At 38.6% G+C, this 144,179-nt stretch overlaps 3 protein-coding genes and 1 long non-coding RNA gene across 11 annotated transcripts; 3 read left to right on the top strand and 1 right to left on the bottom strand.

The window, feature by feature from the left end:
- Positions 1 to 20,770: 20,770 nt before the first annotated feature.
- On the top strand, positions 20,771 to 49,932 carry LOC102219781 (desmoglein-2-like). Its single transcript, XM_014474071.2, has 14 exons — positions 20,771 to 20,915; positions 24,331 to 24,447; positions 24,794 to 24,949; positions 25,847 to 25,991; positions 26,203 to 26,357; positions 32,384 to 32,518; positions 32,953 to 33,135; positions 41,243 to 41,688; positions 41,778 to 41,920; positions 43,825 to 44,046; positions 45,270 to 45,512; positions 46,386 to 46,516; positions 46,698 to 46,979; positions 47,976 to 49,932. Exons 1-14 carry the CDS (start codon positions 20,871 to 20,873, stop codon positions 49,035 to 49,037), a joined length of 3,465 nt encoding a protein of 1,154 aa, XP_014329557.1. The 5' UTR covers positions 20,771 to 20,870; the 3' UTR covers positions 49,038 to 49,932.
- On the top strand, positions 26,364 to 28,752 carry LOC111609703. Its single transcript, XR_002753273.1, has 2 exons — positions 26,364 to 27,917; positions 28,589 to 28,752. It is a non-coding gene; the product is annotated as an uncharacterized LOC111609703 (long non-coding RNA).
- Positions 49,933 to 59,171: 9,239 nt separating the features above from the next.
- LOC102220041 (desmoglein-2-like) lies at positions 59,172 to 86,679 on the top strand. Its single transcript, XM_014474072.2, has 14 exons — positions 59,172 to 59,364; positions 60,856 to 60,981; positions 62,116 to 62,271; positions 69,733 to 69,871; positions 70,877 to 71,046; positions 71,459 to 71,593; positions 75,936 to 76,121; positions 76,269 to 76,933; positions 77,669 to 77,811; positions 79,509 to 79,730; positions 80,219 to 80,458; positions 81,526 to 81,659; positions 84,173 to 84,496; positions 84,600 to 86,679. Exons 1-14 carry the CDS (start codon positions 59,308 to 59,310, stop codon positions 86,088 to 86,090), a joined length of 4,188 nt encoding a protein of 1,395 aa, XP_014329558.1. The 5' UTR covers positions 59,172 to 59,307; the 3' UTR covers positions 86,091 to 86,679.
- Positions 86,680 to 87,494: 815 nt separating this feature from the next.
- On the bottom strand, positions 87,495 to 138,655 carry slc5a9 (solute carrier family 5 member 9). 8 transcript variants are annotated; one of them, XM_023339426.1, is made up of 14 exons: positions 135,843 to 135,983; positions 133,970 to 134,088; positions 129,843 to 129,914; positions 117,384 to 117,488; positions 113,520 to 113,684; positions 113,317 to 113,422; positions 111,578 to 111,658; positions 111,190 to 111,395; positions 109,033 to 109,168; positions 108,682 to 108,789; positions 99,794 to 99,944; positions 99,176 to 99,314; positions 89,942 to 90,157; positions 87,495 to 88,566 (listed from the first exon to the last, which is right to left on the bottom strand). In XM_023339426.1, the coding sequence occupies exons 1-14, from the start codon at positions 135,862 to 135,864 to the stop codon at positions 88,258 to 88,260; spliced, it is 1,935 nt and encodes a 644-aa protein (XP_023195194.1). In that variant the 5' UTR covers positions 135,865 to 135,983; the 3' UTR covers positions 87,495 to 88,257. The 8 variants fall into 8 exon arrangements, with proteins under 8 accessions (XP_023195194.1, XP_023195193.1, XP_023195199.1 ...); XM_023339425.1 differs by having other exon boundaries at positions 99,176 to 99,344; positions 135,843 to 135,980; XM_023339430.1 differs by lacking the exon at positions 87,495 to 88,566 and adding an exon at positions 98,747 to 98,948 and having other exon boundaries at positions 89,965 to 90,157; positions 99,176 to 99,344; positions 135,843 to 136,004.
- Positions 138,656 to 144,179: the final 5,524 nt, after the last annotated feature.

Genomic DNA, 144,179 nt, shown 5'->3' with positions numbered 1-144,179 from the left:
TGAGGCGCGGAGGACTGCGGGCTGCGGCGGCGTTGGAGGACGGACAGGTAAGTCTGAACTGTTCTGCCAGAAGCAAGGCTGCCGATCTGTAGGTCCGGAAGGGTCCTGGGCAGGATCTATTTTCAGCACGTCACAGGACAATCAGCTGTAAGAGGTCAGAGACACAAGTGGATCAGAATTTTGGAAGCAAACAGGAAGAGTTGAGCTGAAGTGAGCCGGTACCATAACTGGCTAACAATCTGGCAGGGAAGTGTCAGCAGCCTCCTCCAGTTATACAGCTCCTGATGGCAGAACGGTTTCAGGTGCGTGGGTCAGGAGACGCCCTCAGATGGAACAAAGCCTCCAGCGCCCTCTGGTGGATGAACAGCTCCAGATCCCAACAGATAGTAGTGAAGCACCTGGAAGAAGATGTATGGCACAATTGTAGGGTTGATGATAGAACTTTGGACTTATTGAAAACCTGCTTGAGATTAAGGTATTCATTAGGAAATTTTAGAGAGATCAAAAGGCAGTTGGTCTTCTGGAACGGTGGGGAGCGGGCTAGGAGACAGATTGCAGGCAAACACAGTGACAGTAGGTGAACCAGAATTATTTGCATAAAAGGGACCAAACTAAGTGTGGGTTGTGTTTTCATAAGCCAGTGTTTCCATGCTGTGTACATGGAAGACACATAGCTCAGATAAAACAACAACACTATAATTTATTTGATCACTGATTTAAAAAAGTGCTTTACCATCTACAAATAGTTCATACAATGATCAGTGTTCAATATATTGATGTTCAGCCAGTAGTAGTGCCTTACAAGAACATTTGAGCCACACTTTAAGAAAAAAGGGTAGTTTGTTGCACAAATAAATTTTGTTTGATAAGTCCTATTGATCTAAATTAAACCATTTTAATCAGTCCTCCAGGGACAGTCTCCTCCAACTTTTAGACACGTCTCTGCTTCAACACACCTAAGTCAAATAATGAGGTCAGAAATCTGGAGAATTTGGCAGCATATGAAATAAATATTGAATAATAATATGGTTGACTATGCAAACTCTAAAAACTGTCGACTGTAATGTTAGAACTGTTGCTTTTCACGTTTGTTTTTCCCCTGTTGGTTATATCTGAACATTACTGAATATCAATAGAAAATATTATTAAATGCTACTATTATAAACCATTTTTAAAGCACAGTTGCACTCCTCAATGTAATTCTGGGGTAACCACATCAATAGCTATTACGCTCTATATTTAAAGCAGTATTTGTTCTTAGTTGTTATTTTTGTGAGGTTCTTCCTGTAGCCCATTATATCACCAAATGGATAAAACACTGCAAATACGTTTTATCTCCACCTTTATTGTCCTCACATTAAATACCAGAAATTATCTTTTTAAAATTTTAGGTCTGTATCGGCCATCAGTACTTTGGATTTTCTACACAAAATCAAGTCAAATAATTGTGGACTTATTGTGGCTTTTGACTGTTTTGAGAGGTAACTTCAGCTTAAAAAGATGTTGCTGAAAGAAATCAGTGCAATAAAATCTTGTATAAACATACTTAATAGTTATGCATTTATAATTTGCAAAAAAGCATATCTATTTACAGGTATAAACTGCTGAGGTATTCCAAGGAACGGCAACACCTAGATGGACTCAACAACTTGCACTACCAGCCTAAAATCTCCCTGAGCAGTCTCTACAAGAACGATTCAGTTGATCTGTATCCTGAGCTCGCCCCCATCAGAGACTATTAAAACTGAGCTTCTTTAGTGCTGCTAAACCACTGTCTCCTGCAGTATGTCATCCATCTGTTGAAGCTTCTCTGTGGCATGTTTTATGTTTTTGCTTTTGTTTATGTTCTGTTAGCTTTGAGGAGAGGACATGAAAATTAGTGCCAGTTTGAGGATCAGTACTTTCTGGCATTTACTGAACAAAGCCTTAATGTGGCAGAACCTAAAATGTTCACCTCTTCGCCTCCATAGCTGCATTTTCATTGACCATGTCACCATGCAATTCTTTCATTTTGAAAATAAATTTGCCTAATGGAAACATGTGTATTTCAAAAGAAAACTTTTTTTTCGCTAAAAAGGCTTTCAGGCTAGGATGAGGTGGTTTTGGGGCCGTATGGAAATTTGTTTATTTTGCAAAACTGCAATTAAGAAACGTTTTTTGCATTACAGGAGTCATATGATCAATCACTGGATGTTGCAATACGCTATCATCCAGGAGGATAATAGCAAGTCATTTTCTAATGAATTATTGCGTGAACAAACTTATTCATGTGAGATTTTAATTGCATTTATTCTTTAATGGAAACACTCCAAGTTGTGTTTTTTTATATTAACAGAATATCAAAAAAAATGTGTGCATTTGTAATGGAAACGCAGCTATTGTCACTTTAAAAGCAAACCAAGTACTTCATCATTCATCTGTAAAGTGTTTTATTTAAGTGTTTCACTGTTCCTTTAAAAACAGTGAAACGGGAAAAGTAATGTTGCAGGAGTATATTTTTCTTTTGAATCGAGTGTCAGTGTTTGTTTTTTTTTTTATTTTATTTTTTTGCAGTCTCGGGAAGCTGAATTGAGATTGTTTTTCTATTTCACTGCACAGCTGTCGATTCTATCCTATTATGTATATAATCATCAGTTTACAAAATGTTTCAGCATTAATCAAAGACTTGTAAATATGGGCTTTCTAACATGTGACGGTTGGCTATATGATTTATCTTGGCAGCTGCTTTTGTTCTGGGAATGTTGGAAGAATGAGAGTTTTTCCTAAATTATTTTTTCCAGGTGTAGAAATTTCAGTAGTGCCTGCAGAACATGCTTAATACCACTTCAATGTCTCTAAAATTTGTCTCAGGTGTTTTAGGGGTTTTTATTTTTCTTTTAAAGATTTTTTACATTTTAAAATTATTTGAAATTATTGGGACCCAGGGGCCTGTGCTTAGAAAATATATTGTTTTTTCCAGATTCTACAAGAATTTGTCTGTTCCTAAAAGCTGACACTTTGGCTCTCCCAAAATTGCCAATGCATGTTTTTAAAAATTCTGAAATGTTAAGTATGGATAAAAAATCTATTTACTATTTTGAATCCATATTCAGATTTAGATCAGATCACACTTTGACCTTACTCCGAATGAGCATGACTGGCTTTTGACAGGATAAAGGCTCTAGCAAAGTCAGATTTAAGACGGGTTGACCTATGATCTGACATGAGAATTAAGCAAAATACACACAGTCATATTTTAGTCACATGAAAACATGATATTTCTAGGACTTTGGCATTGGTTATTCAGTTTGGATCAGTTTTTAAAAAGCCTTCAACTGAGTTCTGATTCTGGTTGCCACAGTTATTTGTAGTTTGATCAGCAAAGATATATCAGTCTTGCACAGCAGAAACAGACTTAAAATTCTTTGTGTAGTTAAATATAAGGGTTCAGAGTCAACTGGACATCTGCTAAAAGGAGTATTTTAGTTTTTTAGGAAGCAAGTCAAAACACAAAGAATACTGTCTGTCCCAACAAGCACTGCACTCCCAAGACACTAAAACAGCAAATGTCTTTATAGTCAAATCCACCTGCGACAAACGGAAACACTACTGGCAGTCAATATACCAGGATTAGTTTGGCTGCAAATGATTATAATAAGTAAAAAAGATTACAGTTAAATAAAATTTTATTGACTCTCCTGTTACTAAACATGAACTTGACAAAAACTTTGTGATAATATTGCATTTACTAATTTTTTGAAGCATGATCTATTGGAGTACAAGGCTGTTACAGTTTCAGCAGCAGATGTCACTAGTGAGTAATGAATGAACCATCACGTAATGAACATTTGGACAAAGCAAAGGGCTGGACAGCTTCATTGGTTCATGGATCATCATTTAGCCATCACTAGTAGTTGGAGCAGGAATCAGGCTGAGGAGCGGGGAGAGTGTGGCACAGAGAAGCTGGGAAGACACACAGGGGGAACAGAGAGAGAACACAGGGGAGCAGAAAATAATTCCAACACTAAAGAAACATAATAAATTAACAAGACAAGTACATAAAGAGAAACACAGCTGAACTGATAAAGAACACAGAGTACTCAAACTAGAATGTCTAAAAAATACCAGACAAAGAAATAAACTTGACTAGAAACACTAAGGAAGAACAGAAATAGACTCTGACACTAAATAATAACTAGACCTTGAGTAAAAACTAAGAATTAAACATAACTAGAAACACCACACAGGACTGAAATAAGGAAAACAAGAACAAGACAAATCTAACCAAATAAGTAACATCAGATAATGTATCTAGAGCAAACATAAAAGGATAAACTAAAGTGAACTAGAAAACAACTAATTAAACAGAAACACACAAAAAAAAACAAAATCCCAACCCAAAACCCAGAGTCTTGACACTTAAGATGTAAAATTCTTGAGCAAGTTGTCATATGTCAAACATGATTCGTACCATTAGACATTTTTTCAAAATCTTTCCTGAATCAATACATTGCTCCCAAGTGAATCCTGACTTCCTCAAACATATTTAAATGTGTGAAACATTAGATCAAACAACGATCAACCAGTTTTCTATATTAGATTGAGCAAAACCAATATGAGTTTTGTATTCAACATATCAAAATTACCCTAAAAGAGTTGAAAAACTCCAGACAAGTTTTTGGCTGTTGAGCAGTGTAATCAATTTGACTGTCTTAGCCGTACTCAATGAAACAAGGACTCATCATTCCTGGGGCACAGAGATGGTAGACACATACACACATGGACAAAATTGTTGGTGCCCCTCGGTTAGCGAAAGAAAAATCCACAACGGTCACAGAAATAACTTGAATCTGACAAAGGTGATAATGAATAAAAAATCTATGAAAATAAGTGAAAGTCAGACATTGCTTTTCAAATATGTTTCAACAAAATTAAGTTAAAAAATAAACTCATGAAACAGCCCTGGACAAAAACGATGATATTGTGACCAAATGGACATGTTAAATGATGGTGTGTCCACTAATTAGCATCACAGGTGTCTACATTCTTGCAAACAATGGCGTACATATAGAGCTACAGGTGATACCATATCACCAAACAGCGCAGTTTGGTGATATGGTGTGTATCACACTCAACATGGACCAGCAAGCAAAGGAAAGAGTTGTCTGAGGAGATTAGAAAGAAAATTACAGACAAGCACGATAAAGGTAAAGGTTATAAGACCATCTCCAAGCAGCTTGATGTTCCTCTGACTACAGTTGCACATATTACTCAGAAATTTAACATCCATGGGACTATAGTTCATTGGACTGTTCTAAAGTGACCTTCTGGACCCTCTCCTGAATCCTACTGAGCATCTTTTGGAAGGAGCTGAAACATGTTGTCTGGAAAAGACCTCAAACCTGAGACAACTGAAGCAGTTTGCTCATGAGAAGTGGGCCAGAATACCTGCTGAAAGGTGCAGAAGTCTCATTGACAGTTGTAGAAATCGTTTGATTGCAGTGATTTCCTCGAAAGGTTGTGCAACAAAATACTAAGTTAAGTGTACCATCATTGTTGTCCAGGCCTGTTCCATGAGTTTATTTTTTAACATAATTGTTGAAGCATGTTTGAAAAGCAGTGTCTGCCTTTCATTTATTTTCATATAATTATTTTTTATTATTCCCTTTGTCAGATTCAAGTTATTTCTGTGACCATTGTGGATTTTTCTTTTATTAACCAAGGGATACCAACAATTTTGTCCATGTGTGTCTGTGTCAGATATATACTTTTGAGAGATGAGAGATGGTCAGTAAGTTGTAAGGTCCCACCAAAACTTAGACCAAACCTACGCCCTTGCCTTCGTGGGATAAAAAGCATGTTTTTATTCTAGTGTCCCTGGAAATGGAAAATATATTACCTAACTTCCTGCTATGACTCACACAGACACACCTGTTCTGTGGAGAGAGTGCCACGCCCTGCCGATATGCTTTTGTTAGATACTCTGGTAAAACAGGTTGCCACAAATCCCACACACACACGCACACACACACACACACACACACACACATACACACACACACAACACAAACACATAACTGCCTGTAAACACAAAGAGTTCTGTCTTGTTCATGCCTGCTGCCACTGAAGTTTCCGCATTACTTTAACATTTCCCTGAAAAGCTATCTTAGTCTGTGGGGTATTCCATCCATTGAGTGAGTTGGATAACTTTTCAAATTTCCATCAGAAGTTGGAAACAACCTAAATTGTTTTTAACCACAGATTTCTGCAATAGTTTGCAGGGAAGTAGAATTTTGAAGAAAAAGTTGCTGGATGTAGCTTTTTACCTATAAAGAAGGTATAAAAAGATTTTAACTCAAGAATAGCTCCAGAGATTAGAAGGCATTGAAAGACTGGAAAAATAAAACCTCTAAAAAATCAGAATAAATAAGGGACTGTCTCCACGTCATATGTGTAATGTCAGCAGGGCCTAATGTTTGCATTAGACACTGCTAATGCCACCATCCCCCTGCAAGATGCCACCCAGTGCGGTTGCCCATGTTGTTCATATCAGAAACCACCATTGGCTCCCGGTCAACATAAACCAATCAATGTCAGGAAGAAGGTCAATAAATCTCAGGTACTCGCTGCTAAATGTGCTAATAGCAGAGAAACAACTTACTGTTACAGTAAAGTTGTTTATTGGTAGCCATGCTAACTAGCGAGCTTTCATGACAGACCGTGTAAGCTGCAGGAAGCAGAATGTTAGAGTGTGAGAGGGGGGATGAAAGCACCATTAGTACTAGTGATTGACAGCACTATGACCCTCCTCCTAGCTCTGATTGGTTGTTTCTAGTTATGTTGGGTTCTGCAGGGGAGTGGTTTCTCTACATTTACAGGGTGGCAGGCTGACGGGACCCAGCTGGTGCTCATCAAGACCAATCAGCGAAGGCCTTAAATAGGAGTGGCTTCCCTGAGGCAGACGCCAGATGATTTTGCTTCTATAGTGGTATACTCTGGCTCTCTGTGCTGCTGTTACTGTGTTTAACTTGTTCTGATTCCTCTCTCATCTATTCCTTCCTCAGAGAACCAGCCCTGATCACCCCCTGGTGCTCAGACTACCTAATTACCGGATCCTCGCTGCTCTGCTAAAACTAGCTCCTGGATACCTCCACGACCACCAGCCAGCTGCTGGCTGTCCACCCTCAGTCTCATGCTGGAACTCCTCCCCCTGGAAATCCCACACTGCACCGACTGCTGGAAAACCCATGTACCCACCTCTGCTCATCCTAACCCTCAGACAGTAAGCCATCACCAGGTTACACCATCATTCCCTTCATTTGCTTCCCTGTTTAACCACTCACCTTTCCTCAGTTCCTCCTCTGACCCGGTTCCTCCCTGCTGCTGTAGATCAACGACTCTCTATTCTCTCCCCATTTGCACTCATTATTCAATAAATCTGTTAAACTGCGCTTGGTGTCCGTAGTTGTTGCTTGCCTTCGAGTCCTGGTAACCTCTCACCATGACAGAATCATCTGGCCAATCGGACTCTGCAGCACAACTACGGACTGTTTGGGCAGGCATGATACCACAATTAATATCGTGTTGCATCAACAGAACTCCATGCTTCAGTATTTACATCAAATGACTAATCAACTCCAGACTTTACAGGACAGGCTTCCTCCAGCTAACCCCGCTCCCATTCCAGCCCCCGCTCCGGCCTCAATTTCAGCTGCTCCTGCGCCACCTCTGTCCTGTGACGTCATCACGCCCACTCCTGAACATTACTCAGGTGAGCTATAGCTCACCTGAGTAACCCACCTGAGTAACCTCCTGCTTCAATGTGCGTTAGCGTTTCGCCGCTCCCTGCACTCATTTCCCGATGACGCCAGCAAAATTTCTTTTCTTGTTGGGTTACTAAGAGATCGAGCGCTTATATGGGCCGAGACTGTAGTTGATGAAGAGAACCTCATATATTATTCCTATGAGGAATTTATCGATCTCTTCAAACAAACATTTTGTCCCAAGCTGGGTGAAGAAGCTGTCTCAAAAAGAATCTGGAATTTAAGACAAGGGAATAGATCAGTGGCTGATTTTGCCATTGATTTTCGCACCCTTGGAACAGAATCAGGTTGGAATGAAATGGCTCTTAAAGGAGCTTTCCAACATGCCCTGAACGACAAACTGAAAGATGAGCTGGCATGCCGGGGGGAGTAACGTAGTTACAATGGTACCATTGGTACTAAAACTAAAAACAGTTTCAACTAAACTGTTTTTAGTTGAAAATAATGCATGTACAGGGTTTCCCCCAGTGTATTATAAGCATGGTGGCCGCCATGCTTTACTAGCCACCCAGTCCCCGTCAGGCCAAGCATTGCTTGTTTTTGATTTTTTTTTAAAAATTAAGAAAAAAAAAGTTTTTCTATTTATTTATTTATTCCGGATTGAAAGCGTCTCTGTTGCTCTGAGCGTTTCACTAGTGGAGCTAATTTATTCCTAAAATAAGTTGATAATAAATAAGTTTATAGTTTATGTATTTAAAACCAGGAGAGCGAACCAATCACTCAGGTGGCGCCTCGCGCGCTGTTGTTGCTCGATGTCTTAAGTTTACCTCAGCGCGGAGAGCGCGCGCCTCCTTTCACTCAAGCTGGACACAGGCTGACCTGTATGGATACAAACAGCACATCAACCCCCTGTGAGGAATTCTATTTTGTTGGCGAACTCCACATCAAGGTAAGAGTCTAAACCAGCCGCGTTAGCTCTGGTTGTTCAGCTCAGTGTGAACAGCAGGAATAACTTGTAGTCAGGCTTTCAGAGGTGCGCGTTGAGGGGGCGGTCAGAGTGACTGGTCTTTGTGAACAAAGAATTACGTACTGCGTTTACATCTCAACACTGCCCAGCCTGTGGCTCTGTCTTCCTTGTAAAGTTGATGTATGTGTTCCTGGTTGTTGACTTTGTGGTTTACAAACCAGCACTAACCTCATCATGCAGGTTCATGCCGGTTAGGAGCTTTCGTGTTTGCCTCATAGTCATGCATCACACTGGTTTTATATTATTTTATTATTATTTTACTTCTTTCCCCTCATCCATACGGCCCCTTCACCTGCATATAGTGCAGATTTTATATGTTTATCAATATCAGAAAAATATCATTAATCATAATATTAAATAAATTGGGCTAATTACACTACCTTGAGGTATTCCATTTTCCACATTAAATTCTTTTGAATAATCATTCAGAATCTTCACTCTTATTTTTCTATCCAGCAAAAAATTTGCTATCCAATTATACATCGTCCCACCTATTCCCATCTGATTAATTTTTATAAGTAGCCCTTCTCTCCACAATGAATCATATGCTTTTTCTATGTCAAAATACTACAATCATTATTTCCTTCATTTTTAAAGCTTTCTCTATGTCATTACTGACTCTAGTTAGTGCATCCATTGTTGATCTCCCTGTTCTAAAGCCACACTGATATCCATTAATTAATTTCTTATGCTCAAGAACAAATCCAAATCTACTGACCATTATTTTCTTCATCCATTTACTTAAATGAGAAGTTAAAGCTATTGGTCTATAATTATTTGGACTGATAGGATCTTTCCCTGATTTATTAAACCATAGAATTGTTGCCCTTTTACAGCTATTTGGTATTAAACCTTCTTTCCATATTTTATTAAACAATTTTAATATTAATGTTACTTCCGGAATCTGTCGAACATAGCATAATTGATCCTCCCCTGGAGCTGAGTATCCTGTAATTTCCAATACTATTTTAAGATCTTTCATGGTTATATTCATGCTTAATGTTGACATACATTTTTTATAGGTTTCCAATATATTTTTATGATTTAAAAGTTTTTGAATCATCTGCCGTCTATGAATGTCTGTAAGATGTTCACCACTATGAACTGCAGCAAATGTCTCACCTAATAAATCTGCCTTATCTTTATTTAAAACTAATATCTCCTGACCTCTAACTAAGGATGGTATTTTAACATCATTCCTTTTCCCAGTCATTTTCCTAAACATTGACCAAACATTCTGTAATTTTATTTCTGAACCTATTGAGGAACAATATTCTCTCCATGTTTTCTTTTTTGCATCCTTAATAGTTTTACAAGTCATTGCTCTTTTCCTTTTTATATTCAATAAGGTTTTCAATTTTTACATTTTTCTGTAATATTTTAAATGTCTTGTTACGATCTTTAACTGTTCTACTGCATTCATCATTCCACCAAGGAACTACTTTTTTCTTACCTTTTACTTTTATTTTTGGTATGCTGGAATTTGCAGCATTTAAAATATATTCTGTTATCTGACTTGTACATTCTTCAATATTGCCTTTTAACCAATCAATCAAATTTTATTTGTATAGCACATTTCAGCAGCAAGGCATTTCAAAGTGCTTTACATGATTACAAACACAGAAACACAATGTAACATAGAATCAACAATCAAAACACGACATTAAGTCAAGTTCCATCAATAAATTTGTAATTGATTACATTTCAAATGCAATTCTAAACAGGTGGCTTTTTAGTCGAGAGTTAAAGGAAGTCAGTGTTTCAACTGTTTTACAGTTTTCTGGAAGTTTGTTCCAAATTTGTGGTGCATAGATGCTGAAAGCTGCTTCTCCTCGTTTGGTTCTGGTTCTGGGGATGCAGAGCAGAACCAGAACCAGAACCTGAGAGGTCTGGAAGGTTGATAAAATAACAGCAGATCTTTAATGTATTGTGGTGCTAAGCCTTTCAGTGATTTATAAATTAACAACAGTATTTTAAAGTCTATTCTTTGAGCTACAGGGAGCCAGTGGAGGGACTTTAAAACTGGTGTTATGTGCTCTATCTTCCTGGTTTTAGTCAGAACGCAAGCAGCAGCGTTCTGGATCAGCTGCAGCTGTTTGATTGATTTGTTGGACAGACCTGTGAAGACGCTGTTGCAATAATCAATACGACTGAAGATGAACACATGGATGAGTTTCTCTAGATCTGGCTGAGACATTAGTCCTTTAATCCTGGAAATGTTCTTCAAGTGATAGAAGGCCAACTTTGTAACTGACTTTATGTGGCTCTGGAGGTTCAGGTCAGAGTCCATCACTACTCCCAGGTTTCGGGCCTGATCGCTGGTTTTTAGTTGTAATAACTGAAGCTGTGCATTGACTCTAGATCATTCCTCTTTAGGTCCAAAAATAATAACTTCAGTTTTGTTTCTGTTCATCTGGAGAAAAATTTGGCACATCCACACATTTATCTGTTCTAAGCATCTGTTCAGTGATTGGATGGGCTCTGAGTCACCTGGTGACATCGTAATGTAGAGCTGTGTGTCATCTGCATAGTTATGGTAGCTAATATTATATCCTGTTATAACCTGAGCTAGTGGGAGCATATAAATATTGAATAAAATGGGTCCTAGGATTGAACCTTGGGGTACCCCACATGTGACCTTTGACCTCTTTGATGAGAAGTTTTCAATTGAAACAAATAAATCCCTGTTCTTTATGTAGGATTCAAACCAGTTAAGCACTGGACCAGAGAGTCCGACCCAACTCTCCAGTCGATTCAGTAATATGTCATGGTCAACAGTGTCAAAAGCTGCACTGAGGTCCAACAGAACCAGCACTGTGGTTCTCCCACAGTCCGCATTTATATGGATATCATTGAACACTTTTACGAGGGCGGTCTCTGTGCTGTGTTGAGCATGAAAACCAGACTGGAAGGAGTCAAAGCGGTTGGTTATTGTTAGGAAGCTATTTAATTGTTTAAACAGCTTTTTCAATAACTTTGTTGATGAATGGGAGGTTGGAGATCGGCCTGTAATTCTCCATTAGTGATTTGTCCAGATTGTTCTTTTTTATAAGTGGTTTGATTACTGCTATTTTCAAAGCCTGGGGGAAAACGCCTGATGAGAGCGATGAGTTTACTATTTGGACCAGATCAGCAGATATAACAGGCAGGACTTTCTTAAAGAAATGTGTGGGTAAAACATCCAGACAGCAGGAAACATCCAGACAGCTTAGTTGACTTATAATTTCCTGTAGGGTTTTTAATTAAGTAGTTGGAATTGGGTCATTTTTCCTGTATTTGTTTTGTTTGGGCACAGCATTGGTACTGACTTTATAGTGGATGTACAGATTAATCCTCTGATTTTTTGAATTTTCTCTGAAAAGAAGCTGGAAATGTTAACATATGACTGGTTTATTTTAAAATTTTGCAATTTAGCTCTGTAAAAGCACCATCTTGTTAATATAAAATCTTCTTGCCTGTTTATTAATTATTGTACTCACTGGAAAGTGATCACTCCCTAATGTAGACTCCCAGTTAACATCCCATTCACATGAACTAACAAGATAATCAGACATTAATGTAATATCAAGACATGAAACTGTACCTTTATGTACATTTACTCGTGTACCTTTTCCACTATTAAGACAAACTAATGACCTTTCATCCATCATTTCTTCAACTATGTTACCATTATGATCTGTCTTCCTGGTACTAAAAACAGACTACCCTTATAAAACAAAATCCCATTAAATTCACATGTGATCACATGTGGTCACATGTTTCTCACATGTGCCTTAGTTTATGTGCCTCTGGCATAACTTAAATAAATGTTACGTTATGCCAGAGGCATAAACTTCCACTTTAAGACAAAGCGACACTTACAGTATATATACATGTTAATAGAAATATTTGATAATAATGTAAAGTATATAGCTAACTAAAATAATAACCAAATGGTGTGAAATAAAAATTTAAAATGTTTTATAAAATAAAATAATACAATATAAAGGGTTTAAATCTGAGCTATTATATATATATATATATATATATATATATATATATATATATACACTGCTCAAAAAAATAAAGGGAACACTTAAACAGGTGTTTAACACTTAAAGTGTTCCCTTTATTTTTTTGAGCAGTATATATATTTCATGTTATTTCGAAAATCTCGTGAGATGTTTTCAAGCCCAACTCCCCACTCTAGAAGATTCTTCATTTTGCGCCGTTGGACAGTTGAGGACGTTAAAAAAAATGAGGGAAAAAAAGTGGATAGTTGAGCGCTTTCTTTCTTTTCTTTATGGATAAAGTGGACTTGAAGAGTTCGCTTTTTTTCCCCGAACAAAAGGTAAGAAATGTTTTACTTGATTTGAATTTACACAGAAATATAAATCTGGAAAGTAATGCGTACTGACAGTGATGTACCAGTGAACTTTTCCTTAGTACTAAAGTCATCCTAAGTTAGCTAAACGTTAACTGAACGCTGGCCGATTTTACAGTTTGAAGGCATTATCTTGAGTCCTACAGCTCCCAAAACAAATTAGTGTGGATTTGATGGTTCAGTGCTTCACTACTTAAACTTTTCCTTGGCTATTTTTTAATGGAGGGCACAACAGACGGTAGCTGTTTATTCAGTCAAAATTAAAGTTGAGGACCATTATAATAAAATGTCAATTTCTCCCCTCTCCCTCCATCTCTGGAGCATGTGCAGATGTGTGAGCTACTATGACGACATTCTTCCAGTTGAAAAATATAAATTGACCTGTTACTGTTTTTAACACAGCGTGATTTTTCTTTTAATTGCCAAGAGAATCATAGTTGAAATGTTTTCTTAGCCTGACACAGGATAGTCACCAAACAACGTCAGACCTTGTCATTCTGGTCAGTTAAAAACTAATGTAAAAGTAGGACTGTGTGTGAGTGGGAGTGCGTGCGGGTGTGTGTGTGTGTTTACATAAAATGTAGTTAAGATCATAGGAGTTTTGTTTTATTAATTTTTACATTTTGTTTGAGGCCAGTGGTCCAGTGAAGCTCAGATGAGGAATGAATGGGGCAACATATCAGAACAGCCACTGGAGAAGGAAAACTCCCCACCTGAGCATCAGCACCCACAGCACCTTCACCTGTGGTTACTGTCACATATAAGGAGACCCCTATACAAGCCACCAATGCCAACATGTGTGTGTGTTCTAACCATCCTTAAAGACATTAAGGAGACTCAGAGGATTCACAGTCGAATGCTACAGTCTCCCCTGAAACAAGGTGAAGGACCAGTCGCTGAGGGGTTTACCTGAAGTTTTGTTTTCCCTCTCTGGACTGGCACTGATGGTATTAAACCCGTTTCTACACATCTGGTTTCGACACGTTTATTGTCTAGGCCTAAAACCACCTGCAACTCAACACAACCAAGACCAAGGAGATGGTGGTGGACTTCAGGAGATCCAAGTCTGCCTTGCTGCCAGTCACCATTGAGGGGGTCAAGGTGGAGGTGGTGAACACATACAAGTACCTGGGAATACATCTGGACAATAAACTGGACTGGTCAGCCAACACTGAAGCACTCTATAAGAAGGGGCAGAGCAGGCTGTACTTCCTGAGGAGGCTGAGATCCTTCAATGTCTGCAGCAAGCTCCTCTGGATGGTCTACCAGTCTGTTGTTGCCAGTGTCCTCTTCTATGCTGTGGCATGCTGGGGAGGATGCATTAAGAAGAGGGATGCTGGATGATTAGACAGGCTAGTTAGGAAAGCTGGCTCTGTTGTGGGGACTGAACTAGACTGCATCACGTCAGTATCAGATAAAAGGACCCTGAACAAGTTACTTAACATCATGGGCAATGACTGTCATCCACTCCATAGTACCATCATGCAGCAGAAGAGTCTGATCAGCTGGAGACTCCCTGACATGCTCAACAGACAGACTCAGGAAGTCATTTGTACCAAGGGCCATACTACTGTACAATGCCTCGCTGAAGGGCAGGGGAGAAGTGGACTTCTCTGCTTAGGCCATCGACACAGCAGACTTCACCTCCACACTCTTTAGCGCTTAGGATTTTAGTGTTTTTTAGTATTTTTAGCTCTTAGTAATGTTGATCTGGTAATTGTGTTTATCTAGTAATCTAGTGTTTTTGTAATATATTGTGTGAACTGTAGTGTATGTTGTGTGTAATGTCTTAAGCTGCTGGGACCCTGAATTTCCCCTTGGGGATTAATAAAGTATTCATCATATTCATCGTGAAAAGTGAATAAATATGAAAAAATTGGACATTTTCGTGGTTAAAAAAAAGGTGGTCCCATTATCTTATAATTGTATATATGTATATGTATATGACATATTTCCACATGTGGAAATGTGTAATTCACATGTGATTCACATCTTTCACACATCATTCACAAGTAAAACGTTTGTGTGTGGTTTTCATGTGGTCACATGTGAAAGTCACGTGATTTTCATGGGATGTTTTTGTAAGGGTATTGTGGGCATTAAAATCACCACACCATAATTTTCTTCGGTGTGGTTTCCCTGCTATTTCCTTAAACATTTCACTATTGAGATTTTTACATGGATTATGATAATTTATAATTTTAATATTTCCGTATTTTCTTAAATTAAATATTTCTATATTAAAACATTCTAATTCTTTATTCATTGGGGTTTTCTTATAAGCCAGTCCATCATTTTGATTATCTTCTGTTGTGATTCACTGACAGCATGTATTAGCACTCTTATGTTATTCATGATCCTAGCTGTTTTAATTCTCCCTATTTCTTCCTCTATTGCTTTGGTCAGCTTTATCGGGTGAGTAGATCCCCCATCTTGTTTGAATTCCACCGTGATTTTGAATTCCACTTCTATGGAAAAATCTTCCTGTTCTCATGAACTCGCCCGTTCGTTTGTTTTTGTCCTCTTGCTAATTTCTGCTCTTGCCTCACTTTCTTCTGACCAACTTCTTACCCTTTCTTGTCTCTTCCTCAGTGCTCTTTTCATTCTTGATGATCTTGATATCATCCATTCCATCTCATTTCCACTATTTCCTCCTGATGTAGAAGCCATGTCAGTGTACAGTTTATGGATCCGCCAAAATCAAATCCTCCCGCCTTTGTTTGTTTGCCACGTTCACTGGCTTCTCCTCCCGCCTTTCGCTCCTGCCAACCATTCATGCAACCAACCCTGAAAAACATCTTTCCTGATCAAGTCCAATCAGTTTAATTAAACACACCTGGACTCCAATGAAGGAGCAGAATCTTGAGGAGGATCGGGAGAAATGGACAATGGAGAGTTTTTCTTTTTTCTGTCAAGATTGGATGCTGAGTGTACATTCATGAGTAATAATATGAACTTGTCCATCCATCCATCCATCCATCCATCCATTTTCTGTTCACCCTTGTCCCTAATGGGGTCGGGAGGGTTGCTGGTGCCTATCTCCAGCTACGTTCCAGGCGAGAGGCGGGGTACACCCTGGACAGGTCGCCAGTCTGTCGCAGGGCAACACAGAGACATACAGGACAAACAACCATGCACACACACACTCACACCTAGGGAGAATTTAGAGAAACCAATTTACCTGACAGTCATGTTTTTGGACTGTGGGAGGAAGCCGGAGTACCCGGAGAGAACCCACGCATGCACAGGGAGAACATGCAAACTCCATGCAGAAAGACCCTGGCCGGGAATCGAACCCAGGACCTTCTTGCTGCAAGGCAACAGTGCTACCAACTGCGCCACTGTGCAGCCCAAATATGAACTTGTGATTTTAGTAAATGGCTACAATGAAACAAAGAGTGAAAAATGTAAAGGGGTCTGAATATTTTCTGTATCCACTGTATATCACACCAGAAACTCTTAGTTGCCATGTTCATTTTTTTCAAACTTGCCGAATATCACATTCTTCAATGTTAGATCATTTGACCTTCTAAAACACTTTTATTTGTAGAGTCCTCAGTGAGACCTGGCTGCTTGAAGCTGCTATCCAACATCATGACATATGTCTTATTTTTATAGCCACAGTTTGTCAACCCTAAAAGATTTTATATTCTGATTTACTTGTATCAATATCTGACTGCAGTTAAACTGATATTTATCTTACAAAATGTATATAAAAATGTTCATCATACCAAATGCCACCCATGTGTGAGTACCTGCTTTACACCTTGAAAGGCGACAGTGACTCAGGAAGCAGGAGTTTGTCCTTTAACTGGTTGCCTGTTCAACTCCCTGCTCTGTCCAGACATTGGGGCAGTGGACCTGGTGGTGCTGATTGAATGGCCTCACATTGTGACCCACAGCTGTGGCTATAATGTTGCATACCACCATTTGAATATGTGAATGGGTTTGACTGACTGAATGTAGAGTAAAGCACTCTGGAGTCACCTGGACAAAATAAAGCACTATACAAGTACAGGCAACTTGAAATGTTAGAAATACGTTTTTTGAATAGCAAACGCTACTAAGAAAACTTAGTAAAACTTAGACCTGGCAAAAACCTGTAGAGCATTACAACAGCATCATTACAACAGCATCATATCTAGCACCTTGTAACAACAAGGTAGCAGGATTTGCATCTGCACTTGTTCTCTATTTTTAATTGAGCACAGGAACAGCATTAGAAAGAGTTGTTCTGTTTTTGTTCTAACCTTTTTTATTAGTGTAGGAAGTAGTCCTTTTACTTTATTTGTTTTGTGGCTATTTCTATAAGCGTATCTTTCATGTTCAAAGGAGAACTGTAGTTTTTTAAGCACAGTGAATTTGAGAACAATCTGAAGAAGAATCTTCAATTGATTTTTCATTATTAGAACAAATCAGATAGATTGTATTTAACTGAAACTTCATTGCAGCTGGAACTGTGAAAGGGGTCTGTCACTTCAGCACTTGGTACTTTTTCAGTGATTCTAAAATAAAAACTTAATGAAGGAAGCAAATGGATGTTCAAGTAGTTTTTACAATGAAAGGTATCCTTACAATTCAACAAAGTAGACATTTCCCTAAAATAGATCTGACTGCTCTGTTTTAGTCAAATCTCAGTAATGGTTATCTATGTTTGTGTTAAATATTTATTACCTCAGTGTGATCAGGTAAAAGAAAATGACATTTTCAGTAACTATGACCACAAAAATGGTATTTCTTATAATTAGCTCTGATTGAGCAGACCTAATGAAGTGGAAGCCGAGTCGACATGTTCAGTGAAACTATTTTCTAATGAAAAGCATTTGTCTGGAAAGTGAGTCATAGTTGGGAACAAGTGTTTACAAAACAATGTGTGTGGCAGTGGTTTGGATTTTTCTGTAACACTGGTTGAACGCCATCTCTTCTCAGGGTGTGACACTGCACAGGATTAACATTGTCAGCCAGTCTTGTCAAAGCTCAGGAGTACACTACTTGTTGTGTTAACTGTGCCAACACAACTGATGACCACCTCCACACATTCTGGCTCTGTCCACCAACACAAAACTTCTGGAAAGTGTCAAGATAACCCGAGATCATCCCATTATTCCCATGCTGGAGATTTTAGTTTAATAGTAACAATACATGAAGTTACCTTTAAAATTAATCACACAAAGTAACATCTTGTGTGATCCTTCAATGTGTGCAGCAAGATGCTGGAGACCTTTTATCACAGTGTTGTTGCCGGTGCCATCTTCTTTGCTGCTGTGTGTTGGGGAAGCAGCATCAGAGCCAGCGACTCTAATAGACTGGACAAAATCATCAGGAAAGCTGGCTCTGTACTGGGACTAAGGCTGGAGTCCCTGGAAACTGTGGTGGAGAGGAGGACACTGAAGAAGGTTCTGTCTATTATGGACAATAAACAGCACCCTCTCCACCACATAGTGGACAGACAGCAGAGCACCTTCTCACATAGACTGCTCCAGCTCCGCTGTCGTAGGGACAGATACAGGAAATCCTTTCTGCCACATGCCATCTCACTGTACAGTAAAAACTAAATCATTGTCCTGCACAAATCTGTCCGATTTTGCACAACTGCACTGTGGCACACTATCTGCATTTTTTTTTTTTGAATCTTTGCAAGGACTGCTCTTAAGTTGCTTTTTATATTAACAGCATTTCATATTTTTACAATTTATAAAATTTTATATTTTATTTTTTATTTTATCTACAACTACTACTCAGTGGTAGTTGTTATTGTGTCTTGTCTCTATGCTGTAACTGCGAAGTAATTTCCCTGCTGCGATGAATAAAGTACTTCTATTCTATTTTATTCTATTCTATAATGTCTCTAAGATAATGATGGACATGAGATCATCTATCCAAGCAGACAGCCAATGAACATCCATAAGGTGGAAGCCCCTATAAAAGGTGAGTGCAAAAGAGGAACCTTTGGTTGGATCCTCCAGGCAGCCTCGAGCCAAGATTGAGATGGACAAAGAACTCTGCAGCTGAAGAGCCTAAGACTGTCCTGTGCATGGGGTACGGCTTCAAATCGCGCTTCTCTCATCATCTGAGTTCAGATCCCAAAGATAAAGACAAAGAAAAGGAACTGGTGCCTTCCTTCCATGCGGTCAGCTCGCCTACATCTCGGGCATGCAGCAACTACAAAAGAAACAATCATCAAACTGTCTGCTTACTTGGTAATCTAGAAGAATTATCCTGGTGGGACGTCCCAGCTCACCTCTCCAGGGGGGCATCCAGGAGGTATCCTATCTAGATGCCTGAGCTACTTCAACTAGCTCTTCTTGATGCAGAGAAGCAGGGCCTCTACTCTGAGTCCATCCTGGATGATTGAGGTGCTCACCTTATCTTTAAGGGAGAGCCAAGACACTATGCGGAGGAAACTCATTTTGGCTGCTTGTATCTGCTATGTCGTTCTTTCGGTCATGACCCAGAGCTGGTGACCATAGATGAGGGTAGGAATGTAGGCTCCTGTATGGTCAGATTGACTGCTACATTAAGAACTTTACAATTTGACTCAGCTCTCTCTCCAGACACAGCAAGAATCCTTCTATTGATTTCCCTCTCCGTTTTTCCCCCTTTCCCTCATTCTTTGGTCTCATCAGTAAGTGATGCCACTTTGAATGTCAGTATAGAACCTGATATGGGCTTAAACTGATTTGAATCAGCTGAGATTTCTGAGTTGTCAAAAAAAATTCCTTCTTCAAAACCTTCAACACGCATGTTGGACCTGTCCCAGCTAAATTATTTAAAGAAGTGATTCTTTTGTTTACTGCCTCCATTGTTGATATGATTAACCTATCTGTAGTACATGGACATATACCATAACCTTTTAACCTTATAAGTTTATCTCAATCAAGATGACTTAATAATTACAGACTTGTATCTAATCTTCCTTTCCTATCTAAAATTCTTGAGAAAATAGTTCCTAATCAAGTATGTGAGAATTTAAATATTAATGACCTGTTTGAAGAGTTTCAGTCAGCTTTCAGAGCTCAGCATAGCACTGAAACACTTCTGGAAGTTACAAATGATATTCTGTTGGCCTCAGCAAATGGACTTGTGTCTGTTCTGGTTTTGTAGATCTTTTGTAGATAGATAGATAGATAGATAGATAGATAGATAGATAGATAGATAGATAGATAGATAGATAGATAGATAGATAGATAGATAGATAGATAGATAGATAGATAGATAGATAGATAGATAGATAGATAGATAGATAGATAGATAGATAGATAGATAGATAGATAGATAGATGCCTCCACCTTTACGGAAAAAAAAGTAACTGAAAAAGAAATGTTGGAAAGTTGAAATAAAAGTTATTTTTTATAAGTGTTAATAAAACAATGAGTAACCTGGTTTATTAGAGCTGAGATTAAAACAAAATGAGAGCTCCTAAGGTGACTCATTCTCTCCAGGAGCCCAGTTTTGGCCCCAGGCTGTTAAAGTTCTATGTGAGCCTCTCCGTCTGGGAATCTGCAATTAGCAGACTTCTGGAGAAGTCATGAAATGGCATGTTTGTTGTTCTCTCACGCCAGGATCAGGTAACCCCACGCCTACCTTAGCTTGTGTGGGGGCGTGGACACCTTTTAGTACGGTGTGAAATCGTCCTTCCAGTTAAAGCGTCCTTCCTTAACCTGATCGGATCAGACAAACAACAAGCGCAAGTGGACTCTGTGGGCTTACTGGAACAACCTGACTTCTTCCAGTTATCATGATTCGACTGGCCTGGTCATCATTGGTGTTATTTTTGTTTGGGGTGAGTTCAGATGCATTATGTGTATTTTAGAGATGCCTTGTAAAATTAAAAAACCCTGCTTCTCTCAGGTGGAAACCTGCAGCTTTAGGTTTTATTGCGCGCAAAGGGCGTGGGTCTGTATCAACAACACTCCACACTCTGGCACGCAAAAGAAATTAAGTCTGTTTTTTATTTACTGATCTGAAAGAAGAAAAAAACCCGCTGACGGTCCTAAAACCTGATGAGATGGCATGAGCTGATTTACAGAATGATGGGTTCGTTATTACTATTCACTTTGACGATGCTAGTTTGTAAGGCGGAGTATTGGGGCCATAAAAATAGATTAATGAATAAAACAAAATGAGAATAAATTCGTAATAATATGAGAATAAAGTAATATTTCGAGAGTAAAGTCAACATTAAGAGAATAAAGTCGCAATTACCTGAACAGTCATAATATGACAAGAATTCAGTAGTAGTATTGTGACTTTGTTCTTGTAATATTATTGCTTTATTCTAGCACGTGTTTATTCTCGTAATTTTATGACTTTGATCTAGTAATTTTATGTTTTTATTGTCTTACTATACTCCTTCTTAGGTTCAAGCTTCTTGAAGTCTGAGAGACATCATTTTCAGGAGCAGGCTGTGTTCTGTAACTGCAAGTGACCTGGATTTAATTAAATGTTTCTATCTGTTGCATTACTTTAAGCAACATCCTATAATAAATAAAAATTTGTTGTAATTATTTGTCATTTTGGTCTCAGAAAAACCGATTCATTGCAAAACAGAAACTTCGATGACCCAAAAACAAAAACGTAGTTATAATGTGAAAAGTTTATCCCTCTAGCTATGTTTTTCATATTAGAATGTCATGATCATGTTCCCAGTATAACAAAATAGTCCTGGAACCTTCAAAATATTTTCTATTTCATGTTTTTTTTCCGGCTTCAACTGTTTGGTTTGACTGTCAACAATGCTGCGTTTCCATTGTGTCATGACAATATAGCAACCAGACCTGGCTTCTACGGCAAGCTCTTGTAATGACATTACACCAGTTACTTGACTAGCAAAATAAATTAAAAAATTGGTGAAATTTTTATTTGATGTGAAATTTCACCAACTAGCATTTTGTTTTGTACAGTTTAGTTAGACTAAATTCACTCTACTTTATGGCGCAAATTCACAACACATGTTCTCACAAGGCACTTTACAAATAGAGCCAGTACAGTCCTGTCATACAGACAGATTCCAAGCCAAGTCAGTAAATTAAAAATTTTAAATTGTCTCTAAAAGGGTGCCCAGCATGGTTGGTCAATGTGTGGTCACATGGATGCAGAAGGTTTTTTTGCACAGATCCTTCAAAGTCCACAATACACCTCCCTCTGCAGTATATATCATGTGTTTTGTCATATATGTGGATTATAACAGTATAGTAAACACAGTGATCATGGTATAAAGCAACAATTATTACGAGTTCAGAGCAGGAGAAAATAATTATCAACGAGCTGGAGAATCTCATTTTATTTTCCATGTAGCTAAACATGTCTAAAAATAGAAGTATGCAGTAGAATGTTTGCCTGCTGCACTGGACCAGAACCGAGCAAGGGGAGTGCTTTGAGTGCTTTCCTAACAGCCATGACTGTTAGGATTTATTGTAATGTAATATTGTATGTATAAGTGTATTGGAATTGGGGCTTTTATATGAAATGCCTTGAGATAACATGCTGTGCTATAAGCAAACTGAATTGAATTCAGTTCAATTTAATTTAACTGATTGTAAAATCATGGGTAACCACTGGGCAGCATGGCTGTTATAGCTGCAATAAATACTTTATTACAGAATGAAATAAACAATAGAAACAATGTGTCTGAGTCAGACAACATTAATTTTCAAAGAAACCCAGAGTCAGTTTAGGCCTGTGGTATTTTGACTTTACAACAGGAATGATTTATTTTAACCAAATCCTTCCAATAATTCTGAACATAGATCTCAGTGCTTTACACACAGAATGCAATTTAAATACAGAAATACTACATTAATCCCAAATGATCCCAAATTGATTGTTGTTTTACATTTTCTAAGTTTCTTCAATTAATTGTTGTATAGATGCTGATGGTTGTGGGCAGGAAGTGCTATATTTTCTATAGCACTTACTATTACAGCAGATCTGAAGAAGCATCTGAAAGAAGACTGTTCTTGTATGAGAGTCTTGTGGTCAGGGCTGTCCGTAATGTTCTTTTTACACTCATTGGTTTGTAACATCTGGGACTATATTCTACATGAGCACTCGTGGTACTTTTTCACAGGCTGTATTTGTTCTGAGACTTTCTTATTCAGAAGTCAGAGTCATCTGTCTCAGATTTATGTTAGTGCCTGTTTATGTTGAACAATATGGTCTTGAACACTGATCAAGAGGTCTGTGGCTGAAACATCGCATGCTGTGCCTCCCTGCGCAGCAGGGAATGGTGGGTGGAGCAAACTACCTGAATGTTCCAGGTCTTTGTTATAGAAAGCTGTCCGATGGAGTCTGCCATGACTGCTATTGCAAATGTTCTGAGTAGATTTGGCTTCAGTGAGAAAGATGCGTGATTTTTCAGCTATTTCCATTGTCATTGTTCCAGTCTCAGCTTTGCTTCTATTAGCTAATCAACATGAATCATAATCACTTGTTGATGAAAATAATAAAGTCAAGTTGACATCCTAACCGAAGAATTTCATTCAGTATGCAAAATCTTTTACTTAAAATCTTGATCAGACACCCTGCAGAGGGTCAGAGCAACCTTCACCTGCTGAGGTCTTTTGGCCTGCAGGGGGTGCTGCTGAGGACCTTCTTTGGCTCTATGGTAGCTTCGGCCATCTACTACAGTGTAGCATGTTGCAGCAGCAAAAACATGTTACCTACAGTTAAGAGGAAAAAGTTTTTAAAAAAAACTCACCAGAAAGGCCAGTTCCGTGCTAGGATACGACCCTGTGCAGGTGATGGAAAACAAAGAAGGAAAACAACTTTACATAGAACCTTTCAGCCAAAGGCAACTCAAAGTGCTTATACATAACACAGAAGAACTTTAGTGGAAAATAACATTATGGGTGGACAAAGTCACCAATCCCATGCATAAAGCTTTTGCTGAACTGGAGATCTTCTTCAGTGACAGACTGCGACATCTTAGGGGTGTAAGGATCACTACTGTAGATCATTTCCCTCAGAAGCTATTGACTTTCTAACCATCACGTCTCTCAGCAAACTCACATACCTCCTGTTATTTGCATATTTTTTTTCCTGGTGAAGTGCGCCAACAAGTCCAGGCAGTATCATTCTGAGCTGTCAGTATAAGCAAAAAAATAAATAAATAAAAATCTAAAGACAGAGGACAAAGCTAAAAAGCCATTGCTTTTTATTGTTGGAAATAATTAATTGTATTTTTCTTGTGTTCACAGATTCAGGCTATTGTTGTGGTAAGAACTCATCTGTTGCGACATAAAAGAGAGTGGGTTCTCCCTCCAGTACCTTTGACGGAAAATCAAGACTACACTCAAAAGGAATTTATTGCCAAGGTGAGAGACTCAAACATACCTCATTGATTCAGACATTTTGGTGTATCATGAGAGAATCACAGGTAAATTAGATTTATTTATGTTGTTCAAGTTATAAAGAATGTTCTGTCTGGAAAGACAAAACAAGCACTGCTGCTGAGTGGACAGTGGTCCATTTTCAGCAGGTACAGTCATCAGGTGAACACAATGTCACTCCTGACTCAAAACAGTCGTTATTAGTTAAATAATGACTGAGATGGATGGAAGGGTAGATACTGGGTCAAGTTAGCTCCTGCTGTGTTAACATGCAGAGCCATTTGTTCTGCTTTTCAGCACAGTGAAATCATTGAGTCTGCTTCTGTTTCAGATCCGATCAGACCGACAGATTGGAACAAACGTTATTTACTCCTTAGAGGGTGTCGGGGCAAACCAGCATCCTTTTCATGTGTTCGTGGTTGACCCTCTTAATGGAAATGTTCGAGTGACCAGAAAGCTTGACAGGGAGGAGATTCCCCTATACAAAGTAAGTTTCCAGCTGTAATTTGAAACAATCTGTGTGAAATGTGAACAAAAAAACTTACATGATTTCCAGATACAGTACAACAAGAGACAGTAATCAGCTTTAACTGAACTATTTACCCTCATTACATGCACTGGTATTTCCACATAACATAGATGACACATGATTAAAATTTGTATTTTATACTAAGATAGTGTTTGGGGCTTGAATGACCTGAGCGCTTAGAATTACAGCAGATATGAAGAATGTCTGACAGAGCATGATTGCTAAGATGTTTCTGAGCTTCTGCAACAATATACATAAAAATCATGAAGATTATCACTGTTCACTTTTCATTTTTTCATATGGTGTCCTGTTTGAAAGGATCAATTCAGGAATGTTTTCTAACATGACAGTAAAAAAAAAAGATGAATAAAAAGTGACACTTTTTCATTCTTGCTTTAGAGATGTTCTAGTGGGCTGTAAATTTACACATTTTCATATCATCTGCTTAAAAGTTTCAGCCAACAGATTTGACCATAAATAGAAAACTGTCTCTATTTAAAGTTTTGAGGGAGCATTTTAATGCAGCAGCTTGTCTGTTGAAACATTTCAGTTGTTGGCAGTGCATAAAGGATTTTGACACATAAAAAGTGAAGGAGCTGTGTTCACCACCACCACTCCCACAGCTGCTTCTGTGAAACAGCACTGTCCCCTGGATGTGTACAACTGCAAGGAAGTCAACTAAATTTTGTGCACCCTCTGCTGAACACACACGTTACTACTTTCTTTAGTTTGTTAGTTTTGTTTCCTCTCATTTGTGAACATGGAAGTTCTGAAACAGGGAACTGATTTCAACTCTGAATATCTTTGTTTTCTAAGTATGACAAAGACAACAAGACTCTGATTCATCTGTTTCAGCTTGCTGGTTTTGCTAAATTCCCAAATGGCACTGAAGCAGAGGCAAAAATTGACCTGCAAATTAAGGTTGTAGATGAGAATGACAACGCTCCGACATTTGAGTCATCGGTGCTGACAGCTGAGGTGGACGAGCTTAGTCCTAAAGGTCAGTATGACACATATAAAAACTCATAAAACAATAAAAACGTCAAATGGAATTGGAAACATGGTGCACTTTTGAATCAGTGTTCTAAATCCATTTTAAATGTATTATTATTATTACACTAAAGCCATTTATTATGGTCAACTTTTGTACTAAATATCATCAAAAGTAACCATTTTTGTCACTTTGGTTTTATTTAAAACTGTTTTTACAGGGACTTCAGTTATCACAATTAGTGCCACTGATAAAGATGATAACACGACGGATCATGCTAAGATCGCCTACGTCATCAAACACCAGGAACCTCGTGATTATTTCACCATGACCAAAGATGGCACAATCTCTGTCAACAATGTCTTGGACAGAGAAGTATGAACTCCACCAACAGCTGCCTTTGTTTCCTATTATTTTGATATTTTACGGATGTGGCGTGTATGTTTGTGTGTACGGTAAACATAATAGACTTTTAGCAGGGGAAATATATTTGTTTCAAAATCTAAGTCTTTACGATTAGTACCAGAACAGCTGCTTTGATATAGGAAAACATTTCCCTGATTGCTGCTCACATGGGACTCGGCATTGACCAGGGATCAGTCTCAGAAGGTCTGCCATCATCTCTTGATTCTGTTGGACCGCTTTCTGCAACTGATTCCATACATTTTCACATCAGATTTGTTTAATTTCTGAATGACTTCACATGTCACAAAAGTCTTTTTACTTTGGATCCCATTTGACTTTTGCCCCTTTTCCACCGGCTCAGCTCGGGTTCAGTTCACTTTCAGAGCTTTTTTTCGGGGCTGGCCCTGCTTTTAGGACCTTCGAGCAGGTCCAGCCGGGCCGGTGTTCTGACTATCAGTGCTACCTCGTCAGATTTTCCTACCGTAGCACGGATAGATAGCTAAGTCTATCTGTCGGTGCTTTTTATTAGAAGTAAACACAGACAAATAAAGATCACCGCAACTCTGTTTTGCACATTAATACGTTGTATGTCTGTTATCAAATGCAGCGCAGCCACAGCGTGTCCACCGAACTGCGCATGTCACTGTGCTCCTGAAATGATAGGATATGCTTACACTAATAACACACCTCTATTACACAGCTTCAATCTCACATAGTATCGCTACCAACGTCTATTTAGCAAAGTTTAATAAAAAAAAGAGTGTAATTAAACTAAAAATATTTTAAAATATAGGGACAAAATAACTCACAAAACAACGTATTTTGTCCTGATTAACCGCCAAACAACGACTTGTTTATAGTATTAACGACTTTGCAGACGTCAAACTAAAGTCATTTATAACTATATTAACTAAAAACAGGAAGTAATACAGCAGTTTAACGAAAACCATGTATAAAATAAATTAAATAAAGCTTACCATAATCTTCGATGAAGTAAAATACGAGATACTTCCACAGGTAGGACGTATTTATAAGAGATCTTTTTTATTTATTTTTTTTATTTTATTTTTTTAATTAAAAATCTGCTGTGTAAGCAGTATATGCCGTAGCGTCGATGTGCGCATGCGGATTACCACAAGGTAGGACGGATTTATGGTTAGCACAGATGAACAGAACACCTGTTCTGGTTTCGTGGGTGACGCAAGCTTCGCTCCTGCTCACTGATTGGCTGTGGGCGTGGACAGACGGAGCAGCAAAGAGAGAAGAAAAACGAAGGCGCGACTTTTCCAACTGGCTACAACACGGAAGTGATGGAAGATACAAACAAGCCGTGAACTAAGAGATTCTTTGCTTCGGATTTCAATATTCAGCGGCAGCTCGATGGAGCAGTGAGGAATGAGTCGTTTTTGTTAATGTAGTGGAGAGAATGGAAAGTCTCGTTAGCCGCTTCGGAGCCCCACGCAGCCCCACGCAGCCCCACGGTGAACACCGACTCAGATGCAGCTAATGCCGCTGCTGATCTCCAGCCAGGTGAGCAGTTTGTAAATCTGTCTGCTTTTTACTATAGTTAAGGTCGCCTACATACAGTCATGGAAGACATTTGAAACACAAAGTCTGCTGTGTTTTTATTGCTCAAACACAACATGCGCATTTTCTTTAGATACTCAGTTTCACATTCCTCAGTTATAAATAACTGTCAATATTGTACAGCATGTTGCCTTCATTTGGTTTTTATGTTTTTGCGTGAATCTACATGCTTCGATTGTTTCTCATTTTACTGTTGTTGCATTGGAGTTTCCCCCATTGTGAGATAATAAAACAAGTTATATGATATCCTATTATTGTATTGTAAAATGGCTACATATCAGTTCTAAGTAAACGGTTATGAACTATTAATTATAGAGGACATAAAAGTAAACAATAAACTTGAAAAAAACGATAGTTGTATTTTATCCATGGCTGTATGTCTGCATAAGTCTAAAACTTACAAGTAATCATGTTTTGTCTTAAATTTACAAAACTATTGCAGTTACTTATAATTCTCTATGTCTGGATGGTAAAAAAAAATGTTTGCATTTATATAAAGAAACGTCTGTTTTAAATAATTCCTTCTGTGTATGTAACTTCCACATTAGTAACTCTGTGTTATTTATCTACATTTATGTGCTACAAGCTATAACATGTCATGTAAACTTTCCCAGGGAGCAGAAGAAGAGGAACATGGTTGACATGATGGAGAACGATGAGAACTGTCAGAACAACTGGATCTCCTTCAGGGGAAGCAGCTACCAGCAGAGATGGCAGCGCTCCATGGAGAGGGTAGAGGCAAACAGAAGAAAAATAAAAGCTGTTGTGTCTCAATGAACAAAGTCTCTTTTGTTATACTCTCTCCACACATTATTGTACATACTGTAGTTTGTTTGGCATCAAGTTCCTAATATAATCCTCCCAAAATGTGAGGGACTTTAGACAGAGTGAAAATAACATTATATTATGTAAATTTGTCATTGACACTTAACATTGTAGATTACCAATGAAGGTATCTAAAAGTGAAACATTATTCAGCAAACCAAACATTTTGACATTATTATCAGGGTTGCTATTAACAAGAACCCAAAATACAAATCATGTTTGTTCATTTCTATGTTGTACAACATCCTTATATCCACTCTGTTCAGCTGACTTACTGGAGAATCTTCAATGTAAGAAAATGTGTCCAAAACCTCTAACCTTAATTAGTGATAAACAAGATTGAGTTTAAACTTTTAAGCCCCCAATCAATTCTTAGTGACCAAAATGTGAAAACATGGAAGGTTTGATTAAAACTACAACCAGTCAGATTAGAAGGAATACAGCTTTATTTGTTCTCAGTATAACTTGAACATCAGATGAATTATAATTAAACATATTGAAGTTAAAAACAACAGATTGTTAATGCACTTCAACTGTGTGAGAACATCAGCCACATTTTTTAAGTTAGAAATGTTTCATCAGCACATTGAGCTCATGTGATTCCTGCTCCAGAAAGGTGAAGGTCTCTGGACATCCTGAAGGTAAACACTGACGGACAGTCAGGAAGACGGAAACTGATGAGACATCCTACAACTCAGAGGCTGCAGGAAGAATGATGGTCTGGAGCGGCAGTTCACCAACATCTGAAAACACATTGAATTATATTATGAATGAATTCTGACACTATTACGTTATTTGCAACAGCCTGACTAACATTAGCGCATGTATATTTGGCACTATTACAAGTTTTATAGTAGTTTAATACAAAAATCGTCGTTAGCTCATCTGCACAGTCAGAGCCACCTGCTTTTGTTCTGGTACAAGGCAGAGACCAGCTGTCCTCCTCACCACATCGCAGCTTTCCTCCCACTTCGCATTTTCTTGAAGTCTCAGAAAAATCATAATCAGACTATAAAAAATAGCTCAGCTCTCTCTTCTTCTTTTGTATCAGAAAAACAAAAGCACAGCACATGACTCCTGGAGGCGGACCCTGCTTCAGAGCCGAGTCGGGCCGATAGAAAAGCGGTCACTCCGAAATAGAGCCGAGCCAAGCTGCTGAAGTAGAGCCGGTGGAAAAGGGGCATATGCTCCTCAGATCTGGAACCAACTTCCTTTAAAGCCTGAGATGTGCAGAAACCAGGGGCGATTCTAGGATCTGACCTTTAGGGGTGCTTAGCCCCCAGCAGGGCTAAGACCCATGAGAAGATATTCGTTGGTGCAGTTTTCTAAATCTAACTGCTTATTTACATAAATTCACAAACAAAATTAAGAGACATGTTGTCAGTAATCCATAGCACAAAAGAACAATGTTCATTTTACTCAAACATATACTTGTAAGTAAAGGGTAAAATCAGAGAAAGTGATTTTTTCCCCCGAGGTGTATAAACTCAGTTTGAAACATTAATGAGACACTAGCAGCTGTGGAGAGACACAGTCCTAGTGGGGTCTGCTCTCCTGGAAATTAAAGTAAAATCTACTCAAAACTATGCATTTCCAGTCATTTGAAGAACATTTTACTAAATTTATAGGATTAATAAACCTAAAACCAGTTTATTATCAAGGTAGAAGGTCAGATTAATGACTAGTGAAAACTAGTCATTAACCTGAACTTTATTTGAAAATCTTACTTAGAAATTCCATCTCCCTTATTTTTATCTAAATGTTTTGTGGCTGTTGGCCTTTTTTCTTTAAACAAGAATGAATGTCCATCTATGGAAAAGTAGACATGATGAGTCGAGGTTTTAATATTTCAGCTCACAGTTCATGAAGTGAGACAATCATAGTTTCAGTACCAAACACCTTTCTATTCACACAGAAACAGCCTAACATTCTGCACTGTTCTTTAGTTTGACCTTATTTAAGTGACTCCAGAGAGATTTGAGAAATTAATTACAAAACAACACAACAGTCACTAATCAAACTTCAAAAAAGACCAATAAGAGTAATTAACAAGGCTAAGGACCGGGATCAGACTAACCCATTATTTATCCAAATATTTTGCACATAGGCTATACAACATTTTGTACAGAACTACAAAATACTCTTCAAATAAATAAAGCCAATACTGTACACAATTTCATTCATAAATCTAAAAATAATTCTAAATTAAATACTGCATTGCCACTTAAGATTGCCCATTGCAAAAAATCACTAAGCATAATATTTTGCATTGCAAATTGGCATCTGAATAAAGGTGCTGATTATACAAGTCTGGCCCCTTATAGCTGGTTTATATATCTAGATATATATATATATATATAGATATATATATCTATCTCTCTCTCTCTATATATATGTATATATATATATATATATATATATATAGAGAGAGAGAGAGAGAGAGATAGATAGATAGATAGATAGATAGATAGATAGATAGATAGATAGATAGATAGATAGATAGATAGATAGATAGATAGATAGATAGATAGATAGATAGATAGATAGATAGATAGATAGATAGATAGATAGATAGATAGATAGATAGATAGATAGATAGATAGATAGATAGATAGATAGATAGATAGATAGATAGATAGATAGATAGATAGATATACAGTATATATATATACACTATATATATAATGGTCTTTACTCTTTTCTTTGGAGGCTGGTACTAGACCAAATTTACCACGGGGGCCAGTGCAGACAGTGTTTTTATGGAGACACTTAAAAAAGAATTAAACAAATATTAATATTTCATCATTTAATAATGTGAGCCAAAGAGCCACTTGTGTCTCCAGAAATTCAGGTTGCAGATCCCTGATTTGGTAGATGGAAAGAGTGATCCTATCTTGATACAGCAGCTAAAAGTGCAGTACTATAATGTTTGATTCATTAAATTGTTATTAAAAATAATTTTAACGTATTTTTAATAATACCTTAAAAATAAAATAGTGAAGGTTTAAAAAATATCTTCCACTGAATATTTAAAAAAGACATTTATTTAGTGTAATTTCTACAAAACCCCTCTTGGCCCCCATCTAGAACCGCCCCTGGCTTGCAGGTCTGGGTCTGGTGCATTTTTGCTTAGCATGTTTTTTCTTCATTGATAGGAAGTCAGATTATTCGAATTGGTAAACCACATTAATAAAATATTAGTGAAATAATACATTAAATATAAAATAAAATATATCAACATTTCTGAATAAATGTTGACTCCGTATTTTACGGGATGGGTGGCAACCCTATTCAGGGGTGCTGAGATACAGTTTTAGGGGTGCTAAAGCTAAAGCACCCGTAAAACTGGAATAGAATCGCCACTAACAGAAACTGCCAGCACCATTGAATCAGAACTTAAAACATTATGTTTACAGAACCATTTGATCAGAGTGTCTGTTGGCCTGAGCGCTGATGATTTATGATTACATTTGGATTTGTTTGTTTTTTGTATGGCACTTTGGATGGCCTTATGTATATATGGTGCTATAAAAATAAATGCATTTGATTTGTTAGTGTAACAATAAATTATATTTTTCTTTCAGAAAGATAAAACAGTCCTGCTGACAGTGACTGGCCAAGATATGTACGGTGCATCAGGGGGACACATTGCAACAGCCACTGTCACTATCAACATTCGGGATGTGAATGACAACCCCCCAACTTTGGAAAAAGAAGCAGTAAATATTTCATTTAGTTTTTATCATTTATATTGGAACAGTTAGAACATGTTGCTATTGAGGTTTTCAGATGTTATAATAGTTGTGGAGTGGACAGCAGTATTGATGTTACTGCCTCTATGTGGTTCAGTAACAAAATATTTCCTCCTTTAATGTCAGGCTTCTTACAATCAGTGGGACCATGACCACCTTCTTCCTGTTAGCATTTTTGACAGCAACACCTAAACAGATGGGTTCACTCTAAGAACATGATGATTTTTGATATTTTAGGACAGTTATTTGTTATCAATCATCTTCTGTGACAATAACTGAAAATCTAAGCCAACATTTTTTGTTCACATATTCAAGTCAAAGAATTTCTGATTAAGAAATGTTACTGGATTACTGTACAAATATTACTGGATAAAAACATGTTTTACTCTTTTTTTTAACAGTATGAAGGAGACATTGAAGAGAACACATCTGGTGTTGAGGTGATGAGGATCAAAGCACAGGATCTGGACATTGATATGGACAACTGGGAAGCTGTTTTTGAAATCGTCCAAGGCAATGAAGATGGATATTTCAGCATAAAAACTGATCCCGTCACCAACGAGGGCATCCTGTTTCTTGAAAAGGTATCATACATTTTTTACCCAGAGGATAAACAGTTGAGGCCAAAATTATTCACAACCCTGAGGAATTAAAAGTTGTTGTTTTTTTATTTGACTGGGATGTTTCCTGTGAGTGGAAATAACTTTAGTGTTTTGGATTAACCCAGCCAGAGTAAAGACATGAAGCTAATAGAGAATCAGGAGGGAGCTAAAGGTTTGGAAAGCCAATAAAGATTTCATTGTCTTATTGGCCACCTTTTATAGACTGATATGAATTATTTTTTAAGATACTTTTTTCATAAAATGTCAATATCTACATTGATATTCTGTTTACATTGTTTTTGGATTCTGGTCTCATTTCCTGTCCAGGACAAACTTATTTGTTAAATGAAAATCATATTTTACCCAAATTTGCTAGTTGTATAAATAATTTTGGGCATAACTAAAAATGCCCATAATAATCCTTCATTCACGAGTATACGTCCCTTTTCAAGACAAACACAAATTCCTGACTCACTGCAACATATCACCATTCACAGCACACACTCGGATACATTTGACAAACATGTCATGCTACCATGTTTGTCTCTAAACTGAGTGTATTTCTATATATTACTGGTAAAGTGATCACACAACTACTTTTGTTTTCTACTAAGTCACTTTTATTTCTCAAAATTAATGATGTATTTGAAACATAATTTCTCTAAATGTAGCTACCAAAAGAAGCGTTATTCTGTATGTCACATGTGTCTATTGTTACATACCACTACTCTCACCCTTGCTTGTTCTTCTTCTTTTGACTGGTTACGGGAGAGTAGGGCCAGGTACATATTGATGTAAACAAAAGGAAAACAGAAAAGAAACAAAACGGGCACCCGACAGAACACACAGTGTGGTGGGGCTTATATGTCCGATCAGCGCTCCTCAACCAGCTGACATCCGTTGAGAAGGGCAAGCCTGTACGATCCTTCGTCCGTCAGACAATAGTTTGTCTGTTCAATAGTTATTTTTTCTTAATATATATAGTTTTTCTCTTTTCCTAAAAATGCACCACTTGTGATTTTGTAGGTACAGGGCCGGTCCAAGCCTCCATGGGGCCCTAAGCAAAATGTGGTTTTGGGGCCCTCTAGTTCTGCTAATAATGTGGACCGGCTGCAATCAGCAGTCCGATCATTAGATCATTCACAAACCTACTATAAACTTATTGCATCTCTGGCAGTGCTGTTTACATTATGTACATGTATAATGTAGGATACATTTATTGGCCAACTGATTTATCGACCAGTTGATTTCTGGGTGCCGATTTCCTTAATTTTGGGGGATCATGATCAGCTGATACTTACATGTGAAGCCCTTCTTATCCCCTGATCTTATCTTCATCAGCAAAGGTTTATAAATCATCTCTGTCCTCTTCTGCTCTGCAGTGAGAGGTTTGGCTGACAGACCGGCCCACCAGGTCAGGTCTGAATGTTTCCTGTTAACAATATTCACCCCATTGTTGCCAACCCACCAACTTTCTTGCTATATTTAGCAAGATTTCAGACAAAAAAAAATTCATATCAGCCAAAATCAAAATCAGCAGATCAGGCTTTTTAAAGATCGGTAACCAGGGATCGGCCAGAAAACTGCAATCGGTGCAGCTCTAGACACACATTCATGACATTCTTTGATTAAATTAATTTTTCTTAAGCGTTACTCCAATAGCTAAACATTTAATTTATTCCAGGTGAGTCTTTCTCCCCTGAGAATGTTGATTGGTACTGGACTGATTCTGAGCCTTCAAATGATTTTAACAGAAGTTTCACATAACTTAGAAGTTGATGTAAAAATAATGTTTGTTTTAGCCACAAAATGATTTTGCTCTGCAGCAAACAACATATCCCCAACTGCAGCATAGAGTATCTCTTCAATGTAGCAGCTATGTAGCCTGACGTAAAAACATTTTGCTAGACAATGTCAAACATTGAGAAGTTTTAATTATTGTTATTAAACGTTATCAAACATTATCAAACTCAGTGTTTTGAAGCCAAAAATACGTCCGAAATATACAGAGCCAACCATGAGAATCAGTTCATTTAAAGTTTAAACTCAGTTTCAGACAAACACAAAGACCCTAGCATTATGTTTGGCTGTTGAACTGAACCGTTCCAGGTCGCTATCAAGCAAATTTTCTATTAGCAGCTTTACAAATATTTTACATTACATTACATTACACGAAGCTGAAGTTGGTTTCCAATTCTAGCTTCCGATTCGGGAAAGGGCTAAAAGGCGATTTAGAATAATTATAACCATGTTTGGGATTCGTGAAATCTTTTTCTGATTTGTGAAACTTCACTTCACTTAGCAGACTGCTGCAGAAGATCTTTCCTTCCAACAGCCATCACCATCTACAATAACTATTTGAAGAATTAATGAGTTACACCAACATTTAATTTCAAATTGGGATAAATAAAGTGGTTTTGAATTAGAATTGAATTTGAATTTGAAAAAAAATGCATGGAACAAGTGTGAATAGCAATCTAAACTGTTGTTGCGCAACACCCCCCCCTCCTTTCTGTCTCTACTCTCTCACTCTCGTACTTCCTCTTCTGAGAGGGGAAATGTGCTACCAGCTCTCCTTCTAACGGGTTAATTGAGTTTCCTAAATCTGCTGGGATTTACCCTGTCCAGAACTGAAGTAAACTCTGTTTAAGCTGGTTTTGAGAAATGATTCACCTGGTTTTCTGACGGCCTACATCCAGGTGTCCCACCCTGCTTCCTCCTGTGAATTAGCCAGACTGAGCAGCCTACAGCCAACTAGTTTCACAGAGCACACCTGTTAACGGTCGCTCGTTCTCTATTTTACAACGTGCATTTGTTATTGAACCAGGTAGGTTTTAGTGACTGGGCGAGTCCCAAGGATGATGTTTTACATTTGGGCTACCAGCAACCTAAAAACATTTTCCACTTTTTCCTCTCCAGAATCAAACATCACAGCTATTTTACAACCATCAAAGAACTTTAAGGTGACTCATTAACTGAATGTCCACAACATCTTTTAGATTTTCTTTATGCTAAATATTTTATTAGTAAGGCATTTTTGCAAGGGTCAGTACAGCTTAATTCAGTAGCAGAAATAATCAAATAAGTAAAATCAGTCATCTAGTCTATCTTTCCCTACTGCTGACACTGAGAACTAAAAAAGGGAACCTTTGAGAGAGACGGACGGAGTTTGGCATTTCGAACCCCAGACCTGGCCTGATGATGAAGAAGGTGCTGCAGCAGGAGGAAGATGTTGATCGGCGAAGGCAGGAATCTCTGTAGGTCTGATGAGCTTCTTCTTTGTCTTTGCCTTTGTCTTTGTCTTCATCTTTGTCTTTGGGGTCTGAACCCAGCTGATGAGAGAAGTGCGATTCAAAGCCACAGGTTGTGGGCCTGACGGGTTGGTCTCCATAAGCAGGACAGTCTTCGGCTCTGTGGCCCCGGCTCTTCTTCAGCTGCAGAGTTCTTTGTCCATCTCTTGGCTCGAAGCTGCCCGGAGGATCCAACCAAAGGTTCCTCTTTTGCACCCACCTTTTATAGGGTTTCATTGGCTGTCTGCTTAGACAGATGATCTCATATCCATCACTGTCTTACAGACATTTCCTGATGTCTGTGCTAATGTCTCAGGGTTGCTCAACCTCCTGTGTCCCTTGCCTGCACAACCTTTTCTCTGAAACGTTTACGTTGTTCAATCTGTTTCCAAATAAGGCGCTGATTATCTCTGCTCTCCTGTTAGTTCCCCTTTCTCCCTTAACCTTTCACCTTTCACCTACCATCTACCTACAACATATCAGTGATGTTTAATTGCAGTTACACCTTTTTACACCATTTCAAGTTCAATGTCAAAATCACATTTATATCACATTTATTTTCTTTAGCTTCTCTGATTTAGCATTCATTTATAATTTTATAACCATAACTTATTAATTACTCGCATTATAATCCTAATGTGAGTTATTACAGATGTTTTCTAAAATGAAACCAAGAATAATCAATGATTCTAATTATTTGATACCAAAGTTACAGTTACTTGTTTTTCTTGTAAGTGTTCCCACAAATGTACGTGTAAATATTATTACAAGTAAACCAATATTAATATAAGTATTTTACTTTGAATCTTATCAAATTACTCAAAATGTTTAGATTTCATTCTTTAAACTTTCATGCTTTAAAATAAGGAATAGTCTCAGCTATTTTTATAAATCTGCAGGCTGGAAACTTACTTCCTCTTTTTCCAGGAAACCTGCTTTTCCTGTTTAATGACTCTCTCTGACTGACTGATTTCTTATGATTAGATAGAAAAAAGTAGAATTAAAGCAAAGTTTGCATGAGACAAAAACAACACACACAACCAGATTTATTTTATTGACACCTAAGTCTACTGTTGGGCCTAGATGTCACTTGAGTGATTCATTTTAAAGATAACTTTATTTATTATTACTGTTAAACTTAAATCTCCAGCATGGGGAAGTGGGATGAGCTCGGATTTTCTTGACAAAACTTTAGCGAAGTTTTACAAATCAGGTAAAGGTTTCACAAATCCCAAACATGGATTAAAATATTCTGCTATTAGAGCAGAATAATATAGTCCAGGTTTGAAGTGTCTAGGTGTTGTGGTTTTGGAATTAGAGCAGTTCTAATATGAGCTAGATGCAAAAAGGGGCAAAAATGGCATTTTATTGAAGTTTCACAAGTCAGAAAAAGGGTTTCATAAATCAAAAAACAATGTTCTAAATATTCTGCTATTAGTTGAAAATAATCTAGTCCAGGTTTGAATAGTCTAGCACTAGGAGTGCTAGGTTTTCGATTTCTGGGGATTTCTCCCCAGACTTGCTGAAACAGTGCCAAAAGACCCTGAGTCCAAACTGATGACTCTGATGGCTCAAATTAGCCTCCATTCATCCATTCTTCTATTCTTCTATTCTTCTATTGTACATGTGGTCGTTGACCGTCAGGCCAGAAGGTAGGAGTGTGAATAGCCCATGTTGGGGATGGGTATCTATGTTCTTCAGGTCAGGTCAGACGACCCATCTCTGGGCTCCAAAAGGTAGAAATGTAAAATGACCCTTATCTGGTCATTACCGGGGTTTTCGACCTCTCCCCTGAAGTCCTGATAGAGGGTCAAAAGACCCTGAATACAAAAATTGAGATTAGCATCCCTTCTTCAATTGTGAATGTGGCCATTGACCGTCAGGCCAGAAGGTAGGAGTGTGAATAGTCCATGTTGGGGGTGGGTATCTATGATACCTACAACTAGTCAGTTTAGTTTTGAAGCATACATGAAGTGTTTTTGGAGAGATGTGACCTTTTGCAGCTGATCCATGATGTTGTGCTGCATTATCCAGGTCATTTTGCCAAATGTACATAGAGTTTGCAAAACATACAATCTGTTTCAAAAAATATGCAAAGGTTTTTCTAAAAGAAATTAGTAATGTTTTTCTTTTAAATAAAGCTAAGTGGGTTTAAAATGACAGTTTAGAAATAAACTAACCAAATTAATTGTGTTGATCCACCTCAAGAAAATCATGCAAAAAGTGTAAGCAAAAGAGATCTGGGAGACTTTGCACATGCAAATTTGCATGCAGCCTTTTGTGCTGTGGAGGATAAATAGGTGACTGCTTCATCTATTTAGTTCACAAGAACTAATGGCATTTATTTCAGTCATTATCTTGCGGGGGGTGACCAAGGTTCCATCACTATGTGACAGCTGGTCAGCAAACCTGGCAAACATGATTGACATGGCAGCACTGAATGCACATGTGCTTTATCAGGCATGCATTGGGGTGCAGGAGAGACGGGTGGACTTCCTGGTTGAGCTTGCAAAAGAGTTGGGTAACTCTCATGTGAGTGAGAAGAAGGCACACAAGGAGAAACTGCTTCGGCAACAACCTTCCACACACAGCTCAGGCAAAAGGGCGAAGTGTCAGGTCAACCATCGATGCAGGATGAGTGTCCTGAGGCCGAAACATCATCAGTGACCCCTCACACCCCCACCATGGACTGTTCTCCCTGCTGCCCTCTGGAAAGAGGTTCTGCAGCATCCGGTGCCGGTCTACCTGGTTCCGAAACAGCTTTTTCCCACTTGCCATCAGACTGCTGAACTCTTAACTGGACTGCACTCAAAAACTGGTCTCCACTTCATACCTTGCACATGTACAGAGCTAAATAACTTCTATTTTACTGTCAGTCCTGCACTTTATATTTTATATTTAGATTTATATTCATATTTTATACTGTATTTTATTTTACTCACAACATTGGAACCTCAAACATTATCCTGAGCCGTATGCAACGAAATTTCGTTCTGTATACACCCTGTGCATTGAAAATGACAACAAAGTCAGTCTAAGTCGAAGTCGAAGTCTAAGGAACAATTGTGCAACTGTGAGATGCGTTGAGGCCATTAACAGGGTACTAATAAGGTAATGGCCTTATTTACAGAACAAAAGCACCTGATAGATAAAATCCTTCAGGCCAGTTGGACTATCTCTAGACTGAATAGGTATATGTCACAATGGACTAACTCCAGCACTTCTAGTGTGTTGTGGTTTTGGAATTTGAGCAGTTATACCATGACAGAGATCCAAAAAAAAAGTAGTGAAATCAACCTTCATTGAAGTTTCACAAATCAGAAAAAGGTTTCACAAATCACGATCATGGTTCTAAATATTCTGCTATTAGAGCAGAATAATCCAGACCAGGTTTGAAGAGTATGGGTGTTGTAGTTTTTAAACTAGAGTCGATTAAAGATGCAGAAGGTAGTGAAAAATTAGGTGGAATCGCCCTTTAGCCATTTCTCGAATCGGAAGCTGGAATCACGGAAGCTCATGATACATGCGAAGCGTGAGGTACCTACCGCGGCCACCAGGGGGCCCCAAAGAGCAATTTATTTTTTCTTTTTATCCATAAAATAATGATTTCTACATACATTATCAAATATATATTATTGTAAAAACAAATCAGTTCACAGTGAAATTGTGTGTTTTTAATATTATAATGACACAGAAATTATTACTAAAAAAAGAAAAAAAAATCCGCTCTACTGAGGGTACCCAAGTGGCCCTGGGGCCTTAATCAATCAATCAATCAATCAAATTTTATTTGTATAGCACATTTCAGCAGCAAGGCATTTCAAAGTGCTTTACATCATAACAAACACAGAATCACAATGCAATATAGAATCAATCATTAAGTCAAGTTACATCAATAAATTTGTAATTGATTACATTTCAAATACAATTCTAAACAGGTGGGTTTTTAGTTGAGATTTAAAAGAACTCAGTGTTTCAGCTGTTTTACAGTTTTCTGGAAGTTTGTTCCACATTCGTGGTGCATAGATGCTGAAAGCTGCTTCTCCTCGTTTGGTTCTGGTTCTGGGGATGCAGAGCAGAACCAGAACCGGAACCTGAGAGGTCTGGAAGGTTGATAAAATAACAGCAGATCTTTAATGTATTGTGGTGCTAAGCCGTTCAGTGATTTATAAACTAACAACAGTGCTTAAATGACTGGTTAGTTTGCTTATGCCTTGGGCCGGCCCTAAAAATCCTCTAACGTCCAGCCAGTTTTTCCAAAAAATCAAAACAAAAGAAAACAAACTTCATCCCGGCCAAAACATCCGACTCTCCCCTCTGGGTGGATCCTTGGAACTCTTGTTCCTTCCAGAGCCTTTCTCCATCGTACTTTAAGTTATTTTTTCTTAACAAAAACTCTGCTGCTGCAGCAGCTTCAAACACGCCACGCATTACTCATCAATCTCAGGTGTGTCACCATCCCAGCTAAAAACACTGGGGCTGGCTGTGCCTCCCACCCCCACCAGTGAACCGTCAAAGGTGCCAAAATAAAAACAACAAACCAACAATCAGTTGGTTTCAACAGTTCATTAAAGGCGGTCAGTCACTGGTCAGGTTACAATAACTGTGCTTGCAAAAGAAAATCCTGTTTTTATTGAGTGACTCTGACTCTGACTGTGAAGCTTAAATTCTTACACAAATACTAATGCACATTGATTTAAAAGAATCATAACTGTATAAGTCTCAACTGACAAGAAAATATAGTTTATCCACACATGCAGCTGAATGAATAAGTTTTTATTTTTCTGTTCCTTTTACAGCCTGTTGACTTTGAGGATGTAAAAGACATGAATCTGGCGCTAGCAGTGAGGAACAAAGCTCCACTGGTTGATGGATCTGGTTCAGCTGGTGGAGCTAATATAGGTTTTGGAGGAGGAGCCGGTGGTGCCGGCGGTGCCGGTGGTGCCGGTGGGTCCAGCGGTGCCAGTGGGTCCAGCGGTGCCAGTGGCAGTGGTGCCACTGGTGCCAGTGGTGCCAGTGGTGCCAGTGGTGCCAGTGGTGCTAGCGGGGCTGGTGGTACCTGGGGTAGCAAATTTAAAACCTATCCAATAAAAATCAATGTAAAAAACCAACCAGAAGGACCACATTTTGAACCCAAAGTCAAATCTATCCCCATCAAGGAGGGAACACCCATCGACGTGAATAAAGTGATTGCCAGATATCCTGCAATCGATAAAGATACTGGGAAACCAGCAGAGGATGTCAAGTAAGTGTATACACAAGCACAAAGCTTATCAAATTTAAATTACAGCTTCAATTTTATTTTATAAAATGTTTTCTGTTTCTGATGCATAGATATTTAAAAGGCTCAGACCCTCAGAACTGGCTCAGCATTGACCCCAAGACAGCTGAAATCAAACTGAACAAGATGCCTGACAGGGAATCCCCATTCCTGGTCAATGGGATGTACATGGCTGAAATACTCTGCATTACCGAAGGTACTGTTTTATTATTTAAGGTTTATCATTTTAGGACACAATTTTAGAACTAAGTTGGAATTCCAGAATATACCTGTTCCCTTGCTCCTTTAAACTGAGATGAGAAAAATATCTAATTATGAAATATCTACCCACTGTAAGTTTAAATTGTCATGATGACGTTAATTGCAGCATTATATCTTATTCAAGTTCAACAGGCAGAAAGTAGTAAGAATCCTTTCCATCTTCCTATTGTAGCAGTTCTGTTATGGTGTTTTCACGCCTGAGCTGTTCATTGAAATTAAAATAAATTCTAGTTTATTTCTCCTCTTCTTCTGGTTTACTTTTTGGTGTAAATACCAGCACAGCAAATCGTTGTGGTGTGTGAAACCAGAGCAATGATACCAAGACCGTTTGGAAGAGGTGGACTCAGTATTTGAGAAACGATTGCTTCCTGGAGGCGTGGACTCTGTTCAAGTTTTCAGTTTTACCCTGTTACTAACATTTGTCCATGACGTATGTAATGCGCCAGTTCAACGCTAAGAAGCTTATCGGGAATTGCCTGCACTGTGAACAACCATCCTTAACTGCAAAGAGAGAAGAGCCGATCCGAAAGAAACGGCTGACGATGTTAGTTCAGCTTTCGGTAGCGTGGCTTGCTCAGACTGAACGACTTAGTTCAGTTCTTCTGCTGCCATTGTGAAAACTACAGGCAGACTACAATTCTAAAACAGTGCAGAAAATCGATATCATTGTTCACAACTTCTCTTTCTGTTCTTTGGTTAGCCCGGTAGAAAATCTACCAGAGGAATCCACTTCAAGAGGAGAAAGTCCAGTCAGACCACTGAAGTGCAATTAGGATTGAGTGGAATTGTGTAGGAAGGCAAATGGCCAAGCTGACCTCCACTAGTGTTTTTAGGGAAAACATTAAACACTCCAATAGCAGAAAAGAGTTGACTCAGTTGTCTGATAAACCTGCTACAGCCAGGTTTATGAGACAAAATAAAGGATCACAAAATGGGATATTAATTAATAAGGGTTTTAAAGATAGGAATCTTCTGGTCAATAATCTGCATTTATTTTTTTTTAACTTTTATATTATTTTTATAATTCTTTTAGTAAATTATAAACGAAAAAAAGGTTGGTTATGACATGTTTACACACTCAGTGAGGTAATAATGGTAATAATAGACAGCTGTAGAAAGGTGTGTTTAACTACAACTCTGCTTCCTGGTCTGGACCTAATGCTAGTGTTAATAGTTTTAGAGCAAAGAATCGTTTGCATTGTGTTGTTAACTTCCCAGAAATCCCTCATATTGAGTGTACATGCAGCCACAGTGGAGAAGAAATATTCCACTTTAACAGGAAGAAACCTTTTTATTTTAGACATAATGGTTGATCTCTACGTCAGCTAATGATTTGTTTCATTCCTACCTTCTGCTGCTGATTTTGTTACCATCACAATATGGGCTAATAAATAAATTTAACATGTAATGTGTGTGTGTGTTTTTTTTTTTTGCGAGAGCCACATAAACAGCAGAAAAGGAAATGGTGAAATCTTCAAACATTCCTAATTGATATATATATAACTGACAGTATCATTTGTGTGTGTGTTTAAGATAAATTAAGGTAAATAAGTAAAAAAAAATACATATTTACATATTGCATGGTCCTATTTTACTAACTAAAGATTCTAACTTTGTGTCTCGTTGTTCTTCAGACTCCATTTACTTTTCTGAAAAAATAAAAAACAGAAATCAGGAAACACTACAATGCCAATAAATAAACACATAGAAAATGTTCCTTTAATGTGGAAAAAATATGACATTATTTAAAGGACAAAAACTGTCTCCTTAACTGTGTTACTGAGAAAAAGGGGCAAACTAATACTTGAATGATTAACTGTTTTTGCTTTATGATTACAGGAATGCCAAGTAAAACAGCGACTGGCACGGTAGCCATCCAGGTGGAGGATCTCAATGACCACTGCCCTGAGCTGACCAGTAACTTCATGCCTGTGTGCAAATCCAACAAGAGGATCATTGTTAATGCCAAAGATGAAGATGCATTTCCTAATGGCCCACCTTTTAAGTTTTCCATTCTCCCTGGGAGCACAACAGTAGATTGGAAAATGATGCCTTATAATGGTAAGATAATGTATGAAGCTACATAATTTGTAAAGAAAATTTAAATCCTGCAAATATTAATAAAAATCACATTATGTTATGTTTTTATAAATTTCATGTTCCCCATGACAGGATTTTCATAAAAGTAACAACATAGAAAACATGTTTTTCATGAGTGACTTCTTTTCAACTGATAATAGTAGGATTAGGGCTTTGACAAAAAAAGACTGCAGGGATTGCATGTTGACATTGTTGAAAACAAAGTAACATAATTTCAGATGTTTGAATGCTGAGTTATGACGTAGATGGTAAATACTAAAGAGAAAAGGCTGCAGGTGGTATGTAATGTAGTCAGTGTTCACAGCAAGTTCCCAGCAGTAGTTCCCACTTCTTTTACCACTTTTGTGCCCAGACTTTGGTCTAGACACACATACCTATGTGTGTTTTCATGATTACAGACAAATAAACACACAAATATCAGACAGATGTGTCTGATAACAAATCTGTTAGGGTGATGACAAGGAGGCCTCCCAACCTCAAAGCTCATCACTCTGTGCTTTATTTTTAATAATTTCAGTAAGGATTTAACAGTGTAACAATTTGATTGTAGTGGCGACAAAGATTTTTTCCACTGAGTTTAAAAAAAAGGCTTCTATAAAAACTGATCTTCTGTTTGTAGAGTTTTATTATTTATTAAGAGCTCCTGTCTCATTTCCAGTCAGAAACAAATGTCTGTTTTGAAAGAAGATAATTTTGAACCTATATTAGCCAGAGGTGTTAATCATTTGGATTGAACTTTACAGACTTTCTGTTACTCAGACGATAAGCTCAATCCCCCTACATGTTTTTGTTGACATACTTCTGGACTTTTTCTCTCTAATTGGGTTTGGAGACTCTCAGATGCATCACTGCAAATGATCCTTTTCAGTCCCACTTTTCCCTTGAGAGGCAGGTTTTTGTTGACTCAGTTAAAATAGACTTTATTACCTTCTAAGTGATTTTACAAAACTATGCTAAAAAAGCTATGCATTTAACATGTGTAACTGACTGCTGCTGAACTTTGGCAAATGGGAAGAAATAAATTGTATTTAAAACAATGTTTGAAATTTGACTTTGTGTGTCATTAACTCATTAACTAAATGTTCTTGAAATGTATATGTCTGTTAGGCTCTTTGCGCTTGACTAAAGATAAATTAGAATGTGAAAATTTTAATAATGCATGTGAAATATGTTGTATTTGACAGATACTGCAGTAGTTCTGACGACATCTGATGATGTGCGGCCTGCCCACAGCAATCTGATGCTTGTGGTGGAAGACCAACAGAAACTCTCCTGTCCAAAACCACAAAAACTGACAGTCTTTTTCTGTGACTGTACGGAAGTAGATGACTGTTCAAACAAAGAAACCATTAAACGGATTGGGTCAAAACCAGCATTAGGACCTGCAGGCATTGGACTTCTTTTTCTGGGAGTTTTGGCCATACTACGTGAGTGTAACTCACTACTTATTTCATTGAAAGATTGATGATGAGCTTTGGCCTTGCTTAAGAGGCAGATGTGAGATGGTCAGAGAGAACTCACACTGCTTAGCTCTAATTAGCTCCGAGCTGAAGAAACTTCATGAAGTCAAGTTTTTTATATAGCCCCTTTCTCATATTAAAATCCCATGGTGCTTCAAAAAGACAAGGCATGAGAATGAAAACATGACTGAGAAAAAACAAAACAAATGAAATGATAAAGATAATTCCATTCAGTGTCAGTGTCAATTTATTTATAATGAACTTTAGAAACTGCTATGGAAATACTCCGTTGTGTTCATAAAACCACAGATAAAAACACATACGAACAATAACAAATTAAAACAGACAGAACAAGTAAATTACAATGTCAGGAGCAATTAGGAGCAGTGATGGCAAATGGCCGGTCTCCTCTGCTTTTCACCCTGGTATTCATGATCCTTTGAATAAAGTAAATCCTACATTGTGTATTATTGTGTAGAGCATCTGGCAAACTGTTGAAACAGGATGTTTGTAGTTTAGAACTAGCTGATCTGATGATATCACCTGCAGTGTCAGCAACAGCTGATGTAAGAATGTATATATTTGGCAAAATAGCACTGGTGAACCCTCTTAATAAGTAAGATAGAGGAAAGCTTAATGCTAATTGTTGGATATGTGCACTGCTGAGACTACACTTCACAGTAATATGTCCTGGGTTACACCATCTGTTGTTGACAGCCGCTCCTCTTTAATCACTGTCTGCTTGTATCGTAGGAAAGCCTGGCAGAGAGATGCTGAAGTCAGAGACATGACCATACTGTTGGTATACTCTTAATTGAATTATATACTTTTGTCTTTCAGTTATTCCCTTTTTGATGATACTGGTCAAGTGTGGGAATCCGTCAGCCTATAGCGACATGTTTGCTAAGATGCCTTATGAAACAAAACAACATCTCATTTCATACGACACTGAGGGCCAAGGAGAACTAACGGTGAGACAAACATGTTTACAAGCTTGACTTGACTTTTGAGAGCAGCACACTTGTTGTACCTAGTATTTGTTTGTTTTCAAAAGACATTTATTGGAAAGTTGTATATTGAGCTTCTGACCTAATTTGACAAAAATATACAAAGATTTTGTGCTAAAAAATATGCATCCTTGACCCTTTATAGGAAAGTGATTTCAAAAATCTTCCTTTACAAAGTCAAAAATCTGACGTTGACTTTGTACAAATGGTACAAAGTTCAGGTTTTGGAATGGAGCAGTCTGTTGCTTCCATGTACCAAGGTGCTTCAAGTGAGTACAGAGACGGACTGTTGGGGATGTCTCATTGGGAGAAAAGTGGCTCTCACTTTGAGTCTGAAGGCAGACAGTCAAGAGGAGGAGCTGCAACAGAATGTTTCAATGACATCTCATTGCCAGACAGCTACCTGAGAGGATACTACAACAACAAGGTGAGAAATCAATGTTCACAGAAATTTTTAATCATTTGCATTTCAGCAAGACAAATGTAAAGGCAAATATCTGCAATCCTTCCTGTTCATGGTCCAACATTTGCTACTCTTGCAATACTAATGTTTCCCATCATCTTTTCTCTCCATTTTGTACCAATGTACAAAACTAATAAATCCCATTGCAACTAATAAAAGTGCTGAACTTCATGTACAGTGCAATCACTGTACATGAAGTTCAGCACTTTTATTAGTTGAGAACAGAATTAACCAGAGGACATTTTTGAACAAACTCTGCATCACAGGCCTTATTGTTGAGAGCATTTTGAGGCCTATATAATGGCATCAAAAACAGAATTTGTTATAATAATCAGGTTGAGCTTAGTGATTTGCTACCATGTCAAGTATTTTTTTTTTATTCCTTAATACATCCTTTAGTCAAATAGACAAACATAAGAGCAGGTAAACAGAGCAATGATCCACTTGTTCTGAAAGTCAGAATTTAGACCTGGGAATACCAAGTTCCTCTTAACAGTGTTGCAGTTTTAGATCAGGATGATCTTCTAATCAGAGTAACTATTAAGAAAGCTTTTAGCAGTGAACGCTTTTTATTCGTCCAAAGACTGAACGCACTGATTAAGTGACAATTACAAAGTAGTTATGCAAGAGCGTGTAGGCTGGGATCATCAGACCTTTCAATACAGAATTCCTGGAGTTTCACTTCATTTTTAAAATGAAAATGATTTGAATACTTCTCATTCTTTTAATGCTGGTAAAATCTGCATTGACATGTTTTTTTTAACCATGCTGCCTATACACACATTTTTCATTACAGTTCCATCCTCCAAGCATCCTCTCTCTCTTTCTCTCTCTCTTTCCTACTCTTTTGCTTATTAAAGGGTTTCATAATTTGGTTAATATGCAGACCTTGAAGTCAGGATTGGTTTTTCATTTTTATATTGTTAATGTGAAAACAAATAAACTCTTAATTTCCTACAGCTTGCTAGTGGAGATGAGAAGATTGTGCAAAAAGATCACATGTTGGTGTTTGACTATGAAGGCACTGGCTCCTCTGCTGGCTCCGTTGGCTGCTGCAGCAATTTGCAACAAGACTATGACCTGGAGTTCCTTGATAATCTTGGACCAAGCTTTAAAACACTTGCTGAGATATGTGGAGGTAAAAAAGTCCAAACTGAGACAACAAAGGTGGATACTCCTCTACCTAATCCTTCTGTAAATAACATTCAAGTGTCAGTACCAAAGTTGGTGACAAGACAAGAGATGTCCTTGCCATCCAAAGTGCAGCCAGCTAAGTCCACAACTGAGCAGACTTTAATCAGTAAAACTAGTAAAACAACTGAGCATGCTAAAATAAGGGAGAGCAAGGCCACAGTGAGGGAAGGGATGACCTCAGTGCAAACAGGGAAGGCACAGAACCAGATGCTAGTTGTAAACCAACAACAACCTGTCTATTTCACCACTGCACCCATGCTGCAGCCCATACAATATGTTGTTCAGCAGCCACTTCAGAATGCCATGATACTAGCTGAAACACCTGGCCCTAACATTCAGCACATGGTAATGGTTAATGGCACTGACTTTGGCTCTTCCCAGGGAGTTATTGTTCAAGGCCAAACAATGATGCCTAGTGCCCAACCCCAGAGCCTTGGGGCAGTTCTGGTGGACAGCAATGGGATCCAAGGAACCACTGGCAACATGGTCCACTCAGGAAACTTCTCTGGCGCCCAAAATATGATGGTTGTTGAAGGCCAGGTCCCCGTAGGAACAGTGAAAGTATTAAATGGGAATGAGGCTAGGCTCATTCAAGGTGGTACAATGCTAAATGACCTGTCAGGATGTCAGACAATGCTGAAGATTGGGGAGTCAAGCAGCATAGGGCAGCAGCTTCAGGATGGAAGAGGTGTCTTCCAAACAGCTGAAGTCGCTGGGGTTCAAAACCTTCATGACCTCAGTGCTGGGGAGTCCAGTTGCTCTAAGAGTCGCACCTCTTCCAACACACTCAGTACAACCCGTACTATTCATAAAACTGTTGTGCAATAGTCAGGAGAACTAAGAAATAATGCATGTAAGGTGGTCAACAGACAAGTAGGGTATGGTCTACGGTGATGGGAGCTCATATGTAAGGCATATGTTAAGGTCAAAAGCTCTGCAGTTAGTATTTGAATTGATGCCCTTTAAATTTAGCTAAAATACCATAATCTTAACCTCTAAATTTTCACTACCTAAATTACATAATTGATTGTAGTTAGAAGGTTCTGCCATTGCACTCGACTTCTCCTAACCTAAATTAAATGGGACCAATAGAGGTATCTGTATTGGTAAGGCCTCATTCAAGGTGGTACAATGCCTCTAAACCTTTACATCTATAAAATCAAAATCAAAAATAAACCTTGGTCTTTTAAATCTTGCACCATTATTGCATAGCTAACAGTAACAGTGATGGGAATTCTCTTTTGTATGATGCTGAAAATAATGGCAACAGCAAAGACATAAAGCCAATCCCATCTGGTTTATCCCAACATGTAGAGCACATTATATTCATTTGCTGCAATTTTTGGCTTGTGTTTTTGTTTGTTAGCATAATGCTGTCTGGGACATCTTATCTGTCTACAAATATCCATGCTGTGTTTCTTTAATCTGGTCCGGGGATGAGATAACTCTGTCTTACACACACACTCACACTCTTTTTCATTAAGAACACTGAATATTTTGTCTGGTTTCAGATTTATGTTTATTAATCAGTACCATTCTGTTAGTTGGTTAAATTCTTTTTCTTATTAAACAGTCTAAATGCTAGATTTAGGGGTGTTCTCTTGTGGTTATAATGTGTTTATAAATGTTGAGCTTTCAAATAAAGAAATAAATGCTTGTCATTCTGTAAACACTGGATGCAGCAAAAGAACAAGTTTGATAATAAAAATGGTTTACTGTTCAATTTTGTTTATGTTTCTTTCCTTGACCTATACTATCTTTTCTCAGCCACAAAACACAGAGGTTTTTCTGTAAAGTACAATCAAGAGGCGTCATCATATGTCTTGAGTGTGGATAAACTGGATTTTTACTTTTGTGCTGCTCATCTTTACTCTGGATATCATATGGAGGAAATCTGTGAGTGCAAGTGCAGTTATTTAACCTTCACACACAGAAAATTGGTGTGCAAGAGAATTCCAAGAGCTGAAAATGTTACTGTCAGTGAAATGCATCAGTCCTATTGGGCCTTTTTGGCCTGTGGGACTCCAGAAGCAGTTGATGGGTACCCAGCGGGCGAAGTGGCATGCAGTTTGGTTGGTTGCTGAGGCGTGGGAGGAGTTTGGAGAGGCCATGGAGAAAGACTTCCGCACGGCTTTGAGGCAATTCTGGTCCACCATCCAGTGTCTCAAGAGGGTGTAGCAGTGCAGCACCAACACTGTTTATAGTGGGGATGGTGTGCTGCTGACCTCAGCTCGGCATGTTGTGGGCAGAATACCTCGAAGACCTTCTCAATCCCACCAACATTTCTTCCATTGAGGAAGCTGAGCCTGGGGACTCTGGGTTGGGCTCTCTAATCTCTGGGGATGAGGTCACCGAGGTGGTTAAAAAGCTCCTCGGTGGCAAGACTCCGGGGGTGGATGAGAGTCGCCCGGAGTTCTTTAAGGCTGTAGATGTTGTAGGGTTGTGTTGGCTGATGCGACTCTATATTGATCTCAATATTGCATGGGCATTGGGGGAAGTTCCCCTGGATTGGCAGACTAGGGTGGTGGTTTCCCTGTTCAAAAAGGGGGACCGGAGGGTGTGCTCCAATTATAGAGGGGTCACACTCTTAAGCCTCCCTGGCAAGGTCTATTCAGGGGTCCTGGAGAGGAGAGTCCATTGGATAGAAGAACCTCAGATTCAGGAAGAGCAGTGTTTTTTTCGTCCTGGCCATGGAACACTGGACCAGCTCTACACCCTCGGCAGGGTCCTGGAGGGTGCATGGGAGTTCGCCCAACCAGTCTACATGTGTTTTGTGGACTTGGAGAAGGCGCTCGACAGCGTCCCTCGGAGAGCCATGTGGGGGGTTTTCTGAAGTATGGGGTACCGGGCCCTTTGATACGGGCTGTCAGGTCCCTGTATGACCGGTGTCAGAGTCTGGTCCGCATTGCCAGCAGTAAGTCGGACTCGTTTCCTGTGAGAGTTGGACTCCACCAGGGATCCAAGGAACCACTGTTCACCGATTCTGTTCATTACTTTCATAGACAGAATTTCTAGGCACAGCCAAGGTGTTGAGGGGATCCATTTTGGTGGCCTTAGGATCACATCTCTGCTTTTTGCGGATGATGTGGTCCTATTGGCTTCATCAGGTCGTGATCTGCAGCTCTCGCTGGAGCGATTCGCATCAGAGTGTGAAACGGCCGGGATGACGGCCGGTGCCTCCAAATCCGAGGCCATGGTCTTGAGCCGGAAAAGGGTAGAGTGCCTTCTCCGGGTTGGGGCGGGGGGTGTCCTGCCCATGGGCGTAGGTTTGGGTATGGACGGTCGTGACATGTCACAACCAATATTCAAGGGATATAAAATAGTCCCGACCAATTTTTGCCATATTAATTTAAAAAAAAAAACATATGTATTTTTTAACAAAAACAAAATAAATAAACGAAAATCTACATTGATTAGGTTTATATTTCAATATACTACGCAGTGGTAGCTTACATGGTCAGTAAGTTGTAAGGTCCCACCAAAACTTAGACCAAACCTACGCCCTTGGTCCTGCCCCAAGTGGAGGAGTTCAAGTATCTCAGGATCTTGTTCACGAATGAGGGAAGAAGGGAGCGGGAGATCGACAGGCGGATTGAGCAACGTCTGCTGTGAAGCGGACGGGTACTGGTCTGTCATGGTGAAGAGAGAGCTGAGTCAAAAAGCGAAGCTCTTGATTTACTGGTCGATCTACGTTCCCACCCTCATCTATGGTCATGAGCTTTGGGTCATGACTGAAAGAACAACGTCACGGATACAGACGGCTGAAATGGGTTAAGGTGTCTGGGCTCTCTCTTAGAGTTAGTGCACTGCTGCCTTGCAGCAAGAAGGTCCTGGGTTCAAGTCCCGACCTGCGGACTGTTCTCAGTGTGCGTTGGTTGGTTGTCTTCTGATGCTTCAGCTTCTTCCCACAGTCCAAAAACATATGTTAATTGGTGTCGCCATCTAGGGTAAATCCTGCGTCTTGCCTACTGACTGCTGGAGATAAGCACTAGCAACGCTCACAACCCAAAAGGATAAGCATGTTAGATAATAGATGGATCGATGGAACTGAAACATTGGGGAGAGTGGGACAAAATCAAAATTCACTTATTGTTTTTGGTGAGGAGGCAGAAGACATACTGGCATCTTTACACCTGACTTCTGAGGAGACAAGTGATTTTGGGCCCTATGACAAAAAATAAAATTGGGCCCCCCTGTGCAACTGCTGTTACGACCCATCAAAAGCGTCACATTATTTTAAAGGTGTGCAACTGCCTTTTCTTTGGCCCAATATGGATATTAGCACGATATTTAACTCTAGTCAATTTTACATGCAACAATTTGCATACAGTATGCGAATAGGTAAGATTTTACATTTTTTTGCAGTAATAGTCACAGGCAATGTGCAAAATGTAGATAAAGCTATCCAGACTTCACAAAAAAGTCTGGATAGACCTCCTCCCTGAGCTACTCTTGCAGTCTGAAGTAATGCACCACAAAAACAACCAATCAGAGCCAGGAGGAGGGTCTTAGTGCTGTCAGTCAATTTTAGCACATTTTTCTGTAAATGTGCTAATGACAGAAAAACAACTATTGTTACAAGAAAACTGTTTATCTGCCATCATTGCTATGCTAATTAAACTGAGCACAGGCGTTGGAACGGGGGGGGGGGGGGGGGGGGGGGGGGGCGTGTCCCCTCCAATATTGGAGACAGTCGCATTCGTCCCACCCAATAATTTCACCGCAGTTGCGAAGAATTTTCAAATCTTCCACTCGCATGCTTTTATTTTGAAGGCGCGCCACAGCGCCTTCAGCACAGCGCTTCCTCCCCCCTCTGAACAGCTCAGAGTGTTTAGGAGGCAGCAGGAGCCAGAAACTCTGTATGAATGAGGTCATCGGTCTGACGGGAATGCTGCCACGAATATCGCTTGTTTATAATATCTTGCTGTCAATTTACTTTCATATATAGAACTAAATCCTTTTGGTTAAGCCGTTTTAATTCTGGAATAGTCACATGTCCAACATTTTACTGCTAACTTTGTCTAAATGTTAGCTACTCTAGCCACAATGTTTTATTTGATCAGAATGAGACTGAAACAGCAGCAAACTGAGCCTTTTTTATTACATTATATTATATATTCAGGAGAAAGGCAGTGCTAGAATGATGTTGAAGAAAGATGAAAAAGCTCTGGTCAGGTCTTCATTTAGATTATTGAAATATGTATTAACCGGTTTTAATTTTTAAATAAACTAAACTATTTTATTATGAGAAGGTATAGGAGAGCCAGGTGGAGTTTCAGGGTGTGAAGGTATGAAAATTATATTAATTATAATAGAACCAGAAAGAAGAACAGGTGAGGGCTGATGTCAGGTTGATTTCTTTCAACTTTTCAATATTTTTTTCATTATTTCCATTCTATAAGGGTAATGGTTAGGAGACATGAAAAGAAAAGCGCTTGAGGTTTAACAATAAATGAGTGAAAAGTTTTGCTATCAGAAACAGCTTACATGGTATAATAATGTATACATCTGAAAATTGTTAAGTTGTTTAAATTCTCATTCTGTATGATAAAAACATAGTTTTTTATATTTAGTTAATTCACATTCTGATACTGTACATCACTGTAGTGTATGTTGTAAATACATGAATCCATGCAGGAACATCAGTCTGCAAAGTCAGAGGGAGGCAGAGACAGAAACACATATCAGTAGATATTTTAGTTAAATAAAAATAAAAATGACAGGAGAAGAAAAACATTTAGTCTGTTTACCTCAGTGTTTTTATGGCTCATGTTTGGTAAGTTGCTGAATGCAGAGCTGGATAGTAAGACTGAGTTATCAGTGAGGAGCTAAGGTGTCAGTTAGATGTGAAAAGTATCATTTTTATTTATTTTGTAGATCAAACTGTTGCACTGATGTAGAGAGTTGTTCAAGAAAAACAAAACTTGTTTTTTAGATTTTATTTTTGTTGGTCAAACTGCTGTATTGAGTTTAAAACTGATGAGTCCTATTTTATGAGCCGTTTCTTACTCCAGTTTTAGAAAGAGGCAGAACTTGTTCAATTGCCAGTCAACTTACATCAATACAAATATATCAGAATCTGGTAGCTTGTGTGCTACCAGAGTATTTAGCTTGCTAGTTGTGAGGCAAATGATAAAGTGAGTGTTCAGTCCTGGAATGACAGTCATTATGCAAAGTGAGTGCATAACTTTAATCTGATTATTGGATTGTAAATAGTAACGTGTTAGAATACTTGTTTCTGAAACAAGGAGCCAGATTAGACGTTTTGATGGTAAATTTGATTATGACATTTCTGCTCAAGCTGATCTGTCAGGTTTCCGATATGCGTCCCCCCCAATGACGCCCTTGAAACTGAGCATTCACAACAGGCTTTGCTAGCTGTAGCATAGCCCACCACAAAGGGAAAAGAGGATGAGTGGCAGCACATGAGGTTGTGATTTACAGCACTAAGCTCCACCTCCTGCCTCTGATTGGCTGTTTCTAGATAGCACTGGGAAAAGGCAGAGGAATTAATATTTTTCCTCACAGATTATCCCTCATACCATACTACATAATGACCGTTTTAACAAATGGAGATTGACAGACAGATTGGCGCAGTGTCTAGAGTGAAGCAGGAGCTGTTCCGGTCTGTCATGGTAAAGAGAGAGCTGAGTCAAAAAGCGAAGCTCTCAATTTATGCTCCTACTCTCATCTATGGTCATCACAGAAAGAATGAGGTCATGGATACAAGCAGATGAAATGAGTTTTCTCCAGCTGGATTCTCCCTTAGAAGTAGGTTGAGAAGCTCAGTCATCCGGGAGGGAATACTCCTTCATGACATGAGAGTTCTCAAAGAACAGGAACAGTGCAGATCATTCGAGCATTGGACTTTAGTGCAAATCCTAAAAGCTTTATTTTTCTTTTGTCTTTAATAAAGTGATCATTTATTTTTTTCATAAATACACTGGACTGAATTGTGCTTTATGCATGGAGAAGCCCAGCAAAAAAAAAAAAAAAAGAAAACCTGGGGTCAATAAACTGCTTGGGAAGTGTCTCCTTTCCCTAGTGGAGAAAACGTGACCCTTAAGAGATGTGAGGATGTCTTATCTGTGGTTGTGGGACAGCAAGAGCAGCAAGCCTTTACCATTATCATTATCAAAAAAGAACTGCTGACTCCTCAGGGCTTCCCTGTAAGATCCTAATGCAGAAACATGGATGTCAGTGAGGATGTGAGGATCCTCATGTGAGGATGACTCATACACATGAGTCATCCTCATGTGTAATAATAGCTGTGCTGCTCCAGAGGCAAGCTGATGCAGGTTGGAAACCGGTTGGGTTTGCTTTGGGAGGTCTCTTGAAACAGATCCCAAACCTCCAGCTTTTCTGCATGACTCCAAGAGCTTCTGTGAGCTTCCATTTTGTACACAGCAAAAATACATAATCACAGTTTCTTTTCTCCATACCAGCCTATTTGGGACTAACAGTCTGAGAAAAGAACAAATAAAGGTTTGCAAAGTGAAGCTATAGGTTAAAAAGATGGTGTTCGATTTAGTTGATCAGTGCATTTTAAAACTGTGTTTAGGCCTGTTCTGAGCTTTAAAACCTGTTTTAATCTTCTAAAAATACATTGCTAATGAATGGAGCAGAGATAACAGAAGAAAGTCTTTAGTGACCAGCATATACAGAATATTTACCATCAACAAAGTCAGAAAATAAGCTAGATAATTGTCAGAACTCTGGATTCTTGGGTTGGGTTTTGTTTATTTCTGGGATTTTCTGTTCCTCTTATCAGTTAGGTTCCAGTCTCTTTTGTTTAACCCAGGGGTCTCAAACTCCAGGCCTCGAGGGCCGCAGTCCTGCAGTTTTTAAATGTGCCACAGGTACAAACCACTGGATTGAAATGACTTAATGACCTCCTCCTTGTGTAGATCAGTTTTCCAGAGACTTAATGACCTAATTATTCTGTTCAGGTGGTGCAGCAGAGGCACAACAGGACTGGAGTTTGAGACCCCTGGTTAACCCTTCTTGGTCGTTCTAATTTTTATTAGTTGTCACTTATTTTGGTTACATCTGTCTCATTCTTGTTTTCCTTTATTTCAGCTCTGCATAGTGTTTTCTAATTATGCTTATCATTGTTGCTCTAGGGGTCAAGATGATTTCCTTTGTTCTCTTTCTCACTCTCCTATGTTCCCCGTGTGAATCTTGTGCCACACTCTCTCCTCCCCTCAGCCTGGCTCCTGCTCCAAATACTCACACCTGTAATCAATTAGCGCATCAGCCCTGGTCGATTATTGTCTCTACCACCTCCCAGTATTTAAGCTGCTCTTTCTTAGTCACAACTTGCAGGTTTGTCTCATCATTCTCCATGGTTTTCATGTTATTCTTTTTGTGCCCAGTTTGGTTTGTTGTTTGATTTTTATTCCCCTGGACTTTGCAATTGTTGTATGTTGGCTTCATTTTATTATTATTAAATGCATCATCTCATAAACTATGCCTTTGCCTGCTGCATTTGGGTACACATCATTCAACATACCATGACAGTAATAATTAAAAGACATGATGTATTTGGCTAAAAATTTTATCGAACTACCTATTGGAATTCTACTCAATGTTTCTGTGAACTGTGGCACACACTCTTGGTGAATAAGTTTTCTCTCTATATTGATCTACTTGGAAGGTGTCCATTACATAAAAATGAGGCTGGAAATCACATGCTCACTTGCTTTGTTTACTTGCCCTGAAGCATGAAGCAACATTGAAATGGCTCCTCTTAATAAGTAAGCTATTTTGATTATTGGAGTGAATCAAAACTTGGGCTCTGGCAAGAAAATAAATGATCCAATGAACAGACATGTGATAGCCTGTCTAAAAAGGCTTAGTGTTTTAAAATCACGTCAGACCAAAGGTTTCTCTCTCACTGATGCCCACATGCTATCCTCGTTCCACTAACATGGATAAAACAAAAAGGTTTGCAGATTAACTTTTTCTCTTGGATCGTGAAGGACAACTTCCACTGCTGTAAAGGGATAAAAAAAAAGTGAAATTACCATGTCATAGAGACTTTGTAAGGAGTTTAAAACTCACAACATTATAGAGAAATGAACTGTTGTGATATATTCTCAATGTGGGTAATGTTATTTAGCAAATCACACACAAACAGATGTACTGTAATTGTCCTTTTTATATAATTTACATAATTTAAGTCACCTGTTTAAGATTGAGGATTAAGTCAGGTGTTTCTGTTTTATTGAGATAGGCTCCTTGTCCCAACTAGACAAGAAGCTCTGCAAGAAATGTAGCATGATTTCTTTCATGTTTTCTCACAGTGAAAACCTGTAATTCAGAAAACTGTCATCTGCACCCCACCCCAAACACATTCATTAATGAGTCATTTAGAAATCTTTCCAAACAGTTTTGGAAGTATATTGAACTTTTGAGAGCTACCTGAGCTGCACTTGCAGTCCCATGCCTGTTCTTCAGTTATTCTTAAAAATTATAGTTTTTACATTTTTCATTTAAAGTGAATCATGCATATTTTAACTCACAATAACATATAGAAATCAAGTCTGGTATCAAACATAACATAGCCCAGCATATCTTTACCAAATAAAAAAAGAAAAAATAAGCACATGGAAAATTGATAAAGCAGTAGTGAATGTGTGAACAAAAATAGAATGTTATATATATACACATGTATATATATATGTAAAATAATGTTATATTGCGCTCTTTTTGATGTTGTCACTCTGTTATTGTTATCTTATCGTCTTGTCTCCTTGGCTCAATCCATTCCGAATTACATTTCACAGAATGAGGTGGATTTTCTGTTGAGATGAATTAATGACTTGCTGTGCAGCAGTAGGAATCCACAATATATGACAGACTGGGGTGCAGCTGGAGAGGGTGCCAAACTGATTGTGGAAAAATTATTTCTAGAAGGCATTTTCTGTATTCAACTCTTGTTCTTGCATGGGTAAATAATGTAATCAATAAAAATGGCACAGCACTGATTAGGCTTCTGTCTTCTCCCACATACACACAAAGGCATTCAAGTGCGCATCCCTTTGAGAATGTGCTGGGGTGCATTTATCTTAAATTTGGATTGTGAAATCTTGTATTTTATCCATGACTATATCATAATTATACACCTGCATAATGAAAACCGCTGTAGGAGGGGTATGATGTGTCCAGGTACACCTCAAAATTGTTCATGTAGACTTTTTAGTTCTGCATTTTTGCCTTAAAAAGACATTTCATGCAAAGGTGTGAGGGTTAGGTTAGGGAGAAGCATTGGTGGAGACGCATTGTGGGGAAGAGGAGAATGCTGATGTACCCACAGTTATGCAATTAGGCCTATTTTGTGCCAAGAATAAAGCCAAAACTTAAATGTGAATGCCATACAGTCTTATTTAACAAATCGGGATATACGTCCAGATGAGGCTTGACAGATTAATAGTACCTTTTGAAAATAAAACCTTTTAGCAACAATGAAACATAGCTGTACATAATCCTCATGTAAATAAGCACTGTAAAAGGAATGAGAAACAGATTTTTTTTATGTGCACAAGAGACAATGATTTGAAGATTGAACAAGAAGTTTTGAAAATATAAATTTAGTTCTGAGAAACGCACCACAGCAAATGAGGAAAACTGTCAAATGGCAATTGCACAGGGAGGCAATGTGGTTGGGTTTTAGTTCTAGTTTTGCTTTTTATACATAAATGACTCAACAGTCAGTCTAACTGTGCTGTTGACTCTAAAAACAACTAAAATCAGCAACCAAAAGATGGAGGATTTTTCAGATTATGCACTGTTTTTCTGCCCTTTTATGCTTCAGTGGTTTTAAGCTTGCCAGGTGTTCAACCCTCAGGGCATACCTGTACTTTTTTAAAGTTTACAACAGACACACCTCTTAGAAACATCCAAGGATATGACAGTTAAAAGATCAGAGGACAACTGAATCATGAGAGTGAAACCGGTTTGCCCAACAATAAGTAGTGTGCAGGTTGTGACAGGAGGGGGTAAAAGTGATAGCTTTTAAAGAAGAAGACAGGCTTAGCAGCCATTTTCTAAGCTGCTGTGAAAGGACGGTTTAGTACTCTGTGACTCACCTGTGCTCATGGCTGCACTGTTTTCTCCAGAAGTGAAACTGATCCTCTTCACAGTGCTGTTCTTGGTGAGTAAATATTCCAGTCATTTTCTATTTTTAGTTTGAGAAACTATGACTTGTTGCAGTTTTATATTGTCTGTAACAAATCATAACTTGATTTTTCAACTGACTAGATTCATGCATCCCACAATTAACTCGATCTGTCAAACATTTTGGATGGTATTTTTCTTTCTTGGGGTATTTAAACCTATTTGAATGCTGCAATTTATGAACAACTATTTCTTTTGTTGATGTTTTTTCAACCAATACAAATATACAAAAATTAAAACACTTTAGTAAATGGAAAAAGGTAACAAAAAAACAAGCTCAAGGTGATATGTACAAGTTTTAATAGTGAGAATGTTAGTTTTAAAAGTCATTAACTGTTTCTGAAGCTGTGGTACAGAATAGGCCTATAACAACTAACATGAACACGGGTTGCTCCTAACAGCAGCAGGCTCTCAGTGGGGCAGTCATCTTGTTTTTATGCAAATAGCTGTGAGCAGATTGTGTAGCACTGCTGTCTCCCTGCAATACTTTCAGACTGTGGCTAACTTAGCAACAGTGTAAGTTAGATTGTGGCTAACTTTGCTGTGTAGACTTCTAGATCCTCTCCATTTGTGCGGGTTTATTCAGAACCATTGCTTCCTCCTGCAGTTTAAAAAGTTGCATGGGAAATTATTTGGTAACTGTAAATTGTTTTAGGAGTGTGTTGGTGAGTCCACAACTGGCTGTCTTTGTCTCAGTGTTCACTCCCTGATGGACTGATAATGTCAATGTTTTTTTCCTTCTTGAAGAAAAAGTTGATAAATGTAGTATTGTCCATATTTTGATGTTGGTGCTTTTCTTAAAATAAATACAAACCATTCAATAAAAAGGGAGGCAATTTTTGTTATAAATGAATTATGTTTCTAACTTTATCTTTGCTTCTTTTTTGCTTATAATGACAAATTCCATGAGGGCTTGGTGTTCAGCAGGAACGAGAAAATAAAAGATTAATTTTGCTTTAAACATTTTCTACATGCGATTTAAGAAGCTGCGCGTGACACAATAAAAGCGTGACACTGTGACTCAAGCAGGAGAATTACTGGCAACATTAAAACTTTTTTCAGATTAGGTTCATAGTTCTGATGTTAAAACTCTCTGAAATGCTTTTTCTCACATAAAATAGCAACAACCTGCCTTTAATGTTAACCCTTGTACATTAAAAGATCAGAATATAAATCTGAGTCACATCTTCATATTGGAGGTCTCCCTGTATGAGTGTAGCCTGTTGGATGGAACTGTACATAACAGCAGTGTATTACAATAATAGTAATGTAATATTCAGTGAGAAGAAAACATTTAAAAACTGTTTTTTGCTGGTAATAACAATTAAAATGAACTCTTTTAATGATAAAGGTGATATCATTCTGCTTTCTCTCTGAATGGTATCAAGTTTCAAGTTTAAATCTGAGCCAAACTTTTTCAATTGCAATTATTTCATTCTAATCCCAATAATCTGTTTTCTGGTTTCAGATTATCAGTGCTGATGCAAAAGAGAAGGGGTTAAAAACACTGAAAAGAGCAAAAAGAGAATGGATCCTTCCTCCTGCCAAGCTGAAGGAGAACCATAACTACACCCATCTGGAATTCATTGCAAAGGTTCTTTTCTATCATTCAACATCATACATACTAACTCATGATGGTGTGAGGAAACCAAAAGGAAACATGTCAGAAAAAGCTTTAAAAATTTAGATTCTAGATGTTTTTAATCACAAAACAAATCCCTCCTCCCCCTCGGCGGATGCACTGGGTGGCAAAAAGTTTCTCTTATTTTCAAATCAAAAACTGACAGGTGTGCCGTACAGCCCTCCCACCAACATGGGTCCTAGGAAAACCCATTTTTAGCAGTACCTGGAAGAGGCATGTGAGACCCGAATCTGTCCTGAACATTAAGCATTAATGTATTTTTTTAAGTAGATAGAACAGAACGTTTTAATTAGTGTACTTCAAATCACTGCTGGTGTGTTAGTGCTTTTGGGTACTAGTTGGTGTTTTGTAATACCGAGTGAAACAAAAAGATAAGATTGTTCTTTGTTGTATGAATGAACTTAAAAAGAAACGGTCTTAGTACTTAAACAATTTACTTTCTGAAAAATATTGCAATGTCTTGTGTCTTGAACAAATATTTTTGACCTCAACATAACATATTTAATGCCCTTTGAGAGCTAAAGATATAAAGGGCATTATAAAATCTGCACCGAGATTAATTTTTCTTGGTGCAATTCTAGCTTTCTAACCAACTGACTATCAATGGGCAACATGGCAAGACTGTACACTGAAAAAAATTATTCTGCGGCGAAGTAAACTTAACATAACGCACCACTGGGTGGTGCAGATTGCTACAATCGATAGTAGCCACACAGGCACACCCACTAGAATGAAACAAATGCACCCAGTACAACACTTTCATTCTATTGGCTAAGAGGTTGCCAGGCGCCTGTACTTTTTTTCGAGACAGCAAAAAAGAGACCGCAAGCCAGCAGAGAGGTTTGTGAGTGGAGATTTGATCTGAGCAGAGAGAAGTTTTGAGCACGAGGAGAAAGATTTGAGAGAATACAGAGAATATTTTAAACAGAGCAGAAGTTTTGAGTACAAGCGTTACCAGTTTCGAGAACAAAGACATGAAGTCCTCTCAGGCAGAAAATGTGTGCTCTTGACTTATGGCAGTAAAATTCCCCCATACACTGAATACCACTGAGTGAGATCCTTATATGTTGTCTGTTTTGTTTTCAGATCCGCTCTGACAGAGATAAACAGAGGAGGGTGGAATACTCCCTGACAGGAGCAGGAGCTGACAAACCCCCTTTCAATCTGTTTGTGGTGGATCACAACACGGGATTTATACGAATAACTGATATTCTGGACAGGGAAAAATATCCTTCATACAATGTAGGTCCTTATTATCTATGAGGTCTTTGAATCACCACATTAGTCCAGCTGAAATATTGGAAACATATACAGTTTTTTTCATTCGAAATGTGGGACTACTTTAAGCTTTAAACTTTAGAACTACTAGTTCTACCTCTAGTTTCCTCTAGTTTGACACAGTAAGAATAGGAATGATGATAATAATGGTTACTTTTAGAATTCTAGGTCAGAGAGAGGCATGTACCTAATAGAACAGAATAGAATAGAAACAGTCTTTATTGTCAGGTGTAACAGCAGCATCAGACAAAAGTTTATTATTTTATTAAGAACAATAACAATAATACAAATACTACTATACTGCACAAGATTATAACATTAAAAAATCCTGTGCAGTTATTAGAATAGAAATAACTTAACCCGGTCCAAGGGATTAGGATGACTTCTTTTTTTAAATGTGCATAATGTGCATGTGTATTAAATTTTAAAACTTGCAAATAATAGAATAATTTAAAATAATATTTAAAAAAGATAAAAATAAAATAAATACATTAAATTACAGATATTTTGTGGATTATTGACAAGGTGGTGTCAATACTAATAATTTATCTGATGGACTGAACACCTTTATTACCTTCATTAACAGAAGTAATGTTGAGAAAATGTTTAAAGGGCTCGGATAAGTAAAAATGACTTATGAGCTTTATATAATGTCATAATGTTGTTCTCTCATCAAAACCATACCTGGAGTGTTTTCTTAATTTTTTTCATGCATGCTTAACAAATTCTTTAATCTTCCTTGGCAACCATTCAGCTGTGCAAAATGCCTGAGTGACCAAGTATAATGAACCATTATTGCTTTGGCCTAATTATCATCCACTTAAAAGAGGACGTTAGTATTTATATCTCATGATCCAAACATCTGTCACCAAATTACATTTGATGAAAATCAGTTGAATTGGCATTTCATTTGCCAGTTTAGGATTAATATCTCCCTCACCTAGAAAGAAAGAAAGAAAGATTTGATTTTAACAACACATTTATTTTTCAATAAAAATACACTTTAACATAGTTTTCTTCAACATTCACACAAACATTGAATTGAAAACTAACTTTCTATTAACCACAGAGCACAAAACATTATTAAAGCACCACAACGATAAAAATTCAGTTAAGTTATTCATCATTGAAAATAACTTAAATTCTGCTTTTACTCCATTTTTTATCATCAGAATAAACATCCTGTCGACTCCCCCCCGCCCCCATTCCATTTAATTTATTTCTTCTATTAATATAAATGGAAAAATTTGCCTGTCCAATAAGAAAATTTAACAAAATCCACTTACTACATAATTTTTTTGTATAACCTGCACCAAATATAAAAGCTACCTCAGACCAATAAACACCACATTTTTTAAAACATCTTTCAACCAAAAACAACAAAGGTGGAAGTCATTTACGATCAAGAAACATGTGAAAAGTAGTAGTTTCTATTTCTTCACAAAAAAGACATAATTCATTTATATCTTTTCTAAATTTAGACACAAAACTGTTAACACTCACAGCACTGTGCAAAATCCTCCACTGTAGGTCAACTGCCCTCTTGCTCAAGGGGGGCTTATAAAACACCCTCCATAAAGGTTTCTGATTTTCTCTGACTTTAAATCTGTCTCTCCAAACAGTATCAGTTCTTCCACTTAATTATTTCTTATTCAATCCTTGGATAACCAATTTATACAAACATTTTCCATTCAGCATACAAAAATTAACTTTTTTGAGTGCTCAAAAGAAGACCAGTCAATTCTGAGAAATCAATATTCAGTCCCATTTCTGGAAACTGATCTGTAGAATCAGAGAGTTCTTCTCCATTACAAAAGTCCACCAGCATCTGCTTTTCATCCAAAGTCAATTTTTCAAGCCACAAGTCTAAAATAGTCCTCATGGCTCGAATCGATTTTAACCCAAGCAAAGAAGCTGTCGCCTCTGTGTTTTGAAGTCCTGGTCCAGCTGTTTCCACAATGTGTCTTAATTTTAGAATCTTTTTCTGAAGCAGTCTTCTTGACAATCCAACTCCATCCTGAACAGCCAAACGTGCCTCGAAAATTAAAGGTTCTTCTAGAAGCTGAAACAAAGACACAGTTGGTTCCAGTCTTTTCCACTCAAAAATTGTCCATGCTCTAAACAAACTTTTATGAAACATTGGCATTTCATACAGACATAACAGTTTACAATTTAACAAAAACAAAGAAACATCTAAGCCAAAACCTCCGATTTTTTTCAAAACAATACCTGTTATTGGTTTCCAAAAAACCTCCTCCTCCCTCCCCATTAGACATTTCTGAATAAACTGTAACCTGAACGCAGCAGTTCTGCTCTCTAGATGGACCAATCCTTGTCCACCCTCCTCTTCAGGTAAAAAAAGCACAGCCTGAAATACCCAATGTTTGTCATCTCAAAAAAACTTAATCATACAACATTGAATTCTATTAAGTAATCCAGCAGGTGGTTCCAAACACACTAACTTGTGCCACAATAGAGAAGCAATTAAATTATTTATAATGAGAAACTCTCCCTCTAGATCAGTGGTCCCCAACCCCTGGGCCGCGGACCGGAACCGGTCCGTGGACCAATTGGTACCGGGCCGCGCAAGAAATTAAATATTAAATATTTCCGTTTTATGTATTATTTGAGTCTAGAGGATCTTTTATTTTGAAAATCCTTTAACCGGATTCTCTCGGTTCCGTCTTGCGCGCCAACATTGAGCCACAAGCAGCAAAATGAGTAAGAAACAGAACAGATTCTTTGGAAAGTTTCTTTGCGAAGGTGAAAAGACCCAGAGAAGAGACAGGAGAATGGATTTATCCCAGTAGGTGATTCCCACATTCCAAGCTCTGCATGATATGGTGACTGGATGTTAATGAAGGAATGAAGCTTCAAACTGCTTTGCTACTTAGAGACCAAGCACCCTGAGCATAAGCAACACTTCAGGTGTCATTGTTTCTCATCACTCCCAGATGGACCGTCTCGTTACAGAGAAACAAGCTCAGGGCTCCTATTAGTCATTATCATGAGTTAAAATTTTCACAAAAGTAAAATATTAGTTTTTGTGGCGCATCTGTGTCTTATTTTGAAGGGATATGTAAACGTTACCATAGTGACCAGAGTCAGAGAGTGTTGGCAGTGGTCGAGACAAGATGAGAGGAGTAGAGCTTGTGAGTTTTAGGTCTGGTTCACACGGCAAGATTTAAAATGTCAGACGATTTTCCAAACCTCTGTGACCACAGAGCCGATAAAAGTCCAACAGGTTCGGTCGGTTCGTGAGTCCAGGCACACAGCAGGAGCAACACACCACACTAACCGATTCCAGAAGAAAATCCAGTAAAACCCCAACATACCATACATGAATTTAGAATAATCAAACACGGATGACGATGTAGAAGCAGCAGTGATAGTTTGTGGCTCATTTTAAGCGATAAAAGAAAAGGCGTTTGATAAAAGATGGAGGGAGCAGTCGCTCTATTTGCTGCACTATGATTTGTATGTTTATTCGTAGTTAACATTTTTAACTGAATAAACATAACCACATATAATAAACACATATAAAAAATGACCTTTACATATAGTAATAAACATTTCCACATGTCTCCTCCGATGTCCACCGGACTCTCAGTTGCCATGTCAACTGTTTGGGATTTCACTCCATTCTTAAGTCACCGCGCTTTCTGATTGGCTACCTGTCACATTCAACAGGCTGCGTTTCGCTCCCAGTCAGGGAAAACCCTACAGGCTGCGATAATCAGGCCTAGACAATGTTGAATATTTGTTGAGTATATGTATGTTACATATTCAACACACCACCAAGTAACACACCACACACTGCAGGACGTTGTAAGTTTTTTGTAAAGGGAAAATCGAGGCAAAAAAAAAAAATGGCTTTAGCGGGAACACCAACATGCAGAAGGCCCCCCCATCGACCTGCCAGGGACACAGTAAGATTGTGTTTGATGAACAACCTGCTCCATCACCTTATTCAGTCTGTTTGCCAGCACCTTTGACAACAGTTTATAGTCTGTACACAACAGAGAAACAGGTCACTAATTTTTAATGTCCTGGAGATCACCTTTCTTTGGTAGCAATGTGAGAACTGCTCTCCTGCAGCTCTGAGGTAGAAAACCTCCAAGAGGTCAACGTAAAGGTCAGACCAGAACGCTCTGTAAAATTCACTGGGAAGTCCATCAATACCAGGTGCTTTTCCTCCTTCCATACTTTGTAGTGCAGCATGAATCTCCTCCCGAGTCATAGGTTCCCCCAACTCCTTGGCAAAATCCACATAAACTCTTGGAAGATCACTGCAGAAGTCGTTGAAACTGTCTTCATCCTCGCTGTATTCAGAGCTGTACAGATAGAAATCTGCTGTTCTCTGCCTGATGTCACCGTCTGCAGTCAAAAGAACATCCGCAGTTGATTTTAAACCATGCATGAATTTGCACTGTCCTTGTTTTTTTTCCGAAAAGAAAAACTTTGTTGGAGCGTCCATTAAAGCAACTTTCTGAAACCTGCATCGAACCAGCGCTCCCTGTGTTCTTGAGCCTCGCAAATCAGTCAAAGCAGCTTTTTTTGACTTGAGGTTCTCAAAATAACCTTGATCTCCTGTGGATTGTGCAGAAGTCTGCAACTCCACTATTTAAATCTCCAGATCTCTAATAGACTTGGTTAAACCAGATGAAACATTGACAGTGTACTGTTGACATAATTCTTTAATTTCAATTTTCCCACGATCCCACCACTGCCCTAACAGTCCAAAATCTTCTTTGCTAGTTCTGTCCACTCTCCAGAAAGAAATAAAAACCTTCTTAAAATTAGTAACCAATAACAAAAGCAGTGTTAAAATGCCAATAAGCAGACTTATGTTTGATATTGGCAATAAAAGCACTACAAGAAACCAAAGCATGATCCAAAAACTTATAGGATGGATATTACATTTTTTCCAAACTTATATCTAAAATTATATATTCTATCTAACCTAGCTGCAGAAAAAGTATTATCCGTGTTTCTAGCGTATGTATAATGTAGTTTTTGAGTATGCATTTCTCTCCAAACATCAACCAAAGAAAAAAAATCAATCAAATGTTTAAAGAACTTTGCTGAAGCTGGATGAGGTTCAAAATGATTTTAATCCAACTGATCATTTTCTGTACAGTTAAAATTCCCACCCAAAAAAAGAAAATCATCCACGTCTTCAAGTTTATGTAAAAAAAAAGAACCCTCTCTCGACTTGCATTTGAAGTATATACATTTACAAAAACAACATTAAAACACTCATATTTTGCTTTCACTACCATTAATCTGCCCTTAATTATTTCCTCAAACTGATATGACACGGGTAGAAAATATTTTGAAAACAGAATTGCAACTCCCCCACTGGCCTGGTTTAAATGACTCAAAATAATTTCTCCTCACCATTCTCTCCTCCAATCTATCTCATTTAAACAATCACTGTGTGTTTCTTGTACCATTAGCACATTTACCGGTATATGTTTTAAATGAATTAATTCAAACACACTGATTCTCTTCTTCACATCTCTGGCTCCATTCAGATTAGATGTAGAAACTCTGAAGTGGCTCATTATCAAAGATGGGAGAAAAAACACTAAAAGAAAATACAGACATTTAACAAACTTCAAACTCATCATCACTGTTGAATTCTTGCTTAAGTTTTCCAATCAACTTTTTTAAGCGGTAAACTTCTTTGTCATTATATCCTCCTTTTCTTTTATTGTTCAACCTAGATCTGACATGCACAAGAAAAAGTTTCTTGTCTGGAAAAAAATCTTCTACTTTTATATTTTTCATGTTCTTTGTAACTTTCAAAAAGTGTTTAACATTTTGCACACCATAATCTTTCCTGTGTCAACTCTGACCAAGGGATTTGCAAGATGAACAGGCTACCAGGGGTCTCAAACTCCAGTCCTCGAGGGCCGCAGTCCTGCAACTTTTAGATGTGCCTCTGCTGTACCACACCTGAATAAAATAATTAGGTCATTAGCAAGGCTCTGGAGAACTGATCTACACAAGCAGGAGGTAATTAAATCATTTCATTCCAGTGTTTTGTACCTGTGGTACATCTAAAAACTGCTGGACTGCGGCCCTAGAGGACTGGAGTTTGAGACCCCTGCTCTAGAACTTTTCCTGAACATTCCATTTCCAAATCTCTTTGATCATTTTCAGTTTGAGAACTAATAATACCTTCAGAAATGTTTTTTTTTTTAGAAAATGCAAAACCATCTTCCTCTGGTGTTTGACTGCATCCCTCCTCCTTTATTTCTTCAGAATCTGTTTTTCTCTGGTAAAACTTTAGTAAACTCTGACTGTGTCCTTCCACACTGCCTTTCCTGTGAATCGTTCACCGTTTGATTTTTCAGGCTTTACTCTCTGCCCTCTAGCACACATACTGTATTTCATGCACTTCTTTTTCACTATGTACATTTTCCTCAGACGTTTGGACTTCTGTTTCTTTTATCAATGCGCTCCTGGGGCCTCAGCTTGATTCGGCAATTTTTCGCTTTCCTTATCTCGAGTTTGAGCCGAATTATCAGAAGAGAGATTTTTTCCAGGACACGCTGTAACCAAGTGACCCCGCAACCAAAACACACCAAAGTGCCCGAGTTTACATAAATACCATAATCAAACTCGCACATTAAGCACCAAGATAAGGTCTTCATTCTTTTTATTCAGAATCATAAGAACCTGTCTTCTGTGTGAAACATGTTTTAACTACGGTGACTTACAACCGGACGGCATTTTCCTGATCGCGGAAATAATTTTCCCATGCTGCGACAACTCTGTCACCAACAATTCATCACTGATGAACGGAGGGATGTTGGCAATCGTGACTTCTTTAGCTGGAGCACTCAAAGGGGAAACGGACAAAAAAACATCGTTCACAACAATGCCTTTTTCAATCACTTTGCTTACCTTCTCCACGCTGTCAACAAAAATGACCATAGCGCTGTTCATCCGAGCAGCAGATTTAATGCTGCTACAACCTACAACTTCTCCCACCGCCAAACTACATTCCTCCACCGTCATACTGGGATTATTGGGTATGATCTTCAAACCATGTTGCCTCGTAAGTTTGGTCAAATCCATTTTCGGCATTTTGCGCCAAAAGGCAAAATGATGGTGTTACGCACAGAAATGTAACCAATTACATTTAATCTAACTCAACAACCACAATATTTAAAGAACAATACCCAGAAAAAAACCCAATAAAGATAGAGATAAAGTTAGAAATTCTCTAACTCTCAATCCACTCACCACACGCTCCTCCACCAACCCCCAGCATGCAGTGCAAAAGAGAGAAAGAAGATCCTGAAATAATACATTTAACAACAGAAAACACTAATGCTTAACTAATTCTGAAGTTGTGTTTTGCAGAGCCAGAAGCACAAGGTCTAATTCTGTCCTGTCTTCTGGTTCCTGCAGCTAACAGGCATTGCTAAATTCAAGGATGGAATTTCAGCGGAGGAAAACATTCCCCTGACTGTTACTGTACTGGATGAAAATGATAATCCCCCTTATTTTGTTCTCCACAAAGGCAATGTCACAGAGGCAAGCACAGAAGGTAATCCTTTCATCTAGGTCAGTTCTTCTCCTTACTCTGGAGATGGACAACTAGGTCATATATACAGTACAGACCAAAAATTTGGACACACCTTTTAATTCAATGAGTTTCCTTTATTTTCATGACTATTGACATTGTAGATTCACACTGAAGGCATCAAAACTATGAATAACACATGTGGAAATATGTACTAAACAAAAAAGTGTAAAACAACTGAAAATACCCTTTATATTCTAGTTTCTTCAAAGTAGCAACCTTTTGCTGTGATTACTGCTTTGCACACACTCTGCATTTTCTTGATGAGCTTCAAGAGGTCGTCACCTGAAATGGTTTTCACTTCATAGGTCAACCTGTCCTGTCAGGTTAATAAGTGGGATTTCTTGCCTTATAAATAGTCATGAAAATAAAGAAAACCCATTGAATTAGAAGGTGTGTCCAAACGTTTGGTCTGTGCTGTATATATATATGTATGTATGTGTGTGTATATATATATATATATATATATATATATATATATATAGATAGAGAGAGAGAGAGAGAGAGAGAGAGAGAGTCTCTACCCTCTTTCCTGTCTACGTACGGAGAATGGAAAAAACTACTCATGTCAGCCAAAGACAGAGTATAAAATAAATCAGCTCTACCAAAGCAATAAAATAAATCTTTTTTTATGTAAAGAATATGCTGAATAACAAAATTAAATGAAACTCTTGTAAAATAAGTGTTTTATTTGTTAAATTGGAAGCTTGTTTGTATAACTCATAGTTTAGGTAGAAACCAACTCCCTAGGGTCAATATGTGTGCTTTACTACAAAAATACATATTTCAGTGTGCTCTCTGATTGACCCCTATTATTAACTTTTGAATACTCTTTATTGGTCATCTATCTGCTAACTTTCTCCTGCTGTCTATGGACATGGTTTATCTTTGCTTCCCTGCTCCTGTCTTACCTTCACCCAAAAATGCTCATTTTATATCATGTAATCTGTTGTGCATTTGTGACTGCAGGAACATTTGTTATGCAAATCGAAGGTAAGGATGATGATGAGGCTGGAACAATAAATTCAGAGATCGTCTACACCATTATCAGTCAAGAACCGGCTGGCAAAGGTCACATGTTCACTATAGACAAAAAGACAGGGAAATTATTTGTTAAAGAGCCCACTCTGGACAGAGAGGTAACATTTACTTTTCACTTTGTAAAACACAATTGTACCCTTGCTTCAGTTTTATGTTTTAAAACAACATAGTTTGAAAACATCTATAACTGTATTCCTAACATCTACATGTGTACACATGTACAAGAAATGTGTACATGTGTATTTATGCCGACTTCAAGTCATGATCAGTCTTTGTGATCTACATCATAAACCTTTTTGAAACATTTTGGTCAATAAGTGCTACTTTATTATTATGACAAATAATGAGAAAATGTTTATGCTCTGTAAAAGTTTCAAATAAAAACTATGTAAACTTTTATTATTCGTTTTAAGCTTTCCCACCACCAGATAATCCAACAGTTGACCTTTTCTGATCTGTTCAGCTTTATTCTTGTGGTCATGCATTTAATGTTCTGTTTTTTTCTGACAGGCATATGATTTCTACAAGCTCGTTGTTAAAGGAACTGATATGGGAGGTGCACCATCAGGGAAAACAGGGACAGGAACTGTGGAAATCAAAGTCACAGATATCAATGACAACATCCCCACTCTAGAAAAATCAGAGGTAATAAATTTTTTTTAGTCTAAGCCAGACCAAACAAAATCAGTTATTGACTTTGTGCAACAAGAAAGATACAACAACTCTTGTTTCTGTTTTAGTATGAATTATAACCTATTTCATATACTCCCAACTTCTGCCGATGAAAGTATAAAACATCTGTCAAAAAGTGTGTTAAACAATCACAACTGTATTTAGTTCTAATAAACAGCCTCATATTGTGCCTCTGGTGAGATGAATTAACCACTTCAGGCTAATTAACCAGCTAATATGAACCCATCCTCCTCTAAATGTTAGTTTACTATGGAAGCATATTGAAGTGATAATTACAAATGTGATAATATACGTGATAATTATATTATGAATGTAACAATTATATTGTATAAACAAGATGATTCCATCCATCCAGAAGGTGGCAGCAGTATGTTTGTAGTGAAGGCATAAAGACAGTTAGTACAGTGGCTAAGAGGAGTTAGTCAAGTTTTTCTTCATTCTTAGTCTAAAACATGAGGACATACTAATGCTACTGCGCATCGTGGATGAAACCATTAATAGTATCCGCACTCTGAGTAGGATCCTAAACAGAATTAGTCTCCACAGAAGGAAACGTCAGGCCGATCCTCTAGCTGAGGTGGGGTTCCTAACTACCCGTCCGGAAGCTGCAATCGGAAGCCAACTTCAGCTTTGTTCCAATTTAGGAAATGACTAAATGTTGATTCCACCTAATTTTCACTACCTTGAGTGTCTTTAATCTGTTCTACTTTAAAAACTAACATACTTAAACACTTAAAACCTGGACATTTATACTTAAATCAAAAAATTAACAGGCAATCCACGTGATCCAGGGCCGTCCCAAGGCATAAGCAAACTAAGCAGCTGCTTAGGGCCACTAATGTATGTAGAGATTATTATTGTATTGATAAAAAGAAAAAAATTAATTGCTCTTGGGGGGCCCCTGGTGGTCGCGGTAGGTACTGCACGCTTTGTTGGTATCTTGAGCTGCCATGCAATGTGCAGAGCGCATCTACACGTCCAAAGCTCCGGTCAGAAGATAAATAAGCAAAACCATGTCTCAAAAACGACTTATCCTTCAGAGAGGGAGGAAAGAAAGAGGAAGAATAGAAAAAAGCCAAGATAAAGGTTTGTTTTAATGTGCTTTGGTAATGTAATGTAATGTAATGTACACAATTTGTAAAGGTGCTAATTAAGGCTGTATAATTATATTGATTCTATGATATTTATCAGTTTATCATTTTTTCCCACCCTCGGAAGGTATCTATTTTTCATCCACGAGTATTGATACATTAAACCATAGGGGTTCATAGGCTTATACCGTCTTTTTAACATGTCTGGTTTGTGACAACGTAGCCTCCCCCAGTCTCACTTTCAACTTGTGCTTAAAGTGCACATTATAAACTACACACCAGTTATTTAATTGTGTTAATAGGCCAAGTAAAACCAGAGTTATGCTAAAATAAGTAAACCATATTTTTCTGAATGTCAGAAATGTCAAAAACTGGCTTTTCCGGTCATGTGAAAGGGAATGAGCTTCAAACGTAAAAAACGAAACGCAACATCAGATTCCTTTGTTTTTGGAAATCTCAAATCTTCAATAAATAACTATGGGCTGTATTTTGTTGCTAAGAAACGAAGTAAAGTTTCGCAAGGAACCGTGAAAGAGAAGCGGAACGCAGTACCGGCAAAAGCAGTGAGATCGCAAAATTAATGCAAAGTTTGGATATCGGAGCGACTAATGAGGCTGGAACAATAAATGGCATCCATTTCGTAATCAGTTTTTAGCTTTGTGGTTTCTGATCAGTATATAATGAATTACCTGAAGAATGAACACGCTGCATGCAGTGGCACTCTCTTTTGAGCTGGAAAACAAAGAGGGGAAACTCGCAGCCGCAGTCTGGGTGCAGTGAGGATTGCCATGATGATAATGGCAGATCAATCATTCTTATTGGCAATTGACAAAGAGTATTAGAGACTGAGAGATTGATGAGATCCTGGCAGTCTGAGAGGCACCTACTCAGAGATCCAAGCAGGGGAATGGCGGCGCTGCGCAGCTGCAAGGAGTCGATCACTATGGGGTGAGGCAGAGCCACTCCCCCAGCAGCTAGTAGTAAACAGCTTACAGCCACAGCTAGCTCCGGGCTCTGTCCAATCAGAGTCAGGTATTGTGTAGTTGGTGCTTTTAATCAGTTTTCAGTAAGTTAAATCCAAGTCTATGGAACACAAAATGTCACTAAAATCACTCTGTTCTTCTAAAATCTTTCAGAAAATCATAAAAGTGCATCAGATTGTATTGTTTGCCAAATATTGTGATACATATCGTATCATGATCAGAATATCGTATAACGTATCGTATTGTGAGATTATTGTATCGCTACACCCCTACTGATAATAGAAAATTAGCTTGATAGCAACCTGGAACAACAGCCAAACATTTATGCAAAGGTCTTTGTGTTTGTCTGAAACTGAGTTTAAACTTTAAATGAATTGATTCTCATGCTTGGCTCTGTATACTTCTGAGTGTTTGATAATGTTTGATAACAATAATTAAAACTTCTCAATGTTTGACATTGTCTAGCTAAATGATTTTACGTCAGGCTACATAGCTGCTACAGCGATGAGCTACTCTATGCTGCAGTTGGGGAAATGTTGTTTGCTGCAGAGCAAAATCATTTTGTGGCTAAAACAAACATTATTTTAAACCTTTGCTGATGAAGATAAGATCAGGGGATAAGAAGGGCTTCACATGTAAGTATCAGCTGATCATGATCCCCCAAAATTAAGGAAATCGGCACCCAGAAATCAACTGGTCGATAAATCAGTTGGCCAATAAATGTATCCTACATTATACATGTACATAATGTAAACAGCACTGCCAGAGATGCAATAAGTTTATAGTAGGTTTGTGAATTATCTAATGATCGGACTGCTGATTGCAGCCGGTCCACATTATTAGCAGAACTAGAGGGCCCCAAAACCACATTTTGCTTAGGGCCCCATGGAGGCTTGGACCGGCCCTGATGTGATCAGTATCAGAATTGGCAGCAAAACACCTGATATATATATATACATATATAAAACCATGCATGTTATTGTTTACATACGAAAATTCTGCACATACGGACAACATTGAAGGGCAAAAAGACTATATTTTCACATGCCATCCATAGCCGTGCTGTCATGGTAGAATAATTCCGTTAACTCAGTGAAACTTGGAAATGTAGATATTTTAGTGCTATGCTCCACAGCAAAGGGAAAACCTGCTGAAGTACAACTCAAAACCACCTTTTTCTCGCTCTCTGTATTGGCCAAGCTACACGTATGAATATAAATTATGGAAAATCAGTTCATACATTAAATGTTTTTTAACCATTTTATTGACGACATGCAGACAGGAGGAGCATGCTCCCATAGAAATGGCAGCCAGTGCAGTTAGAGAGAGGTTGCACAATCGAAGGAGAGGCTCGGCTCGCTGCTGCCTCACCAGCTGCGCTTCCAAGCATTTGAATGGGAAAATGCAAAAATTCAGCAAATTCAGGGCAGGCAGGCTGCCCTGCAAATAGATACATGTGTATACATCATCTATATGTGTACATGATATATACATGTATACATATAGATACATGTATATATACATATACTATATATACAGTACAGACCAAAGGTTTGGACACCTTCTAATTCAATGGGTTTTCTTTATTTTCATGACTATTTATAAGGCAAGAAATCCCACTTATTAACCTGACAGGACAGGTTGACCTATGAAGTGAAAACCATTTCAGGTGACGACCTCTTGAAGCTCATCAAGAAAATGCAGAGTGTGTGCAAAGCAGTAATCACAGCAAAAGGTTGCTACTTTGAAGAAACTAGAATATAAAGGGTATTTTCAGTTGTTTTACACTTTTGTGTTTAGTACATATTTCCACATGTGTTATTCATAGTTTTGATGCCTTCAGTGTGAATCTACAATGTCAATAGTCATGAAAATAAAGGAAACTCATTGAACTAAAAGGTGTGTCCAAACTTTTGGTCTGTACTGTGTATATATATATATATATATATATATATATATATATATATATATATATATATATATATAATTTATTTTGGTTCATAGTTCTAGCTTTTAAAGAAGTGTATCTATTCGTATCATGTTTATATTAATCTTCTTTATTATGTTTTGTAAATGATTTTAAAGTCATTGCATTGGGATTTGTTGTGCATCATTTGGTCAATCCTGTTTGTTTTAGATGTGTTTTATAAGAATTAATTTGTTGTCTCAATAATAGATTCAACCAAACTTCTTCATAACAATGTTCTGGTTGTTTGGCAGTACGCCGGCTCTGTGGATGAAAATGTTGCTGATGTTGTTGTGATGAGAATCAAAGCTTTGGACAAAGACCTTCCACACACAAATAACTGGCTGACTGTATTTACCATTGCCCAAGGAAATGAGGATAACCTGTTTTCCATTGAAACGGACAAAGAAACCAACGAGGGTATCCTAAAGCTGATCAAGGTATTTTTTCTCTACCTGTTTGTCAGGATTTTAATTAGTGTAGTAAGTATGTGATGTTTTTGAATTGGTCTCATACATATTTGTTCCTCTCGTTTTTTTCTGCTCACTTTTTCTAAAACCTATTTCTCCAACATCTCCACCAATTAGCCAGTGGATTTTGAAGAAGTACAGAATCTTGAGCTGGGCCTTATCATTGAAAATGTAGCTCCTTTTGTAGAAGGTGGCCCCATAAAAATGGATGTGGATGTTCAGGTTGGAGAGGGGGGTCCTCTGGCTGCTGGAGCAGCTGCCGGAGCCGGAGCCGGAGCCGGAGTCGGAGTTGGAGCTGGTGTGGATTTAGGAGTAGACCTCGGGCTAGATGTGGGCTTGGATGCTGATCTAGGTGTAGATGCAGGTCTGGATGCAGGACTGGATGTAGGTCTGGATGTAGGTCTGGATGTAGGTCTGGATGCAGGACTGGATGCAGGACTGGATGCAGGACTGGATGCAGGACTTAAACCACAGGGAGGAGCTGGGCCTGGAGTTGGACTTAAGCCTGCTGTTGGACCTGGAGTTGGTGTGGGGCTTAAGCCAGGTATTAAACCCGGTCTCAAGCCAGGGCCAAGACCAGGATCCAAGCCTAAGCCAAAAGCACCAGGAAAAAGCTATCCTATAAAAATAGCTGTAAATAATGTGCCAGAGGGTCCAGCATTTAGACCTGACACCAAGAAAGTACCTGTATCTGAGGATCCAAATGAGGCACCAGCAGACGGTGTGATTACTTCGTTCCCAGCAGTTGATCCAGATACTGGAAAAGTAGCTGATGATGTCAGGTTAGTCAATTTATCCATCACTGTAATACTACCATTGAAACCAGTTAAATTTATTTTACCAGTTAAACCAAGAACTGATTGTAATTAAAGGCAGGACAAATTTCCTGCTTTCAGACATTACTGACTATGTAAGCAGTTGAGTGGCGAAATGTGATGTCAGTCAGAACCTTGTAGCAAACAGCCTTTAACAAACATATTTTAGATATTTGTCCATTCATTCTTGTTTTACTTAACTGTAAACATGTAATCAGTAAAACCAGCCTATTACCTTGTTCATTCTTAGATATATCTGATTATAACTTCTATGGCTGCATAGCTTGTGACAGGAGAAGGACTGTTATGACAAAACATCTGAACTTAGTATTTTGATGGTAATTGGGAAATGAAGGGGTTTCTACAGCTTTGAAACTCCAGACTGACTGTTTAAAGTTTAGATCTACAGTCTTATGTTTTTTTTATAAAACGTCATGGCTTCCAGAGCAAAACTTAATCATATTAACATATTCATGGGATTCAGTAAAGCCTCAAGGTCGCTTCTTGTGAAATTGACTTGATTCAAACAAGCTGAGTTTGGAAGTGCTGCCGTGTTAGTGTATCACAGACACTCAATTAGACCTTGCAAGAAAGTGCAAACATTATCTCACTGTTATTCTAAACCATGCTTTTCGAATCAAGAAGCAAACTTGTTGAAAAAACTGTGTTCATTTTCTTGTTTTGTTGTTCATTTTCTTACAGCTATGCCAAAGCTTATGATCCAGATAACTGGTTTACTGTTGATGAAGAGACAGCGGAAATTAAACTCAACAAACAACCAGACCGAGAGTCACCCTTCTTAGTGAATGGTACCTATATTGCCAAAATTTTGGCAATATCAAAAGGTAAATATTATTATCAAAATGACTGTATTCATTTTTATGATACATTTACCTAACATAGTATTTTGGAAATAATCTCCTCCCTTACAGATTTCCTTCATTTTGTTTCTTTCAAAAGTAATCAGTTTTCTGATAAATGACAAAGCAATGAAATATAGTCAATATTTTCTTCTAAAAGAAAATCTAAACTTAATTAGAAGCATACCCAAATATCAATTACCTCTGCTTCCTTTTACACATTAGGTTTGGCCGTTGTAACTTGTGTTAGGTAGGTAAGGCTTCTACTTTAGCATATTTTCAGCAGCCTGCATTCCAGTTGGTGCACTTCTCCCTCTCACTGGTGAAGATGTTTATTGGACTACTCAAAACAAATACTTAAAAGTCATGTTTCAAATGCAAGTGCTTTGTAGACATCCTGCTAGAATACTGTAGGATTAACTAGATGAAGAAAGTTAAGACTAACAGCAAATGACAGAGTAATTTTGTATTAACATATTAAATTACATAACTTATTAAAGTTAGCTAATTAATACATGTTAATAACATATTTATGACAGATTATGATTTCTTAGTTAATGTTATGTCATTACAAAGACATTTTGGTTTTGGTTAATGTCAAGTTGTTATAACAAACATATTTTAAACAATGTCAACTTTGCATAAAATGTGTCATTATTTTTTGAATAACACTAACAGTCACAAATATTCATGAGGATTCCTTCATGTTCATGACAGGTGTTATGTCATGTCAGTCTTATGCACACCACTTCAAATCTTTCAATTTATTTGTCTGAAAGCAATGTGCGTCACACATACGGGAATCTCATCCCTATTTAAGACTTTCAGTGAGTCATAATGTTGTGTTCAGGTCATGTTTTTAAATGAGAACTGGTTCTCAAACATTTACGGTAATTTATCTGGTAAAATAAAGGCACCCAAAAAAAATGTCATTATCTGTAATGGAGAAATCATGGCACAAATGTGAAACTTATGGCTACCCTACCAAAATCACAGAATCCAGGAAGTCACATAAGAAGCCAAATCTCAGATCTACATGTGCCTCTGTAGATCTTGCGTGTCACAGCTAAGGTCAGGGTTCATGACACAATAAGAGAGAGACATGAATGACAAGTTTGTATTAACTCTTCATCTTGTCTGATATAAAACTCTTTAAACATTTCAGTGTCACAAAAAGAGCAAAAACACAATGCTTGTGCCTGTTCATTTTGTCGTACTGTGTTTTTAACTGAACTCTATGAGTTGTCTGTGCTGCTACTGGAAGGGGGTAAAGGGTCTGGGTTCCTAAATCGACTAATATTATTTTTCCCTTAATGTGTCTTTCAAAAGAAAGGCCTTTGTCATTTCCTGTAATTGCATCTACTTGGTAAAAAATACACATTAAAAATAAATTACCTTTATGTGAATTTTCTTTCATTTTATACAAATTTTAAAAAAGTGTCTTGAAAATTACATTGGCACTTATGTTGCAGAGGTCCACTGAAGTCCTAGATCTTGCTTGTGTTGATGGACAGCACAGTCAGTTCTCAACATATTACTGATGCTATTTGCTTTGTTCATCATTTGTTAAGTTGATATAAAGAGAAGTGGCACATTGTGTACAAAATGTTGTCCTGAAAGCAAGTCCTGAACAGTGATCAGTTCTTCTTTGTAATATTGCACTAATCTCTTGTCATCCACAGACATGCCAGCAAAGACAGCCACTGGAACAATAGCCATTCAAGTCACTGACTCCAATGACCACTGTCCCACTTTGACCACTACTTACACCAGTCTATGCTCTGATAAGAAGACTGTGTATGTTACTGCATTTGATGAAGATGTCAGTCCAAATGCTGCTCCATTCACTTTTCAAATTATACCAGAAGGTACTCGAGGCAACTGGGAAATAGAAGTCATCAATGGTAAGTAAAAAATAAAAATAAAATAAAAAATTGAAAATATCAACACAAAATGTGTGTCAAATCATCAAGAAAATGTAGACATAAAACATATAGTACACTGTTTTTCAGTGGAGGAGTTTGATCTTTTCGAAGATTTGTCTCATATCATACTGTCACAACATAGTGACAGTTTAATATATATATTTGTAATAAAAGTTACATACTGCTGCTTTAACTCGAATATTTTGAAAAACATTATAAATTATGGTCAATTCAATAATTGCACAGTGCTCATTTCTGCTTGTTGCAAAACTATCCCAAATCATGCTTAATATTTGGCAAAAGGTCTTGAAGGTCTTAACATGTCCTGATCCAGAATATAGTTTCAAAGCCTGTCTTACCAAGTAGGTTACTGTTTTAGGTTGAAATGACATGACTTTGTGATTGAACTTGGTGGTAGAAGTGTGAAAATCAAAAGAAAAAAAACTGTTTGACATTCTTCTCTCCAGATACAACAGCTGCTCTTCATTCAGCCAAAGCACTGTGGCCTGGCAGATATGAACTCCAAGTAGAGGTGAAAGATGCTCAGGGTCTGTCCTGCAAAGAGGAACGGGTGTTTACTGTGGATGTCTGTACCTGTGTGGGAAAAGAAGACTGCAGATCAAAGGCATCGAGGGGAGAAGCCCGTTCATCTGACTTTTCTAGACGTGCCATTGGTCCAATCGTAACAGCTTTGTTCTTATTGATGTGTAAGTTTGGTTTAATACTAACATAGACCTCTTTGTATCAGACAATTAATGTTACATGAACAAATACAAAGGCAACAGGCAGATTCACAGAATACAGCAAATAAATTAATACTTTTGCAAAATAAAGAATAGACTGATTTACAAGGTATCAAAGTAATAGTTTATTAATAATAACACTAAAAAACCTGCTGGGGATTGCTTTTTCTGGGAACCGAGAGTTTAACCTTGATGACTGAGTTTAGAGCATCAAACTCAATCATCATCAGAAGTGGTTCCCAAAGGTCAGAATTTCTAAAATTGTCTTCCAAAATGACAGTGACGGACGCACATCTGGTATAAAAATTAGACCAGTCAAAATCAAATATTTTTAAAGAGACTTGATGTTGAAGTTACTAATGCTGTTTAACGTACTTGCTCATTCTCATCTTGTTGCTTTGGGGTTGAAATTTCATAATATCAACAGTCAGTTACGGTAAGTTATTTTTCTGAACTCTTTTTGCACACAAGGACCCAAAATCAGTAACGAATGCCTAGGCTCTTATAGCTCAGAATTGAAAACAGGCTCAATCCTGGAACTTGCTGAATGAATCAAATTTAGCATCCTACCTCTTCAGTAACATGAAAGACTTGTATAAAGTCAGAATTATACCTGTTAAACTTTCATGACATAAGTCACATTTATTCATTAGACGCTGAGTGTTTTTACAAGAAAAAAATAGTAAAGCTCTGTCATTGCAAGTTCAACACAAAAACTTCACAATATGACTAAAAATATTCATTATGAATCCATGATATTCCACTTGATCTGGGATCAGGTCATTGGGGCAGCAGTTAAGTAGAGAGGCTCAGACCCCCAACAGGGTCTGGCATACGGGGATACCGGAGAATTCCCCGGTGGGCTGCTCCATTAGTGGGCCGGTGGCACTCAAACCTTTAGTTTTTCACACAAAATCTAAGCAAATGGGGATTGTTGAGTATACTGCACTGTTGATCTGTTAATTTTCATTCTTCTATTGCTTATCAAGAAAGTTTTTACATTTATCAGAATGTTTTTCTTCTCTTTGCAGTGATCCCTCTGCTGCTGGTGTTTTGTCAGTGTGGAGGGGCAAACACCATCTTCTCAGACCAGTTTAGTGATCTGCCATTTGACACTAAAGAGCACCTAATAAACTACCAAACTGAATGCATAGGAGAGGATAAGGTGTGTTGGAATCATTACTAATCCTCTTTCCATGTAAAGTGATACATGTACTTGTAATTTCCTAGCCTGAGGCAGTAAATTGTACAAAAAAATATGCAAATGTTTGGTAACATTAACTAATTCTCCTGTGGTTAAATATATTATGGACATCTGCCAAAATATTAGGTATATCTGTTCTGTTAGGTCAAAGTGCAACACTACAGTTAGCTTACCAAAGGATTGTGTTTAAAAATAAGTTTCACAGGGTGGAAAGTTTCACAGGGTGAGTTTTGGTTTTGAACACTATTATGATGCATAGCATGCTGCAGGCACCCAGATCTCGGTCTGAGACTGTGATGAATGCGACATGATGGTGAAGAGGCGGTGACCAGAGCATCTTCACTACCTACTGTTTTTGCCAGAACAACTCAAGTCTATTTTTCTTTCATTATGCTTCTAAATTACAAATAGTCCTAAAATGTCATTAGTACTTTTTTGATTTCCATGTGTTTTCTTTTATTTCTTATATCATTAGAATCTGTACTTTCAGAATCTGTAAATAACTCAAAACACCCAAGTAGACTTGTTCATGGGTTTATTGTGGCCAGTCATATTTACAAAACACCCACACTAGGAGGAACCAAAGCAATGAGTTAAGAGACTAAAATTTTCATTTCAGGTTATATTATTGTGGGGGCAATTTCAAATTAGGTGGTCTGTGAGAGTTTGTTAAATGGGGCAAGTGGTCCTTGGCCTGACAAAGTTTGAGAAACACTGGTTGAGAGTATGAATAAGTAGTTACCAAAGCAGTGATGTGATGCTATTATTACTTAGCAAAAACGTTGTTTTTTTACGAAAGTTTTTACCATGTTCTGCTAATCTCTGCTGGATGTTTTTTGCATTTGTACTTAAACAACTATATGTTTTCAAGGTAACATCTTAAGAAAATATATTTTAAAAATCGCATCTATAAGGTATTTATTTTAGCTTTAAAGAACACAAGAAACGCAATGGTGAAGTGTGGGAAACCGAAGGCACAAAGAAGACAGGCAGATGGATTTAATTAAAAGAGGAAAATTAAAAACTTACAGAAAACTAGAGTGCGTAGAAAATTCAATTAAGAATTGTATTTTATTTGTCCAATGTAAATATCTGGTTTATTGAATAGTCTGTATTCTTGTTTGAATATGGACCCATCAACTAAGAACATTTATCATAATATTTTTTAACTGCATTATAGATTTTTTTCCCTAGCACTATAACACTCAATCAGCGTAGTACACATAAATACAAGAATGCCATTGGTCCTTTGACCTACTCCATTCTGTGATCATTTATGTACAGTGATCCCTCGTTTTTCGCGGGTGTTACGTTCCAAAAAGAACCCGTGATAGGTGAAGTCCATGAAGTAGTAACCTTTATATTTTTTACAATTATTAAACAATGAAATACTCCATAATACATTGAAACCAAAGAATAAAACCTTTTTACAAGCCCAAGCGTTTGTTGAACAAATAAAAGTACTGTATAAACGTTTTTTGGTTGTTTTTTTTTTTTTACAAATAACTACTGTACTGTAAAATAATAATTTTAATCATCAATACAAACTGAAGGCTTCAAATTGCAGAGATCAGCACCACCCCACCGCGACCGAGTCATTGGATTAGAATGGGAGAAAATGAAAGATGATTATGAAAAAAAATACAAAGTACAGTAGGACAAATAGTGACTCACGTGTATTTCACTGCTCTTCTGACTGAGCCTCTGCAGCCTGACTCCACTCTGTAGCGTTTTTTTTTTTTTTTTCTAAAGCCCGCGGTGCAGGTGTGTTTTTTCGAGAGAAGAACATAGTTATCAGTAGTTGTTGTTGCTCTTTTTTCTTCTGGGCAAAAAGATTCTTGAAATTGCAAGAGAATTTGCAAACTTAAATTTGGCAAGCTGTTTTACGTATGTGTACATATTAAACCACAACGTTATTGACACACAGGTAGAGAAGAAGCTGAGAGACTGTTTAGCCAATCAGAATGCAGAACACAATGCACGATGCAAATCCGTGAAGCAGCGAGACAGCAAAAGGTGAACCGCGAAATAGCGAGGGTTCACTGTATTGTGATTCAGTAATAATTCAATTTAAATAGCATTTTTTAGCTGTAAAAGTAAGAAATTATTTTGAAACAATATGATGAATGCAGGAATTCCTATATATGTAAATTTGGAAAATTTAAAGATATGAAGATGAATATCAGTAAAAAATAAATAAATAAATACAAATTCCAAACAAAAACAGCTGCATCAAAGTAGAAGGAGCTACATATATAGCCTATAAGTGAAAAACAGTTCATGTACTAAATTGTTATGTTTGTATATTTGCATACAGCTTTTGTGCAAATATGTGGTATGGTTGGCGTAGGGGTTATGGTCCTTTTGGAGGAGTTAACATTTAAACAAAAATGTTTTTGTGTCAAACTCACACTGTTCAATTTAAAGTTTGTTAAAATATCTTGTATGTTCATCAGTTGTTTTTATTTTTCTAGGATGTTCCTGTTCATTTGATGCCTGTCATGTATGGTACCCAACAAAAAACTGAGGCAGCACCAGGACCAAATTTCAATACTAGTTCTTCAGCAGCATTCACAGAAACACTTAAGAACGAAACCTACTATGAATCGGACCAAATATTTCAGCCGACCTCCACAAAGATGGTGGACACTGACATAGACTACAGGGTTTCAACTGAGTTTTACAATCCAAGCAATGAAATTGACTCATTCAGCCGAAAAACACAGAGTATTCATCAAATAGGTTGCTTTGAGGACATAGCCCTTCCTGATGTTTTTCTCAATGATTACTTCTCCCAGGTAACTTACTGACTTTATTTTGATCTCATTAGATCTCTTGAATAAATACACTTATTTGAGAACATTGTCAGTAATCCTTGTTCTGTTTCTCTTCCCCAAACAGAAATCTACAATTACAGTGCCATCTGCAGACATCCTCTTGGAATATGACTTTGAGGGCAAGGGCTCCTCTGCTGGTTCAGTGGGGAGCTGCAGCATCTTAGAACCTGACAATGACCTGAACTTTCTCACTGACCTTGAACCAAAGTTCAGGACACTTGCTGAGATCTGTTCGCCTCCTACACTAACATCAAAAGCAATGGTGATACAAAAGGCATCGGGATCTGTCAAAACCACCACTGATATCACAGAGCCTGTCTTTAAACCTAAATTTAACCATGAAATTCAGGCAAAGCATGTTGATGATAAAGCTGAAAAGGTAGTATCATCTGCAAAGGTTGTTCAATCTCATGTCAGTACAACAACCAAAGAGTCAACAACCAAACAGTTGACAACCACAACTCTCCCTCACTCCACTAGTACTAACATTAGTCATTCTGCTAAACTTTCTTATCCAGCTCAGACAGTTGTTTTACAGCAGCCACCAGTTTACTACACCGCTAGCCCTGTACTGCAACCAATGCATTACATAGTTCAACCTAATGTACAGAACACATTTGTGCTGGAGGATGGAACCCATGCAAACACGTTTCCAGGCCTCTATGTTATCAATGATCCAAAGAGTATGTCTGGATTGGTTTATGGAAGAACCCAAAGCTCCCTTTCAGGGCTTGTTATCCAGGACACTGAGGGCCCTAAAAGTCCTATAAGTCCTGTTAGCCCCACAGGTTCACTCCGAACCACTGTCTTATTGCCTAGTCCAACTTTCTCCCAGGGCTGTGTGGAAGGCTCTACATTATATGGGCAAAATCTTGGTGGAAATTATGTGTTACTCAAGGATGAGGTACAGGAGTGGGGCCCAGGTTCACCTCAAGGCATTTTGCCTGGAGATGCTATCCTGGTAAAAAAGGCTGCTCCCCCTCAGGGGGTTTTAGGTTTGGCAGCCCAGGAGAATGTGTGTATTTGTTCGTTTTGTTATTTTTTAGTTAAGAAGGCTAATGGTGGTGGTGGTGTTATTGTGACAGGGGGGATAAGCTTTGGGTCTTTCAGTGTTTTGAAATATCTCACTAAGCAGCAAAGAATGTGGATTTGGTTGAATAAAGTAAAAGTTGATGAATTAAATTTTAACATTTTCCAAAGAAGCTGTCAGCTTAACCAAGCAATTCCTTCCTCTTGTGTCCTATCATATAGACAAGAGCTGTCAATAGAAGTCCAAAACAATACCATTATTTTTTATCCGTATAAGAGAAAGACTGCTAAAGCAGATAAAGAAATAATTAAAAAGAAGTTGCCAAAAAAGAAGAATCTTCAAGAGATAATCATGTTTAAAATTGTTGCTAATTCTTGTATAAAGCATCAGAAATATCTTTATTTAGAATGCATTTATTTTTTCATTATATTTCTTTACAGGTTGCAATTTCAATTTATACATATTGAGATTTTATTTAATGAATCTACAAAAAAATCTGAACCTAGAATGGTGGTGGCAGTCTAGAGCTGTAGTAATGTTCAACTTCTGGACATAGAAAATAGAATTTTGATCATTAAGGTTCTGTCTTCAGAATTGCATCAAGCATTTACATTGACGCAGCACTCTAATAGTTTATTTAAATTTAAACTACCAGGTATGTGCATGATGTACTTTTTGTTTCTCTCAATCAAGGAGATGGGCTATTTAAGCTGTGGAGTCTGTGTTCTTCCTTTGAGTGCTTCAAACCATTTTCATCTTGACCATGACCAAATGAATTTGGAGTAGGGTCATCTTGGCTTATACCTGTGTCATGAAGAACTATTTGTGAAAACAATTCTCAGAATTATGGCAGTCACCTGAAATCCCTGGGTCAGCACATAATTTGACTAAAGCAAGTAGAGCAGTGCTGTTATCACGTGGATTTAGAGCTGCTTCATGTTTCTTAATGCTATTCTCTGTGGTTGACAACATCTTAGCTGTAGTGTGCACTGTCCTATGTTGTCTGGGGTTTATATGCATTATAATATGCTCTTTGGAAATGAACATGAGACAGAGTGGTGTATGAAATGTTTATCACATCTCTATTTTTTTTCCAATAAACAATTACTTTCGATTTTGTTTTTACTCATTTTACATACAAATAAAATGGAATCTTAAAAATACAACAAAAAAATTTAAAAAAACATACCACTTTAGGCAGAGCTTCAGCACCTTGATGAATTTCTGGATGGTTTACTATAAATAAAAACACTAAACACGGTGTATTTTAAAATATAATACACTGTTCCCAAAAAATTAGCCTGCAGATGCAAATTAGCTTTTATTGCTAAAATCTGGCACAGCGCATCAAATAGTGACGTTTGAGTTTTACATTATTCCTTTTTAAATAAAGTGCATTATCATTATTTAATTTAATTAATTTAATTTTATGTGAAATTTCTGAAACTGTCATAAAGTGGTGTGGATGAGTGGTGAGGCAAAACGCTAAGAGACCCAGGTAAGAGAAATGTGGTAGATTTAATGACAAAATAATGCACACAAACAGTTCAAATCCCTGGCAGCACTGCTGAGCGGAAGCTGAGGCTCAACACAGGTAGCAACAGAGAGCATGAATGGACTAACCTGGACATACGGCAGAACAGAAGCCAAAATGAGACGAGAACCCGACCGAGACACAGACACACAGGTGACACTAAATACACAAGAGGTAATCAGGGAACGAGACACACCTGGGGACTAATCAAAGGGAGACAGGACAACACGGAGACACAGATACACAGGAAACTCAAAATAAACACACAGAAAAACACAGATCCTGACAGAAACAATAATACAGTCCCATCCAATAAATTGGGATAATTTTGCAATATCTATTTATTCCAGGATCTTTAAGTGAAACAGATTATATAGATAAATTACACATAGATGGGTGTTTGAAAGCCTTTATTTTTTGCTAATTATGCGTTTGTGCTTACAGCTATTAAAAACATGGCATTCAGAATTAGAATATTACTCCAGACCAATAAAAAACTATTCCAATACTTTATTCTCTTTGCTTGTAATGTTTCTCTTGGCTGCACAAATTCCCATACATGTTTATGTTTCACAAAATCAGATGTGTCTATGTGTTGACAGTAGTAATCTAATATGCCCACACTTTCTAAATCAGTAAAGTAAGCCTACATTAATTAAACTATCTGGCAATGAACAGTGTTTTTTAATCAATCAACTGTCCAATTCTCCTCAACAGGGAGCTAGAAGGTCCACAATGACGTCTGAAGTCCTCAGCAATCTGCTCTGCACACATTAATACTTGCAAATTTATTTTTATTTTATGCCCACAATGGCAGATGGAGAAGGAGAATTTGATTTGGTTTCACAATTTATTAAAAGCTATTTTCAAGGTGGACTTTCAAACCAAAAATGAGCAGTACTACTTCTGATGAGCATTGTAAATTATACTGTTATACATCTATAGAATTGATTTTATTCATAATGTCTGTATACATTGAATTTAACAGTCATAAATTTCAACTTTTCATCAAGTATTTGAATACTGAAACATCACATTCACATATTAGTTTGCTGACACAAGACAATCATCTTAGTTCCACCGTACAATGTGTCTTTACATTAGAGAGAACTCCTCTACAGATACTGAGATAAAATGCTACAAGTTCTAAGCACAACTTTATGCAAAGTATCCCCAGAGAAATACATTAAAAGCCAGGAGCAGCACAGCATTAAAATTGCAGACTTTCCTCCAAACAGGTTTCTCATGCAGAAAGTTCAGATCATTGCTTTGTGTATTTGGTGGTACAGATTGTGAGCTTGGACTACTCAGGCCACAGAGCCACATAGCAACTCTTTTCCATGTAGGTGGTTGAGACTGTTCTGCCTCAGAGCTAACAGAGTTCTCTGGATCTGGTACCCTTTGAGGAGTTGTGAGGTCGACGCGAGGCTCAAGATTAAATCTGGACCACCAGGTTAGTCTGTGGAGCTGCACAGGAGAGGTAAAGCAGTGAGAAATGAGCTGAACCAAAGACATTTAGAGCAGGTTTCTGTTTTAATGCTTGTAATAAATTATTATATGTATCAATTAAGAAGTTTGATATATTCGGGACATTTTTGGAAGATTTCGTTTTACAAATATTGTTAAAAAAATTTTAACAACATAAAAATGCTGTGCTGACATTTCTTTACATCAAAGTGCTGGAGTCTGCTTGAGCCAGTGAATAGGGACAGACTATTTTCCTCTATTTGTCTGTAGTATTTTATCCTTTACTGGAGCACAATAAACTCAAAGTTAGAAGTTGAGTCTGAAAGAAAAAAGACTTATATTTTAAACAGGTCCCATTTTGAAAGAAATATTAATGTCCACAATTTAATGGTTGGAGCATCCAGTTGTGGGTCCCACCTCCGGAACCTTTGGCCTTGATTTGAGGGGCCATGCCATCTGCTGGTGTTGGTTCACTGTGTTTTCTAAAGTCCACAGTCAATGCAGCTGACTGTCATGATTCGCTCTGCTGACAAGCTTTATGGAGATGCTGATTTAATTTTTCATCAGGTCTTGGTACCGGCCCAACTGCCAAAGGCATCAAAAGTTGATTGAATAACCCTGGTGTTACTGTGCTTTATTGGCCAGCAGACTGGCCTGACCTGAAGCCCCGTAGAGAATCTATGGAGTATTGTCAGGAGACAAATGAGAGAGATCACTACCAACAATGCAGATGATCTTCGATAGAAACTTTTGAAACTAATTTGAGTAATAAACTGAGCTTAATGCACTTTTTCATAGCTAGGATTAACTGGGATATAGAGGGGTAGGGCCTAAGTTGTTTCTAGAAAGCTGTAAAAACATTGAGCATGTTTTTATAAGTTTGCAAATAGTTAGGAGGAAGGCATCTTTTAATGAAGCTTGTGAAGAAAATAAATTGGTTAGATTTTTATTTCTCAGAAACTCTCTTTCACTCTTGAAATTTAGTGTTTTATGAGTTTCATAAGAATTGTGTTTAGATTATAATAGATATTTTTAAAAATTGCTTTATATATCAATTGTGCTATGTATGAGCTACAACATGAGGTCATAAACACCATTTTAGTTGTGGACATAAATAAAGTTGAAATGGCAGGTTTGGGGTAAGTTGAGCAATTTGACCAGGGGTCATTTAAGCCAGTGGCTTATTCTGTCTGATGATGGTGTATGCGCACATGATTGTTTGTCCTGTGCATCTCCCTGTCATCAACTGGGGACATTTCAGTTCCAACTCTCTGCCGCTAGCTAACGTTTGGAGACAATACATGTCCTGTTTAATGTTGTTTATTTGCACCTTCAGTTTTCACATCTAAAAATAAAATTAATGAATGCAGCTTACATTTTCTTTTGGTATTGGAGCAGTCAACAAGCTGATAGCAAGAATTACTAGGCATGTAAGAGCCAGCAGAATGAGAGCAAAGTAAAGGTAATGGACATCAGTTAAAACAGAGGGCCGATGATCAGGCTGACCACAGGATGGTGCTGTATAGGAGAACTCCAGAATCATGCGGACCAGTCCCATCACCAGGCCTGTCATCAGACCCCAAAATGCCCCCTAGGAAACAAATATGCAGATCAACAAATACATTAGATACCAATCTGACAAAAATTTAAAATGTATTTACATTTTGCTCTATCTGTCCTCTTTAAATATTGGACTTACAAAGTTACAGAAGAAACAGTTGCTTAGAGGGAAGGCTAAATACAAATGTTTACATTCGTTCAGCTAAGACACACACTGAACGGCTTAATGAACTAAACTTTAAGACGCTACTGGATCAGCTACCCTCTGGCCATCAGTTCTACATTTCTGGAAACGGCAGAGTCAGAAAGCAACAAAATGACAGTGCCAGCTCTTGTTTGCGATCCAAACAAGAGCTGGCAACTGTTGTGAAAATCGGTATAGAGTGGTGAGATCTTTCCAGGTTCATGCAGAAAACAGATCATAAAGGCCCGAGAGACATAAGTGACCTGGCATTTTGATTTACTGATGATTAACAAATATATATATTCTTGCATTTTAATTGCTGGTTGATTATAAGAAATGTATTCTTGTATTTTGATTTATCAATGATTATAAAAATAAGGATTTTTTTGTACTTTGATTTACTGATGATTATACAAAGAGTTGATGTAATAAAAACAGAATAAGAAATGAATAACATGATGAGTAAATGGTGAATAGAATTAAAACTCAGATGATTATTATAAGAAGTTATGTTTGCATTAAAACAGAAGGTTAATTATGTTTAATGATTTATGATGATCATACAGCACACAGAATGGTAACTGAAGTAATAACACATTTTGTGAAGTGAAGTGACATCCCAGACTGTGTTATAATTAGAGCAGAAGTCAGGGCCAGAGCTGAGTGGGTAGGCAGGGGAGTTCCAAAGAGGAAGTAAAGTGTATTCTTCTAAACTAGATTGAGGAAGTAAAACCAGACGGTCAGTGGACAACAGCAAAAAGGGGAAGTAAGCAAGGCATTGACTGCTGTGAGAAGATTTGGTGCATTCCACAGAGCCATTGAACGTTCGAGAAGTCCCATACACAACCATGGGATGAGAGAGTATAAAATCCCATGAAAAAGAGGAAGAAGTCTTCTTAGTCCACGGTGCTGAAGTCAAGCCAACAAGAGGACGCAGACAGAAGATAAGCAGACGACCGCATCCTGGAGCCACAGGGAAGTTGAGACTCCGCACTACTAGAAGGGTACATCAACCCTCAGCCATGGTTTCTGATTCGACTGCCTACTCTGCCTCAAACCAAAGATCTCAAGGCTACTGCAACAGACTTGGGGAAAAGACAAAGGTCACTGTGTGATGAAGATCTGTGAGTTCGAAAGACAGCAACCAGTTCTGCCTTGCTTCTATTCTGAAGAGGATTTTGCTGTACAAAGGGAAAGTTGCCGAGTTCATTCATCATCTGGGTATGAGTTGAACTGCACCCCAAAGCCTTGCTCAGTAAATTAGTGACACTGGTTAGGGAAAAAGTCAGGATAGAATGAAGATGGTTTATAATGATTTTAATTTTTATTCTTAATCTGTAATCATTGATAATTAATCTGTCTGCCACTTACCCCTTCTAAAAGCTTGCTTATTAAAGATGCATTAAAATTCTAATAAGATTTGTGGACAGTGAAATTAATTGAGTCATCTATTATTTTATGGTTCTCCTAATTAGTGTAAAATCTATGAACATGATTCTAGAAATGTGGTGGCTTCAGAAATTCCTTTATTGTTGGTAAAATAATGACCCTGGGACTTATGTTGAGCCACTAAAAACTATCTAGTCTGTAACAAGTGCACATTGTTGATAGAGGGAGAGCTACCATTAACAAGAGTGGTTATTGAAGTTATGCAGTTGTGAGGGCTACTCAGCTGATTGCTTCTTAACTGAAAAGGGTCATAACTCTTGGATTGTAGATAGTTAAAGGCTAAACGAATCTCTCTCGATGCCAGCTTAGACAGATTATCTCTCTTAGACCTGCTTCAGGGTAAGACTCGAAGGTTTAGAGATTTTCCATTTAGATGGAGAGCTGGTCAGTAGTCAGTCCTTGGGAGTTGTGAGATTGTGCTCAGCCTGTAAGTTATGTTCAATATACTCTTGTACATTGGAATGTAAATGGATGGATCAAAACAAACTCAGAACTTAGACAGTTAATACTGAGGAGTTTTAATCCAGACTTTATTTCACTTAATGAGACTCATCTAACTAGACAAAACACAATTAAATTTGATGGTTACACTTTGGACAGAATAAAAAGATGCATATTAGAGCTAAGAGAGGTTCTGGTGGGCTCGGAGTTTTTAACTCGGAATTGAGTTAGCAACTCAATTCTGTTGCAATATCATGTTTTTTTCTGTTGATAAATGTATTAATCGTATTGTTTGTATTCAGTTAAAGCATGTAAAATATACTCTTTAGCTTTGATTTCATGTTATCTTCCTCTGGAAGGATTTAACTGGTCTTATCCACATAGATTATATAATGATCTTCTGGTTAAAATCTACAATCTGGTCGAAATGGATGCCATCTATGTTTGTGGGGAGTTAATAGTCAATTTGGACGTTTAGAAAATTGTATTAATGAAATTGATGTGGATATTCCTGTTAGAATGTGTATAGATGAGACTGTCAGCAAACAAGGGAAAATTTTAATTGATATTTTGAAAGACACTAAGTGCTGTGTGGTAAATGGTCGAATAAATGGGAATAATAATTTCACTTCAGTATTGGTAAAAGGAAGAGCGGTTGTGGATTATATTATCACTACTTACAACTGTTTACGCACCTCTGTTAATTTAGATATACTCCAAATGAATTAATAGAGAGGGGTGGTAAAAAGTGGCTTGATTTACTGGACCATTTTTGTAAAATACTTGATCACTCTTTATTAGTTCTTACTTTTAGGGTCAAGGAAACATTAGTCCTACACAGGGTGAGGGACAGCCTAACTTAAATTCAAAATGTTGCTTTAGAAAATTTTTATCATGCCCCGTTTCAAATGCCTCATTGCAATTTGTGGCTGGCACATTTGTAGAACGACTTAAGCATGTCAACTATCAAAGTTCGCTGAATGTATGGTATGATGATTTTTGTAATTATGTCTATGATGCTATAAGATTCAGTAAAAAAGTTATTAGTGGTAATAAGAGACAAGACAAAAAAAATTATTTTATTGGAACGAGGAATTAAAAGTGTTATAGAATGACTTAAAACTAGCTGAGAAAAAATTTTTCTGATATTTTGATAAGGATTTGAGGACTTATATACGAGATCAGGCAGTAAAGAATGACTTTAATCAAACTCACAACCTGCAGGAATTTTGGAACTTGATCAACCAATTAGGGCCCAGAAAAACAAAAACATCTCCTTAGACGTGGTTCAGGAGGATGGCTCTGTATGTCTTGATATTAACAATGTTTTGCATTGGTGGCAAGCTGACTTTGGAGACTTATTTTCTGGTAGTTTCGTCTCTCCTGAATGGGATTGTTCTTATTTAGAAAGGACAATATCTATTAAGAATCGAATTGAAAGTTTTATGTGAATGAGTTTCTCAAATATTCAATTAAACTTTTATATTTCAGAAAATGAACTCCATAAAGCCATTGATAAGTTAAAATTTGGGAAGGCTATGGGTTATGATAATTAGTCAAATGAAGTCTTAAAACAACCTGGATTATTTCAGATTTTATTCAGTCTTTTCTTCAATCTTTTTTCACATGTTTTGAACAGGGTTTAGTCCCATCTGATTGGCAAAAATTTATAATTAAACCAATCCCAAAATCCCAAACTACTGACCCTCGAGTACCTATGAACTACATACTAGAGGAGCATTAGCTTACTTACTTGTGTTTATAAACTTTACTCAAGTGCTCTAAATGAAAGATTAATTAAGTACTTAGAGCAGGCATGTCCAAAGTCCGGCCCGAGGGCCAATCACGGCCCGCGGTCAGATTTAATACGGCCCGCAGCTTCGGTCTTATAATGTATTATTTATGGCCCGACTGCACTGTCAAACAGAATAAATAAATCATAAAACTTGAAACTGTAATTCCTCCTTTCACCAAATGGTGGCAGCACCACTTTAATAGTGCAGCGAACCGCTCTCCGCTCATTTCTGCCATGGCCACTGCAAAGAAAACAAGTTGACAGTGAGGGCCGCCGCTTTCAAGAGAGATGGGAATTATAATACTTCTTCACTGAAAATCAAGGCAATTGTGCTTGTCTAATTTGTAATGAGACGGTCGCCTTGTTTAAGGATTTCAACGTAAAGAGACACTACCAGAGTAAACATGCTAACACATACAACAAGCTAACAGGAAGTGACCGTGCTGAAAAAGTGAAGCAGCTCCAAGCTGCACTGGCATCACAACAGCGATTCTTCACGTGGGCCTGTGAGTCAAAAGAAAATACCACCAAAGAAAGCTACAATGTTAATGTTAATAGCTAAACATGGCAAACCTTTTACTGAAGGTATATTTATCAAAACTGTGTTATGAAAATGGTGGAGAACATTTTGCCCTGAGAAGAACCAAGAATTTGCGAATGTTTGCCTGGCAGTAACAGTGTGGCACTGAGAGTTGAGGACATGAAATTGATTATTTTGAACGATAACATCTGTCACTATCAACAGTGAAGAGCCAATCGAACATTTATGCACCTGGATTTATGGCACTTATTTTTATTAAACTCTTGAGTAAGATTTGGTTATGAACCTGTAGATGTGACACAAACTATTACTTTCTGAAAGATATTGTAAATGACAAGAGCAAAGTTCACTTGTTTTAAGATTTAAAAATAACAGACAACTTTGCATTGCTTATAACTCCTGTTTAAAATGTTCTTGAGGCAAAGATATTTTTAAACTCATGCAAATTTAAGGTAATTCATACAGTTTGTTCAATGTTATCTGACTCTCCAGATATGAATGAAAGGCAGAATTTGTGTTTTTAGAGTTGTTCTCATCTGCTTGCGTGGCTTATATTTGGTTATTTTGTCATTTGAAAAATAAAGATAATTGTGACAATGAAAATTGTTTTATAACAGTGTGTATTTGCATGAAACTTTTGTAGTTAAAAAATGTCCGAACAAACTATTGGCCCCCGGGCATCTTCACTTTATCAAATCTGGCCCTCTTTGCAAAAGGTTTGGACACCCCTGACTTAGAGTCTTGTAAAAAGAGGAACAGAATGGGTTTAGAAAAAACGAGCCTGTATAGATCATATATATTCCTTAACCACAATAGTTAATGCAAGGACACAAGAAGTAAAGTCTACTTTTGCGTGTTTTCCAAAAAGCTTTTGATTGTGTTATTTTTTCAGTTATTAAAAGCAGGAATTGATGAAAAATTTGATAATTCTATTAAAGCTGTTTAGCAAAACTCAGAATCTTGTGTTCAGGTGAACGACAACAGAACACGATGGTTTTTAAACACCATTTGGTGTTAAGGAGATGTTCTGTCTCCCACTCTCTTCACATTATGTATAAATGACTTGGTAATGGTAATTAAAGAGGTAAATTCAGGAGTGAGAGTCGGTGAGACAAAAGTTTGCAGTTGAAAGTGAACCAGATTTACAGAAATTGTTATATATCACTTATGGTCAGTGTTATGGCGCCGGCTCAGCTGGCTGCCTGCAGACGCAGCTCCTGTCGTGATGTGTATAAAAAATTCTTGCTGTAACTGCGAAAGAATTTCCCTGCTGGGATGAATAAAGTAATTCTTCTTCTTCTTCTTCTAAAAAAATGAGGTTAAGGATAAATTGTATTAAAACAGAAGTTATTAATTTCAGAAAAATGAGTCATGCATTGACAACACATACTTTGTTTTGGGCCTACTATTGTGTCTATTACAAAAACATTTGTAATAGACAAAATATTTGGGATTTACTGTGGCTGAATATTTAACATTTGAAGAAGGAATAATAGTCCAATCAGACTCAGCTGGGAGAGCACTAGGTTCAGTTATAAATAAAGTATAAGGTGTATACTGAGTAATATAGATCTTGTGTTTACCCAGTATTAGATTATAGAGCGGGAGTCTGGGGTCACTGTCAACAACCTTACAGTGAAAAGTTCAATGTAGAGTCATTTGTTATTTTTTAGGTGTGCTAATAAATACTCCTAAATTGGCATTATATGGAGATATGGGTTGGGAACCAAGTGACGTTAGATCAGGGCATCCCTCAGTGTATTATAAGCATGGCGGCCTGCCTGTTTTGTCCACTTAGTCAGCCGGAGTTAATGAGCGCGTCCATCTCATAAACTCGACCAACCAAAACAGTTACTGTGACTCTTATTAAAAACTCAAAATGACACAAAATGGAAGAGCTACTAAAGTTACATTAGCAGCATTGAATTAAATCTCTGGTTTGTTGTGCATCTCTGTGCACAGTGCAGCGGATTTAACACATCATGCAGGGCCGGTCCAAGGCTGTATGAGGCCTCGAGCAGAATTTGACTTAAGGGCCCCTCGTGCTGCTACAATAATCAGCATCTCTAACAGTTTCTGTGTTAGATTTAGTGAAATCTGGGAGAAGGGGAGTAGTTTAAATGCCCAACCTAAAAAGCAATCAGTTATAATTGTCAGTTATAATAGAGCTCAAACAAATAGAACATTGTTCTTTGAACTTTTACAAAGTAAACTTACCAGCTCCTTTAAATCTTACATTTAAATGTTAAACCATTTAAAATCTTTTAAGTTATGTATGCTGAAACCATTAAATCAAATTTAGCAGCATTGATCATCTCAATAAACAAATGTTACGTTTATGCATCTGTGGTTTGTGTTAAAATATTAGCATTTATGGGCCCCTGAAGCCTTGGGGGGCCTGATGGAGCTGCTGACTTAATTTGGATTAAACAGAAGTGCAAATATTTAATATTCATTTTAATTGTATTTTTTGATTTGCTTAAGACTAGTTGTGGGTTTAGATAGCGTTTCACTGGAGATGTTTTCCTGTAACATATAATTACCCACTAGTACTTTTACTTCTTCTGTCTACTTAACATCTTTTAATACAAAAACATGACGGACCACTGATGGACCGCCTCGGTGCCCCAACCACTGGGCTTAGCAAAGTTTTCTGTGGGAAACCCTGTAGATATATTGTAGATAGGGTCAGATTGTGGAATAGGTTTATTAATATGCTAGAGCATAGATTAACAAAACATATTTTTCTTTGGGATTTCACAACACTTGGGCCAGACAAATTGAGAAGATATTTGCGGAGGTAGATTTTCTGTACATTTATAGAATTAAATTAAGATGTAATATTTAACAGCTTAAACAGTTTTATTTTAAAGTTTATAAAAGTAAGTGGGCAGTTGATATCTTGCATAAACCAAAATTACGTACTTATATTTTACTAAAGTATGCCTATGGTCTTCAGCCATATGCATCATAGAACTTATCTAAAAAACAAAGGTCCATGTGCGACCAGTTCAGATCTGGCACTTTGCCTTTGGCTTTGGAGACTGAACGTTTTTGTTCAGTCCCAGAGGAAGACCGAAGATGTTCTTTGTATAATTTGAGGGAAATTACACACAGTACTGATATTTGTACTCAATGCTGAGAAATTATTGGATGTTTATCCAGATTTCTTTTATTTAATGGATGAGGATAAAATATGTTATTTAAGTATTTTTTGTTTCAGTTAGCACAACTTATTTTGAACTATAGGAGTGACAGCAATCATGATAATTCATGTACACTACCCATTCTTATGCTCATGATTCACCTCTACCTCCCACTACCACTGGTCTGATTTCTGGATTTGTCTGGCAAAATAAATTGTGACGACTATTTTCCTAACATGTAACATGTGTGGGCACCAAAGTACAACCTGGGCCCCACAAGGAGAAGTGTTGTTTTTGGGTTAGGAAAAATGTCTGGGTGAGGCATAGATGAAGTTTTTTTTGTTTTTTGTCTCTAGCTCTCGGTGAAAGCGGACGCTTTTTTCCTCTGCTTCTCTTCCTACTCATTTTCACCCTGCTTGCTCTGTTTTTGTGCTGCTTTTTTGGAGCCTTTCTTTCTTTCCTCCGAATCTATAAATTATGGGTCTGGTTAACTGGTTTCTCAATGCAATTGATCAAATTTTCTCAATTTGACATATTGACAAATTCGTGATGGATTGGGCCGAGATAGACTTACTAGCGAACACTCAGACTGACATGCTGGGGACAGAGGCGCAAGTTGGATGCAATTCTTTCGCAGGCAATCTTTGGACGCTAAAACTCACTAGCGGAAAGGAATCGATCTTGGAGAACTTGCTAGTTCCGGCCCGGTGGAAACAACCACACTAATTTGGATGATTGGAATAAAAAGAGATGTACTGGTTGAGACTCTAGAGCAGATGGAAATTTGAAGTCTGCCCGATCTAAAGAGAATGTTAATTCTGAATCTGGTTCCCTTATGTCTGCCTTGGCTGGCTATCTCAAATCTCTTGGAGTTTATGTAAACAAGCCCTTCTTTCCCATCCCCTCACCTCTCCGGAAGTTATCTGTCCAATTGTATGGCTGAACTTTCAAGGACTTGCTCTTAGATAATACCACTTTATCAGAGACTATTTTTGGGAGAACAGGCTGTAACAAGACACAAACTAATCTGCATGCATAGCTAAAGACAAAACATATTCCCTGACCTCTTTGCCAGCTCATGAATAAAGTATTTGAAAAAAAGAAGACTCCAAAAAGGGCACTTGGGGCATCATATTGACGAGGACTCATGCCCTCTTCATCCCCCCCTCTGCACATGCTTGCTGCGATAGATTGGCAACCTATCTGGAATATACGCCATCTCTTGATGACTGCTGGAGATTGTGGCACCAGCTCCCATCTGTGACCCTGCCAGGACAAGAGGAGGATCCCACAATGATAACATTATAAAGGTTTGTTGTGGAGGTTAGATGAGTTAGATTGTACCATGCTCAGTCAAGGGGTTTACAAAAGAAACACATTGGAGTCATGCAAAGCATCGGTAAATAAGAACTGGACTGGAAATTCCTGAGTTAACATAATTTCAGGGTCATTTGTGATTATTTGTTTGATGTGTACATCTGTCAGGGACATACCTGTTCATTGGCCCGAGGCCAGAAGATTCCCATTATGAAGACAGCAGTAATTGGTGGGGCTAGAAAGCTGGTCACAGATTGGATGTACTCAAAAAGCTGTCCACTGTTGGCTGTCTGGACAACTGGAATCCACAACAGACTAACACACATCAAGACGAGGATGAAAATCCTGAATATAGACATAGTGTTATTGTGGCATTTCGGTTGAAGTCAAATTGACAGTAAGGTGTGATCCAGCATGCCTAAGATCTTCCTGGGCACCAGACAGATAATAACCATTTGACTTCTTTTAGTTGAACTGATTATTAAGCTATATCAGTAAAAGCCTATAGAAGAAAGTAAAGAAAATAGTAATAATAATAACCAGTATGTCATTTCCCATTACTCTTGATCCAATATCAACATACACCTCATCATGTAACTCAACATGTCACTGACATGGGGTGCATAAGTACGGTAAACATTTAGAACTGTGAGTATTTGTTTGTGCAGCAAAAAGTATTGAATGTAGGGAGAAAATTTGTTTGTTTTCTGACAGAAAGATAGTTTAGGCAATGACATTTCATCTCTTTTGTCCAAATTTACTTTCTGGATTTGAGGTGTAACTTTCATTCCTACCTTCCAACAATCATAAGTTCCATCTCTGAAGCTCTTGGTCTTGCTTTGTGGTAGAGGTCCAGAGTAAATATAGTGGAGCTGCTATTAAAAATTGATGTCAAAGATGACATCAGAGCAGCCAAAATTACAGCCAGCATCAGACCACGTAAACCTGTAAAAAAAACATTTATATTATCAAGGTGAACTATTTAAAAATGGATTGAGAAGCACACATATATAACACACATCAAAATTTACATCACAATTTTTTAAGATGCACAATGAAAAACAATAAAGCCTTTGACTAATAAATAGCACTGTCTAAGAAGGTTGAAAACACAAACATGCTGAAATCTACCACAGGCTGTTCCTAGGACTGCATCACTTATTATGCATTCCTGAAATGAGCCGGAGTCCATTTTCCACTTTGGAGTTCACAGACATATGAGCCCATCCAACTCTATTAGTGCAACATGATCTTAAATTTCTGTTAGAGGTAAACATTTCTATTTTAAGTGTCTCATAATTGCAGGTTACTACAAAAACTCATTTAAAGGTAAAGGTAATTTTATTTATATAGCACATTTTCAGCAACAAGGCAATACAAAGTGCTTTACAAGATTTAAAAGGAAATGCAAACAAAATAACACACCAAAGAAAAGAGCAAAAGAAGACAAAGAATCTGATGTTGATCTAAAGTATGTAAGCTAGGTGCTCCTGTTCAGAGTTACTAAGTATCCTCTGGTCTAATTCCATTTCTGGGTTGGGAGAACAGGGGTCTAAAAAATAGTCTGACAATGTTTAACCAAAAGTGTCCTCTGGGCTTCTGGTCTCTGCATCTAAATAGTGAGTACTCTACTGTTTCTGATCAAATAAGCTAAAGTGACTAATCTAATTCCTTTTCTGGGTTAAAAGTGAGTACTCCACAGTTTCTAAGTATTGTATTTATTACTACTCTGTAATTAAAATGATTTTGGGAAAACACAATAAAGACAGAAAGATAAAGTAATGTAACACTGACAAAGAGCTATGTTCAGAAATAGACCCAGAAAACATAGACCCATGGCACATTCAAGGCACAAAGTGCCATTTCATAGAACAATCTTTTGTCCAACACACCTCAGATAAATGACTGAATTACCTCCTCAGTATGCAGGGGGGCAAAGGGCTCAAGGCTGCCGCAGCAGGGCCACGGATGAGAATGACAATTAAGAACCACACACTACATACACACACACACACACACACACATACAGTACATATATATATATATATATATATATATACACAGTGATATCAGTAACGCATTACATCGGACCACTTTCGTCAGTAATGAGTAATCTAATGTGTTGCTATTTCAAATCCAGTAGTCAGACTACAGTTACTTATCGAAATCACTTTGCGTTACTGTGCGTTACTATTTTCTTTTGTAATTCAATTTTATTTCCTCTACGCGTCTTGGGGAGTGACCACCGTCTCTATACGACAGTTATCAGCAGCGACAGAAACATAAACAATGAAGAGGGAGATGCGCATTTTGTTTCCCCCAGAAAACTTGGTAAGCCTGGAGTTCGGGCCACTGAGGTGTTCCACCAGCGGTCCATCGTGTTTTTGTATTAAAAGATGTTAAGTAGACAGAAGAAGTAAAAGTACTAGTGGGTAATTATATGTTACAGGAAAACATCTCCAGTGAAACGCTATCTAAACCCACAACTAGTCTTAAGGACAGCAAATCAAAAAATACAATTAAAATGAATATTAAATATTTGCACTTCTGTTTAATCCAAATTAAGTCAGTGGCTCCATCAGCCCCCCCAGGGCTTCAGGGGCCCATAAATGCTAATATTTTAACACAAACCACAGATACATAAATGTAACATTTGTTTATTGAGATGATCAATGCTGCTAAATTTGATTTAATGGTTTCAGCATACATAACTTAAAAGATTTTAAATGGTTTAACATTTAAATGTAAGATTTAAAGGAGCTGGCAAGTTTACTTTGTTAAAGTTCAAAGAACAGTATTCATAGTTAGATGTTTTGTTACCATAGCAACAATCTGATGCTGTGAGTTTAATCTTTGAGTTTGAGCTCTGTTCGTTCACAAACTACAATTATAACTGATTGCTTATTAGGTTGGGCAATTAAACTACTCCCCTTTTCCCATTTCACTAAATCTAACACAGAAGCAGGTACAGGTGCTGATGTTTTTAGCAGCAAAAGGGGCCCCTTAGTCAAATTCTGCTCGAGGCCTCATACAGCCTTGGACCGGCCCTGCATGATGTGTTAAATCCGCTGCACTGTGCACAGAGATGCGTAACAAACCGGAGATTTAATTCAATGCTGCTAATGTAACTTTAGTAGCTCTTCCATTTCGTGTCATTTTGAGTTTTTAATAAGAGTCACAGTAACTGTTTTGGTTGGTCGAGTTTATGGGATGGACGCGCTCATTAACTCCGGCTGACTAAGTGGACAAAGCATTTCATAATGTTTGTGTACCAGAAAAATAATACTAAAAATCAGGGCTAGCCCAAGGCATAAGTAAATGAAGCAGCCGCTTAGGACCCTGGGGCCGCTAGGGGACCCCTAAGTGGAACAGATTTTTTTTCGTTTGTTTGTTTCTGTGTGATTATATTAACAAACACAAATAAATTCATTCTAAAGTTGTGGGGTTTTTTTTTATTTAGAATAATATATATTTGATAATGTATGTAGAAATCTTTCTTATATGAGCAAAAAGAAAAATAAATAAATAAATTGCTCTTGGGGCCCTCCAAAGTTCCGCAGAAAGTACCACACTGAAGGATAATCTGAGCTGCTTTGCAGAGAGCATCCAAACCTCCAAAGTATTGGTAGAAGATAAGTTATCAAAACAATGTCACAAAAATGATTTGTCCTTCAGGGAGAGAGAAAACAAATAAGAAAAAGTTAAGATAAAGGTATGTTGTGTCTTGGTAATGTAATGTTTATCAGAAAGATTTATTGGAGCTGCTAATTGAAAATTTGATTGACAGCACAAATGTCCGTATTTTTGTGAAACAAAGTTTTAACTTTAAATGAGTTGATTCTCATGATTGACCCTGTATATTTCTGAGTTTTTTTGCCTTCAAAACGTGTTTGATAACGTTTGACAACAATAATTAAAACTTCTCAATGTTTGATATTGTCTAGGAAAATGTTTTTACATCAGGCTACATGGCTACTGCATTACTACATCAATGAGCGGCTCTAAGCGCTAGTTGGTGCTGTTTGCTGCTGATAATTTATGTATTAAAACAAACAGTATTTTTACATCAATTTATAAGTTATATGAAACTTCTTCAATTAAAATTGATTGAAGCCACAGAATCAACCTGGTACCGGTGCATATTCTCAAGTGAGAAAGACTCACCTGGTATAAATTAAATTTGTATCTATTGTAATTACACCAGAGAAATTCATTTAATCAAAGAATCTTATGAATATGTGTGCAGGGCTGCACCAAATGCAATTTTCTGTCCGATCGCCGATTACCGATCTTTAAAAAGCCTAACCTGGAGATTTAGATTTTGGCCGATACCAATTTTTTTGTCTGAAATGTCGCTAAATGTAGCAAGAAAGTCACTGAGTTAGCAACAGGAGTCAATATTGTTAACTGCAAACATGCAGAGATGACCTGGCGGCCCGGTCTGTCAGTCAAACTTTCACTGTAGAGCAAGCAGAAGAGGAAAGAGGCAGATTTTTAAACCTTTGCTGATGAACATAAGATCAGTGGATAAGATTGGCTTCATGTAAGTATAAGCCGATCACCAATCCCCCAAAGTTAACCCCTCAACCTGCACCGGAACGCCCGCGTGCCGTTTATTCATTGTATTTTCCGGGATTTACAGGTTTAGCATACCGTTTGAGTGCGGGGGGGAGGGGGGAGGGTGACAGACAGACGGATATGGGGGCGGACAGATGGACAGCATATTGCAAGAAGGGGAAGGAGGTCTGACTGCACGGTAAGCCCTCTCTCCCAAAATATGCCATTTTATTTATGTAATCATTAGTAATTTCCACTATCAGTAATGTTATGTCTACCAGAGGACTCCTCTGGTCATTATCTTTCATTAAAGCCCTCATTGATGACTGTATGTTGAAGCACTGAGGAGTTACAGTCATCGGAAATTTGTATATCAGGTGTTGTCCAAGTGTGTCATTTGGAGACTCTAAATGGAGACTCCAAGTGACACACTTGGACAACACCTGTACATCCTCAAAAATAAACATGTCCAAAATGACATTTCTTTTTTGTGCTATTTTGATCAGTCTTGAAATTCATGAGCAGAATACTTTATTCTACAGATTTATTGTATTTTCCAGTTCATACATTCAACACTCAATGTTCATTTACAAGAAATAAAAATGAAAAATCTGGGTGAAGCAAAATTTTTCAATTTCTTTTGTGTTACAAATGTGATAGCTACAAGCTGCTTACAGTTAAAGTATTTTTGACTGCAAAAATAGAAAATTTTGCTTGTCATCTTCATAAAGAGACCAAGCTTTGCATGTAGTATAAATTGTTCAAGAACAGCAGCTGGTTTAACTTGGGTATACCTTTTCAGGCGTTTTTGGTGATTTTTGGGGCGAGGGTGTAATGGAAAATTTCATAATGTGCTCTTTACCCCTCTTTAGATTTTGTCTGCATGATGTTATCATGAGATTGGTCAAGCTGCTCTCCTATAGACGAATCAGATAGATGGACTTGTGGATGGGTCAGTAATGGGCACAGAGCTCCTCTTCGCATCAGACACCAGCTAGATGGTATGTGCTGGTATTATTCAAGATGACATAGTTGGTGTCATGATTTGTGCGATAGAGAGGTGGTGAGAGCACCCAGGTTGTAGTGAATAATGGTGTTTAATGATGCAATAATCCAAAAAATCCAGAAATCCAGGCAGCACAGATGAACCGACTTAACTAAGTTCAGAGCTAATAGCAACTGGAAAAGACTGAACAAAAATGACAGACTCGACAGCAGACGAGACGCCAAACGAGACGAGGACCTGACAAAGACACAGAGACACAGGTGACATTAAATATACAAAGGGTAATCACGGAACGAGACACACCTGGGAACAATCAAGGGGTAGACAGGACAACACGGAGACTCAATAGACACAGAAACCTAAAATGAACACACAGAATAACTCAAACCCAAGACACCCAAATAGTCCAAAAAACAAAAACACAATAAGTGTGGGAAGAGGGGCACTGGACGAGGGGTCAGAGTCAAAAAACAACAAAAAACAACCCATTCAGGGTGGGCAATGACACAGGAGGTGAACCCCTCGTGGGAGGTCCGGAGACCGACGGAGGAGATGGACCCATGGAGACGAACCCATCATGGGGGGCGTCGACGGAGGAGCTTGGGCCTCGGGGGGCGTCGACAGAGGAGCTCAGGCCTAGGAAGGTGGCAGACCCCTCAGAGGAGGTCCGGCCGGACAGCGATGGAGCTGGGGGCGGACCACTGGAGGCGGGTCTGGTGGGCTTTGTTGGCGCAGGGGGTGGACCACTGGAGGCGGGTCCAGTGGGCAAATTCGGCGCAGGGGGTGACAAAGGAGGAGCAGGGGGCTACTGAGGGTCGACGAGGAGTCTCTGGGGCCACTGGGGGGTAACGAGGAGGCACTAGAGGGCAATGAGGAACCACAGGGAGAGGGCTCAGGAGGATCATAGGGAGAGGGGAAGAACCCACTTACAGGGGCAGGCGCTGGAGACGTGGCTGGAGCCGAGTTGGACGCTTGAGCTCCGGCTGGAGGTGGGACTCGTCCCAGAGATGCTGGAGCTGGGGTGGTGGAGTGGAAGTCCAGCTTAGGAGGCAGAGGGTGGCCAGCCATTACGGCAAAAGCTGTCTGGCGTTCCCACTCTGCCTCCCACTGCAGCTCCACCAAACCCAGCAAACGAAAATGGGTGGACCAACCCTCCAACACCAAAAGGAGCCTGATGGCGTCCATGTTGATGTTCCTTTTCTTAGCCTTCCTCACCGTACTTGTGGTCGGGTCCTTCTGTCATGATTTGTGCGGTAGAGAGGTGGTGAGGCAGATGCAGAGGACCCAGGTTGTAATGAATAATGGTGTTTAATGATGCAATAATCCAAAAAATCCAGAAATCCAAGCATCACAGATGAACTGACTTAACTAAGTTCAGGGCTAATAGCAACTGGAAAAGACTGAACAAAAATGACAGACTCGACAGCAGACGAGACGCCAAACGAGACGAGGACCTGACAAAGACACAGAGACACGGGTAGTATTAAATACACAAAGGGTAATCACGGAACAAGACACACCTGGGAACAATCAAAGATAGACAGGACAACATGGAGACTCAATAGACACAGAAACCTAAGATAAACCACAGAAAAACTCAAATCCTCACAGTTAGACCTTTTCAGGTTGAAGATGGTCTCAAAATCAACTCCTGAACCTACTGCCAGGACACTTTCTTCAGGCTGTGGTACAAGAAAATGTCTGCATCTTTCAGGAAGACCGTGATTTTTATGCAGGACAATGCTCCATCACATGCATCAAACTACTCCACTATGTGACTAGCCAGTAAAGGCCTTAAAGATGAATGAATAATGAAGTGGCCCCCTTCCTCACCAGACCTAAACCCCATTGAGAACCTGTGGGCCACATATCTCTCTCTCTCTCTCTCTCTCTCTCTCTCTCTCTATACATATATATATATATATATATATATATATATATATATATATATATATATATATATATATATATATATATATATATATATATATAGGGGTGTCCTAATGTAGATTTTTTTTCTATGCCAAGTGCAAATACGAGTACTTCAGTTAGGTGCTTGTTACTTCACACAATGTCTTAAAAACAAATTCATCTTATTTAGAACAGGGTTCTAAATAAATAAGACTAAAGGTCCTCTGACTGTTTTAACAAATCATAAATAGAGCTATACAGAATGTTTAGTCTTGCTAATGTTTTATCAAATTATCAAATTACTCGTTAAAAGATTTTTTTTTTGTCGGCGTCAGGCCAGAATTATTTGACTGATGGTGGCTGGGCTTCTGTAGCACATTCAATAATTCTGCAGTACATACTGCTTACACAGAGGAAGCCAAAAGAGAATGCTTGATCAAGTTGTGTTAATCTACTTTTCATGGTTTAAATAGACAAATATGCAGCTTAACCTGTTGAGAAAGGAAAGAAATTAAAGTGCAAATGTCCAGCAGCAGGTTTGGCCCAAGGCAAAGCAAACTACACGACTGTTTAGGATGGCTGTTTCTAAAACATACATGAATCATCCTACTCACACTAAACTTCTTATGATTGACCTTTGATAACTTCTAAAGAGCCCAATAGCATTATATTGTAATTTGACTCCACTGCGCCCAATAGGTTATTACAAAAGCTACATCTCCTTAATACATCAACCAATCTGCACCAGATTTTTTGTGCATCATCAGGGAGCACTGCTGAACACATCAATGTGTGTCGCCTAGCAGCTCTTGCGTTGTCGCCAAAGCACAAGAGCTTTGATGACAGCGAGTGGATGACATTGCTCCCGTGATCACCATGAGGCCGGAGCAGCACTGAGCTGTGAGGACCCCAATGCTGCTTGCAGCTTTAATTATCATTGTTTTTCTTCTTTACATACTAGGGTGGGTTGCAATGATTCCAAATACTGTACAGGAATGAACTGGTGCTGTTACATGTCAGTCATCTTGATGGGCACCTAGGGGGACCAATCACATGTCCCTCCCAAACCCCTTTCTGGACCCGCCTCTGCTGCTCATGATCTGATTATTTGACTTGTGTGTTAAAGCAGAAATGGAGATCTTCAGACTAAGTTCATATAGTCTTTCTGTATGACAGTGTGACTGACAGATATACAGTATGTTCATGATTTTCAATAATATAAAGGAAGGTATCTACCATAGGTGTCATCTTTATGATCCATCTATGTTGCTGTAATGAGAGTATGGCTGGCTGAGGTTCAATATAATCGTGCATGAACACTCAAGAACTCTAATTTACCTTGGTATAGAATATACTAATACTTGAAAGTGAACTTTGTAGTGCTAATGTTGCTCTAAAGCAGGGGTCTCAAACTCCAGTCCTTGAAGGCTGCTGTCCTACAGTTTTTAGATGTACCACAGGTACAAAAAACGCTGGAATGAAATGGCTTAATTACCTCCTGCTTGTGTAGATCAGTTCTCCCAGCCTCACTAATGACCTAATTATTCTATTCAGGTGTGGTGCAGAAGAGGCACATCTAAAAGTTGCAGGACTGCGGCCCTCGAGGACTGGAGTTTGAGACCCCTGCTCTAAAGTAATGCTTTGCCAAGGTATATTCAAATAAAGAAATAATGTTTACATATTATCGTTATTATTTAACGTAAAGCACTTTTTGCTCATCTTAGTAAGAGCACCACATATTATGCCACCAGTCACAATGGTGATTGGTGGCATAAAACACACTTTTTCATATATATTTTCCACATTTTTTAAGTATTTACTATTGGTTAGTTCAAAGGACAACCAATTACATCTGACCTGAATATTTTCATATCTGGGAAAAACTTGGTATTAAATGGGTTAGCTTGGCAACATGCGGCACGGCATGGAGTTAATCCTATCCACAATGAGCCAGGGGTTCTGCTGAGGTGTAATAGAGGCCCAGGTGGCTTCAATAGTATTCATTATGTCATCTACTGTATATTATTGGGTTTGATGTCTCACATCCTCCTCTTGACAATCATATACAGATTCTCTAGCTGCTTAACTTTTTATACCTTTGATTGTTAAACACAAAAACATTTGATAAAATTAAGTTATTTCAGTTACTAAGTGACATGTTGAAGTCATAGACAGTATCTGGGGTGCTTGTGTTTCTCTGTGACTCACCAATAGGCATTAATTCTACCACTAGTTTGGGGTAAGCAATGTTGGAGCAGCCAATGGATGCTCCACATATTCTTTGACACAGTGCTGGATCCACACATCCAACCTCATCTACCAACAGAGAAGAGGAAATATTGTGATATTTGCATGAACAATAAATAAATACATTGATAAAGGTAGTTTTTTCCAACTAAATTAACTTTCACTTTCACTGATGGAATCCAATTTCATCTTTGAGTAACTACCAGCACATTCATGTCTAAAACTAATTGTCCAATGTCAAGTCTTCTTAACTAGAAGAAGAAAACAGGTGTATGGCATTAAAGTTTAGCACAGAGAAGCACACAGAATTACCTGGGAAGAGTGCTCGGCTTACCATGCCAGGCATCACAATGAAGAACATGGGCAGCAGTTTTAGGTACCCTCCCAAAACGCTGCCTCCTTTGGCATGAGACAAGGATTTGGCTGACAGTGACCTCTGAACAATGACCTACACATTCAAACATGCATCAGCATAAAGTTAGAATCATATTTCTTTCACCATCAAACAATCATTAAACTTCTGATTTTTATTTTCTTACTTCATTGATCTTCTGATTACTTATTCTCGTGTTGAGGTTTTAAACTTTTTAATCTCTTTTTATTTCTATTATTGCTTTTTCTATGTAATAAAAAGCAGTCTTTTAGAGTTTAGACAGTAGATGTTTCACACAGTTCTGATTTCTCCCCACCTTATAATAAACACCTTAGTTTAAACACTGTGTTCATGTTGTCTTTCCTCTTGGTGGGCCAAATCTGGCCCACCAAAGCTTTTTATGTGGCCCTCTAGATTCTAGACTAAACTCTAAGTGTGCTTAAATAATATTTTATCAATCAAGTCAATGCAGTTTTTATCTGTTTACTGCCAAATTATATCAATCAGTCCCTCCAGTTTCCACTATGGAAATTGACAAAAAATCACCAAATCACCACACTTTACATAACCGGGAGTTCACTGCAGATTTTTCTCAAAAATTGTCAAAAACTTTCCTACTTGCACTAAACAGCTGCCTCAGCCTTGGTTTATGTCATATTGTAGTCCCTGATCTATTTCACTGATCTAGTTCACTTTATTAATGAATAAGTTGTTATCAATAGTGTCCTGTCTGTCTCTGTGTTGTCCTCCGACAAACTGGCGACCTGTCCAGGCTGTACCCCGCCTCTCGTCCGGAACATTAGCTGGAGATAGGCACCAGCACCCCTCCTGATCCCACTAGGGACAAGGGTGTTAGAAAATGGATGGATGGATGTTATCAATAGTATTTTATTTATTTTTCTAGTCTCTGATTGCTCACTTTCTTTAACAGACTACCAATCAGAAGCTGAACAAAAACTAGTTCAGACATTAAGCTAGTTAGGAACTCCATTTTTTACGGAAAGCTTTGTCACAATTGTTATTACAGCTGTATTAATGAAATTACAACGTAGCTACAGTGAGCCAGCTATTAAGATGCTTTATCGTTTCAAACTTCTTACGTATTTAATTTCAATCAGTTAGGTCATTTACTTCATTAAATAAGGTTAAAAAAAAGTTAATTTTGGTTAGAGATATATTATAATATGACTTTATATAAAGAGCAGTAAAAGAACAGAGTGAGGGCGTTTGGCAGCTTGTTAATGGGAGCTTTGACAGATACTATGTTTCAAGTGATGGATGAGGTGACTGTAAGTCAGTGGGGGGAAATTACTCATCTATAAGTTGGGACCTTGAGAATACAGATTTAGTTTCCACCTGTTAGGATCTGGGGTTGTTTGGTTTTGAATTTTGTCATTTTTGGTGTTCCTTAGTTGTTTTTTTTTCTTAATAGTTCTGCCTTGTTTTTACTTTAATTCTTCCTTAGTGATTCTTGTTATGTTAATTTCTTGTGTCTGATTATTCTCTGTCGCTCTAATTTAATTATGTTTCCTAATTAAATTGGGAAACATAATACTAATTAAATTAGGAAATATAATTAAATTAAGAAACATAAAAACAAAAAAGAAATTGAAAAATCTTCAGTGTTAGATTTACTTTCTGATCCCCTCTGTACTCTCTCTTGTCTCCTGTGTCACTTTCTCTTGCCCTCTCCTCGGTCTGCCTCCTACTTCCTCTACTTGCACCTGCAATCAGATAACTCATCAGCGTAGTTCTTTTGTTCAGCATTCAATCTCCTCAGTATTCAAGCTTCTCATTTTCAGCCATTACATCTACTCCCATCAGTTTCTCGTTCTGCCTCATGTTCTTCTCGTGTTCACCCCTGCTACTTTTCTTTCCATAGATTTTTGTTTTTGTGTTTTTGCCATGGCTCCCTTGGATTTTCGTAGGTTTGTTTCTCCATATTCTTTTATTAAATCTTCTAATTCACTGGACGCCTCTGTCTCCTGCGTTTGGGTCCTACAAGAACCATCATGCCTCACCTGCTACTTGTTAAAGCGTCCCTTAACAAGACATCTCTATGAACTTCAGCTATGTAGGAATGTAGATTATGTTACCTGATCAGTACACCAGACCCATGTAGCCAGCACAGTAAGGCCAAAAATTAACCCTGGCCAAGGTAAATCTCCTGACACAGGATCTCTGAACATGTGGAATGCATCTGGACGAGGAATATGGCAGGTCGTGTTTTCAACTGTCACTGTGGGAAAGCTTGACATGTAGCGATCCACAAGGCCCTCATACCAGCCCACCTTAATGAAAGCTAAAAAATACAGATAGCAAAGCCATACAAAGACAATAACTTTTCTGAATCACATACTGTACAGTACTCTCTAAAAATTACCATGTCTTCAGATAAATGTGCTCATCTTTTGCATGTATTATTTCGCACTATAATTATTATAAAAAACAGCATGTAGTGAGAGGCAGCAGTGCCCATCTTACCCATAAACATCAACGAAAGGGCTCCACCAACCATGATCAAAGTCTGTAGTGCATCAGTGTAGATGACCGCTGCCAAACCACCTACAGATATACAGATTTGAGTTTGTATCGCACTGAATAATACATTTTGTGAAAATAATTTAATCATTATTCAACAATACAAAAGCAATTGCAGTTGGGTCCCCAAGATCAGTAAATAATAATAATTATGTTGAGTCAACTTGTGCAGGTGGATGAATACTTGCATTTTGATCAAGCCATTTGTTGACTTTCCCAAACAAGTATAGGTATATATTGGTAGAGAGCTTATTAGAACTTGACTTGTCAGACTCCAATTAGACTGAATTGTAATTGACTAAACTGAACCACAGTGTCAGGACTCTGTGTTTTGGGTTGGGGATTTTGCTTTTTGGGTGTTTCAGTTTCATTTTAGTTTTTCCTTTCAGGGTTATTCCAGTTTCGTTATTTGAGGTAACTTATTTTGGTTAGATTTGTATTGTTCTTCTCCTTATTTCCGACCCTCATAGTGTTTCTAGTTATGTTTATTTCTTAGTTATTTGTTATCCTAGGTTCAGTTGTTCCTATTGGTCTGAGTGTATGTCTATCTTTCTTTAGTGATTCTGGTTAGATTATTTATTTGTTTAGTCCTTCTAGTTATTCCTTATTTCAGCCTCTCTCGTAGTGTTTCTAGTTTGAAACTAGCATTTTGATCAAACCATTTGTTGACTTTCCCAAACAAGTATAGGTATATATTGGTAAAGAGCTTATTATTGGATTAGAACTTGACTTGTCAGACTCCACTTAGACTGAATTGTCTATAATTGGACAATTCAGTCTGATTGGAATTGACTGAATTCCAATTAGACTGAATTGTCTAATTCAGTCTAATTGGTCAAAAGGACCCACTTTGGTGCCATTTTGGGCACCAAAGTGGGTCCTGGAGGTCCTCCTTCCTGCATGTTTTAGTTCTCTACCTGGTTTAACCCACCTGGATAAAATGATGGTTCGTTGGAAGGCCTACCATCAGGGAGAGAACTAAAACATGCAGGATGCCAGAGATCTAGCACCCACTTTGGCCACCATTGCTTTGGGTGTTCTTCTATTATGTCCATTTTTCTTTAATGATTCTAGGTAGGTTATTTTTTTTGTTTAGTCCTTCTAGTTGCTTTAGCTCTGTGTTCCTTAGTTATTATTTTTAGAGCAACCTTGTTTCTGTTTTGGTTCTTTCATAGTTCCCCTTGTCTTTGTCTTTTTCTACTACAGTATGTTATGTTTTCTTTTAGCTTAATGTTAGAATTCTTTTCAGCTCCCTTATGTTATGTTCTTCACACTTTTGTGTTCCCGTGTATATCTATGTAGTTTCCTGTGCCACCTTCGCCCTCAGCCTGGTTCCTGCTCACCACTCTCAGCTGGAATCAATTAGCTCGTTAGCCCTGGTTTTGTCTAGCATTCTACCTCACAGTATTTAAGCCTCTCACTTTCTCCCATTTTTCATCAGCTCCTCATGTCTGCTCCTGTCAGTCTTTTGTGGTTTTCTGTGTTTCCTTGTGATTGTTGGCAGGATGTTTTTGGATTTGGTTTTGTTCTTATTTTCATAATTTTCCCATTAAATCTGCAAACTCAGCTACTACTGTGGGTCCAACTTTTCAAAAACCAACATCATGACATACAGTAGAACTTAAAATTGACATCTTAATCTATGTGTGTGTGTGTGTGCGTGGGTAGGCGTGTGCGTGTACCTGCCACAGTGTAAGCAGCTGTAACCAACAACAATATGGCTGTAGACAGATAGAGATTCCAGCCCAGTGACACCTGGATGAACAGCGCCCCTGAAAACATATCTGTCTGACAAACGCACATATGATCAGAGACACTACAGCACTGTACTTCTGACAAAAGGTCAGCCAAGTAAGCATCTATAAAGTAAACAGCTGTGTCTTACTGATATTTTTGTGAAGATGTAGAGAATCAAGGATAAAACAGACATGTATATGCGGATCCTACGGCCTCCAAAACGCAAGGCCAGGTATTCAGGCATGGTCACCACACCAGCAGAGATGTAGACAGGGATAAAGATCCAACCCAAAGCCACCAGGACCCATCCTGCCTATTAAGATAATACAATTTTTATATGTTTTATCACTGCTGCATTCAATGAACTCAAATCAATACCAAAGGTAAAAGATAGATTATTCCAAACATGACTAATTTTTACTTTAAATCAATTAGACCTGTCATAGACGGATATCTTTATGAAGACGTAAACATGGACAACTCATGCAGCCTGTAGAACTCCGCTTTTTTTTTTTAATAGCGTATTTGGATGTACAGCACATGCTCATAAGTCACCCTGGGCTACAGAAGCCTATTTTTGACATATCACTACATCTTCCCCTTTCAGCAGCAAAACATGCATACTTAACATTTTATTTACACCTATAACATGTGAGTCCGTGTAGAGTTCCAGTGTAATTTATTAACCCTAACCATTAGCAGGAAGAAGAAAAAAATCTTATACCTGCCCCTACCTTTCATTCTATTGATTTGTAGATTTTTTTTGTATATAATTGTTTTGTTTTTTATTAAATGAATAAATTTCCTAAGTAACTAATTTCAAATGTCAATTTACCAATTTTTAACTAAATCAAATTACCTTTATACATAAATTTTAAAAAGTGCAACATGCAATAATATTATGCCTTGTCAATCTAGACTTAGAAGTAGAGTAAACTTAATAAATTTTTGAACTCCAGGTTTTGAACCTAGAAATATTTAGAACTAAAACATGTGAAGTAGAGGACTTTGAGTTACTAAGTGTCTCTATATCTGAAAGGAATTCAGATTACTCTTCCCCTGGATGTAACATGTGAACCTTTAAATGGTATAGATCCCTCCACCTCTGGGCACAACTGTCTCTGAACAGGGCTTCCGACCGTGGAGTCAGAACTGACCTCAGATGGAAAGCTACTGGTCGGTACCACAGGGGAACTGGGTGACTGCATCTGATCTGGTCAATCACTAGGCTGTGGGTCGGCTTGGAGGTGGGTTGCTCTGTAGCACATCAGGGCAAGATGTGGATTAGGCTGCTTCAAGATGTTTTTAGCAGTCTGAACCGCCCCATTCGGCAGCCCCGTTCGCCTGAGGGTAAAAGGGCCTAGACAAAAACTGCATCATCACTGACCAGTTCCAGTGAAATTTCCAACCTCACAACCATGCCCTTGAGTTGACTGATGACATCATGGCTAGATATGGAAGGTAGGCAAGCTTTTTCAATGTCTCTGGATTAATAGTAGATCACAATGAGTTAATTCTATCTCTCAAATTCACACAGATCTGCAGCTATGTGCTGCCAGGGGCCCTTTGGTAGGGTTGTTGTAAGGGGAGGTTGACGCCTCTGGGTTGGTTTGTTTTAAATGCACAATTTGCATGAAGACACTTCTGTTTAATCTCAGCACTGATGATTCGTCACCACACTGCCATCCTAGTGAATGCCCAGCACCTTGTTAGTCCTTGGTGTCCTTTATGAATATCTGACGAAAACCTCAGCCTTCTGTGCAGCAGGAATCACCTGTCGGTCCTGATATAAAACCAATCCATCCGTTTCAGAGAGATGTGCTCTTGCAGAATAATGACAATGAAGAGACGGGTCCAGCACTGTTTTGGGCAGTCATTTGTTCCTGACAAAACTCAATCTATTGCAATACTCCTGCTACTCCCATACCACCACCATCCCCCCACACATCCACACTGCCCCAAGTCGTTCAATCCACCTACCGGCATTCTCCAGCACACCACCTCTCCTTCAGCCCCCCATCCCCCCCTCCTCCCCCATCTCCACTGCAGACAACAACACCTACCCCCAGCTAACGGTGACTACAGGCCAGGTTAAGAGACAGTTGGAGCGATCATACCAGGGGAAGGCTGCAGGACCTGATGGCATTACACCACGGATCTTGAAGACCTGCTCCATCCAGCTGTCCCCTGTACTGGCACACATGTACAACCTCAGCTTGAGGCTGGAGAGAGTCCCGCTGCGGTGGAAGACATCACATGTGGTTCCTGTTCCCAAGAAGCCAAGGCCAGCCGACCCAGAGGACTACAGACTAGTTGCTCTCACATCTCATGTGATGAAGGTCATGGAGAGACTGGTCCTGGCCCAGCTGAGGCCTCGGGTGAGGACGTTTCTAGACCCCCTGCAATTTGCCTACCAGCCCCACTTAGGAGTTGACGATGCCGTCATCTTCCTGCTGCAACGAGCACTGTCGCACCTGGATGGTGGAGGAGACACTATGAGAATCACATTCTTTGATTTCTCCAGTGCCTTCAACACCATCCAGCCTCTGCTGCTGGGTGAGAAGCTGCGGAGGATGGGTGTCAACAACTCAGTGATCTCCTGGGTACTTGACAGGCAGGCCACAGTTTGTCCGTCTGGGCAGTGTCCTGTCTGATGTGGTGGTCAGTGACGTAGGGGCTCCACAGAGAACTGTGCTTTCTCCCTTTCTCTTCACCTTGTACACCACTGATTTCCAGTACAACTCTGAATCATGTCACCTACAGAAGTTTTCTGATGACTCAGCGGTTGTCGGGTGTATAGGGGATGGAGGGGAGGGGGAGTACAGGACACTGGTGGGCAGCTTTGTGGAGTGGTCTGAGCAGGATCACCTGAGGCTCAACATTAGTAAGACCAGAGAGATGGTGATTGACTTCAGAAGGAAGAAGACATCTTCACGGCCACTGAAGATCAAAGGGGAAGTGGTGGAGGAGGTGGAGGATTACAAATACCTGGGAGTTGTAATCGGCAACAGACTGGACTGGGCATCTAACACTGACGCTGTGTGCAAGAAGGGGATGAGCAGACTCTATTTTTTAAGGAAGCTGAGATCCTTCAATGTGTGCAGCAAGATGTTGGAGACCTTCTATCACAGTGTTGTTGCCGGTGCCATCTTCTTTGCTGCTGTGTGTTGGGGAAGCAGCATCAGAGCCAGCGACTCTAATAGACTAGACAAAATCATCAGGAAAGCTGGCTCTGTACTGGGACTAAGGCTGGAGTCCCTGGAAACTGTGGTGGAGAGGAAGACACTGAAGAAGGTTCTGTCTATTATGGACAATAAACAGCACCCTATCCACAACATAGTGGACAGACAGCGGAGCACCTTCTCACATAGACTGCTCCAGCTCTGCTGTCGTAGGGACAGATACAGGAAATCCTTTCTGCCACATGCCATCTCACTGTACAATAAAGCTAAATCATGGTTCTGCACTAATCAGTCCAATCTTGCACAACTGCATTGTGGCACACTTGCTGTACATATATTTACATATACATACTGTTTCTGCATTTTTGAATCTTTGCAAGGACTGCTCTAAGCTGCTTTTTATATTGACAGCATGTTATATTTTATTTTTATTTTATCTTGTCTACAATTGCTACTCAGTGGTGGTTGTTGTGTGTCTTGTCTCTATGCTGCTGTAACTGCAAAATAATTTCCCTGCTGGGATGAATAAAGTAATTCTATTCTATTCTATACATCATCATGCTGAGTGGCCATATGGATCTTGCAGAGTCTTTGGGATGAGACAAACCGGCACATCACACCAGTTCTAAAGTCTCTACACTGACTCCCTCAGAGAATAGACTATATATGTATGTACAGTATATGGCTCAGAAACCATAAACATGATGCCTCTTTTCTGTTGTATAACATTTCCTGATTAACTATCAGTTTGTTTTGATTAATTTTTTTAATGTGATTGTTGAATAGATTAATATGACGATTTACTTTGTTTTCTGAGTTGTGATTCTTACATTCCATTCAAATCCTCCCACAGCAATGCCTCCAGCTGCTCCTGTTCCTGCAAGTCCAATGAACAAACCACTGCCAACATTACTTGACATCAGGGAGGCTCCAATCTGTCAGTAAAATCATATAATAGAGAGAAACAAGAACATTTTAGTTAGCTTAATTGAATATATTGGTTGCCAGTCTAATCAAGTGGATTTTCTTTTGTTTTTTAGTGGAGGACATATTCTCCATGCACAATCAATGTCAAGCCTTTAAGTAGAACCTGGAGAAAACTTGGTTCTGCTGGAGGTAGAACATGTTTAAATTTGAAACATAATCAATAAAACTTTAATTGATATTCTGATATGTAACGCTGACTCTTGATAAAATGCAATGCTTCAATTGTTGACTGTGTATTCTATGACTATGTATTTTTGTGTTTTTAATTATGTAAAGCACTTTGAACTGTCTTGTAGCTGAAAGGTGCTATACAAATGTAGCACCTTTAACCATTCTATGCGAGAAAACTAAAATGGAGGGTGCTTGGGTTAAATATCAATCCGGTACCCCAATATGTGTGCGGCACCAATGACCTAGTTTATGACAAATATGACCCAGAGAAACATTAGAATTTTAGGCAAAAATGATTCAGCCTAACTTTATTAAACTAAATTGACAGAAAACCTATCATTTAGTCACCACTGTAACTTTATAGTTGAAAGACCCTTCAATAATATCTAAAGAACATATACCTCTTTACATAAGGCAGAACAAATAAAATATTAATGGCCACCTTTTTCCCCCGAACCAGGGCACAAAGAAAGATGTCCAATTATATCAATATACAGTCCTAAACAAATGTAACCCAGTCAGTCTGTTACTCACGACCTTCAGGAGAGTGTGAAAAATGTTGCAGGCCTGTTAGAAAAAACGAGGAGTTGAAATCCCAGAGGAAAACATTGAGAGCATTGCAATTCACTCGTCCTCATCTCCCGACTTCCATTGAACACAGCAGTACATGTGAGGCTGAAGCTGTTAGCTCACTTAGCTCAGCTCAAAGCTCGTCATGACTACTTGTGTCCGTCTCCTCTCCTCTCGTCCCGTCCCTCTCGCGTCGACCAAGCTCCTCCAACATCTCCCGAATTTCGTCCTCTCCCTTGTGCTCGTGCTTTTGTCCACTTTTCTCTCCCCCAGGGTCTGTATTTCTTCACTTCTTGTCCACTTGTCTCACCCTTCGTTCTCCACCATCACGGTTCTCCTCCTCTTCTCTCAACCAATCACGAGTGACGCTCCGGGCTTTGAAAATTTTGATGTCCTCATCAAAATAAAAGTTAGACAACTAATAGAGGACAGTTTTAGTGAGAACTTAACCTAAAACATGTTTCACACATGGCCATGGGGTGGCATCAGAAGGTATGGCAAAACTGGCTTCTGGTGACTCGGTAGGTTCCACTTCCCACCAACACTCCATGGCTGAAGACTGTCACCGGCTGGTCAGAAGGCTTGCTGAGTTCATCATAGCTCAACTGAACTATAGATTGGGCGATTCTCCTTGATCTCTCAGCAGGGATTTGTGGTGGGTTGAGTTCTGTTTCCCCCACTGGATCATCAAGGGCTGGATCAGGAATAGCGGTAATGTCTGAATAGGTACTAGGAACTGGCTCCAATTCTCCCAAATCTTGGTTGGTCAGTTTCACTGGTAGTGAGCCCAGACATTCTGTTGGACAACTCTGGATGAGTTAGTAGTCTGTCCAAGTCGACTCCCAATAGTAAGTATAAGTATACTTCCTCATACTTTGATTCTGAGTACATTTCTTCTTTATTGTTGGAAGACTTTAGAAGTCCACTTGCCCTTTGTTGTTGTGCTCTTGTTATGCATCTTTCCGGTGATACTGTCTCACTGTCATCCAATGGAAGTCTCACAAGGTGTCCGTCCGATAGGCAACAAATGATTCCGATGAACTGTCTTCTCTGCACCCACACCTCGTTCAGGTTTAATCTTGTAAACAGGGAGATTTATCCACAATAAGATAGGTCTCCATTTGGCTTTCAACTTTTGTTTTCCTGTAACACCAAAGTTTTTCAGTAAAACTCTGTCACCTTTTTCCAGAACATGTTCTCTCACATGCTTATTGTGAGCTGCCTTATTCCATTTATGGAAATTGTCAGCCGTCTCTGTCGCCAAGTCGTAGGCTTTCTCGAGATCTTTCTTTAGCTTGGAGACATACTGATAATAGGAGACAGACTTGACTTTCATCTGACACATGGAAGCATATGTCTATTAGTATCCAGGCTTCTCGTCCAAACATTAACAAGTAGGGCAAGTACCCTGTTGCCTCATTTTGAGTGCAGTTGTAGGCGTGAACCAACTGACTTATCTTTTGACTCCACTTGTTCTTTCACTTTGGATCAAGGGTTCCAAGCATCGACAGAAGTCTACGGTTGAATCTTTCGGGCTGGGGATCTCCTTGTGGATGATAGGGAGATGTCCTTGACTTACGGATCCTGAGCATCTATAACGCTCACAAAGGATCTTTGCCACCGTGGCAGCCATTTGATCCTTAGCTGGGAAGGCTTGGGCATACCCCGTAAAATGATCTGTCAAAACTAAGATGTTAGAAAACCCCTGCGAGTCTGACTCAAGTGACAGAAAATCGATGCACACAAGGTCAAGAGGGCCTTGACTAGTTATCTGTTTTAAGGGAGCAGCTTGCTGCGGAAGTGCTTTACGAGTGATATATTTTCCACAGTTTTTTACATATTGCTCAACCTCAGCTCCCATCTTGGGCCAATAGAACTTGTCACGGATGAGTTTTTTCTACCCCCAGGTGTCCAGGTGTCATCATGGAGTGATTTTAACACCATGGAGACATGTTCGTTAGGGAGCACTATCTGATGAATTTCATCTCCAGTGGGTCTCTTAACTTTTCATGACCAGCATACTTAGACTTAGACTTAGACTGACTTTATTGTCATTTTGCATGCACAGGGTGTATACAGAACGAAATTTCGTTGCATACGGCTCAGGACAGTGTTTTGAGGTTCCAATGTTGTGAGGTTACTCCAGAATAAAATAAAATACAGTATAAAATATGAATATAAATATGAATATAAAATATAAAGTGCAGGACTGACAGTAAAATGGAAGTTACTTAGCTATATATATGTGCAAAGTATGAAGTGGAGACCAGTTTTTGAGTGCAGTCCAGTTAAGAGTTCAGCAGTCTGATGGCAAGTGGGAAAAAGCTGTTTCGGAACCTGATGGACCTGCACCGGATGCTGCGGAACCTCTTTCCAGAGGGCAGCAGGGAGAACAGTCCATGGTGGGGGTGTGAGGGGTCACTGATGATGTTTCGGCCTCAGGACACGCAGCGCTGGGATGAAATGTCCTGAATGGAGGGAAGGGGGGCCCCAATGATCCTCTCTGCTGTCCGCACCACTCTCCTCACGTTCTTCCAGTCGGAGGCGCTGCAGCCTCCACACCACACAGAGAGGCAGCTGGTCAGAATGCTCTCTATGGTGCTTCTGTAGAACGTCTTGAGGATGGGCGGGAGCAGGTGTGCTCTTCTAATCCTCCGCAGGAAATACAAGCGTTTCTGTGCCCTCTTGACCAGAGACGTGGTGTTCCCAGTCCAGGTGAGATCGTTTGTGATGTGCACCCCCAGGAATTTGGTGCTGCTGACCACCTCCACAGCCGAGCTGTTGATGAGCGGTGGAGCATGGCTGGGCCGGTTCTTCCTGAAGTCGACGATCATCTCCTTCGTCTTGTCAACGTTCAGGATCAGGCTGTTGTCTCTGCACCAGTCCACCAGCTGCTCCACCTCCTCTCTGTAGTCCAGGTCGTTGTCGTCTCTGATGAGGCCCACCACCGTTGTGTCGTCCGCGAACTTCACGATGTGGTTGGTGGCGAACCTGGGGACGCAGTCGTGTGTCATCAGAGTGAACAGCAGAGGGCTCAGGACGCAGCCCTGAGAGGGAGCCTGTGCTGAGGGTGATGACATCGGAGGTGTGTTGTCCGATCCGGACTGACTGAGGTCTGTCGGTGAGGAAGTCTAGCAGCCAGTTGCGCAGGGGGGTGCTGAAGCCCAGGTGTCCCAGTTTTCCTACCAGATGATGTGGGATGATTGTGTTGAACGCTGAGCTGAAGTCCAGGAACAACATCCGCACATGAGTGTTCTTCTCCTCCAGGTGAGCCAGGTTCAGGTGTAGGGCGGAGGAGATAGCATCCTCAGTGGAGCGGTTTCGGCGGTAGGCAAACTGGAATGGGTCGAATGTGGGGGGGAGTCTGGAGACGATGTGTTCTTTTACCAGCCTTTCAAAGCACTTCATCATGATGGGAGTCAGTGCCACAGGCCGGTAATCGTTGAAAGAGGTGACTTGAGGTTTCTTTGGCACCGGAATGATGGAGGCAGTTTTGAGACAGGCTGGCACTGTGGCTTGGTCCAGTGAGGTGTTAAAAATGTCTGTTAGGACACCAGCCAGCTGACCTGCGCATTCCCTGAACACCCGCCCAGGTATGTTGTCGGGGCCTGGGGCCTTCCGTGGGTTGACTCTTTTCAGAGTCTTCAACACATCAGCTATGTCCAGGCAGAGTGCCTCCTCTTCCTGGTGGGGAACAGTTTTCTTTGCCGGAGTACTGTTCAGTGCCTCGAACCTCCCAAAGAAGTTATTGAGTCCATTTAGCAAGTCAGCATCAATTTCACCCACTGGGGGGGAGGATGGATTGTAATCTGTGATCGCCTTTATGCCTTGCCACATACTCCTGGTGTTGCTGGTGTCGTGGAAGAACTCCTGTATTTTCCGACTTTGGGTTTGCTTTGCTAACCTCATAGCACGGTTCAAGTTGGCTCTCGCTGTCCTCAGTGCCTCCTTGTCGCCAGATTGAAGGCTGAGTTCCGTGCTTTTAGCATTTCCCGTACCTCCTTAGTCATCCAGGGTTTTTGGTTGGCCCGGGTGATAATGTTCTTAGTGATGCTGACGTCCTCTGTGCACTTGTTGATGTAGGCTGACACAGTCATGGCGTACTCATCGATGTTGATCTGGGTGTTGTAAGTGGCTGCTGCCTTGAACATCTCCCAGTCAGAGCACTCAAAACAATCCTGAAGTGCCTCCATGGCCCCCTCAGTCCACACTCTCACCTGCCTCACTGTAGGTTTTGTTCTGATCAGCAGGGGCTTGTATGCAGGAATTAGCATAACAGATAGGTCAGGGGTGTCAAACTCCAGTCCTCGAGGGCCACTGTCCTGCAACTTTTAGATGTGCCTCTGCTGCACCACACCTGAATAGAATAATTAGGTCATTAGCAAGGCTGGGAGAACTGATCTACACAAGGTGGAGGTAATTAAGACATTTCATTTCAGTGTTTTGTAGCTGTGGCACATCTAAAAACTGCAGGACTGCGGCCCTCGAGGACTGGAGTTTGACACCTGTGAGATAGGTGGTCTGAAGAGCCAAGGTGGGGGCGGGGGGCTGCTCTGAATGCTTCTTTGATGTTGGTGTAGGCCAAGTCTAGAGTATTTCCTCCCCTGGTTGGAAAATCCACATACTGGTTGAAGTGAGGGAAAACAGTCTTCATGTTGGCCTGGTTAAAATCAGTGATGCTAACAACAGTAAACTCCCTGGGCAGGTAGAATGGTCTGCAGTTAACAGTCAGAAGCTCGATGTCCGGGGAGCAGTAACTGGTGACATTCATGGCATTTTTACACCAGTTATTGTTGATGTAAATACACAGCCCCCCTCCTCGGGTTTTACCGCTGAGAGCGCTGCTCCTGTCTGCGTGGAATGTAGCGAGCCCCTCCAGGCTAACAACGTTGTCCGGTATGGACGAGTTGAGCCATGTCTCCGTCAGAATAAGAGCGCAGCAGTTCCTCAACTCTCTCTTTGAAGACAGTTCTAGTTGCAGATGGTCTATTTTGTTGTCCAGAGTGCGGACATTGGGAGAGGAAGATGGACGGAAGCGGTGATATGTGGGGGTTAGCGTTTAGCTTAGCTGTTAGTCCACTTCGACAGCCGCGCTTCCGCTGCCGGTCGCAGCGCCTTCGCTTTCTCCTCCTCCGGCTAGTGCTGCTAGGCGAGTCCACTGCGCTGCGGGCCGCTGGGTCTTGCTTCCGTAGCACTCCGAGATCACGTAAACACTCCAGAGTAGTTGTATTTATGAGTCCAAAATCACTTGATGATCATAATTCCAGCAGACGCTGGCTATCATATGCTAACTTACTGAGTGGATGCAAAGTTTGTAGTGTTTTCGGTGGCGTATTTTGGTCAAATATTCGCAAGTTGTCGAGAGCCCATGCAGCCGCAGCCATTTTGGGTGCCGCCATCTTCATCACTTCATCACTAATTTACTAAACGTCTCTCTGTTTAGTAAATTAGCCATAGTGTTATGCCCTGGTGAGAATGGTGTACCCTGGCAAAGTGACTGCTTAATGGGAGCGATCGCCAGGTCTGCATCCAAGGCTTGGATAATGTCGTTGTGGCTAAGTCGCATCAAACAACCCAGATCGAGGTGAACTGGATAAGCATAGCAGGCACATATGTCGTCAGGGGAATTTCCTAGAGACTCTGCTATTGTGATTGTCTCATCACAAACTTTCTGTGTATTGATCTGCTTACACAACGCTTTGACGCTATCAGGCGGCACAATTTGCTAGTCTTTATCTTACACAGGTAAGGAGTTTCGTGATAGCGCATCAGTGTCGATGTTGTGAGCCCCTAACCTGTATTGCAATGTGAAATTATATGTGGAGAGGGCAGAGAGCCAGCGATGACCAGTGGCATTGAGCCTATCTGTAGTGAGAATATGTGTTAAAGGATTGTTATCCGTTTGCACTTTAAACTGAGCTCCATACAAATAGTCATGGAATTTGTCAGCCACAGCCCACTATAGAGCCAAAAACTCAAGCTGGTGCACCGGATAGTTTTTTTCAGATGCACTAAGCTTCTGGCTTGCAAAAACCACAGATCTCAATCCTTCAGGGTGTTCTTGATTCAGGACCGCACCCAGGCCATGCAAACTGGCATCTATGTTTTTTCCTTGTCCTCATCAGCCATAGGGATCCGATAGTAGCCTCTGGGCAGGTCTAATACAGAAAGCCACTTACTGCCCATCAAACAGTCTAATGCATCATTAATTTGTGGCTCAGTGTACTGGTCTGGGATGGTTCTACGATTTAAGGTTCTGTAGTCGACACACATCCGTAGTTGACCATTCTTTTTGCATTCTTTTCACAATAAGTGAAGCATAGGGACTTCTTGATTCCTTTATGATGCCTGCTGCAAGCAGCCCTTGAAGGCGACGCCTGAGGTCATCCAAATCCGCTGAAGCTATGCGGCGAGAACGCTCCCGGAAGGGTGTATTGTCAGTTAGGCGGATATGATGGTCCACACCTTTGGCCAAACCTACATCCCATTCATCAGTTGAGAATACATTGCAATGTTGTGTCAGCTTGTGCTGCAGTCTTTCTTTGCTTATTGAGCCATCACCAAAGTGGAAGAAAGAAGGGTCAATGAGGGGAACAGTATTGACCTTCGTTCCTGGGGCATCCATCACCATGTCAGCTGCATACAAGTGAGCAATAATGGTGCCCACAAGAATAGCTGTCTGGTTTAATGACTCGTTTTGAAGCAGCACCAAAAAACTGTTCTTATCTAGCATTTTAGAGAACAGTACTGTGAGCTGGACCAATACACTTGGTGGAAGAGCAGGTGAGGCAACACGTTCAGTTATTAGTAATGCCGTCTCCTACCTCTCGATTCTCTTTGACTTTACAAATGGCAATGTGCTCTGTGCCAGCAGGAATGGATAATGGGCCTGGCCCTGTCCACTTTACATCAGCCACAGGTGAGTCTTTAATATCTTTTGGGAGCTGTGGTTTGTGGGCAGATAAAGAACTTTGTTCCAGCTCTTGGACTCTGGCTGAGTAGACGTGCTCAGAGCCTTCTGCTTCTGGGTTTGAGTTGATGGATTGAATCCCTTTGACATTTGTGCCAACCAAGACTGCTACATTCATGGAACAATGTGGGTCAAGACACACCAAGGCAAGAACAGGGACCGACTTCAGTTTTTTGGACTTTGATTGCCTAGGGAGCTCAAGATCAATATGGATGTAACCCATGTTGATCTACTCTCAATAGAGTAGATCAGGTAACTACTCTCTGATTCACTGAGGCCCCACATGGCTAGACCTTGTCGTGAAAACTGGTATAGAGTGGTGAGATCTTTCCACGTAAATGCAGAAAACAGATCATAAAAGCCTGAGAGACATAAATAATCTTGTATTTTGATTTGTTAATGATTATAAAATAAGGATTTTTGTATTTTGATTTACTAATGATTATACAAAGAGTTGATGTAATGAGAAGCAGATCAAGAAATGAATAACATGGTGAATAGACTTAAACTCAGATGATCATTAACAGAAGTTATGTTTGAAGAATTAAATCAGAAAGATGATTATGTTTGATGATTTATGATGATCATACAGCATACAGAATTGTGACTGAAGTAATAATACATTGTGTAAAGCATGGTGAGATGCTGTTATCAGACTGAGTTATAATTAGAGTGGAAGTCAGGACCAGTGAAGGGTCTGAGCTGAGCGGGAAGATAAGGGAATTCCAAAGAAGGAACTGGAATGTTTTCTCTGAAACCAGATTAGAGAAGCAAATCCAGATGGTCAGTGGACAAACAACAAAAAAGGAGAAGTGAACGAGGTGTTGACTGATAGGGAAAGGGTTGGTACTTTCCGAGAAGTCATCAAACATTCGAGAAGTCACATAGGCTACCCCATACACAACCATGGGGTGAGAGAGTATATAAACCCATGAAAATAGGAACAAGAACAAGTGTTCTTAGTCCCCGGTGCTGAAGTCAAGCCAACAAGAAGATGCAGACAGAAGACCAGCAGAGGACCGCATCCTGGAACCACAGAGAAGTGAAGACTTCGCACTGCTAGCAGGGACAAGACCCATTGACCCTCAACCCTGGTTCCTGATACAACCGCCGCTCTGTGCTCAACCCAAGGATCTCAAGGCTACTGCAATAGACTTGGTGAATTGACATAGGTCACTAAGTGATGAAAATCTGAGTGTTCGGAAGACAGCAACCAGTTCTGCTTTGCTTCTATTCAGAAGAGGATTTTGCCGTACAAAGACTCTAACCATGGACATCAAAGTTTCTGTTGCCAAGATCATCCATCAACTGGGTATGAGTTGAACTGCTCCCCAAAGCCTCGCTCAGTAGATTAGTGAGTATATTAGTAAAATAATGACCCTGGAGCTACTGTTAACAAGAGTGGTTAATGAAGTTGTGAGGGCTACTCAGCTGATTGCTTCTTAACTGAAAAAGGTCATAACTCTTGGAATGTAGGTAGTTAAAGGCTAAATGAGTCTCTCTCGACACCAGCTTAGACAGATTATCTCTCCTAGACCTGTCTTAGGATAAGACTCGAAGGTTTAGAGATTTTCCAGGCCCGTTAGATGGAGAGCTGGTCAGTAGTCAGTCCATGGTAGTTGTGAGGTTTAGGGCTGGGCTGGCTATTGTGCAATAACATTTGTGGCGCCCAACATGGGGCGTTTCCAAATAAGGGTAGGAAGACCCTATGTTCTAATTGTATAAAAACAAGAGTGTGATTCTGAATAGCTCAGTGTGGCAACTCTAAGAAAGTAGAGTTGGTGGTGACTGATAAGGCCATCAGTCACAACCCTTGGAGTAACTGTATGGTGTACAGGTGAGGAAAAGCTTTTACTGAGGATAATTGACCAGATCTAGACCGTGAAGCCAGTAGCCAAAGCAATCTGAACCCATCCCTACTCAAGAATGTTACAAGAGGCTTTGGGGACAGGCAACTCGTAGACAAAGGCAGATATGAGTATCGGAGAAGAAGCATACTCATATGTCAAACAAATGCAAGCAATCCCACAAGATAATGGCTCCAACCATGAAGGTCGCGGTCGGCGTGGAGGGGGAGAACAGTCCGTTCTCTCCACATCAGTACTACAGGCGTCTATAGTGAAGTTGATACAACTTGGAGAAGGACTTGACTCCTAGACACCAGTGACTCAATGCACGTTTTTCGATTGTCACTTCACCGACAACAAAGAGAACCTACGAGCAGCGATGACTGTCTTAGTGAAAGATCGAGGCATCTACTACTGTTCCAGATACCAGGGCGGCGCCCATCTAGGTGTTGTTCGGTGCCCAGTGGAAGTCAGCAAAAAGAGTGAAATTAAGGCATAGCTGGAGTGGCTGGCTGATCTACTCGAGAACTGGACGGGCGGTAAAGTGATCACCATCTACAAACCCTCTGAGAAGTATGACAGCATAGTAAAGACAGCTACCACGGCGGCTGGGATAGATGGGATCCTGGTGGACTTGAATGCCAGAGGAACCTATCATTACACTGAATGTACTGGAGCGCTGAAGCAGCTTTGTGATGGACCGAGTTAAAAACAGGAGGAGTCACAAGACATATTAGAAAAATAGGGTTTTTTATTTTAACCCAAAGATTATAATTGACAAAAGATAAACTGAGCTCATAAAAGAGGTCAAAGAAACAAAACTAAACTCAAAAAATGTAAACAAACTGGCTGCACAACAAACATAACTGACCTAATAAAGAAATGACACACAGGGGTTTATATACTGGCTGATCAGACCAATTAAGACACAAGAGGGGTAACTAAACAGAATACAATTATAAATAACACAAAAACAAGTAACAGTACAGCTAAGTTTGGCTAAACTAAAGACCCAAAATTGAAAATCAGAAATATTAAACTTTAAAAACTAATATTTACTTAAATACAAAACATATCTAAACAAAGAAATTACAAATTCCCCCTGCCAGCAGGAACTAGTGGTTCAGTCCAATCAGCATTTATGCCTGCTGAGCCCTGTCCCCCATCTTTTGTCTGGCAACTCCAAGGCAAGAAGAGCAAAGAGCAAGAACAAGCAACAGAACCGAGAGTGGATCATGAGGACTCAGATGTGGCCGAAATCCCGTCCCAGCACCCTAGCAGGCCCCAAACACCCCAAGATGAGCAGAGGCTGTTGGCTACGGAGACAATAGACCTAACTGAAGACAGCAACAAAGAAAGAGAGATTTGACCAGATCCATCACAAAACCGAGAAAGCTCCCTGAGAACACCCGGACAGGAAGCCGAGGGAGCACCCCATCATCCGATCACGGAGCAGCAGCTGAAGGAAGCAGCCGAGAAATGGTCCTCTCAGCAAATCCAACGGTCTGAGTTCCACCCAACGGTCCACAGCACAGAGAGGAACCAGCTGGCTCCCCTACGACATCCGCCTAGGAGCAGCTCAGACGACAAAAGAAACGACTCAGGTGAAGAAGTATGGAGAACCGGCAGAACCAGAAAAGTGACCCAAAAATCAAGCATCCGAAAGATGGCTCGAGAATTGGCACCGCTACCACCAGAGGCCATCTGTGTTAAAATGCAGACCGGACTTGAGGTTCATCTGTTTATTGGAGAGCCTCGGGACATTGAAGATGATGGCCTGATACTGTTCACCGATGACAGATACAAGATCCACAACTGTAACTTCAGAGCTGACCTTAATGCTACGGCCGGACAAGGTTACCAACAAGATGCAAAATTACTGAGGGCCACCAACAGTGAAGTGACTAGCGGAGATGTAATTATGATAAATGGCTACAATCTCCCCTACTGCGTGGTGGTCCTGGTCCCGATCAACACCTACAAGAAGGGTGATGACGTTGAAGACTACCGAATAAAGATCTGGAACGGGGACTTGTGGCCGCCAACAACGAAGGCATGAGACAAGCAGTGGTGAGTGTACAAGGACTGAGATCACCTGATCTGCCAGGGGACACCGCCCACTCCATGGCAGAGAATGGAGTGGTGACTTTAGCCAAGAACAACAGTCATCTCTTCGTGTTCAGAGAGGTGGTGATTGTTGTTGACCCCCTCCAGCACCAACTCCAGAGAGTTCGAGAGCTGCGAATGGCAGCTAAAATAGAGGAGTAACGACGTGTCGACAGCTTGCCCCCTGAGAACAAGATCAAGCTAAAGACATCGTCAGCAAGACTGGAGCCTGATGCAACAAGATACATCAAAGAAGTTGTGTGAGTAGTATGACAACAAGCAGAAAAAACCCAATTTGGACAAAGTGAAAAATGAACGATCAGCCGACGAAGAAAACGAATCGATGAGACCAGTTAAAATTCAGCTGCTGACCTCCCCCGACAGGGAACCCCTTCGGCAGCCGCAGTATGAGGACATCAGCGACTCAGAGGAAGAGGAACAACAAGAGAATGAATGCTTCGAGGGGGAGGCAGAAGAAAGCAACCGTGAAAGTGCTTTCTCCGGCCAAAAATAATACTTGTATTTAATATCATAAGCAGAACAGGAAAATAGAAACTTCCATGTTTTCAACTTCTTTACAATATTAGCAAGCCAGAAAGGAACAATTACTACCTCTGCATTAAAATGTTTGTACTTACTGGCCACCATGTCATGGAACGACCAGCCAAAAAATACCCCCCCACAGTGGTCCGATTAGCTCGCACTGATGACTGTTGAACAAAGAGATATACATTAGATTAGTAATACATTTTTCCAGTTCTAGTGGCCTTTATTTGAGAGTGGTCAGACAGGAAGTGGGTTGTGAGACGGGGGGCATATGGAGAGAAAATAGGCTATGTTCACACTGCACGCTGAAGTGACCCAATTTCGATTTTTTTGTCAAATCGTGCCGTGGCCTTTCATACTTCCAAATATATGCAACGTCCATGTGATTTCCAATGTGAACTACAAACAACCTGAAAGTGCCCCGCATACGCAGTACAGGTCGCAATAATGTGCGCCCTCTCTAAAACCTCTCTAAAACCATAGAGAGCGTTCTCAGTGTTTTGCCAACTGCCATTCCATAAAAAAAGAAGTAGTGCTCAGAGTTTGTGGAAGTAAGTGTGGATGCTAACAGTAACGCAGCTAGGCCTGTCACGATAACAAATTTTGTTGAACAATTAATTGTCTCAAAAATTATTGCGATAAACAATAATATTGTTTGAAGACCTTTTTACACTGAAAATGACGTAATAATGCATGCGATTTCTTGCCAAAGATAGATACACTTTATTTTCAAAAGAACACTAAACACTGGAGCTGATAAACAAAATAAACAAAACAACCAAAAACAAAAATAAAATGGATTCTCAGTCTCCATTAACAAAAAACTCACTTGAAAAAAAACTAAACAACATAAAGCCAAAGTGGAAATAAATACTGCATTCAACCAAAAGAGTGCAGATTATGAAGTCTGTATATTATGTTGCCCTTCAGTAATAATTAGATTTAAATAGAGAAGATGGGCACATCGACTACCTGATGCAATAGTTCACACTACATGATTTTTGCTCCTATTTTTCCCCTTACGACAATCTTAAAACGTTGGTCTTTCTAAGATTGTGTGGTGTGTTACGGTAGATCGTCGTTGCTGCTCCGATATACATCAGACCTGAGTGAAGTTGGCCCCCCCACCTTCTTCAAATTAGACAAAATTGGTGTCAATCAACTAGGCTACGTTTGTGCTGGTTTGTGCAGCAAAAATTTTCGTTTGTGCCGCTATCATTTTAAAGATATAAAGAAATGTTTTTAGAGGTCATCAAAGGTCAACCAGCCCCCCACCTTCTTCAAATCAGACGAAATGGGTGTCAATCAACTCGGCTACGTTTGTGCAGCAAAAATTTTTGTTTGTGCTGCTTCGGTTTTGAAGATATTAAGGAAAGGGTAAAGGTCAAAAGGTCAACCAGCCCCCCCACCTTCTTCAAATCAGACGAAATGGGTGTCAATCAACTCGGCTACATTTGTGCTGGATTGTGCAGCAAAGATTTTCATTTGTGCAGCTATCATTTTAAAGATATTAAGAGGGCTGGTTGACCTTTGATGACCTCTAAAACATTTCTTAATATCTTTAAAATGATAGCAGCACAAATGAAAATCTTTGCTGCACAAACCAGCACAAACGTAGCCGAGTTGATTGACACCCATTTCGTCTGATTTGAAGAAGGTGGGGGGCTGGTTGACCTTTGATGACCTCTAAAAACATTTCTTTATATCTTTAAAATGATAGCGGCACAAACGAAAATTTTTGCTGCACAAACCAGCACAAACGTAGCCGAGTTGATTGACACCAATTTTGTCTAATTTGAAGAAGGTGGGGGGGCCAACTTCACTCAGGTCTACATCAGGGGTTTTCCCCGACTGGGATAGTTAACGCAGCCTGTTGAATGTGACAGGTAGCCAATCAGAAAGCGAGGATTCTCCTCCGTGCTTTCTGAGGGGAAATTACAGAGGGGAATCCCAAACAGCTGACACGGCGCAACCCGAAGTCCAGCAGACATGGAGATGATATGTGGAAACAACATTAATGTTTATTCAACATTTTGTGCAAAGAATATAGAAATGACAAGAGGAGGAATTGGAGCGAAATTGCTACCGCAGTTGATAAACCCGTAACTTTTCAGCTGTTCTTCATTAACGTGACATAAATAGGTTGTAATGATTTTCATTCAGTCAGGACTTTACGCTGACACTAGCCACATGCATTGCAGGTAGATTGTAGTAAAGCATTGATTAATGCTGGTTTTATAATTAGTTCACTGAACTTGTAGAGATTATTTTGTGCCCACTGTTGGACACCACACGGCAGGACATTGAACAGTTATACCTAGGATTTCTGTCGGCTAATGTGTGATCTGTCAGCTTTTGAACATGGGCCGACAATCGGCCGACAGCTCTAAGATCGTAGTGTGCGCTGGGCTTTACACTAAGGAAATGAGGAAGGGAGGGTCAGTGGAGAGCATCGGAGTTGAGCCTTTTTTCATTCAGTGTCATCAACAGAAAGAGAAAAAGGCCGGAAGAGACGATAATGCCGATAATTAAAATGATGTTGATAGTTTTAATTTATCATACAATTAATTCATTTATCGTTTATCGTGACAGGCCTAGAGTATCTTACGATTTTTGAAGTTATTGTCCCACCTGAGCCAGCACATAAACAACTGGATACATACTGCAGTCCACCATGGTTGTTGTTTTTCTTCCTGCTTGGGGGTATTAGGACACAAAATGGTGAAAACTGTCACTACAAAGTAAACATAGGAAGGCTAATTTTTCCCGAGTAGTTGTTTATCATATTGCATTTGACTAGTGTAATTTTAGATAATGCCATACTCTGTCACTATTGGTTGTAATTTAAAACAATAAAAATAAAAATTGAAGGGACTCTGGATAATTTCCCACATGAAAGAAAGGAGAGCGCAGTGCAAGAGCCAAGGACCTAATCTTTGCCCTGGATCTTTCTCCATAACACTTTGAGTCATTTATACCAGCAGAACTAAAGAAGGCTCTAACAGGTAATCATTACCTTAACCAGCTAAAAATAAATGCCTTGCAGAGACAGGCAGAGCTGGATGCTCTTTGAGATGCTAACAGGAGCTATACTCTTTGGGTACTGACATCACTGATCCGACCGGACCCATGGAGGTCCGGTGTCAGTGGTAACAAAGTCCAGTGTGGCTGTTATCACCACACTGGACTCTAAACAGCACAGTGGACACAGCGCTACAGACGCTGGGAGAAACGTCAAAGACAAGCAGCAGTAATGGAGCTATTACTACTAGAAATGCTAATGGAGCTAGAACACGGGTAGAACATGTGAAACCACTACAACACCAAACAAAGTTCAGACCCTAAGTAGCTGTTGCCGAACTATACACAGAGTTATAGAAGTACTTACAACAGCTCAGTTTAGATCCAAAATCATTATCAATATCATTTGGTATTGATACCAAATTATATCAATACCAAATCTAATCCCTCACTTAGGGTGACTTCACACCAGAAGAGTCTTTTGATCCGCTTGTTGTGGTTTGCTTTCACAATGCATGTCATTTATAGGACCAATGCATAATCAGTGCTCCTATAAATGATAGGGGCGTGAGACAACACAGACCCAGAAAAAAATAAGCTTGGAAGTGCATTTTGTATGCTAAGAATAGCTCACTCAATCCAGATTTTGCGCTGTGAGCTCTGCGTGCAGACGAGAATTTGTTTGAAAGCAGACCAACATCACCTCAAAAAGTGGGTTTCAGTCCAGTTGTTGGTCAGCACCAGGGTTTGTTTCAGTGTATTCACATCTGCACAAAAGGTCCAGACTGACTCTGATCCATTTAAATTGGAACAAAGGTGTCAGGAGTGAATACACAGTTAACCACATAGAAATAATATACTGACATGCTATGTGCATCAGTACATTCAATAAATTTGGGATTTATTTTAGTATCAGAATACTAATTCACCTTAGTTTATATCATAAAAATTTGTTTGAACCATATGTTAAAGAACTAAGCAGAATTAAACCTGAACACTTGTGAGCACAACTGGGTTTTTTTTCTAAAGACAATAGAATTTGTTTTCATGTGAAAACTGGAAGAATATTTTAAAGTCTGAAAGTTATCTCAACAACAAAACCATTAAAACCATTACAATGCCAGAATGACACACACAAAGAACAAACAAATAAATAAAACAACATTTAGGTGTGTAAATGTTCTGTGGCTCCTCTTACCCAGATTCCAATCACCATGACTATAATAAAGTAAATGACAACAACAGCAATGTCTGCAGCATCCACACTGAGATTGTGGCTTGGGGGAGCATCCGTGGTAAATCCAATGGAATTCCAGGCTGTATATTAAAAGAAAAACAAAAATAACTTTACTTTGTAATACCTTGTTATATATATATATATATATATTTATACAGTATATACTGTGTATATATATATAAAGCTTTAGAGAACAACTTGTTTATTCTCCTGGGTTCTGCTTCTTTAGTATAGCTCTTAAAGTATTTAGAACTGTTACACATTCTTTGGCACCCCCAAAGGCACATTTTTCTCCATGTTGCTTTGGTTTCAGCTTAATTTTGCTGCATCTATTATTGCTTCTTATGTGAGGTGAACTGTTGCCAAGTTACTCAGTGATCACTGTTACTTTGGTTGTGCACAAGCTTATTGGTAAAAACTATTCATTCATCGATTGGCTATGTCTGCTTATTCTTGCTGAAAATGGATTGGGTAAAGATAGCTTCCGTGTAGTTAAAGAACTGAGAAAAACAGATCATATTTGTCACGATTTGAGGGTGTTGAGGGGTGGTGAGGCAGACGCTGTAGACCCAGGTAAGATGAATAGTGATTTTAATAGTGCAAAACACAGTGCAAGCAACGGGCAGCACGGCCGAGCGGAAGCCAGGGCTCGACGCCGGTAGCAACCGTTAACAAGACTGGATAACACAAAGGACTGCACGCACATTAGACGAGGACCCGACCAAGACGCAGACACACAGGTGGCATTAAATAAACAGAGGGTAATCACAGAACGAGACACACCTGGGAACAATCAAGGGGGAGACAGGACAACACGGAGACTCAAAGACACAGAAAACTCTAAATAAACACAGAAAAACACAGATCCTGACAATATTAGGAAAGATGTAAAATTGAAGATACCTTCTAAATTTAGTGTTAAGAACAAGCAATATTTTACTAGAACCTCTGTCACTAAACTGTCAACATTTGATGTTTTTGAGGGATGAACAAAATATTTATTACTTTGTTAAACAATGTTCCAGTAAGTTCCACTATAAGAATTGTTTTTTTTTATTGCTTTTTTTTTGCCTATTTAACAAAATAGTAACATATTATTAAGGCACCTAGTACGGCATACTTTGTTAGCATAGAGTAGCATGTATGTAAACACTGAAAGTGTTTCATTGAAATATAATTAGAGTCTAATTATTAGACACTATTTACAAAGTACTTACAAATATTATTGAAATGTATTTATTTTGAGATTTAGTAAGGTTTACTAAAATATACATAAAACCTATTTTACCAAAAGTACAACTTCAGAAAAATATTGTTTGTATATATTTGTAATATATTTTTAAAATGTACATTTAAAATATGCATTTGTACAAATACATGCAAAGTGTATTTTAAAAATGAGTTTCCAAAGTATAATTTTAGTAATATACTTTATTAGAATTTAAAGTATATTTTGGAAAAAATATACTTTCAGAAATTGTACCAAAAATAAATTTTTAGAAAGAGTATTAAAAGCAAAAATGAGTATTAAAAGCATGTTTTTAAGAATGTATTTATTTTACACTTTTAGTGTAATCTTCATAAGTATACCCACTTGATAGCATACTAAAAATGTACTTCAGAAAAATGCAGTATATTTAAAATATGCTATAGTATACTATAGTATGCAAATTTTTCACCAGAGTAACCCTCCCTGAACAATTACTGCAGTGTGTATTACACATGAAAATGATCATACAAATCCAATGCAGTTAAAGAGTTATGGCTCATTGTTTAGGATTGCTGTGTAATAAAAAAAAGATAATAATACAATTGGAAAAACAAATGTTCAGACCTGTAGCTGTACTGGCTGCCATGTTGAGTTTTCCAGTAGATGTAGGTCCTTTCTTTGTTGTATCACTGCTTCTGTCTGAGTAAAAACTTGCTTTGTCCAACTGACAAACTTGGTAAAATGCAACTATGTGTAACTAGTCAATGATTAATTTGCTTTTATTGAGAGAGTCAAAAGTCACAAGTTACCCATTAGCCCAAAGACATCTAACAATGTATCTTTCACACAGCAGACACCTAAGACATATAAAATGTCTCTTCATGATGAACTGGGCTCAGTCACCTGTGTGACCCTCTACACTGTCCTCCCACAGGAACTGAGTCAAGGATAGATCGACAAACATCTTCTCCTTTCCTCTAGGCATCAACCCTATGCAAGCCACATTCCTCTTCTGTCCCAGAAAGAGATTCATTTGTATTTCTTTTATCTACTGACAAAAACTCAGCTGCTGTGATGGATGATACATGGTCAGAGGCATTACATACATTTTCCACAGAAAGGAAGTTGGCCAATATTAAAAGATTTCTGTGAATCACTTGTCACAGGTCTTGTCTCTGGATTTATATCCACCACAGTATAGATGATTGATGTCCATGTATCAGCAAGCTTCAATTTGCCCCACTCTTTTCTTTTGGCCAGGAGTACTCTGGGATCCTTTCACCCTCCTGTTGTAGAATCAAGCATGGTGATCTTTCTCTTTAGTGGCATGAGTCTGGGCAATGACCATAGCCTCCTTCAGGTCCTCAGAAAAAGAAGAAGCATATCTGTCATAGCTAGTTACATGAGAGTCACAAAGAACATTGCGAAAGAGGACATCAATGGGTAAACAAGGTGTCTGACCAAACATTAAATAAAATGGAGAGTAACCTGTTGCTTCATGGAACATGCAGTTGTACGTAAATGACAAAGTCTGAAAACGCCGAGGCCAATCGGCTTTGGCTTCAGGCGGTAAGGCACAAATCATGCCACCTAGTGTCAAATTGAAACGCTCCATGCCTCCATTGTGTGTGACTTCTTTACACCAGAGGCTCTGAGAAGCTCATTTGACTCTCAAAATTAGCACCCTGGTCACTGTGGATTCATTCAGGGAACCCAAAAGAGCAGAAATATCTATCCCACAGAAGTCTGACAATTTACTTGGCTGACTGGTCTTTAGACAGAAATGCCTGTGCCATTCTGGTGAAGTGTTCTGTAATAATCAAGACATCAACTGACTTATTATGGGAATTTTCAGCTGACCAAAAATCAACACAGACAAGCTCTAGTGGTCTTGATGAGACCACTAGAGGGGCTCTACCTTCTGGTTCAACCACTTTGCTGACAAGGCAACGCTGACAACTGCGAACATAATCTTTCACATCTCTTTCGAGGTTTAGTCAGAAAAACCTTTGTCTCGCCAGACTGAGTCTTCTGAATTGACCCTGAGTGACACGATCAGGTTCCATTAGGTCTACACTGGTCATGTTTATATTTTCAACTTTACTGGGATCTGTTGAAACACCATCCTCAGTAATTATGTGCCCAAGAAACTTTACTGAATTTCTGAGGAAAAAACACTTTTTAGGAGCCAACTTAAGATTATTTCTTCACAGTATATCAAACACCGTTTGCAGTCTCAGGAAAGCTGTGTTTTCATCAGGTGCAAACACCAAAAGATAATCCAAATAACAGCAAACTCAAATAATTTTGGTCTTCAAAAATGTTGGTCATCATTCGCAAAACACTTTCAGGACGGTTGCAGAGGCCCTGCGGCAACCTGTTGTACTCATAGAGGCCCAGGGGAGTGGTAAACGGAGAGTACTTCCTATCATTCTCTTGAAGCAGCATGTTATAGAAGTCAGATGTCAAGTCCATAGTGTTAAAGACAATATTGCCCCTTAGTGCCGCTAAACCAGGGGTGTCAAACTCAATTTCACCAAGGGCCACTTCAGCATATTGGCCACCCTCAAAGGGCCATATTGACGGTATATATCAGAAATGCCCAAGTGCAGCCCTCCAGACTGCAACTTTTAGATGCGTCCCTGCTAAAACATACCCCAGACAAAAAGTTGACTTCCCTCATTAGCAACAACTCAGTTCTGTAGAGGCCTATGAATGAGTCAATGATCCAGGTGTGTTAGAGAAAGAACGCATCTAAAGTTGCAGAGTGATAGGTCTGGAAAACTAGACTTGGGCAACCCTAGCATAAATGTATGAAAATACAATGTTAAAAATAAATTAAACAACACCTCATATTGTTAAATGACTGATTTTATGTATTCAAGTTTTAAATATTACATTTGCATGGATGCAAAATTACTGCTCAGTTTAAAAATATGCTCAGTATTTTTAAACTGCTCAGCTAAACTTCGCTCTTTAGCTCGTTAGCTTGTCGATGTTTCAGTTTTATTCGCTGGGAAAATTAATCTTTGTCTGCTTTAAAGATAAGCAGACAAAGAATAAAAACAAGTTTTGATATAAACTCTCTACTTCATTCACAAAACTTTTTCGTTATTTATTACACAACGAACATGTATTTCACATAAGAACAAAACTATGAGGTGATGTTGCCTGTCCTTGTGCACAAAGCTGATCCTCTTCACCCTGTCACCAACTCACACACATCCTCATTGTGTTGTGTTGTGTAAATAAACACAAAACAAGCAAATTCAATAAACTATATGCATATTCCAGTATACTGAGTTTTGGTTTTACATTCATTCTATTTAAATTTAGTTTATTCGTGCTTACCAATGTTTTCCGCTGGACAGTTCGTCGATGTCCGGTTTTAGTTCTATTCTGTGGAAATCCGCAAAACGGCGGGTAGGTTTTCGTCAGTAATGCGCGATCTGGTCTTGGTCTTGTTTAAATTAATTATTGAAAACATCTGTTCGCACAGATAGGTGCTTCCAAACATGGACAAAAAACACGAGCTGCATGGAGTCGAAGCTGTGGCATCAAATCAGGGGCAGGAGACGGTAAAAGTCCTCGATTGAAACATCACGGGACTTCGCTCTTTAGCTTGTTAGCTTGTCGATGTTTCAGTTTCTTCTTCTTCTTCTTCTTGTTTTTTTTTTTATGGCGGTTGGCAAACAACTTTTAGGTGCATTACCGCCACCTTCTAGACTGGAGTATGGATCAGATGTAAAGTCACTATAATCTTCCCATAATACCTGTTCTCCTTAGAAAATTAAAAATACTATTAAAAACTACGTCCCCCGATGATCTTTGAAGCAAACTTCTAATATCTAATTTATTTTTATTCCTATTTAAATTTCTAATTAATTCCTCCCTTTCTCGAACATACTTACTACATTCTAAAAAACAATGTTGTATTGTTTCTAATTTCCCACAATAACTACAGAAACCTGTATCATGTTTATTTATTATTTTAAGAGTACTGTTTAAACCTGTATGTCCAAACCTTAATCTAGATATAATATCTTCTTCTTTTTTATTCCTGCTACATTTCCTAAATTCTCCAACTTTTCTTTGGATGCTATAATAAAATCTGGCATTTCTTCCTTTATCCCACTGTTCCTGCCATTTATCCTTAATATACATTTTACTAATATTTTTAACCTCATTTTTACTCATTTTAATATTTAAATCAACAATACACTTTTTTGCTGCATTCTTAGCAAAATTATCTGCCAGCTCATTCCCTATTACTCCAATGTGAGCAGGAACCCAAACTAATTTAACCAGAGATCCATAACTTTTAATCCTAAACATTAAATGATTAATATCAGCTATAATATCTTGCCTTGATTCTGAATTTTGTTCTACAATACTTACTAATGCACTACTTGAATCTGAACAGATTACAACCGCTCTCTCTCTTGTTTCCTCAACCCATTCTAGAGCCATTAAAATTGCCATTAGTTCACCTGTGTATACTGTCAATTTGTCTGTTATTCTTTTATTTCTCATAATATCTAAGTCCGGAATTATAAAAGCTATTCCTATATTATTATTTGACATTTTAGAGGCATCTGTATATATTTGTATATATTCCGCATATTCATTTCCAATATAATTTTCCACCTCTTTCTTTTCTAATTGTTTACCTTTTTCCAGTAAACTTAAATCAACTTCCGCTATCTCAATTATCCATGGTGGGATAACAGGAAGAACAATCACAGGACTAATTAAACTATGATTTATTCCTATATCTCTTATTTCATTTTTTATAAACCATCCAAAACTATTAATTTGCTTTTTTTCTTTTTCTTGACAAGATTGTAACATAATATATGGAGGATAACTTTCTTTATGTCCTTTAATATTTGCCCAGTAAGTTATTGCTAATTGTTTCCTTCTGAGCTCCAACGGCATCTCACCCATCTCAACTTGTAGAGCTGAAATTGGGGTACTTTTCATCGCTCCACAACAAAGCCTTAATGCTTGATATTGTATTCTATCTATGGTTTTAAGTAAACTATTTGAAGCTGAATTATATAAAATACATCCATAATCAAAAACTGACCTGATTAGACCAGTGTAAATTGTTTTTAAAGCTTTCCTATCAGCTCCCCATTCTTTTCCTCTTAAACACCTCATTATATTTAAGATTTTTTTACTTTTTTCAACTATTTTATTAACATGAGTCTTCCATGTAAGTTTTTTATCAAACCAGAATCCTAAATATTTTATTTGATCTATCCTTTCAATAACATTCTCATATAATTTCAGATTTGTAATAATATTTAACTTTCTATTTGTAAAAACAACAACTTTAGATTTAGATATTGAGATTCTAAATCCCCATTCTAAAGCCCAAGCTTCTACACTATGTAATGCCTCTTGTAGTTTCCTATTTACAAATTCAATATTTCTTCCCCTCTTCCAGATAAGGCCATCATCTGCAAATAATGAAACACCAAAAGATTTATCTATATTATTAAAAATATCATTAATCATTATAATAAATAGCATAGGACTTATTATACTACCTTGGGGAGTGCCATTTTCGACTTGATGCCTTGAACTTAAAACGCCACCTACCTTTACTTTTATATTTCTTTCCGTTAAAAATTTTTTAATCCATCTATATATTCTGCCCCTTATCCCCATTTGTTTTATTTTAATTAACAATCCTTCTTTCCATAACATATCATAAGCTTTTTCTATATCTAAAAAAATTGCTATTAGACTCTCCTTATTAATCTGAGCCCGTCTAATTTCATATTCCAGACATAATGCAGAATCTATTGTACTTCTACCTTTTCTAAAACCAAATTGATAAGATTTAATCTTCTCTTTCAACTCTAAATAATAAATTAATCTATTATTTACCATTTTTTCCATAATCTTACCAATACATGATGTTAAAGCTATTGGCCTGTAACTCTCAGCTGAGTGAGGATCTTTACCAGGTTTACAAATAGGTATAACAATTGCTTCTTTCCACTTGTCAGGTAATATTCCTTCCTTCCATACCTTATTATATAATTCTAATAATATTTTTTTACTCAATTCACTAAGATTACTTAGCATACTGTAACTAATTTGATCATTCCCAGGAGTTGATTTACTGGAATTCTTCAATGCTTTATTCAACTCTATTAAAGAAAAACTTATATTAATAAGGTCCTCATTATCTTCATCATTATACAATAATTCATTTTGATTCTGCAATGTAATTTCACGTCCTTTTTTTTCTTTACTATTTAGATTTTCCGTGCTATGTATCTTTGTAAATACTCTTGCTAATAATTCTGCTTTACTTTTACTATCTACTATAATTTTATCATCCTCTTTTAATACTGGAAAGAAATATTCTCTTGATTTACCGGACATTTTTTTAATAGTATTCCAAACCTTATCTAATGCAGTATTTCTCCCTAAGGACTCACAATATTTCCTCCAATAATCCCTTTTAGCATTTCTTATAACTTTCCTGACTTCTGCCTGTCTCCTTTTGTAATTTATTAAATTTTGGAAACAAATAATTTTTTTAAGAATTTTAAAAGCCTTATTCCGCATTTTAATTGCTCCTGAACATTCTGACGTCCACCAAGGAACTATTTTCTTTTTTTTTGTACCATTACTTCTAGGAATGGCTATTTTTGCTGCGTTAATAATGCTTTTACTAATTTCTAAATTCAATTCATTTATTGGTTTACTTGTATCTATATTTACCATATTAATCTCATTTATTATTCTAAATTTTTCCCAATTTGCATCCCCAAATCTCCATTTTCCCTCACTTTTTATCTGGTTTTCCTCTATATCAATTTCTACCTCAACAAAAATTGGATAATGATCACTTCCTATTGTACTTTTTTTGCATATTCTCCAGCTGCAATTTTCCGCAAAAGATTGCGACACCAAAGTCAGATCAATAACTGATTCTTTCCCTCTGATCAAATCCACCCGAGTGCCTACACCATTATTTAACACTACCAATTCTTTTTCTTCAATCACTTCTTCTAAAACTCCTCCATTATAATCATCTTTCTCTCCCCATAAAGTACTGTGTGCATTAAAATCCCCACACCAAATTATCTTCCCTCTCCAATGTCTTAGGATTGTTTCAAGTTTTAATTTTTCCAATTTTTTACAAGGATTATAATAATTTATTATTTTGATATTTCCATTATTTGTCCAAATTTCTACAGCAATAATTTCTAGGTCTGTTATTATTTGAAGCTGAATGAATTTAATATTTTCTTTTATAAATATGGCACATCCTCCTCCATTCCCATTTACTCTATCTTTACGTAAAACTGAGTAACCATGAATATTAAATTGCAGTGATGATTTAAGCCATGTTTCTTGAATACATATTATGTCTGGTTTTGTATTTAAATTGTTTATGAAACCTTTAAATTCCTGTCCATTAGCTATTAAACTTCGAGCGTTCCATTGTAGAATTTGAATTATGCAACAATTAGAGAAGCCTCATTTTCAGATGATCCTTCCCCATGTCTAAGTTCATCATGAATTTTTTCCCATGACAGATCTTTGACATTAAAAAACTTTGTAGCTGCCTTTACTATAATTTTTATTTTTTCAGTCTTAGTTCTTGCTTGTTCTGAGCAATTAATGATATACGCAAGAAAAGGAATTAGTTTTTCTAACGTGACATTACCCTGATTTTTATTAATCCCTTCTTCCTTTCCATAATTTTTTTTTGGATCATTTCCAATATTTTTCACCTCTTTCACTGCTTCAGCATATGTAATTCTCCTATCAATTTTAACTTTTTGAATTTCGGCTGCTTCTTTTCTAACCATACATCCTGCATATGCTGCAGTATGATTTCCTCCACAATTACAACATTTAACTGGGTTACTTCCACACTCACCATACGAATGTTCACCTCCACATCTACCACATCTCTGTTTCCCTTTACAAACATTCGCAGTATGACCATATCTTTGACACTTATAGCATCTGAGAGGCGGTGGAATATAGGCTCTTACATTAAAACTCATGTAACCAACCATCACCTTATCAGGCAGAACTTTATCTTTGAAATCTAATAGAATAGATGTACTGTCCATTTTCTCCCCATTCCTAAAAGCTTGCAATCGTTTGATGCCTATAATCTCTCCTCCTTTCATTACTTTCTTAAGCTCTTCCAAATTTTCTCCAACAGGGATCCCTGATATTACCCCTTTCACCCCTCTTTCTTCCCCCACTACCTTTCTTTCTAATACTTCTTTTTTGCATACCATTTGTAGTTTTACTGCCTTATTCTTTTGTTCAGCATTCTTACAAATAATAAGCAGGCTCCCATCTCTTAAAACTTTAGCTAGTTCTACATCTCCGATGACTTTCTTTAATCCATTTGATAGATTGATAGGACTTACCCCAATCATATCTTGTCCAGCCTTAAACTTTAAAATAACTTTAAAGTCTTCCATCATTATTTTCTTTTTTATTTCCACTCTTTCTTCCTCATCTTCAAGAGACCTTTTACCGGCATTTATTCCCTTTTTACCTTTATCCTTTCCCCCTCCCCCTCTTCTATTTTCTACCATAGACCATCCTGTATCCATATTTTCATCTTCTGAACACCCTCCACTACAACTAGCCATCTAGATCCACTCACAGCCCAGATTATGCCAAAAAACCACCTTAATACTTCGCCAAAATAACACCTAAACGCTTTCTGTCTCGATGTTTCAGTTTTATTCGCTGGGAAAATTAATAATCAGCTTGAGGTGACTCTGCTGCACTCTAGTGGCGAGAAGCCGTAATGTTGGCTGGTAAGAATCTGAAGGCATTATGGGATATGTAGTTTGTAGTCAATTCGTGCTCAAAACCTATTTTAAGTCAATCAATAGGGCTGTAAAACGGTGGTGGGGGGGAGAGGGCCACATAAAATGACGTAGCGGGCCACATGTGGCC

Source organism: Xiphophorus maculatus, chromosome 9 (genome assembly GCF_002775205.1).
Source record: "Xiphophorus maculatus strain JP 163 A chromosome 9, X_maculatus-5.0-male, whole genome shotgun sequence".
Taxonomy (NCBI): Eukaryota; Metazoa; Chordata; class Actinopteri; order Cyprinodontiformes; family Poeciliidae; genus Xiphophorus; species Xiphophorus maculatus.
Note: the sequence above shows the minus strand (reverse complement) of the source record. Positions and strands in the feature narration are given on the sequence as shown.

Bases quoted from the DNA above. Each gene is read 5' to 3' on its own strand.
- LOC102219781 (XM_014474071.2), top strand. From the start codon at position 20,871: ATGATTCGACTGGCCTGGTCATCATTGGTGTTATTTTTGTTTGGG. The intron at 32,519-32,952 runs GTAAATATTTCA...TTTTTTTAACAG, and splicing joins CAACTTTGGAAAAAGAAGCA to TATGAAGGAGACATTGAAGA. The intron at 46,517-46,697 runs GTGAGACAAACA...GACCCTTTATAG, and splicing joins AGGGCCAAGGAGAACTAACG to GAAAGTGATTTCAAAAATCT.
- LOC102220041 (XM_014474072.2), top strand. From the start codon at position 59,308: ATGGCTGCACTGTTTTCTCCAGAAGTGAAACTGATCCTCTTCACAGTG. The intron at 71,047-71,458 runs GTAACATTTACT...TTTTTCTGACAG, and splicing joins AGCCCACTCTGGACAGAGAG to GCATATGATTTCTACAAGCT. The intron at 76,934-77,668 runs GTTAGTCAATTT...ATTTTCTTACAG, and splicing joins AAAGTAGCTGATGATGTCAG to CTATGCCAAAGCTTATGATC.
- slc5a9 (XM_023339425.1), bottom strand. From the start codon at position 135,864: ATGGCAGCCAGTACAGCTACAG. The intron at 113,685-117,383 runs GTAAGAATCACA...TTATCTTAATAG, and splicing joins TGGGAGGATTTGAATGGAAT to GCAGGATGGGTCCTGGTGGC. The intron at 109,169-111,189 runs GTAACATAATCT...TTGAATGTGTAG, and splicing joins GGGTCTGGTGTACTGATCAG to GTCATTGTTCAGAGGTCACT.